This window comes from Cornus florida, unplaced genomic scaffold, assembly GCF_030987335.1.
Source record: "Cornus florida cultivar Cherokee Brave unplaced genomic scaffold, ASM3098733v1 CherokeeBrave_3.0.0_Hap2_Chr11, whole genome shotgun sequence".
In the NCBI taxonomy this organism is placed as follows: Eukaryota; Viridiplantae; Streptophyta; class Magnoliopsida; order Cornales; family Cornaceae; genus Cornus; species Cornus florida.
The window spans coordinates 130,103,770-130,247,948 of NW_026775581.1; the positions used below are offsets into that span (position 1 = coordinate 130,103,770).

Sequence of the window (144,179 nt, forward strand, 5' to 3'; positions counted from 1 at the left end):
TTTTATTTTTTTATAGATGCACCATTATTATATTTTTTTTCAAATAATACTATGTTGAATGAGTTATTTGTACTAATTTTAATCTTAGATTAAGGGGCACCATTTTCTGTATAGGGGCATTTTCGTCATTAGGGTTATGTAAAATAAAATTAAAAAATGGATTTTTTTTTTTTTTTGCCAAAAATAGGAAGAAAAGAGGGGTTTGATGTAATTTTCCATAGTTTATATTAATATAAAATTTTGAAGTATGTTTTATTAAATAAAAGATAGTTTGATAAATAAAAAATAAAATACATTATTTTTATTTCATTTCAAAATTATAATAAATGAGGGCATAAAATGCCGTGAAAAATCAAATCATAAACCAATAACATTTCTTTTATAAACTTCAACATTTTTTCTATCAACTTAATTAACACCATATTATGTATGACATAATTACTTTAACTCATCGTCGCTCTTAAGTTTCTCGTTCTTAGAGGTCAAAGTTCTCTCTTACCTATTTTTAAACATCATATTTTAAATATTCTAGACTAGTATTTTAAAATATTTTACAATATAATAATTATTTTTTTTCCTACAATATACTGTAATAATTATTCCAAGATAATGCTTAGGTACTCACCGGTGAGTAGGGTGAAGCTAATCACCCTTATGTGGTCCAATAACAAAATAACACATCACTTTTAATAATAAAATAATTCACACCTTTCTCTACTTTCTCGGATCAATCATTGAGTAAATGTATATAGTATTTTTAGGTGTGAATTATTTTATCATTAAATGTGATGTGTTATTTTATTATTGGACCACATAGGGGTAAGTAACTTCACCCTATTCACTAGTGAGTAGCTAAGCATTATCCATTATTCAATATCCTTAAATATTTCATCTCTCTATAATAATTCATACTCTTCCTTTCATCTTACAACCTAATACTCTCCAATACTCTAAAATATTTCATATATCTATCACATTCCATAATCTTTGTTCATGAAAATTGACTAAAAAGTGACAAATTGTAGCCCTAACATAAGGTCAATAAGCGGTTCACTTTTAATTAATTTATTTTAATTTTAATTTTAAAAAAGACAAAATCTTAAGGATAATTTACACAAACCTCCCTTATGGTTTGCCCTAATTATAGAAACCACCCTTACTGTTTTGAAAATTACGCGGATCTCCCCTAAGAATAAAAATAATCTACACGGACCTTTCTTTTTTTTAGAGTCAACGGCAGTCAACGACGGAAAATGATAACGTCATCTACTATTTTTACTAAAATCCCTAAAAATACCATTGTTTATATAATTTCATATTATTTATTTAAAAGATATATATATATATATATATATATATATATATGAAGGCTCTAATGCGGTCTAAAAGAACGAATTTGTCAGCAGATCAATAGTCAAATAGTCAATTACACGTTAATACTTTATAGACATAATCATAGTTAATATTTATTACTTTAATAGTTAATTTACCATAGTTAGCCAGTATCTTTATTCAATAATGGAGTCTCAAAGAGAAAGCATATATTACTTAATCCTGGCATGGAAATAATAAAAGGTCTTCAAATTTTAGTTTTCTAAGACAGAAATTAGAAAAATCTCCAAATTCTGATTCTGGCAATTTGCTCGCTTTCATTACTATTTACGTTCTCACGCATTACAATTTCCTTCAAATTTTATGCACAAATACAATTAAATATCCATCCGAAAAACTATTTTTATTACTCAACTTCTTTTTTACTTTTTTTGGTGGTTGAAAATAATCATGCATAAACATTTTAGCTAGGTCATGTCAAGTGCACATAACACACGCACCCCTTATTTACCACTTCACAGTTCTTCAATTTAGATTATCATTAACAAGAACTTTAATACTACATGTCTAGCAATTCATGGTACTACTTATACAGGTATATCAAACTAAACCTTATTTATTAATTTGCAATGTAAATTGGAAACTCCTTCTTATGCCATTAATCTATCATATGCTTCCAATTAGGGATAGGCAAAAAATCCGCCAATCCGCGAACCCGATCCGATCCGTATAGATCGGATCGGATTACCAGATCCATGGATCGATGGTGGATTCAAAAAAATTGAATTCGTAGTTTACGAATCGAATCACGGATTAAGCTGTCAAAAATCTGATCCGATCCGTGGCAATCCGTGGGTAATTCGTAATATATATATATATATATATATATATATATATATATATATATAGTATAATATTAATATATATAATATATATAATATTAATATATAGCAATCTACTCAATCTGTGGCAATCCGTGTGCCACATACCTGATACCTTGCATTTTTTATTTTCTTTTTTTTGGTAAGTATTATACATATTACATATTGATACCACCGACTTTCTCATTCATAAAACATTAACCTAAACCTAGCTAAAGAAGAGAAAGCGGCCGCCTCAGTGAGCTCCTTTTTAGTTCTGCACTTCTGCTGCCGTCTCCTTCACCGAATCAAAACAGGCTAGGATAGATCAGATCAGAGCAAGTCTTGGCTGATCTGGATTCTCAGAGAACGCTTACGCCTTACGGTACTCCTTTTATTCTTTAGATATGATTTAGAATCTGGATTAGAAAAAAAATCTTCTTATCAATCTCTGAATTGATTGCCTTTTCATGTATTGTTTCTTGGTTCAATGTTTGCAGTCACATTGATAAATTTGTTGAATGTTAAAAAGCCTTTGTATGGCTGGACTTTTTTCTATCCTCTTGTGAATTTTTTTTTGCTTCAACTCTCTTTTTGGTGTTAACAGTCCCTTGGTCCTTGGATTTGCTGCTATAAATAACCCATATATGTTTTGTTTTGTTTTTATTTTTATTTTTTTTCAGCGTACAGTATATATTATAGATTTGCTGAAAAAATTAAAAATGTTTTATTGAATTTTCTAAAAATATAATCTTAAAAACTGCAAAGCTACTATTATTAATTCATAAACTAATATTTAGAATTTCAAAACTCTTGGTTTGTCCGGATTAAAAGATTGATTGTTCATATTTCTTGTAATGCAAAAGATAATTGTTATGGTAATATGTCAGTTAAAACAGTAGATGTAGCTATTCATAATTTCTATTTTGTTTTTTCTCTATTTTTTAAAATTTCAGACCTTAAATTTTTTTTTTTCCCTTTTCTTCGCAGATGACAAGTCCAGAAGATACAGTCTGCGGATTGGATCCGATCCAATCCGTCATTTCACGGATCCGATTCAATCCGATCCGTGGACTAACGGATTTGTGGCGGATTCAAAATCTCCCAATCCGTTGCGAGCGGATCGGATTAGAATTGATGCCTAATCCAATCCTATTTGATCCGTGGCCACCCCTACTTCCAATATGCCAATTGGTTCCCTGTACTCTAGATACATGTGGGACAATCCTTAAATTAGTTTTCGAATGATGCTTAATTTCTAATTGAAAATTACTAAGATCGCATTGCTGGGCTAAAAGAACAAATTGAGAACGAAGTGTGGAATAATTACTGAATAAGCTTTTTTAACGGGTTCAAAGGATACCAAATTTTTGGGGTTCGTGAATAAGCTTTTTAAATTTTTTTGCTCTGTTAATTTTTTTTCTTTTCAATTTAGGGGGATTTTTTCATAAGTAATAATTACAAATTTATGAACAATTTGACTGTTGGAGATTGCAAGGAAAATATAAGAGCTTAAGGAAGAGAGAGATTGATAAAAGTATTGACTAACTATGGTACATTGACTATTAAGGTAACAAATATTAACTATGGTTAAAGTCTGATAAAGTAATAACGTGTAATTGACTATTTGACTACTGGTCCGTTGAAAAATCCGGTTTTTTGGACCACATGAGAGCCTTCCTGTATATATATATATATAGTCTAGAATATATATCTCTCCTCACTTTCTCTCTCTAAATTATTTTACCAGCGAGAGAAAGCTTTCAGCCATGAGTTCCGACGAAGGGCAGCGATCAGATTCCAATGACGAAGAAAACTTGAAATAGGGTTTGACCCATAAAGAATTTGTACGCCCCTTTATATCAACACAAAGATTTGTGCTCTTGCCCTATTCTCTTTCTCTCCCTTTCTACATATACATAATACTATGTATATATATTGTAATTGCAGATCTTTCGAGTTGAATCTCAACCGATCAAGTTCTATGAATCCATGGTAGTCTTGTTATGCAGATTTTATTTCCCTGTACATAATCCAATTGATATATATATATATATATATATATATATATATATATATATATATATATCATAAGAATACATTCATTTGATCACTGCTTGAATTCTTCTTTTCGCTGTTATTCTGAATCACAATTTTATTAGTATATCATATCAGCAATCAATTGGTTGACTCTCAGATTTGGTTTAGAGTGAAAAAATTATAATTTTGGAAGAAAAAAAGATGAATTACCAAATTAAAAAAAGATTAACTACCAAAATCAATGGCGTAAAATCAATCTGGGTTATGCCTATATTCATTGCTCCTCCATTGTTGCTGCAAGTGTAAATTAACAATCTCACCATTATTATGAGAACTTTAATCTATCCTATGAAAGATCTTATTTTTGTGTACCAGAGATTGGATCTCTCATGGACGACACCCAATAAATAAATAAATAAAAAAAGAAAAGAAAAAAACTTCAATCAATATATCTTATATATATGTTTTTGATAAGGAAAAAGTGAGATGGTTGCTGTGTTGGTGGTGACTGCGACGACGGTGGAAGGAAGTGGCGGAAGTGGGAGGTGATGGGAGTACGTTGAGAGAGAAAGAGGGGTTGTGGCGGTGGTGTGTGGATTGAGGTAGTGGTGGTAGAAAAAGTCGTTGGTGGTGGGAGGAGACGGCGATGGAAGAAGTCGCCGGCGGAGGGAGGAGATGGCAGTGGAAGAAGTTGCCGGCGGTGAGAGAAGGTTGTGGCAGTGGTGAGAAGATGAGGGAGATGTAATACCCCTAATTTTAAAAGGATAGTCTCGGTATTTATTTATTTATTTTTATTGTATTTTTTTAATTGTTTAATTGATTATTTGACTAATTGTTTATGTGTTTAATTGAATTAAGTGTTACTTGATTAATTGGCTACTTCTTTATGTGTTATTTGTATTTTGTCTAGGTGTTATTTGTATTATTTGTTTAATTAGATTGTGTGCTTAAATGATGTATTTGATTAATTGTAATTAATTGTAAATTAAATGATTAAATGTTTTGTTTTATTTTATTTTATTTTATGGTTATGGTTAGTGGTAATGTGCTAACTAATTGGGTCCTATGGACTACTTGGATAGGAGGTTGGATGGGTATGGATTATTACCCAAGGATAGTTCTATATGTATATATATAAATATATATGTATATACATATAAATAAAAAGAAAAATAATTTATTAATATTATAGTAACTTTAGTATTAATAAATAATCAGATGTATATATTTTATATATTTATATAATAAGGATACGTAACATGTTTTAAGTTACCTTTTTAATATTATGGTAATTTTAGTATAAATAAATAATCTGATGTATATATTTTATTTATTTAATGAGGATATAGATAGATTATATACGTAACATGTTTTAAGTTACCTTTTAATATTATGGTAACTTTAGTATTAATAAATAATCTAATGTATATATTTTATTTAATTAATAAGGATATACATAGATTATATACTTAACATATTTTAAGTTACCTTTTTAATATTTTCATTTTTATTTTTCTTTATTAAGTTAACTTGGATTGGGAAAAGGAATAGGGTTATTATTTAGCCTATAAATACACAACTATAGGTTGAAAGAGGAGTGAAAATATATCACGTAATATATTCTAGAGAGAGAGAGTTAGGGAGAGAAGGAGAAAGAGGAAGGAAGTATGAGAAAACCCTTTAGAGAGAAGATCGAGGAAGGAAGAAGTTTAACTCTCAATCTGAAAGTTTAAGGCAAGTTCTTCTTCTATCTCTTTCCCTTTGATTCGTGTTTCTATACATGCCTAGGAAATTTCAGGATTTATTGAACACATAAAATTAAATAATTATGCATGTTTAATTGGATTAGAACATATGTTTTATGAATTTGATTCATATCTGTTCTTGTGTTTTGAAATTAATAAATGCATGATTTTGATTTGATTTCCGGTGTGAATTTTTACATGTTTAAATTATGTATATTTCATATCGGTGGAATGATGGAACGTAGAAACATGCCTAGGATTCCTGAACATTAAATAGGAACTAGGTTTGGGTTTAAATAAATTTAAATAAACTCAATCATAATGATGCTTGCTATTTGAATGTTTTAAACAAACGAATGAATTTAATATTTTAATATGTTCTAATAATTGAGATTAAATGTGTATGATGAATTGGATATGGAGAATACTTATTTGACGGTATAATAAAATATCATCATATGTATAAGATTCAGTTTATGTATGACATATGATATAGGAAACTTAAATAAATAATAAGTCATTCCTATTTTGTGATAACTTGAAGTCATATTATCATAGTTATTTCTGGATTGTTTGATGTATTTTTTTAATCGTTACATCAATTGTTGAATTGTGTGATTTAATGCACCGGTATGAGACGGTGGCATTCTAGGGACGGATTAACTTATCAGTTAAGTCCTACCTATTTTATATAAGGGAATGGATTAACTAAAATATTAAGTCCTACTTATATTCAAGTCAAGTCAGCTGAACAAGTTGAATGACTTATGGATGATTAATCTATTATATAAGGGAATTGATTAACTAAAATTTTAAGTCATACTTATATTCAAGTCAGGTCAACTGAACAAGTTGAATGACTTGTGGATGATTAATTTATACCGGATAGGATGGTTACTAGATTTTATATATATAAGTATGGTGCCATGATATGAGCTTGAGTCTCAGGATCAATGGTTAGGGTGCGTATATCGCCAGGGATGTGTAGCTAGATATAGTGTAGTTGTGTACCCTAATTTAGGTATTCATGCCCACTATATGTGCGTTTTGCATGTTACCTACTATTCAGGTTGAGACAACCCTATAGTCTAGTGAGGTTCCTTTAGTGTGTGTATATATATATATACGGACTATTAGTTACTGTTAGATTGACTAGGATGTATACGTGTATCGGATCTCTGCTTGGACTGTAGTAGAGTAGAACTTGTTTGTGGGCCTGACCCACCATTATTTTTCAGGTGTTCGTCAGAAATAGAGGTTGTTCATGCTGAGCAGGGATCAGTCTACTTCATTCTTCCGATGCTACATAGGAGTTCCTTTACGATTCAGTTTCCTGATTTAGACAGTTATTGCTGTCATTTGTTTAGTTTGGATTTTCTAGGGGTCCACACAGTATGGATTCCCGAGTTGTATTTTGGAGGATCAGTTGTATCAGAAGAGTTTATTAATTAATGGAAATATATTCTGAAGTTTATTATTAGATTATCGTTTTAGTTTCTTGTCAACATTTTATTTATTCTTCTTTATTCTTTTGTACTCTGTGTTCGTTTATTATCAATTTGTTTTGATATCCTCGGGTATTCGGGCGTGGGCCTGGCCAACCCGCATTCGAAAATCCGGGGGGGGTATCACAGGAGATATATGCGGGTAATATAAGCACGTGGATTCCTTCGCGTCTGCTAGCTTCCGGTACTTAAGAGTGCAGTTGTGATGTCATGCTTATTTAATAATTTATGGGTACTTTAGTAATTTCAGATGCTAAGGAAAGGGTATTTCAGTAATTTTGGCAGGTCCGTCGGTGTATTTAACCGTTCGTCACACATAAGGGAGGTCCGTGTAGATTGTTTTCATTCTTAGGGGAGGTCCGCGAAATTTCCGAAACACTAGGGGTGGTCCCTGTAATTAGGGCAAACCATAGGGGTGGTTTGTGTAAATTACCCAAATATTAATACCAAAACTACACCGCGCAAACACGGCATCGTTTTTGCTTGCCCGAGAATATCTAAGCTGATTACGGTACCGTCGTCGTCACCGTTTAGGGTTTATATTGGAATATTCAGAACTTCACAAAATTTCTCAAGCGCTGGACAGATCTCACAGTACGCCCGCTACAACATGCAAGTCTCTCTCTGTCTATATATATGCGCGCACATACTTACATATATTATTTTGGTGAAGGGTATGTGGAAATGCATTTGGGGGGCTTTTGTATATATAGAAGCAGTAGAATGGAGTGGCATCTACTGCCATCCGTTCATCAAATTTATTGACTTGGATTTGGTTCTTCGGTAACTCAAATCGATCTGGGAATTTCGATTTGGGTTACTGAAGAACACGACTAGTATGGGAAGATGATATATTCAACAGGCATATAACAAAGTGAAATATTAACGGCTAGGTCTTGGTAGTAATTAAGTTGATAGTTCAGGGTTTAATCAATTTGGCATAATACAAAATGGATATATCTGTTTCAATTAGTTATTTTTACACAATTGAAACATACCGTATATTTTTTTGCACAAAATGCATTAGTTTTATCAATGTTCTTGAAAATCGTGGTATGCAAATTGAATTCAATGACCAACTGACTGATTGAATTAGTATTATCTTTTTAAGATTCCAGAAATGCTGTCGGAAGAAGCGGACGAGGAGGATTTTCTTACCTTAAAAAAGGTTAGCCTTTTACATTTGAGGTTTGTCCATGGTAAATTCTTAGTTTGTTTACTTAACAATCTACTGACTTGTATATATGTACATATATGTGCATACATGTATTTACAGATTTTTGAACTCGATTATTTCATAAATTGCGTAGCTCTGCCTTTAAAGAAGTTTTCTTCCTCCTGGTTTTTGTCTGTTAATTTGTCAGTTTTTCTACAATGGCGATAGTGGATGTGTATGGTGTGACTGTCAAATGGATTCTGCATCTAGTGATGTAGTTTCCAAAATTGTTGTTGATTTCATAAAGTCGATTTTAAGTTAAAGGAATTTTGAAACCCAAAAGATGTGGATTTGAAAGGCATTTAGTGAATATGCTTATTTATTTGCCAAAATATTTCATGCAAACATTATTGCACTACCGATTTTAGAAGGTCGAGGTTAAGTTCACGGTTTTTTTTGTCTTGAACGTGGTTCTCCACACTATTTGTTTCAGTGGTATTGCTGTTGAAAAGAAGCATACCTGTTATATCTTTTGAATTGGCTATTGAATGGCTCTCTGTAAAAACTGAGATCTTATGTCTGGTGTAAAGGTTGAAGAACACAAGCTCCACAGACGCTAGAGATATGTATATAAGGAGTGCAATGTCACATGGACATCTCAATTGTGTGAACAACCCATGTCTACTTAAAGATGACACTGGTGTGGGCATGAAATATGAATTCTTCATGCCTTCCTTTGGATGCTCATGCAACAAGCAATCTCTACAAAGGATAAAAGGAACATATTCCTTACTCATTGTAAGTTCCATTGGAATGCTTTCTTAATTATCTTCTCTACTGCATGAACATATTATTAGTGCCCATGTCATACATTCTACAGATACACTATTCTTGTTCTAAGGTAAAGAAGAAAAGAAAAAGAAACTCTTATTTTTCATCCATGCAGCTCATATCCAATTTTTTTGGAATTGATTGTATCTAACAACTTAATACTCATGCCAAGTGATTATTGTAAAGAAGTCAATGATCAAAGAGAGGGGGTTGAATTGGTCAGGCTTTTACTAAAAGTATAATCTGTTTTTTCTTTTTATTTTGTTAAAAAGAACACAGATATATTAAAGTCGAGGCCAGGATCTGCACAAAGTGGAAGAAGGATAGATTCTTTTAGGGCACAAAAGTGAAGAGAAAAAAAGAGAAATATAAATAAAAATTAAAATCTTGCCCATAATCCATGGAAACCTAGTCCCACAAAAACCTCTAGGAGGGTGGAAGTGACCTGGAAGAAGGAGAGATTCTTTTAGGGCACAAAAGTGAAGAGAAAAAAAGAGAAATATAAATAAAAATTAAAATCTTGCCCATAATCCATGGAAACCTAGTCCCACAAAAACCTCAAGGAGCGTGGAAGTGACCTGTGAATCTCTATCGGGAAATTCTTTGTTTTTGGAGAGCAACACAAATCCAAGATTTCTAACATTGAGTAACCACAGTAGCATGAACCACAAGATCACAATTTCATTAAACACACCATAATCACAGAATCTTTTATAATGCAACAATATGACTACCCAATGGGGAAGTTCTTGAAGACCTTCCAAAAGTGCAATAACTTTGCCGGGAGAGGAAAACCATTTCGCACCAACCTAGGGATATAAAGAACAACTCTACCAAGACGTTCCTGTATTATCTACCATTGACAAAGACCAGGAGTCCCAAGTGCATTTCAGTAAATCAACAATGCTCGTGAGGGGTGTTTTCCATTTACGGAAGGGGAAAATTGATGCACACGATAGCATCAAACAGGTTTCTGACCATTTTCAAAATTAAACTTAATGGTGCTCTATTTAAATTTATAGTCACAGAAGCCCAAAAGAGGTTAAGTGGTGCACTTTATACCATAGCTCTTCCCCATTTGGGTTGTGCACAGAAATTATTGCATTTGTTTCAGTCCTAACCATCTGAATTAAAGCATCGCATGACCCATTCTCAGAACTTTACATTTATTACTAAAACCAAAGGCACCAAGATCAATGCCATTTAAGGAACCAACTTCTTGAGGATTTCCCTAAGTTAACCCTACTCAAGAAAAAAGAAAGAAGAAGGAAAAAAAAAAAAAAAAAAAAAAATCTTCGCCAGAGTTCATAAGAAAAGGGGCAATGAATAATGACCGTGTATTACTTTATAATCTTCTTTGGGATTTGCCAGCCTTTATTATCTTGTTTTATGCGTTTTTGGCAAATGGACCCCAATTTGAGAATTACAACAAGCGTGTCTTTATAAGAGCCTGAATCTTACATTTATGCCTTGCAAGTTTGCACTATCACATTGTTTTATCCAGCTTTTTAATTTCATTCATTTCAAAATTTTGCTAACCTTGTTTCTCTGCAACTTGTAAGCTTGGTTTTGAATAATAACTTAACCATTCATTACTCTTCCAAATTATACTGTCCATAACCATCATCATGTTAGTATTTAGTTCATCATTAATTATCTATATATTCGGTCATATTTCACCAGTTACTCCATTATTGGTAATCAGATATCTCTTGTTATTAAAGATATTTCATTACCTTTTTCATCTATAATTTGTTTGTTCATTACAGTATAGTTTCTTTATATGTTTTTGAACTATAGTTGGTTGTCATGATGCTGGTTATTTGTGCATGTTCCTTCGCTTTTTGTGGATCTTATTGGTGTACACATATTGCTGTTACAGCTGCTTCTCACTTTTACCTCTTTGGCCATATCACATATGTTATTTTTTTTTGTCCTGCTCTACCTATGGGTCAGCTATCAGTTATTGAAACTTTGAAAATCCAAGCCTAGGAGTCAGTATAGAAAATTGTTTTGGCGTTTCTTCACGTGTCCAACCTATCAAAGGGAAAGTTTTCGAAAGTAATGCAATTGTCGGTCGTAAGACTATTTCTAGTTTTGGGTTGGAACTGAAAATTGTTTGTGAGATTCATTGTTTTCTTTTCTGAGTGCTCTCCCAATCTCTTCCCTGTGGACTAAACTCCTCAAGCAGGCTTAAGCAAGAGGATGAGCATGAATGGAGCATGCAGTAGCTCTGTGTGGACTAGGGAGCAGGATAAAGCATTTGAGAATGCTTTGGCAATCTATTCTGAGGATTTGAGTGATCGATGGGAGAAGATTGCGGCAGCAGTTCCTGGGAAAACGCTTGAGGAGATCAAACATCACTACAATATCTTAGTTGAAGACGTCAATGCAATTGAGTCTGGCTTAGTGCCTTTGCCTTCCTATGTTTCTTCTTTTGACGATTCTGCAAATCATGCAGGAGATGTCGGTGTTGGTAAGAAGAGAAGCCAGTCTCGGCAAATGCAAAGTGATTCCAGCCATGGAAGGAAGTCATCAACATCATATCAAGAACGGCGGAGGGGGATAGCTTGGACAGAAGAGGAACATAGGTAAAATACATTTGGAATGTGCAGATTTTCTGGAATATATACTCATTTGCAGCTATTCATTAATTTATATGCTTTTGGGTAAATTCTGTTTTCATTTACACTGATTATTTGGTGCCAAAATTTCATTTTAGTACTTTTCTTGGATAAAAATAATTTCTTTCTTCTTCCTAAGAAAATTATTAGGGGTGCACATATAAGTGGCCAGACCATCCGATCTGATCCGATCCATTATGTTCAGTGTGGATCGGTTCAGTTTCACAAGCAATTGGTATGGTTACGGTTTGGGTTTCATAGTTAAGAGAATCGTGGTGATTGGTTCAGTTCATGGATTATAGTCCAAAAATAAATCAAGTAAATAATATAAAAAAAATCCAAACTGATTGGGTCCGCTATCATTATATACTGTATAATATAATAGTTCTCATACTATTGGTTATCTATGTAATATAATATAATAGCTCTCATACTATTTGTTATCTATGTAAGTTTCCCATAGACCTCACCACACCTTATATAAAAATCCCATAACCCAACCCTAAGGTGATAGGATAGCACCCTATGGTTGGATTGCTTGGGGCTTTGTTTCAATAAAGGTTAAATTGCTAAACGAACCAATTCGAACCCTAGTGCTATGGTTTGGTTTAGACAGTGTGATCAGATCGGATCAGTATATATATATTAAAACTGTTGAGATTGGATTGGTTCCAAAATATTATTAAACCAGTCCAATCTGAACCGTGTGCACCCCTTTAAATTATTGTGCTGGAAGTTAACATTTTTAAGGAGTTCTTTGATATATAAACACGTTGTTTGTTGATTGCTAATTTCTTCAGTTGGACAGTGATCTAACAGTCAAATGGTGGTCGACATTCCCTTATTGACTTTAACACATTAGTGGCTTGAAAAATTTCAAATCAGCATATTGGTACTAAACCCATAACTAAATCATCATTTAAATTGGTATGGGTAAGATACAATGGAATTGCTATTTCAAAATTTAACCGATTGATACATTGATGAACAAGGTTACTTAATTTGAGAATCAATTAAAAAGCTGATGCTTTAGGCTTCAGTGTGATAGAATCAATTGAAATGCTGGTTGTACAATGGTTTAATTTTGTTTCTTTTTGAGATTTTTGAAGGGCTTGTTTTCTTAGTAGATTGTTAGGTAGAAATGAAAAATAAGGGCGTTCATAGCGTCTAAGCCACTCCTTAAGAAGTAAAGAAAACAAAGGGCTTTATTATTATTTTTTTAACCTGTTCACAAGTTGGTGTTCTTGTGTCGCCACTGTCTCATTAAAGAACAATTAAATTAAATGTTATTATCTGGTGAATTTTTAGAAAGGAGCTTGCAGCTATAACTTTGCCTGATTGTGCCTGCATTCTTTGTTCCTGCTCTCTCTTTACTTCTTGTTCCTCCTCTCAATCTTCTTTTTTCTCTTCATCTATCTGTAATCATTACTTTTACGTTTTTTTCATAATTAAAACATGCTTTAAACCATTTAAATCCTTAAAATTCTTTAAAAAGCATCTTCTACCTTTTTCCACCTTCTTCGGTCATCCCTGGAAGCTGTTTAATAAAATCATCGTTCCCTTTTATTATAATGGTCAAACACTGAGTTGAATTTTAAGTTTGAAGCATTTTGCAAGGTAATGTGATCACCCAGAAGACGAAGACTTGGGCTTAGTCAATTGAGAGTGATTTTAGCTGAAAGCATCTATGGCCCTGCTAATTTTTGTAAGGGTACTGTTGGAGCTACTACAAGAGTTGTCCCAAGGATCAAGGCTGATGGAAGTTGGAACTAAAATAGTGGGTACATTTTTATTATTTTATTTGAAGTTTTGCAACAGGATATCTCAAAAAGTTTTTTTGTTCTCCAGTTATCTCCATTTGGATTCATGTCATAAAATCCTTAACAACCTCTGGTGCATCTGGCCAAATTATCTTAGACAACCTTCCCTCAACCTGCCTTTAATAATGCACTGGCCACATAAACTTTGGCCTGATTCTTGATGATCAATTCACAATTTCTTCCATTCCCCATTAAATATTTATTTCAAGGGGAATTTGTAGTCTTAATCAACCTAGAAGTTTAGTTACCCAAAAAAAAAATTTGTAGTCTTAATCTCTGTTGCCTACTGTTTTGTTTCACATTTCACCTGAGGATATCTTTGTTGACCTAACATGACTTGGATAGGGATGCACGTGCCCAACACTTCAAAGTGATTGAAAATCTTTGGAAAGTAGATGAATCCAGCACCATGACAGACACCCGCACTTGACATCAGCACTTAAGTTACCTTTCCATTGAATAAAATCAACGCTTTCTTATTTGAGCATTCTGCTGGGATTCTTGGTTGGCTGAATTAATTTCTCTAGCATGACATACATGCCAAATGCCAATAGAAGCTTTGGTATTTTGTAATAAAGACTTGCTTAAAACTGGAAAAAAAGAAAGCAGAAGAATGAGACTGTTGTTATTTCTTTACAGAACCTAGTGTCTGAAATTTACTTTGTTATTTGCTCTACATGTCTCTTCTTGTTGCATACACAAACCCAACATATCCTTGGCTCAGTAGTAGATGTAGCTATATTTGCATGTTTTGTGGGGGAGTGTCTTTCTTTTATGCTCACTCCCTTGTTCATGCTTTGTGAGACTGTGCCTTCATATTATAGTAGTTAAGATCCACTCTTTGATTTTACCAGAGCATTTGTCATCACATATGCCCCTGTTGTAGAGGGCTTGATTTAGTCATTTCATGATCATTGCAAGTTATTCTTTCATCTCCAGTAGTTTGTAGATGTAACTCAACTCAGTTCAATTCAACAAATCATTATCCCATCTAGTTGGGGTGACTACATGGATTTTTGTTTCCCATTCTAATTTATTAATGGCAATAACTTCAGTTGGACCACAATAAATTCAGTTAGACCACATATTATTATATGTTCTTTTACAATCTCAAGCTAATTTGGACTTCCCCTTTCTATAACACTATCTTAATGTGGATAATGTCTCTGTTCATCACTGTTGTAATGAATGATCTCAAATAATCATGACTCATTTTATTGAATGGGAGTCACTTACATAGTTCTATCCTTTCTTGTCTCATTGCAAATCTGTCTAAACATCCTTATTTTGGTCAGATTCATTTTATGAATATTTTGATTCTTAACCAATTAACATTTTTGTTCCATAGGAACAACTGGTCTAATAGACTATGCTTTTTAGTTTAGAGTTATCCATTGATCCAAGGATATGTCATTAGCTTTACATTCTTCACTAATTATACGAGTAACAGCACCTCTGATCTTCTCTCCTTGTGAATGATCGAGTTCATGAAGAATCTATTCACTTTTCACTATATCTTGATCTCTACTTTCACTACATTACAATTCTATTCATGTTCTGCTAAAGTTATAAATTTAATGTATTCAATTTTGTTCCTTTTTATCTTAAACCTTCATGACTTAATTACTTATTTTCAAACCTCTAATTTATCATTTATCCTTACTTCAGTTTCATCAATTGAAACAATATTATTAAAATGTAGCATTCACCATGGAACCGCAACTTATTTATTGCATTAATTACTAAGAAAAAGAAAGAGGCTTAATACTGATTCTTGATGCAAGCGTAGTCAGATATCCACTTTTGCATTTTTTATTTTTATAGTCAAAACTTCAATTATACATATATTTTGTATATGATTTATTTCTTTTCTAACACGAATAATATATGCAAGGACCTTATCATGAGTTTTCTCCAGTTCTTTAAGAAGTATATGAATATTCTTATTCTTCACTCTACACCTTTCTCTCAGTCTCTTTCATAAGAAGATTTCGTACATTGTTAACTTACCTGAAATAAGCCAAATTGATTTTCGTACACAGTTGTTTCAACTTTCAGGTCTTGTTTATTGCTTAATTAGCTTTCTTAAGATTTATAGCATTACTCATTAATTTATGCAATGATAATTTATGCAATTTTTTTTATATCCTTTATTTTTATGTAGGTATAGAATACTTTTTGGTCTCTCGTCAGACACTTTCTTAGTTATTATGATATTATTAAGTATTTTGTTAATTTCATTGTTTTCATCTTTCTCAATGCATATTCTATCTGACACTTTGATTTCATGAGAATTTTTTTTTTTTAAAGGTTACAATATTCCTTTAAACCTGAGAATTTTTTTTTCTATTTTTCTTTTGGGTCAAATTTAATACGCTTGAATTTCTTTTTCACAACAGTTTCAACTCCCTCATTCTACCATTAAGTTTACTTAGATAATCACATTTCTTAATTTTGATTATTCCAGAACCTTTTTTTCAATATATCGGCCACCTATTCCACATTAAATTGATTTCATCCATTTAAATTTTCTGTTGCTTATTTTAGCATCTTACTCTTTAATCTTAAATGGTTCTACTATCCCTCCTAAATTCCACTACTTGGTTTTTAGATTTCTAACTTTTTGCAATTTTAATTATCCTTTAATATATATAGCTAAAACTGTCAACATAAGCTGAAAGGACAAGCTATTTCCTGGGAAAATCTTAAAGTTTTTTTTCACTATTAGTTGATTTATTCCAAGTAGGAAAATATCCATTGAACTCATCCACTTTGAAAGGTTTTTGAATCTTCTTCTTCTTTTTATTATTATTTTTATTTTATAAAACAATTAGGTTTTGGTTATCATAGGATCATATGTTACTGCAATTCAGGAATCATCCTTATCTCCAATTCCTTGTCCACAATGATCACATCCCATGACATTATTAAATGTCCATCTCTCTCTCTCCATACATAGGTATTTGACTAACAGAAGATCATATGTTACCACAAAGTATGGGGTAACCTCCCCTTAAGATCATTCTTATCCCCACATCTATGTCCACCATGCACACTCTCATACTATCATGTTCTTCTTCTATGACCATTAAAATATAATTATACAATATGCTAAGTTAATTCATCCATATGGTCACAAAGTTATGCTTTAACATGCATCGTAGTTGGGGTGCAGTACCACTAGTTCTAGTAATTATATATTCTTGCGATATAATTACAAAATCTTCTTTAAATCTGTATCTACTATTATCCTTTACTCCATTGTTTTATTATCTTTTTCATTATAAGAGAGTTTATATCCTGTCTAAAATTTTGCTATGAACTTAGATTCTTGTAAGCATATTACATTATATTTTTGTTTTAATCATACTGTCTAGTAGTTATATTTCTTTATTTGTTATTGTTCTTATGTTTCATTGTCTTATAATAGGATCTTCAACTGTGATGGTCTAGATTAGTGCAGGAACTTTGCCTCGTTCCCACCATATCCAGCTGCTGATTTGTTTCTCCTTGCCTTCCTTTCGAAGTATTAAGTAGTTGATAGAGTGCGTCATTTGAGGAAAATACCCTAATATTTATTTGAATATCGTTCATGTTCATATGATTGTCGCTGAGTAAACCATCCTCTTTTCTGGGGTTTGGAACTTGCTCTTTAAGGAGGTAAAGATAAGAAATCAACCATCACACATGCTGCACTTAGGTTGTGGATGCAATATGATTTTACTAGATAACCTTTTGTCAGTGTTCTGTTATAATTGAGCAAGGCTGTGTTATTGTCCTATAGATAATCAGGTATAATCTTATTGTCTATAGAAAAAAAGAATGAAATGTATAGATTGATGTAACACTCAATATATGACATTGTCCAACATGTCCATTTATTTTAGATTTTATTTTCACATTGATCATCTATATTTTGTGATTTTTGCTGTTCTCAAGTATTATGCTTTCATTTCTGATCTAGGCAGATTTATCATGGACTAAACCATGGAAATCATTTGTATCTGGCACATGATGCTTATCATGAATGTGGATCCTTATAATGCTTAATATTTGAGAAACTAAACTACATTTATTGATCTTTTTGTAAATTAACAATTGACTGCACAATATTTCAGGAACAGGGCAAAATAAATATTGACTTGAAAGTAGAAGGTTGGCAACATTAGTTTGATCTCTCTGTCTCTCTCTGTGTGTGCGCTTCCAACAGGTTATTCCTCCTGGGCTTGGAAAAGCATGGAAAAGGTGACTGGAGGGGCATATCTCGGCACTTCGTGTTATCTAGAACACCTACGCAGGTGGCCAGTCATGCACAGAAATATTTCATTCGCTTAAATTCAGAAAACAAAGAAAGGCGACGATCAAGCATCCATGACATAACTAGCGTGGAGAATAGAGATGCAGCAGCTCTGCTAGGGCTAATCAGAGGGCAAAAAGATGGACTTCCTGCAGGGGGGTCCTCCAGTGGATATGGGAAGCCACCACAACCTGATGCACCCAATGCTGGCCTGTTTGTTCATCCTACTATTGGCCAACCACTTCACGGACCTCTTATTCCAGCAGTTGGCACTCAAGTGAATCCCCCTTACCCAGGACAGATGGTTTGTGGTGTCACTGCGCCAATTCCTGGATCACACATTCCTTCTGCCCCAACAAACAAGGCTTCAATGACATTTCCGATGCCTTGTTCATCAAATTGGAAGGGACCGGGCTATTAACTAGTGTTAGTTTCAGCTCTAGTTTGCTGAGCGATGAGCAGAGTCTCTCTCTTTCAACTTTTGGGTCACCAATTTGCGTTTGGATTGTTGTCACAAGTTATTGACCTTAGGAAGTCTAAGAAAATATGTATTTTGCATAGACAACTATGGATGTCAGTAATGTAAAACTGGTGGAACTCTCTTTTTTCTTAAACTCCATAATTTGTTGTTGTGAAAAAACTGTTTTTGTTCATTGCTTTATGTTGCAGTATAAAGAGCATGGTCATATGTCGATTATAGCTTGTAATGTGTTATTATTCTTGGTCGAATTTCTTTTACTTTGTTGTCTAGTGTCATTATAAATTGTACACACGGTCGAGTAGGTGCCACTGGAAAAGGCATAAAGAGATGACAAGCGGTTGATTTCTGTTGGATGATTTTCATTTGATTAAAGTCGTGAAATGATGATTTGCTTTTTTGAACTTTGTTATCTTTGATTCCTTTGTGTCTGGGCACCTAAGTTTCGTATGGAATAATTAGCATCTATTAGAATTGTTGGATTGTGTTATAAATGGTTTTTATTGTCTTTGTTGGTGAAAATTAGCAGGACTTGGTGAAGCGTTGTAAACAAGCCAGTACTGAAATTGAAGAGAAGCGTAGCTCTGCCCTTCTCCCCGCATATGACGGCCAATATTTGCAGCCTCCCATTGATTGTTTTGTGAAAGAATTACAGAAGTCAGAATACTATTCTCTCTCTCACACACACACACACACACACAAATGTGGTTTTCTTCTTCTGTAGATCTCATCACAGCTGGAGTTCTTTTAAATGTGAAGGACGGTTCCATTTTTTTATATATGTATGCAAAAGATGTGTGCGCGCGCGCGTGCCAGAGAGAGAGATGCACATGAAGAGACACAAGGGGCGCCGGAGATGCTTCTGTTTACAGTTTCCTATGATTGAAAAAATGAAAGATCTAAGTAACACCCATGATGCACTTAATGAGGGGGTTGACTTGTGCATATAATATTATCATGGAGAAACTAACTTAATGAGGGGGTTGACTTGTGCATATAATATTATCATGGAGAAACTAACATCTTACTACAAACTCTATAAATTAACTACTTTCTCTGATAGCTTCCAAGTCACTCTTACAAGAGTACATAGATTGGGCACCCTAGATCTTCTCCCTCCCCAGTTAAGAGTGTTGGTGTTCTTAATTTCTAAATCATGAGCACTACCACCCACACTTCATTCCTCATCCTCTTCCTGGCTGTTTCCTTGTTTGCCAAGTCCAATGCTGATCCCTACGACACCACACAGCCACCACCGCCTCAAGCAGTTGCAGGGAAGGAGTTCCCCCAGTCATTCTCTTGCAATGACCCACTCTCTAAATGTTCCGGTAAGGAAATTTCTTGCCCCAAACAATGCCCATCTTTCAAGCCTTCTGACTCCAAGAGTAAAGGCTGCTTCATTGACTGCAACTCCAAAAACTGTGAAGCCGTATGCAAGAGTACGTAACTTCTCCCCCAATCCCCATCTATTGTGTGTGTGTGTGTGTGTGTGGTTTTTTTGTATCATTTCTTCTTCTTTTCTCACTCACTTGGAATTTTTTTACAGCCCGCAGGCCGAACTGTAATGGGATTGGAGCAGCATGTTATGACCCCAGGTTCATTGGAGGGGATGGTGTGATGTTTTACTTCCATGGCAAGACAAATGAGCATTTCAGCTTAGTGTCTGACCATAACCTCCAAATAAATGCTCGCTTCATTGGTCGTCGGCCACAGGGAAGATCGCGTGACAACACATGGATTCAAGCGCTAGGACTTGTGTTTGATTCCCACACCTTCACATTGGCTGCCAACAAGGTTGCAAAATGGGACGATGAAGTTGATCAACTCAGCTTCAGCTACAATGGTGTGCCCATTTTCCTTCCACAAGGTCACCTCTCTACTTGGGCTGCCCCGGACAACCGGCTTGTGGTAGAGAGGACCACGAGTTGCAATAGTGTTACCGTGAAAGTACCTGGAGTTGTGGAGATGTCTGCAAATGTTGTCCCCATAACGAAGGAGGATGACCGCGTACACAATTATCAGATACCATCTGATGACTGTTTTGCACACTTGGAAGTGCAGTTCAAGTTTTTGCATCTCTCCAAGAAGGTTGATGGCGTGTTGGGTCAGACTTACCGGCCTGAGTTCCAGAGCCCGGTGAAGAGAGGTGTGCCAATGCCAATCATGGGTGGGGAGGACAAGTTCAAGACATCTACTCTCGTATCAGCTGATTGTAAGTACTGCATTTTTGGGGTGGATGCTTCGGATTCTGCTATAAAGTCACTGGTTTTGGATGCAGACACGACGATGGATTGCACTAGCAAGATGAGCAATGGCCGTGGATTTGTTTGTCGTAGATAGAAAATTTTAAAAATCAAATGGTCAACAACAACTACTGGGATTGCTTAGAGTCGATATGGTTTTTCATTGTAGTAAACTTTGAGTGAAAAATATATTCTTCCAGTTGATTTTGTCATGCTTAGATTCAAAGTTGAGTTTAATATATTCAGTGAATAACAAATCCTTGTATTTACGCAATAGTACAATTCTATGTATGGACTTCAATTCTATTTACTAGAGTCAGTCAACTACATTAATAGCATTAGTGGGTTAACCCAAGGCATTGATTTCTATTTGCCAGAGTCAACAGCATTAATAGCATTAGTGGTTAACCCAGGCATTTTCTATTTGCTAGAGTCAACAATATTAATAGCATTAGTGGTTAAACCAAGGAATTGCTTTCTTTTTGCTAGAGTCAAGAACACTAATAGCATTAGTGGTTAAACCAAGGCATTGCTTTCTCTTTGCCAGAATCAACAACATTAACAGCATTAGTGGGGCTAGCCCAACGCATCGCAATATAATTTTGGACACATTAACACCCAGTATACCTATACGGGGACTCGAATCCTCAACCTTTTATTTTGAAAGTCAAAAGTACCACTAGACTACAACCCTTGATGGTTAGGGCCAATACCATTTACGGGACTTCTAAGCAATACCTTTACCATTTTGCAATTTTGCATATTGTGACTATCAAATTCAAATAAGTTTTCGGCTACAAGCCTTGCTGGTGAGGGCCAATACCATTTACTGGGCATTCTAAGCTATACCTTTACTATTTTGCATATTGTGACTACTTTCATATTCAAATCGATTTTCCTATTCAATCCAAACTTTTATAATTATGCCAAATAATAACCCCTGGATTTCAGATTTTCTGTTGCCTAGTACAATATCATTGTTCAATAGGGGCTATATGAACTATGAAGTACGGAGGAGTAGTTTTAGAATGCAGGTTGGCCTTGGATCAATTCACTTCCATGCCCAGCCAAGGCTTCAGGGTTAAATATGTAACCACCAACCAGAGTTCAGCCTATACTCGATTAAACTATGGTCAAAATGGAGTAACACAGTTTTTCAGATGTACCTTTCTTTCAATATTGCACATCACCAGATATGCTTTATTAGTCAAATTAGTACATAGACACCATCATATCTAGCTTGGCTGTGCAATGAGCTTGGGCTGGGATTCAACATAACCTGGTCAACCCATATTCATGAACCGTGCAACTTTTTTTTTTTTTTTTTGAATGGTAAAGCAAACACACACACACTTTTTTGCCCATACCCGGGCTCGAACCCCTCCCCCTCCTATTTGAACCGTGCAACTTCGCAGACTGGTAGCAGTAGCACACCTCCACCATCAAAAGGTAGTTAAATGTGCAAGTTAACCTAGATTGGCTAAAGTCTTCCAAATTCATTGAACCCAAAACTAGAAGGGGAATAAAAAATAAAGAAAAAGTAAATGATGGAAATATGCATCAAGTTGAAGACTACATCCAAAAATACCTCAAGAAAACAGACATGATCATAACCAGTCCATCACAATTTCAGTTTCAAATACTCTACCACTCATTTTACCTGTAAAATCCAATTCAAGCACAATTGTCCTTTAAAACACTCAACATAAAACTGCTCATACAATGCTCGTTATCAATGGATAACAGGTTTTAGAGGGTGAGCTCTCAGTTTCGACAAATCCAGGTTTGAGTCCAGTTCTTCATCTAGTTCCCCCACAATGCTTCTGCAAACAGAGAAGGTAAGAACCGTAAGAGAGAAATAATGAAATCAACTTATGCAATTAAAAAATTAAGTGGACTAATTAGTATTTAAATGATTTAGTGGAACTATTAAAATAAAACATACATGTTATCGCCCCTTATGATGTATAAACCCAACACAAGTTGCTGGACACCTTCCTGCAAATCAGAGTAAAGGCTAAGAGACTCGATACTGTAAATGTTACTTTAAGAGGCAAAGAAAAATAGGATATTACAAGAAAAAAAATGTCAGAAATATTTAGCGTTTAGCCGTCAAGAGGGAGGAAAAAGGACATTAACATTCATGATTTTATTCTCAGCAATATGCAGTAAATTATGTGTTACAGCAGAAAGAAATTCACATAGTTAATTTCATTAATACCAAAACTGAAATGCATTCTATCCTCCAATGAGGAAAGAGGAAATAAGGAAGACGGAAGACGGAAGACGTATCACAAATAAACATCCACATCAACCTGTTTTTATTTGGCAAATGCTTACGCATTTTGTGAGAGTGACTAAATTGGCAAACTTATGATATCTATGATTAAGGTTCTAACATAATTCAGAATCCGAATCCTTCAATCGATGGATGGAGTTGCAGGATAGCAAACAAAAATAAAGCTACTTGGTGGAGGAAAGGCCAGTAAATCCGTGAAGGCACGAAGCAAAGCAAAACAATAGAAGATCAATAAACAAATAACTAAAGAAAACATTCTTTTCTACTATTTTAAATCTAAAGTATGTTAAACTGTTTCAAGGAAACCTAAAAGCCCTCAAGGACAGATATATATATATATAGAAAAGAAGATTTAAGAATATCCATGATTTTTCTACAGAATCAAATTCAAACCTTGGTGGAATAAACCCGTTCATGAGATTCATCAAGAATTATATTTGTAGCCTGGTCAAAACCTTTTAAAACTCCCTGAAAAAGAAACCAAAATAGTCAGTGTGCCAAGTGAATTTTATTAAAATAGAAAAAATATTAATAATAATTGCGACAAATTTTGAGTCTCACCACTATGTTGCGCCCATCATTTGTGATAACTGAAATTGTTTCTGCAGAAAAACAAAAGTATACAAACATAAATGCACCTAGAAGATCTCCTTCTTTAGTAAAGATAACTATGGGTTCCTATTCATTTTCAATAATAATCGTAACCATTTTTTAAGTGCACATTATTGCCAAAATGCATGCTGATTAAAGAGAAGATGGAAGGGTTTAATAATTACATACGGTCTACAAGAGATTCAAGCCCAGGTCCACCTGACATTTTGTGAACTCCAACAATAGTAACAAGCTGGGTGTCTTAACAGCAGTGCCAGTCACACCCTTACAAAATCTGCTGCAAAGAAAAGCATATCAAGTCACATTAGAGAATCGCCGCATGGTTCAAAATGGAAAATGATAACTTGATGAAAGACAAGAACAATAAAGCCACTGCACAATTGCAATAAGAATTAAAAGAGCAGGTATTCTTAAGCTTATGATGGACATGCTCCTTCCGGTATTGCCTTTTTTTTTTTGAAACACCTACAATGTCATTTTCTCATTAAAATACTAATTATGCCTTTTACCTCCAATTTTGAAATAGTATCAATTTATTCTAGCGATAAAAAGCATATAGAACTGACTGTGCTCAACCCAGCAAATTTCTAGCATATTTAATAAAGTATTTCAAATTTAATATTTGTAACGAACTTATTGTGACATGTTTAAAAAATTCCATGTATAATTTTGTGAAATATAGCAATCATTACCCCTGATTAGGTCAGAGTACTGTTATGAATTAGACCAAGAGAAGGGGGGTGAATAGATCTTATGGATATTTACTTGAATTTTAACTAACTTCTAAATCATTGTTGATTGTCGTTTGAAATTCATTTATTTAGCTACTTTGTTATTTAATTCTCAATCCCACAATCACATAAAACATAGAAAATAATTAGAGGGATAAGAGATACAAGATTTATATCTGAATTGCAAGAGATCCACATACGGTAATCTGGTGGACCTCACTCACCCTAATAGTAAATACTAAATAGCCTATCCAATGAAAAACTCAGAGATTTACTTTAACAGCAGCTAAATAAAATACCATCAAGCGAATGCCCAATTTACGAAAACAGCAATTATATAAAGGAATTTCAGTGGAAAAAAATCCCCATGATCAATCAATCCCCTTGGAGATTTCCTAGTAGAAGGTTTGATGAATTCAAAGGAAAAGAAAAAAAAAGAAAAAAAAAAAGTAACATCAATGGAAACCAGTGACATATAAGTGAGAGGTGACATGAAATTTCTTCTACAGTGGTGAAATATCTGAGGACATGCTCTGGACTCATTGGCTCAACTAAGGATTGTGTGTGTGATTCTAGGACTCGCAGTGCAAAACGAACGACCCGGAAAGAACAAGAGAGGTCTTCCATGAGCATGGATCAGAAAGAAGGAGTTTTCATGATTTATAATCTTCAAAGTAGCATTGCATTCCACCATACAAAATGGCAAATCATTGATAAGTTGAGAGGCACCAAAAAGTACTTCAATTATAAATTTATGAAAATTATAATTACAAGGTCTACTTGTATTCAAGAAGATGCCAAACTTTTATCTCAGCAACACCATTCGGCTTGGAAGGGGAACAAATGTACCTTGGTGTTCAAAGTAAACTCAGGTACTCCTAACAACAAGATATCCGTATTTAAAGAAAGACCAAATGAAAAGAAAAAAAAAAAAAAAGTAACTCGGTGCCCAAAAATAAACTCAGGTGCCAATAACAAAAACAACAAAATATCAGCATTCAAACAAAGATGAATTTCAAGTAAGGCCCAAATAATAGTGATTAATCCTGTTATAATATGTTTAGGTAGCTGGCAAGTTCTTCTAGGAAGTACAGACGGAACAGGAAGATCAATAAACGAACATCTCAAGAACCAGTTATAGCAGTGGTTTGTCATCTACATAGGAAACATGTTGAAAAGCAGTGAACATTGCAACACATCCAAAAGCAAAAAAGTGAAGAAAACAAAACAAACAATGCTAATGTTGGCTACATATTATAAAATTCATAGGCAAACCCAACCCCGGCATCGATTTCCGAATCAGGGTCATCGAGTCGACTCATAAATGACATATACTCTACGTAGAAGGCTAGTATACTATTGCGGTTTAGTTTGGGAATTTTATCGAACGGTTGGTGCGCTATTTCAAAACAATCGTGCGTGCTTGTTCGTGTGTGATGTCGATGGAAATTTCTGAAAGAAGATGAGATAGGTCGGAATTACCTCCTGATTGTGGAGAGAGAGAGAGACGGCTCAGTTGGTGCTTTCAAGGAGATCTCTGTGGCGTTTTGGGTGAAAGAAACTCCTATTCCTCCTTTCGACAACTCAACTTGTGGGACGGGTCCGAAGAAGCAAATTACGTAGTTGAGAAAAAAAATGGGGACGAGGGTTATAATTATATATAAATGAAAATTATGAAAGCAAACTCTTTTTTTTTTTTTTTAAAAAAAAAAAAATAAATAAGTGAAAACAAACTATTGAAAGGCAATTAAGAGAGGAAAGTGAATTTTTTACCATGATAAAAATAAAAAAATAATGAGGAAAATAAACCAAAGCCAACGTTTTTGTAATCCTGTCTCTTCCTCTTCTACCCCTTGAAATGGAACATTGATAGTTCATGTTTGGAGTATAGTTATATATTCCTTAAAAAGAAAAAGAAAAAAAAAAAGTTCTTGTTAATTTTAGTTTGACTAAATTAAAATGAAGAACCTTTCAACCCCCTCTAGGTCTTTGGGTTCATAGTACACTAGCATAAATTTATTTTTTTAATTGAAATTAGAATTGTTTCACTGAAAATTAATTATAAATATGTTATACTTTTAAAAATTGGCGTTATACAATTTCAAGGATTTGAGATAGTACTTTGTTGGTTTGATTATGACTTCTTGAAGAAAAATTGTGCTATACAACTCACTAATTCATCCAAAATGTTACCATAGAATGCATTTGGCCCAACATTTCAACCAAAATGTCGGATTTAAAAAGTATTTTCCTTTGAAGAAAAAATTTCATATTGAAAACTCTCACAACAAAATTTCAAATAATTATTATGAACAACAATTTATTTTTGGATAAAGTACAATCACACTCCTTGAAGTTTTAGCAAAAGGACATTCATAAAAAACTTACCTGTTTTTCGGACAAAGACACCCCCTGAAGGTTCAAAAATAGATAAAGACATCCCTTTACATGAAAAATTGACCAAATTACCCTTTGACCGTTTAAGAGACTTTTTTAACTTTACATTTAATAAATTAGACCAATCTACCCTCATGAATAATTTATGCATAAAAAAAAAGTTAAAAAAAAAAACTTTATATTGTTCACTTTTTTTTTTTTTTTTTTAACTTTATAAATGTCCCAACTTCTTAAAAATGTAGATGTCTAAAATGATTTTTTGATTCAATACATATATTTCAAATAAATTATATTTTGTTATTACTTCTTTTCTTTTTCTTTTTGTAATGCCCCTAGTTTTCAAAATGATAAAATGGAAATTTAATTTTGATTTTATTGCGTTTTTATTTAATTATGTGACTTTTGTGTTTTGGGTTCTTAATTGATTAATGGTGAATTTGTTTTTGTGTATTTGCTTAATTGATTAATTGATTATTTTTGTGTATTTAAATTAATTATTAATTAGAAATTATTTTAATTTAATTGTTGATGTGTTTGGAATGTTTTATTTAATTATATTTATTTATTTGTTTTCCTTGGTTTGTTTGTTTTAAATGTCTTATTTAATTATCTATTTAATTGTAATAGACGTAACTGTTTGATCATTTGTTATAAAGTGTTTGCGTATACTTAAGTTTAGGGTTTTGTTTTATGTAATTAGGTAAGCCGACGTATAAGTAGGCTGGGATCAGGATTAGGGTTTTTACAGAAGCCTATATATATAGAACAATAAATGTCTGCAAGGGTTTGAGAAACCCTATTCACGTATTATTTGGAGAAGGGGAAACAGAGGCTCTAGAATAGTTTTGAGAGTAAACAGAGAGGGTCTTGGGAGATTAATAAAGGGAATTGCTCGTGGATTGAGCCAAGGAGCAACCTAGGTAGAGAGCAGTGGATAGAGGAGGAAGAAATGGTCTTGGAGTTGCCGGATTATAGAGACGACATTTTAAGGTTTCAAACCGAAACCTAAAGGCAAGTTTCATTCTATCTCATTCCTGTAAACTTATGTTCTGTGCATTCTATATAATCTCCAGGAAGTTAATTAAACTTTAAAACGGAATTTTGATGCATGGTAACAGACTTTATATTGTTCGTATGTTTAGGTGAACTAAAATTGTGTTCTTTGCATAAATTGTTTTATTCGGTTTTAAATTTTTGTCAAGCAATGCTTGTTGATATTTGAGGAGTCTTTAGGATGGTTGGGACTTAATTGAACCCTAATAACTTTAAAAAAATTCTGGAGCAGACGGTTGAACTTTGCCGGAAGCGGAGAAGGCAAACAAAGGAAGCATAAACTGTTTCGATTATGGTTTATGTTTTTGTCAATTAATTCATACTGGAATTGGAGAAGTTTTCTAGGATTGTTAGGACTTAAATTGAACCTTAAAAATCTTTAACAAAAGTGGGACAGAGGACTGAAGCTTTGCCGGAAGCGGAGAAGGTAAACAGAGGAAACGGATAAAGAAAAACGGAGGCTGAGAGAGTGGAGGAGGCTCCACCCCTCCATTGAAGTGAAGCAGGCTCCACACTCTTATGGAGGCGGCTCCAAGAGGGTAGAGCAGGCTCCAAACTTTTGTGGAGCCGGCTCCTCTTTTGTAAATGCACAGTAAGTACGTTTTGCTGATTTTTTTTTATTTTATTTCAGGGTCTTAAATGAAATATCTGGAAAGTGATGTGGGGTTTTAAATGTTTAAAATTAACCTATTAAAACCTTAAATTAGTTAGTATATGCTGGTGTGTTAATATTAATGGACATCATGAATTATTAATGATTAATGTGCATGCTGTCCAGGAAGACTTGAATTTTCAGTTTATTTAGCCAATTGAATGGACTGAAATGAAAGATGTTTTAGGAATATTATATCAAAGATATATAACGCATAATTAAGACCCAGGAATGTGGGTGTGTGATCTGGAAAGGAATGTCATGAGATTTAGATATCAATTTACATGCCGTCAAGGATTGTGGAAGATTTCATTACTAGTCTTTGTTTCAGTGATTTAAATGAACTAGTATGAGAGTATCGTTTGGGATTTCTAGTATAATGTCTTCAGTTCATAATTCTAATAATCATTATACCATGCTATGGATGTTAATTGATGAACTGTTTTAATTTCTGTTTTGTCAATTGGATGGATATTGATAATTTAAATTGTTTATCAGTACTCTAACAGTTTAAAAGGAGTTTTTATGATTATAATCATATACTGGGTGCATGATAGGATCTTATTAATATCTGATTTCTACTATGTTGGTTTATGGATTTACTTAATGTTCATTTGAGTGTGCATCGTTATTGGATCATATGCATTATATGCACCGGTATGGAACGGTGGCATATCAGAGATGGATTAGATCAAAAAGCTAAGTCCTACCTCTTCATACATACGGAATGGATTAACTAAAACAGTTAAATTCTACATGGATGCATGTCCTGTCAACTAAAACAGTTGAACGACATAATGTATATTTATTTTATCTTTCTGCATTAGGAAGGAATTTATATATATACTTATGGTACCGTGATACGAGCTTGAGTCTCCTGATCACGGTTAGGGTGCGTATATCACAAAGGTTAAGTAGCTATGTAATATTTCCAATTTTCAGCATTTTCCATTTTTCTGGAAATTTGTGAAGACAAGGGTATTTTCATCCTTTCTCTTTTCGTCCGGGATTGTGGTTGGGTCCTGTTGCATTTTTCACATTTTAATTTATGTGAATTATGTGACAATTTTATGGTGATGTATATTATTGTTTGTGTGGTGTAGATAATTAAAGCATAAAGATAAAGCAAAAAGAAAAGCTAGTGGCGGGACCAGCCACTCACACCACAAAAGGTCTAGAGACCATTTATATATATATATTTTGCTCCATCTTTCTCTCTCCCCATTGAACTCTCTCTTCTCTCTCATTTTCTTTTTTTTTCTTTTCTTTTTAGAACCAAAATTGGGATCTTGATTCCTTCTTCATTTCTTATCGGAATTGAGTGCCGTTTGAGGCAAAACGACGAGCTCTACGTGCTAGTACCAGAAATTCCAGCTTTTGGTCCTCTTTGGGAGCTCGAATTTAAGAACCCATTTCTAGGGATTTTGCTCATTTTGAGGTAGGGGCATCTTAATCCACTCCTTTCTTGTTCTATTGTGAATTACACCTCCTTGTTGTGTCAAACATGTTTAATTGGGAGTTAATTGTATCTATGATTGTATGAATGATGTCTAGAGAATTTTCAAGAGCTTGATTATGGCTTGTTTCATATGTAAAATATGTTTAGATGTTGTTTTATCATGCCCACTATGTGTTAACATGCTGAAAATGACTGGAGAACATGTTTATTTAGATTGTGCCAAATTTTCCATTGTCATAATATTGAGATTATATGTACATCCATGCACATGTCATTGGGATGCATGAAATGGGAGAATTTGTCTTGAAATGAAAATGGGGGAAATTTTGGGAGAAGAGTTTTGTCAAATAGTTTTGATAAACCCGGTCACTGCGGGGTTACCAACGGGTCAGAGGTTAATATAGCCTAGAGGGAACTAGGGAGTCGCCCTAGCGTGGTTGAGCTATTCGGGCCCCTCGATGACGCTGCGGGGTTACCAAAGGTCTAGGGACGATAGCCAATCCTCCTCTCATGTCGTGGCGGGGTTACCAAAGGGCGGGCTGTCTTAACATTTGAAAGTAATGGTTTTGTGAATGGAAATGGGGAGTGGCATTAGCATGCATTGCATTTCATTGCACTGTATGGTTTATAATTGGAATTGACGTGCATATTGTTTTAATTCCCTATATTGCATGATCCCTATTTCCCATTGGCCTATGCTTTGTTTGGATTCACAAAGACACAAGAATTGTGTCTTAAGTGTCACCTACTGAGCTTTATGCTCACCCTACTATTTATATTATTTTTTTTCAGGTCTTGGAAATGAACCGGTGGACGACAATCCACATCAAGCTTGAAAGTTGTTAGAAGGTTGTTTGCTATTTTGTATTTTGACCGTTTTATGTATATTCATAGTTGTGGGAATGTAACTAAGTTAGTATGCATGGCCTTGTAACTTAAGAACGAACTTATCTTTTGTTTGATGTAAATGAAAGTAATGGAATTATGGTATATGTTTCCATGCAATTGTATCATGTAACGTTGTAAGACAGGGACTTTAAATCTTAACCATGTATTTTGGGACTGTAATTATGATAATTTAAATTAATTGGTGTGTGGATGTTCCACCATGAGAGGAACTATGTTGAGATATAATAAACGGATGAATGGGATGCTGGATGATATTATGCGTTTTGTGTATTGGGACAGGTTGTTGAAGGCCCATTTTTAGGGGAGGTTATGCTGATTTTTTTTTTTTAAATTTTGGCATCAGCCAGGGTTGTTACACTAAGAAACATGTTTTCATCAACTGGCTTCGCCGGATTGGAGCTAGAGCTCTTGCCAATATCACCCCTTGTTGGCCGAGGGCCAACTTCCCTTGGTTCCTCACGCCGTGACATCGTTCTATAAAACAAGGAAAACAATTCAATAACGATAACACTAAGGCCCAACCGTGAACAACTCAACGCAAAATGATACTATACAACATTTAGCATGTAATACTATGCAATGACTACATTAATATAAACATATAAACATATAACCACGTAAGCAAGTAACCAGTTAAGCATGCTTTTTTTTTTTTCACATAGCAAAACACTTTTGCAAATAAGGAAATAACAATGCAAATAACTTCCTAGACAACCCTACCTGTCGTCCTAATGGTTTTTGAACCATGGCTCTGATACCAAATTTGTAACGACCCTAAACTGATACCATTTAAAAAAATTCGGTATGACCCCCCTTAAAAATGGGCCTACCACAACCTGTTTAAATACATTTTTTAACCTGTCCCAGCACAATAAACATAAAATATATATTCCGGCATCCCTTTCATCCATTCATCATACCTTAATTTAATACATTCCATAGTGGTACAATCACGTACTATATCATCCAGATAGCATAATTGCAGTCCCAAAATACAAGATCAATTTCAATGCCCATATTTTATAACTTTTAGATAGCTCATACAAAAGTTACGACCTATAGGTACGATTATAATATTAAAAGTCCATAAGTTATCGTACAAAATACATTTGCTTAGTCTTACAAAAATAGTGAGGCCCAAGTACAAGAACAACAAAATAAGCTCCTAATCCATACTAAGTCTGTGGTAGAATGTCATCCGCCACTTCTTTCCCGTTTCCTGAAAAACATTATTAAATAATAGGGTGAGCATAAAGCTCAGTAGGTGACACTTAAGACACAATTCTTGTGTCCTTGTGAATCCAAACAAAGCATAGGCTAATGGGAAATACAGATCATGCAATATTGGGAATTAAAACAATAAGCACGTCAATTCCAATTATAAACCATGCAGTGCAATGAAATGCAATGCATGCTAATGCCACTCCCCATTTTCATTCACAAAACCATCACTTTCAAATGTTAATACAGTCCGCCCTTTGGTAACCCCACCGCGACACGAGAGGAGGATTGGCTATTGTCCCTAGACCTTTGGTAACCCCGTAGCGTCATCGAGGGGCCCGAATAGCTCAACCACGCTAGGGCGACTCCCTAGTCCCCTCTAGGCTATATTAACCTCCGGCCCGTTGGTAACTCCGCAGCGACCGGGTTTATCAAAATTATTTGACAAAACTCTTCTCCCAAAATTTCCCCCATTTTCATTTCAAGACAAATTCTCCCATTTCATGCATCCCAATGACATGTGCATGGATGTACATATAATCTCAATATTATGATAATGGAAAATTTGGCACAATCTAAATAAACATGTTCTCATTAGTCATTTTCAGCATGTTAACACATAGTGGGCATGATAAAACAACATCTAAACATACTTTACACATGAAACAAGTCATAATTAAGCTCTTGAAAATTCTCTAGACATCATTCATACAATCATAGATACAATTAACTCCCAATTAAACATGTTTGACACAACAAGGAGGTGTAATTCGCAATAGAATAAGAAATGAGTGGATTAAGATGCCCCTATCTCAAAATGAGCAAAATCCCTAGAAATGGGTTCTTAAATTTGAGCTCCCAAAGAGGACCAAAAGCTAGAATTTCTGGTACTAGCACGTAGAGCTCGTCGTGCTCGTTGTTTTGCCTCAAACGGCACTTAAATCCGGCAAGAAATGAAGCTAGAATCCTGATTCAAAGTTGGCTTCCAAGAAGAGAAGAAAAATGATGTGAAATGAGAGGAAGAAGGAAATTGACGGGGAGAAAGAAAGTGAGATCCAAAAAAAATGGTCTTTAGACCATTAAAAGTGAGTGGGTGGTGGGTCCCACCACCACCCTTTGACTTTTTTTTTTTTTTTTTTTTTTTTTTTTTTTTTTGTTTTAAATTATCCACACACATACAAATATATACACATATGCACATATATCTTTATATTAGACACAGACATTACATTCTCCCCAACTTTAAAAAAGATTTTGTCCTCGAAATCAAGCCATACCTGGGGAAGAAAACAACTCTGGGTATCTGGAGCGAACCTCCTGTTCGAGCTCCCAAGTAGCCTCCTCGACTCTGTGGTGTCTCCAAAAGACTTTCACCATTGGTATCGTCTTGTTCCTCAACACATTTTCTTGTGTGTCAAGAATCTGAACTGGTCCTTCCTTGTAGGAAACATCCTCATCAATGTCTACATCAACCCAACTCAAAATGTGCGATGGATCTGGCTCGTACTTCCGCAACATCGATACATGGAAAACATTGTGGACCATATCCAACTGTGGTGGCAAAGCAAGTTTGTAGGCAACCTCTCCTACACGGTCCAAAATCTCAAACGGTCCAATGAATCGTAGCGACAACTTGCTACTTTTCCCAAATCTCATCAATCCCTTCCGTGGATAAACCCGTAGAAAAACATAGTCTCCCACCTCAAAGGATAACGACCGTCTCCGCTTATCCGCATAACTCTTCTGTCGGCTCTGAGCTGTAAGTAACCTCGGTCTTATCAACTTAATCTTCTCAATAGTCTCGAGCACAATGTCGGGTCCTAAGGCGGCTGTCTCGCCTACCTCAGTCCAACAAACAGGAGACCTACAAGGTCTACCATACAACGCCTCAAATGGGGCCATCTGAATGTTCGCCTGGTAACTGTTGTTGTAAGCAAACTTAATAAGTGGAAGGTGATCCTCCCAACTACCACCGAAGTTAAGCACACATGCTAGAAGCATATCCTCCAAAATTTGGATAGTCCGCTCCTACTGACCGTCTGTCTGTGGATAGAATGTTGTACTAAGATGCAATGCTGAACCAAACGCTGCTTGAAGTCCTTCTCAGAACTTCGAAGTGAAATTAGCATCCCTATCTGACACAATGGTTACAGGAATTCCATGTAACCTTACAATCTTTTTCACATAAAGAACACCAAGCTTCTCTGCATCATCTATTGCCTTAATAGGCAAAAAGTGAGCCGTCTTGGTCAATCTGTCAATGATGACCCATACGGCCTCATTGCCCATTCGTGACCTTGGAAGACCTGTCACAAAATCCATAGCGATATGATCCCATTTCCACTGTGCTACAGGCAATGGTTGCAATAAACCGGCTGGTCTCTGATGCTCGGCCTTCACCTGCTGACAGGTAAGGCATCTAGCCACAAATTGTGCAACATCTTTCTTCATCCCGTTCCACCAATACTGACGTCTCAAATTGTGATACATCTTGGTACCACCTGGATGAACTGCAAAGCGAGAAGTGTGAAACTCCTGTAAGACGTCCTCACGACAAACCGTAGGAACCACCAACAAACCCCTGAACCGTAGACCCCCATCTGCATGCAAGGCCCAATCTTTCACTGTCTCACCAATGGATATCGAAGCGTGAATAACATCTAAATCTGGGTCCTGTCTCTGTGACTCAATCACTCGTACAACAAGAGTAGGCTGAGCCACAAGACTAAACAAGAATGCCGGCTCGCTGTCAACATCGTCATCAAAACAATACAATCCCATCTCTGCCAAATCCTTAAGCATCTTCCACTTCCAAATAGCCAGACAGGCCGAAGTTCCACGAGATTTTCGGCTTAAGGCATCTGCTACCACATTTACCTTGCCTGGATGATACTACAAGTCAAAATTATAATCTTCCAAGAATTCAACCCATCTTCTCTGTCTATTGTTCAAGTCCTTTTGGGAGAAAAGGTACTTGAGACTTTTATGATCCGAGTACACCTTGAATCTCTCACCATACAAGTAATGTCTCCAACACTTCAAGTCAAATACAACTGCTGCTAACTCCAAATCATGAGTAGGGTAGTTGTACTCGTGAGTCTTCAACTGTCGAGACCTATAAGCCACTACTCTACCATCCTGCATCAACACATACCCTAAACCATCACATGAAGCATCACAATAGATCACATAACCCAAGCCACGGTCAGGTATCACCAACACTGGAGCCGTAGTCAACCTTGTCTTCAATTCCTGGAAAGATGACTCATAGGCTTCATTCCATGCAAACTTAATCCCTTTCCAGGTTAAACGGGTCATGGACGCTACCAAATGGGAGAAATCTTTCACAAATCTCCGGTAGTAACCCGCTAGACCAAGAAAACTACGGATCTCAAACATATTCTTGGGTTGCTCCCAATTCAAAACAGCTTCAATCTTTGATGGATCAACTGACACTCTGCCTTCTGAAACAACATGTCCCAAAAACTTCACCTCTTGTAGCCAAAACTCACATTTCTCATATTTGGCATACAACCGGTGCTCCAGCAAAATTTGTAAAACAATACTTAAAGAGATCTCGTGCTCCTCCCGAGATCGTGAATACACAAGAATGTCATTCACGAAAACTACCACAAACTGGTCCAAGTAATCGTAAAAGACGCGGTTCATTAAGTCCATGAATGCCGCTGGAGCATTAGTCAAGCCAAAAGGCATAACAAAGAACTCATAGTGTCCACACCGTGTACGGAATGCTGTCTTCGGGATATCCTCATCCCTAACCCGCAACTGATAATAGCCAGATCTCAAGTCAATCTTGGAGAAACAACTGGCTCCCCTCAACTAATCAAATAAATCATCTATCCTTGGCAAAGGATACTTGTTCTTGATGGTGGCACGATTCAATTTCCGATAATCGATGCACAACCTCAAAGAACCATCTTTTTTCTTAGCAAACAAGACCGGTGCGCCCCATGGTGACACACTCAGTCAGATGAAACCTTTCATCCTCAAATCATCAAGCTGCCTTTTTAATTCTTCCAATTAACCTGGTGCCATACGATACGGTGCCATAGAAATCGGCGCGGTACCTGGCATTAACTCAATAGAGAACTCCACTTCTCGGTGTGGAGGCAACTCTGTCAAATCCTCCGGAAACACATCCAGAAAATCATGAACAACTGCAGGATAATCTTCTTCCACAACATCATCCTCTTCGGCTATAAGGCTAGCCAAAAAATAATCACCACGACTCCGTCCACGAATTCCATAAAACGATGAAATGTGGGAATCATTCCGATCTCCCACAAAAAAGAAACAGTCTCCCTCGGGAGTACAAACTGTAACCCTTCCTTTGTAACAGTCGATCGTGGCATGAAAAGAAGCTAACCAATCCATCCCGAGAATGACATCAAAGCTAGTCATCTCCAGGAGGATAAGGTCAAACACAAAAGTCCGCCCGGTTATCACAATGGAACAGTCCTTCACGACTCGGCTCAAAGACACTGAAACTCTAACTGGCATATCAACACACAACGCTTGATCCATAAAACTGACCTCTAACCTCGATGTAAGTGCAAATGATGATAAAATGAAAGAATGAGATGCACCAGAATAAAAAAAAAAAAACACAGGCCTAAAAACCAAACACTGGAAATATACCTCGGAGAACTGAAGATCCAAGGGATGCATCAGTCGGTGCAAGGGCAAAGATACGCCCCTGCGGTGCCTGTGCCTGTGAACTACTAATCTGAACACCAAACTGTTGTGCCGATACAGTAAGAGTATCCCTATTAGCTGGTCGTGAACCCTAAGAAGACAAGGCAGGCTGTGGTGGTGGCGGTGGTCTGAAACCTGATTGTACCGTAGCCGACTGTGACGGCCTCTGCCGTGATCCTCTGCCACTAGTGGTGCCTGCTCCCTGACTCAGACAGTCCCGAATTAAATGGCCCTGCTGGCCATACCCATAAAAGCCTTCGGAGGTGAAGAAACTAAAGATGATCTTATAGGATAACTGGACTTGTAATGCCCAGGCTGCTGACATTGATAACAAACAACTCCACCCTTGTAAGATCCAACTGGCACAGGAGTGGTAGAAACAGATCGTGTAGATTGTTGCCCCTGAAACTGAAATGAACAACCCTTATTCTTTTTCCAAGAAGATCTTTCTGAGGATGGCCCTGCACCCCTCTTCTGCTTCCACTGTTCTCTTCTCGCATCCTTATCTCTGTTATCCGCTTCTAACATTAAAGCCCTTCCCACTGCTTCAGAATATACCTTGATGAACTGTGCTGTGATCAACGGCTTCATCCGATCATTAAGACCATAAACAAACTTTCGAGTCTTGTTAACTTCATCTCTCACCATTTCTGAAGCAAAGCGAGAAAGTGAAGTGAACTTGTTCTCAAATTCCGCCACTGACATGCTCCCTTAAATAAGGTTATGAAACTGGTCCTATAACTCCCATCTTTTGGAAAGCGGAAAGTACTTTTCATAAAACAATTCCTTGAACTTATCCCAACTCATCTCCTCCACCTTGTACCGGCTCGTAACCGACTTCCACCATCATTTGGCATCCTTAGCAAACTTATAAGTAGCTAAGATGATCTTCAAATGATCCTCCGTCACATCCATAGAATTCAATTGAGTTTCAACTTGCTCCATGTATTCATCTGCTATCATTGGATCAGCACCGCCCTCAAACATAACCGGCATCAGCTGAGAAAACCCCTTAATAATCTTGAGACGCTTCTGAGATGGCGTCTCCTTAACTTGAACTGTAGATTGTGGTGCCGACTGCGACTGAGCAGCAATCGTTGCCCTCACGACATTTTGCAACAAACAATTCAACTCTAGTGCCACAGAACCTTCACCCACTTCGACGGGTGCTTCAACATTATCCCTCCTTGTGGGGACAACTCTCGGGGGAATCAACTCCTTAAGAAGTGTGTCCTCATCATTTAGCTCCTCCGGATTATAGTGGAGCTCTCACCAACATCACCCCTAGTTGGTCTAGGGCCAACTTCCCTGATTTCCTCACGTCATGACATCGTTCTATAAAACAAAGGAAACAATTCAATAACGATAACACTAAGGTCCAACCGTGAACAACCCAATGCAAAAAGATACTGTACAAACATTTAGCATGTAATACTATGCAATGAACACATTAATATAGGCATATAAGCACATAAGCACGTAAGCAAGTAAGCAGTTAAGCATGTTTTTTCACATAGCAAAACACTTTTCCAAACAAGGAAAAAACAATGCAAATGACTTCCCAGACAACCTTAGGTAAGCCTCTACCCGTCGTCCTAATGGTATTTGAACCATCGCTCTGATACCAAATTTGTAACGACCCTGGCTGATGCCAAAATTTTTAAAAAAAATCGGCATAACCTCCCCTAAAAATGGGCCTTCAACAACCTATCCCAATACACAAAACACATAATATCATCCAGCATCCCATTCGTCCGTTCATTATACCTCAACATAGTTCCTCTCATGGTGGAACATTCACACACCAATTAATCTAAATTATCATAATTACAGTCCTAAAATACATGGTTAAGATTTAAAATCCCTGTCTTATAACGTTACATGATACAATTGCATGGAAACATATACCATAATTCCATTACTTTCATTTACATCAAACAAAAGATAAGTTCGTTCTTAAGTTACAAGGCCATGCATACTAACTTAGTTACATTCCCATAACTATGAATATACATAAAACGGTCAAAATACAAAATAGCAAACAACCTTTTAACAACTTTCAATCTTGAGGTGGATTGTCGTCCACCGGTTCATTTCTAAGACCTGAAAAAAAATAATATAAATAGTAGGGTGAGCATAAAGCTAAGTAGGTGACACTTCAGACACAATTCTTGTGTCTTTGTGAATCCAAACAAAGCATAGGCCAATGGGAAATAGGGATCATGCAATATAGGGAATTAAAACAATATGCACGTCAATTCCAATTATAAACCATGCAATGCAATGAAATGCAATGCATGCTAATGCCACTCCCCATTTCCATTCATAAAACCATCACTTTCAAATGTTAATACAGCCCGCCCTTTGGTAACCCCGCCGCGACATGAGAGGAGGATTGGCTATCGTCCCTAGACCTTTGGTAACCCCGCAGCGTCATCGAGGGGCCCGAATAGCTCAACCACGCTAGGGCAACTCCCTAGTCCCCTCTAGGTTATATTAACCTCCGGCCCGTTGGTAACCCCGCAGCGACCGGGTTTATCAAAACTATTTGACAAAACTCTTCTCCCAAAATTTTCCCCATTTTCATTTCAAGACAAATTCTCCCATTTCATGCATCCCAATGACGTGCATGGATGTACATATAATCTCAATATTATGACAATGGGAAATTTGGCACAATCTAAATAAATATGTTCTCATTAGTCATTTTTAGCATGTTAACACATAGTGGGCATGATAAAACAACATCTAAACATACTTTACACATGAAACAAGTCATAATCAGGCTCTTGAAAATTCTCTAGACATCATTCATACAATCATAGATACAATTAATTCCCAATTAAACATGTTTGACACAACAAGGAGGTGTAATTCGCAATAGAACAAGAAATGAGTGGATTAAGATGCTCCTACCTCAAAATGAGCAAAATCCTTAGAAATGGGTTCTTAAATTCGAGCTCCTAAAGAGGACCAAAAGCTGGAATTTCTGGTACTAGCACATAGAGCTCGTCGTGCTCGTCGTTTTGCCTCAAACGGCACTTAAATCCGGCAATAAATGAAGCTAGAATCCTGATTCAAAGTTGGCTTCCAAGAAGAGAAGAAAATGATGTGAAATGAGAGGAAGAAGGAAATTGACGGGGAGAGAGAAAGTGAGATCCAAAAAAAATGGTCTCTAGATCGTTAAAAGTGAGTGGGTGGTGGGTCCCACCACCACCCTTTGAGTTTTTTTTTTTTATTTAAATTACCCACACACATATAAATATATACACATATGCACATATATCTTTATATTGGACACAGACATTGCACTTAGGGACTTGATTCCCCCAAGAGCTGTTCCTACAAGAAGAGAAAACGTTGAAGCACCTGTAGAAGTGGGTGAAGGTTCAGCGGGACAAGTGTTGAACTAGTTGTTGCAAGGTGCCTTGAGAGCCGTAATCGTTGCTAATCCGCAACCGGCACCACAACCCACAGTTCCAGTTGAGGAAACGCAAGCTCAAAAGCGACTTAAGATCATTAAAGGGTTTTCTTAGTTGATGCCGATTATGTTCGAAGGCGGTGTGGATCCGATGGTAGCAGACGACTACCTTGACCAAGTTGAGACTCAGTTGATATCAATTGATGTGACGGAGGATTACTTGAAGATCATTCTAGCAACTTACAAGTTTTCTAAGGATGCCAAGGTTTGGTGGAAGTTGGTCACCAACCAATACAAGATTGAGGAGATGAGTTGGGACAGGTTCAAGGAACTGTTCTATGAGAAGTATTTTCCACTTTCGAAAAGATGGGAGTTACAAGATCAGTTTCATAACCTCATTCAAAGGAACATGTCAGTGGTTGAGTATGAGAATAAGTTCACCTCAGTTTCTCGTTTTGCTCCAGAAATGGTAAAGGATAAGGCTAACAAGACTCGGAAGTTTGTTACCGGTCTTAATGACAGAATGAGACCGTTGTTAACGGCATAGTTCATCAAGGTATATTCTGGAGCAGTGGAAAGGGCTTTAATGTTAGAATCGGATAACAGAGATAAGGATACGAGAAGAGAACAGTGGAAGCAGAAAAGGGGTGCAGGGCCATCATCAGAAGGATCTTCTTGGAAGAAGAACAAGGGTGGTTCATTTCAGTTTCAGGGGCAACAATTTATACGATCTGTTCCTATCAATCCTATGGCAGTTGGATCTGACAAGGGTGGAGTTATTTGTTATCAATGTCAGCAGCCTGGGCATTACAAGTCCAGTTGTCCTATGAGATCATCTTCAGTTTCTTCAGCTCCGAGGGTTTGTTATGGGTGTGGCCAGTAGGGTCACTTGATTCGAGATTGCCCGAGTCAGGGAGCAGGTACTGGTAGTGGCAGCGGTTACGACAGAGGCCGTCACAATCGGCTACAGTTCAGTCAGGTTTCAGACCGCCGCCTCCACCACAGCCTGCCTTGTCTTCTCAGGGTTCACGACCAGTTAGGAGGGATGCTCCTACCATGTCAGTGCAGCAGTCTGGTATTTAGGGTGGCAGTTTTCAGGCACGAGCACCACAGGGACGTGTCTTTGCACTTGCACCAGCTGATGCATCTTCTGGACCGTCAGTTCTCCGAGGTATCTTTCCAGTGTTTAGTTCTTGGGCTCGCATTCTTTTTGACTCTGGTGCATCTCATTCCTTCATTTCATCCTCATTTGCACTTGCATTGGGGTTAGAGGTTAGTTTATTAGAGCGGGCGTTATGTGTTGACACACCAGTGGGGGTTTCAGTATCCTTGAGCCAAGTTTGTGCGAGATTGTTCCATTGTGATAGTCGGACGGATTTTTGTGTTTGACCTTATCCTCTTGGAGATGACTAGCTTTGATGTCATCCTCGGGATGGATTGGTTAGCGTTCTTTCGGGCGACAATTGACTGTTTCAGAGGAAGAGTCACGATTTGCACTCCGGAGGAAGATTGTTTCTTTTTCATGGGAGATCGGAGTAATTCCCAACCGTCATCGTCGTATGGAATTTGTAGACGGAGTCGTGGTGATTATTTCTTGGCTAGTCTTCTAGCCGAAGAAGATGATGTCGTGGGAGAAGTTCATCCGGCGATTGTTTGTGACTTCTTGGATGTTTTTCCAGAAGATTTGACTGAGTTGCCTTCACACTGAGAAGTGGAGTTCACTATAGATTTGATGCCTGGTACCGCACCGATTTCTATGGCACCGTATTGTATGGCACCAGTTGAATTAGAAGAATTGAAGAGGCAGCTTGATGACTTAAGGATGAAAGGTTCTATTAGACTAAGTGTGTCACCGTAGGGCGCACCGGTCTTGTTTGCTAAGAAAAAGGATGGTTCTTTAAGGTTATACATTGATTACCGGAAGTTAAATCGTGCCACCATCAAGAACAAGTATCCTTTGCCAAGGATAGATGATTTATTTGATCAGTTGAGGGGAGCCAGTTATTTTTCGAAGATTGACTTGAGGTCTGGCTACTATCAGTTGCGGGTTAGGGATGAGGATATCCCGAAGACAGCATTCCGTACACGGTATGGACACTGTGAGTTCCTTATTATGTTTTTTGGCTTGACTAATGCACTAGCGGCATTCATGGACTTAATGAACCGCGTCTTTCACGATTACTTGGACCAGTTTGTGGTAATTTTCGTGGATGATATTCTTGTGTATTCACGATCTCGGGAGGAGCACGAGGTCCATTTGAGTATTGTATTATAGATTTTGTAGGAGCACCGATTGTATGCAAAATATAAGAAATGTGAGTTTTGGCTACAGGAGGTGAAGTTTTTGGGACATGTTGTTTCGGAAGGTGGAGTGTCAGTTGATCCATCAAAGGTTGAAGCAGTTTTGAATTGGGAGCAACCCAAGAATGTTTTTGAGATCCGTAGTTTTCTTGGTTTAGCGGGTTACTATCGGAGATTTGTGAAAGATTTTTCCCGTTTGGCAATGTCTATGACTCATTTGACCCGGAAAGGGATCAAGTTTGCGTGGAATGAAGCTTGTGAGTCATTTTTTCAGGAGTTGAAGACAAGATTGACTACAGCTCCAGTGTTGGTGATACCCGGGCGTGGCTTGGGTTATGTAATCTATTGTGATGCTTCACGTAATGGCTTGGGATGTGTATTGATGTAGGATGGTAGAATAGTAGCTTATGGGTCACGACAATTGAAAACTCATGAGTACAACTACCCTACTCATGATTTGGAATTGGCGGCAGTCGTGTTTGCTCTGAAGTGTTGGAGACACTACTTGTATGGTGAGAGATTCGAGGTGTTCTTGGATCATAAAAGTCTCAAATACCTTTTCTCCCAAAAGGACTTGAACAATAGACAGAGACGATGAGTTGAGTACTTGGAAGATTACAACTTTGATTTGCAGTATCATCCAGGTAAGGCAAATGTGGTAGTTGATGCCTTAAGCCAGAAATCTCGTGGAACTTTGGCTAGTTTGGCTATTCGGAAGTGGAAGATGCTTAAGGATCTGGCAGAGATGGGATTATAGTGTTTTGGTGATGATGTTTACAGTAAGTCGGGGTTCTTATTTAGTCTTGTGGCTCAGTCTACTCTTGTTGTACGAGTGATTGAGTCACAGAGACAGGACCCTAATTTAGATGTCATTCACGCTTTGATCTCTAGTGGTGAGACAGTGAAAGATTGGACCTTACATGCAGATGCGGGTCTACAGTTCAGGGGTTTGTTAGTAGTTCCCACATGTTGTCGTGAGGACATCCTACGGGAGTTTCACACTTCCCGCTTTGCAGTTCATCCAGGTGGTACCAAGATGTATCACAATTTGAGACGTCAATATTGGTGGAACGGGATGAAGAAAGATGTTGCACAGTTTGTGGCTAGATGCCTTACCTGTCAATAGGTGAAGGCCGAGTATCAGAGACCAGCCGTTTTGTTGCAACCATTACCTGTAGCGCAATGGAAATGGAAGCATATTGCTATGAATTTTGTGACAGGTCTTCTAAGGTCACGGAGAGGCAATGAGGCCGTATGGGTCATCATTGACAGATTGACCAAGACGGCTCACTTTTTGCCTATTAAGGCAACAGATGATGCGGAGAAGCTTGGTGTACTTTATGTGAAAGAAATTATAAGGTTACATGGAGTTCCTGTAACCATTCTGTCAGATAGGAATGCTAAGTTCACTTCGAAGTTCTGGGAAGGACTTCAAGCAGCGTTTGGTTTAGCGTTGCATCTTAATACGGCATTCCATCCACAGACAGACGGTCAGTCGGAGCGGACTATCCAGATTTTGGAGGATATGCTTCGAGCATGTGTGCTTGACTTGGGTGGTAGTTGGGAGGATCACCTTCCACTTATTGAGTTTGCCTACAACAACAGTTATCAGGCGAGCATTCAGATGGCTCCATTTGAGGCGTTGTATGGTAGACCTTGTAGGTCTCCTGTGTTGTTGGAATGAGGTGGGTAAGACCGCCCCCTTAGGACTCGACATAGTACTCGAGACTACTGAGAAGATTAAGCTGATCAGACAGAGGCTACTTACAGCTCAGAGCCGACAGACGAGTTATGCGGATAAGCGGAGACGGCCGTTATCCTTTGAGGTGGGAGACCACGTTTTTCTTCGGGTTTCTCCACGGAAGGGATTGATGAGATTTGGGAAAAGTGGCAAGTTGTTGCCACGATTCATTGGACCGTTTGAGATTTTAAACCGTGTAGGAAAAGTTGCCTATATATTTGCTTTGCCACCACAGTTGGATAGGGTTCACAATGTTTTCCATGTATCGATGTTACGGAAGTACGAGCCAGATCCATCTCACATTTTGAGTTGGGTTGATGTAAACATTGATGAGGATGTTTCCTACGAGGAAGGACCAGTTCAGATTCTTGACACACAACAAAAGGTGCTGAGGAACAAGACGATACCAATGGTGAAAGTCCTTCGGAGATGCCACGGAGTCGATGAGGCTACTTGGGAGCTCGAACAGAAGGTTCGCTCCAGGTACCCAGAGTTGTTTTCTTCCCCAGGTATGACTTGATTTCGAGAACGAAATCCTTTTAAGTTGGGGAGATTGTAATATTTTCAATTTTCAGCATTTTCTATTTTTCTGGAAATTTGTGAAGACAAGGGTATTTTCGTCCTTTCTCTATTCGTCCGGGATTGTGGTTGGGTCCTGTTGCATTTTTCACATTTTAATTTATGTGAATTATGTGACAATTTTATGGTGATGTGTATTATTATTTGTGTGGTGTAGATAATTGAAGCATAAAGATAAAGCAAAAAGAAAAGCTAGTGGCGGGACCCGCCACTCACACCACAAAAGGTCTAGAGACCATTTATATATTTTTTTTTTGCTCCATCTTTCTCTCTCCCCGCTGAACTCTATCTTCTCTCTCAGTTTCTTCTTTTTTCTTTTATTTTTAGAACCAAAATTGGGATCTTGATTCCTTCTTCATTTCTTATCGGAATTGAGTGCCGTTTGAGGCAAAACGACGAGCACGACGAGCTCTACGTGCTAGTACTAGAAATTCCAACTTTTGGTCCTCTTTGGGAGCTTGAATTTAAGAACCCATTTCTAGGGATTTTGCTCATTTTGAGGTAGGGGCATCTTAATCCACTCCTTTCTTATTCTATTGTGAATTACACCTCCTTCTTATGTCAAACATGTTTAATTGGGAGTTAATTATATCTATGATTGTATGAATGATGTCTAGAGAATTTTCAAGATCTTGAATATGACTTGTTTCATGTGTAAAGTATGTTTGAATGTTGTTTTTATCATACCTACTATGTGTTTACATGCTGAAAATGACTAATGAGAACATGTTTATTTAGATTGTGCCAAATTTCCCATTGTCATAATATTGAGATTATATGTACATCCATGCACATGTCATTGGGATGCATGAAATGGGAGAATTTGTCTTGAAATGAAAATGGGGGAAATTTTAGGAGAAGAGTTTTGTGAAATAGTTTTGATAAACCCGGTCGCTGCAGGGTTACCAACGGGCCAGAGGTTAATATAGCCTAGAGGAGACTAGGGAGTCGCCCTAGCGTGGTTGAGCTATTCGGGCCCCTCGATGACGCTGCGGGGTTACCAAAGGTCTAGGGACGATAGTCAATCCTCCTCTCGTGTCACGGCGGGGTTACCAAAGGGTAGGCTGTATTAACATTTAAAAGTGATGGCTTTGTGAATGAAAATGGGGAGTGACATTAGCATGCATTGCATTTCATTGCACTGCATGGTTTATAATTGGAATTGACGTGTATATTGTTTTAATTCCCTATATTGCATGATCCCTATTTCTCATTGGCCTATGCTTTGTTTGGATTCACAAAGACACAAGAATTGTGTCTTAAGTGTCACCTACTGAGATTTATGCTCACCCTATTATTTAATAATTTTTTTCAGGAAACGGGAAAGAAGTGGCGGATGACATTCTACCACAGACTTAGTATGGATTAAGAGCTTATTTTGTTGTTCTTGTACTTAGGCCTCACTATTTTTGTAAGACTAAGCATAATGTATTTTGTACGACGACTAATGGACTTTTAATATTATAATCGTACCTATGGGCCGTAACTTTTGTATGAGCTGTCTAAAAGTTGTAAAATATGGGCATTGAAATTAATCTTGTATTTTGGGACTGTAATTATGCTATCTGGATGATATAGTACGTGGTTGTACCACTATGGAATGCATTAAATTAAGGTATGATGAATGGATGAAAGGGATGCTGGAATATATATTTTATGTTTATTGTGCTGGGACAGGTTAAAAAATGTATTTAAACAGACTGTGGTAGGCCCATTTTTAGGGGGGGGTCATGCCGATTTTTTTTTAAATGGTATCAGTTTAGGGTCGTTACAAGCTAGATACAGCCAATGTTCCCTGGTAGGTCTAGGTACTTGGCCGCTGGAAAGCGTATTTTATATGTCACCTTCTACCCAAGCTGAACTATGTTATAGGCTAGTGAGCATCCTATAGTGTGTGTGTATATATATATGGACTATTTTAGATATTGCCGAGCTATCTAGGATGTATCTGCGTATCGAGTTTATGTACGCATTGTAGTAGGATAGAACTTGCATGTGGGCCTGACCCACCTTTATTTTTCAGGTGCTCGTGAGTACCAGGCTTAGGGCTTGATCGTGGTGATGCAGATACAGTCACTCACTCTTCCGACTACATAGGATTTCCTTTCTTATTCTAGCTTTGGATTTTAATTTTGTAAATTTATTTATAGTATGGGATTATTAGGGGTCCACTAGTTAGATTCCCGAGTTGTACGGATTTGGAGGATTTAAATGATATTAATTTATTGTTTAAAGTTTGAGGTTTTTTATTTTAGATTTCTTTCAGCGCATTATTATTTTATTCTTAATTCAGTTTTTATTCTTACTTGTTTACATATTAATTGTTTGGTATCCCTCGGATCTGTGCCCGGACTTGATCATCCGTGGCTCTAGAATAGAGGGATATCACACTTTTTTATTTTTAAATTAAGATACTTGATACTTTCGTCTAAAAAAATTAAACCAATCTCTTTTCCTTAAAAATAAAAAATATGGTACCAGTATAACTTTATGCATCTTAAATTATATATCAAATATTATGTGTTTCCCAACATAAAAGAAAATAGGTACCAGTATAACTTTATGCATCTTAACTTTTATGCATGCCTTCCCCCCCCCCCCCCCCCCCTCTTTTGTTTTATTATTATTTTTTTCCCTTTGTTTTATTTATATTGGGAAATGTATAATATTTGATATATAATTTAAGATGCATAAAGTTATACCGGTACCATATTTTTTATTTTTAAGGAAAAGAGATTGGTTTAATTTTTTTAGATGAAAGAATTAAGCATCTTAATTTTAAAATAAAAAAGAAAAAGAAAAGAAATAATAACAAAATATAATTTACTTGAAATATATGTATTGGATCAAAAAATCATTTTAAACGTCTACATTTATTAGAAGTTGGGACATTTATAAAGTAAATAACCAAAAAATAATAATAATAATAATAAATAAAAATAAAACAAAGTGAACAATATAAATTATTATTATTTTTTTTTATGCATAAATTGTTCATGAGAGTATATTGGTTCAATTTATTAAATTATAAACTTAAAAAAGTCTCATAAACAGTCAAAGGGTAATTTGGTCAATTTTTCACATAAAGAGGTGTATTTGCCCATTTTTGAACCTTCAGGGGGTGTTTTTGTTCAAAAAACAGGTAAGTTTTCTCTGAGTGTTCTTTTGCCAAACCTCAAGAGATGTGACTGTACTTTACCCTAGACTTGTAGTAAATTTTATGCAAAATTTAGTAATATTGTTAACGCCTGCTTTTACTTTCAATTGAAATTTGAGACTAAAACAAGGATCGGTATGAATCTAATAAAAATTGATAAGTTTGTAGGTCTAATAGAAACTGAGCCAATAACTCAACTGGTATACCTCTCATCCAGCGGAAGAAAAGGTGGGGGTGCAATTGCTATAGTGGGTTGCTTGTGAGTTTAAAAATAAATAAATAAAAGAAAATTAATAATCAGATTAAATAGAAGGAAGAAGTTGACCTGAAAAACTTCGAATGTCATTCCAACAAGACTTAACCGGAAGATATGCCTGGGTAACAAAGTAAAAAAAAAACAAAAAATTCAAAAAGAGAGACCTAGTCAAACAAATCAAATTCGATGGGACAAAGGACAAAAGTGAGTTTTCCTTTTATGTGCTGCATACTAATACAACCTACACTTCTAACACTAATTTTTTTGCGCTACATTGTCATATTGAATTTTTTTCATCGTCAAGTTTAGTAGTGACCTCTTGAAGGACAAAAATTCTCAATCTTGTAGAAGTAAAATTCGAGTCTTGGTAGAATCTTACACATATTTCTAGCACCTGGTCACGCGTACCAAACCGTATAATTTTTTTCATCTGTGCGCTTTTCAGTTATTACAAGTATGAAAAATGAACAACCAAACAATTCTGTTAACATTAAAACTACATGAAGGTTGCAAAAGTATGCAACATTCATCCAATTATGTTCTCAATTAAATGGTACAACTGAATAATCAGTTCATATTATTTAGGTTGAAGCAGCTGCAGTGCTAGGCATGGTGTGAAGACCTCTACCGGTACCATCTCTGCCACGCCTGATGCCTATCTGATGGTGATCAGGTTCTCTCTTCTTTCCACTCAGCCTTCTTTGGGCTTCATTCGTATGGCAGCCTGACTCAGAGAAACCATGCCTCCGCAAGCCTAATTGACTCCGAACATCCTCACTGGCATTGGACCTCGACGCTGTCCAACAATTGGTTGAGTCAGCTGAATTGGGCTCCCAGGAAGACGAAGAAACCCAATGTTGTTGACCCCCCACAAAGCTGTTGCTACCTGAGGATTCTTGCTCTTCTATATCCCCCTCTTCCACCATGCCCCTTCTCACAGTCACATAATTGTGAAAACTCGGCTCCATTAGATCATCAGCAACAACTTCAGATTCTGCAAAAGGGTCTTTTGTATCTAGTCTTCTCTTCCCAGCAGGATTGGCTCCAGAAGAAAATTTGTGACTATGCTTATTGAATTGCTGAGACATGGGGCTTCTTTTGCCATCAGAGAGAGTGCAGGACAGATTGGAGCTGGTACAAGAGTTGAGGTCCGCGACTGCTTCTAAGATGGAGCAGGCCTTGGTAACACAAGGTGGGAGCGAAAACGTCATGGTGGTGGTGGTGGTGGTGGTGGTGGTGTTCTTTTGATGGAAGTTTTGGATATCTTCCAGTAATAGTGCAGTGTAGGACGGATTAGGATTCAATAGAGCTTCAGGATTGAGGTCTAGCTCCCGGGATCGCCTAGAGGACCTACTTCTTGTTAATATTTGGGGTTTAAGGCTTTCATTTCCTTTAGCCTCTTCCACTATTTCCCTTGATTTGCAATCCAGAGTGAGAACATTGTCCAGAGCACCTTTGCCATTGCTGGTTTTGTTTTCAAACCCTTGAACAACCACTTTATTATTGCTTTCATTCTCAACCATTTGCTTCTGCACTGGAGTCTGCAGTATTATTGATTCATGTCAAATAACAACAACTATATCTAGCACAAGAAACAGAAGTAAACTAGTACCATTTTGCTAATCAAAGCAGTTCAGGTAACAATTGACACAAGAAAAACTTGTAGATGTTCCTAATGGATGGCAAAGGAGTGTAATAACTCTTCATAGAGATGCAGAATATAATTGAACAACCAATGGGCCATTAGTCCAGTGGAATAACCTCGAGGGAGGTTTGGGTTTCAAGCCCCCTAGTGAGTACTTATCTAACCAAAAAATAAAAATAAAAATTGAATTGAACAATTAAGTAGTACCTGAAGTAGAATGTTGCTGTTGTTGTTATTGGCAGACTTGTGGCTGGGTGGTACATTTGCATCAATCTCACTCAAAGGGGTTCTTCTGTAAGGGGAATGTTCAGCCTTCCTCGAATTGCTGCGACTAAGGGACAATGGCTGTTGTAGGTGTTGATTGAAATGGGCATTCTGATTGTCATTAGCAACACCAGCATTTGCCCTTGCAGGGGACCGAGAACGAGGCGACGCTGCCCCGGCATTTCTCTTCACCGAAATCCTTCTAATGGTAGCACCAGACAGAGGCTCTGCACCCCCACCACCGCCATTATTGCTCTTATCCATTGTCAAGGAAGAAACTGTAGCAGGGACAGAGACCATCTTTCCAGGTCTAGTACAAGTGCCACTAGCATTGGCATTGGTAGTACTAATTGGTGATTCAGATCTTCTGCCCGGAGACCGACTCACCCTTCTCCCACCACCACCGCCGCCGCTGCCCCCTCTTTCTCTGCTGCCAGACCTCTGCTGCTCCTGTTGCTGTTGGTCTCTTTCCCTGCTGGGAGTCCTCCTCCTCCCATTGGACGGAGAAGAACCCGCCCTTGATTGGCGCTGGCGTTGCCGGTGGCGGTGGATTCTCTCTGCCGCCGCCATCCCATCACCACCAACACCATTGTCATTGTAATTACCTTCTTCAATTTCATTGCCTTTCTCCGTATCGCAGTCAAAATCATAACTCCTCTTTGAACCAGAGTACTTTCCGCCACGGTGGGGATTGCTCGTGTTGTCAGATCCACCACCGGAAGCAGCCTTGCCGGTGGACGAACTCCGGCTGAGCCGTCCACACTGTATCAAAATAGCATCCACCTCTTCTTTTGTGCAGCTTGAGGTCCTAACTATGACACTTCCATTCCCCAATCCTCCATTCATCACATTGCAGCTAACCCCATTGTTACCGATTTCGATTTCTTCAGATGTAGCACTCGTAATAGAATTAGAACAAGTGGCCTTCTGATTTCCTCCGAGTTTTTCTTCTTCAGATCGCCGATCAAAGTCGTGGCTGTGGTTTTTCCGATGCTTTATGACAAATATTTCCTTCTTCACAGTTGTTTCCTCCGCCTTCTTCTTCTTTTCTACATCTGTATTGGACTTGCTTGGATCTGGTGGCTCTGGAATTGCACTAGCTGAAGAACAACTAGCGCATTTCTTGCTTAAACAACTACCCATTTCTTAGAGATATAGAGAGAACCGTTACAGAGAAGGGACTAGGAGTGAACGAAGATTGTGTGAGAGAGAGAGAAGAGTACAGTAGTACTCCGTTGGAGATAAGGTAAAAGGGTTAAATGTCCGAGAAACCCATTCTATTTAAAATTGTAAAGTTTCGGGATTTTAAGAAAGAGAAAGCAATTCAAATTTTTTGACAATTTGGGCGGGAAATCGGTCAATAGAGACGTTAAGATGGGCTTTTCAAAAACCAGTGTCAGACCCACCTAATCTAATCTTTACATCATCATAGTTTCCCTTATGCACTAGTACTGCTATATTGTTAAAGCTTTGTACCATTAGATTTTGAATTTACTTAATGGTCAACTTTAAGACATTGCTGAACAACAGACTTTGTTCTTCAATTTGGGTAAGATCATATTTTAGTATGAATGTTTATCGTGTATAAATGCAACATCATCATTTGCCGGTGCAAATGCAACATCATTTGCCAGAACTAGGGCTGCAAGTTGTGTTGGCTCAACCCAGCCCAGTCCCAACCCAACCTCAACCCGAATCGGGTTGGGTTGGGCTAACCCGAATTGTAAATGCAACATCATTTGTCAGAACTAGGGCGTTGGGTTGGCCCAACCCAGCCCAGTCCCAACCCAACCTCAACCCGAATCGGGTTGGGTTGGGCTAACCCGAATTATATTTAACATGAGTCATGATCATAACCCAACTCGAAATTTTTTGAACGGATTGGGTCGGGTTGACGGGTTAAAAACTTTTTTTTTTTAATTTTGGAAATTTATATATATATATATTTGATTATATTATTATTAAAACAAATTATATATATATATATATTATATATTTTATTTAGGGCAAATCATTTTAGCTTCCCCAATCGCCTCTCTGAACTTGCCTCCGCCCCCTCTGTCTCTTTTTCTCTGCAACAACTGCAAACTACAAAATCTACAAGAATCAGAACTTCAAAGACCATATACTTCAATTTCATCTATCTGTCTGCAACAATCAAAAGTTCAAAACCCATATCGGCATATCATTTCAGATTGTTCAAAAAATCAAAACCAAATCTTTCAGTTTCATCGCCGGCTGTTCCAGATCGGGTTCGCCGTTCGCAAAGCTTCAACCGCTGTCTCTCAACTCTCAAGCTGGCCCCCCTCTCTGCAACTGCTAACTTTTTTTTGGGTAAATCTGCAACTGCCAACTTGAATGTACGGGGACGGTAGAGAGAGAAAGAAGAGAGATAGAGAGAGAACGGAGAAAAAAAAAAAAAGAATATTTTTTTATTTTTGGGTTCGGGTTGAGCTCGAGCCCAACCCGAATATGTCTGGGTTTTGACAAAACCCAACCCGATTTGTAAACTCAAAGTCCAAATTTCAAATTTTCGGGTTGGACTGGGTTAACCCGCCCAAGTTGCAGCTCTAACCAGAACACAAAATGAAGGAGCTTGTATATGTCAAACCACACCTTTTCTTTAAGAGAGAGAAAATCTGATCAAGAAGAAAAACAGTACGTCTCTGTCGTACCGCACAGAATCTTTCGCTGTAACAAGGGATATGTTCTACAGCCATGTTTACCAAGCAGGCGTAAATATTAAAATCACAACCTTTTCTTTTAAGAGAGAAAAAAATCTAAAAAGATTATACATGTGGTGACAGTCTATACCATACATGTGAGAATAAACCAAAAAAATATCATTATTCCCTCTTCTCTTTTTTTCCTTTCATATTTAATTAACCTATTGTCGTGCGGATGAAGTTCCATATTCTGACCCCCTCAAAATTTTGAATGAACCAACAATTCCAACGGTTTTTTCTTTTTCACCAAGACTCGACAAAGCCAGCTCTCTGAAATGACATTTCATCCCGTAAGAGTTTGCTAGGAATTGACTGCAAACTCGAAAGAACTAAAATTGAAAGAATCAAGCAATATCTGTCTGTACATCTGTTCCTAATCATTGGGATCCACTCGGTCATCCTGCTCTGACGAAGTTAATTCAGTTGTGTTGCCTTCTTCATCTGATTCCTGCAGCTCTTCTACAAATTCCATCTCATCTTCTTCTGATTCTTTCTTGCTAACAGTGTTTGATTTTGTAAGACCATGCTCCATCCATTTGGGGCACTCATCCTCCGATTGGTGATCGCCACTCTCTGCAGTTTGGGCAATTCTACAAGAGCATTCGGGAAGTGGGTGTGAAAGAAATGACCTTGGTTTTGATAGCTGAAATTCTCTCATTAGGCCCTCCACACCCAGACTTTTATTCAGATGCTCTCGCACTGATAGTGTCCAACTACGATTTGGATGATAAAGATGATCACTGGTTCTATTAAAGAGCTTAGCAAGATATTTCCTAATCAGAATACCACATAGAACAAAATCAGTGACGAAAAACGAGAGTCCAAGCAAAATATGAAAACTTTAAGGAAATGAACATCATATGTTCTTTGAGCATTTTCATATGGAATTCAAAATGGCTTAAAATTTTTTACTGCAGTAGGTGAAATAGCATGTAATAGAAAATACTAGAGATAGAGAATTCATGTGGCCGACTATTAATCAAACTATTATCTAATGGGTAAGAATAAAAAGTACAATTATGTAACTAAGATGAAACATTTTGAAACCACAGAATCAGGTCCCTACTGATAAGCAAAGAAACCTACAATTAAATAAATATTTTGGAGGATTTTTTCACCTGTCCGGTCGATATGTTCTGGCAGAAGCCACTTTGTAAAGCCGATGTCCCATGACCAAGCTTGAAAAATCTGGCCATCCACTACCATCATTGTTGAAACCAGGAAAGAATGCATCAGATTCCACCGAAACAATATAGTCAAGAGCAGCCCATAACAACCGGTGTGCTTGCCTCCTTAAATCAATCGGTGAAGGGTCTGGCTCTAAATCCTTTTCAGCAACCCAACCGTACCAACCTTCCTTTTCATGTCGATAGATGGGCCGGTCAGGAGGAGGAGGAAGAGGTCGAGGACGAGGACCAGCTTTGTCCCATTCTTCTTTTAGTTGGTTCACACTTTTGGCTGGAGGAGGCTGGAAAGGATCTAGAGGAAGTGGCATTTCTGGGCCAACTAAATTGCTTAGCTCTTTCTTGCTGCACAAAGAAGTCCGGTCCACTAAGTTGGTGTACATAGCACGTAAAGGGATCAGAACTCTTTGACCCCCAAAAGTTTCAGAACCAGCCAAGTATATTCTTGTTGTGGGAGGATAACCCAAGGCTCGAAGGAGAAGTCCAACCTACAAAGTTCCCAGGCAAAAAAATATTAGCCTTGTACCTTTAAACTGAAAACACAAACACAAATTGCCAGCTTTTAGCCTAATTATCGTAAGCAAATAATTTCTCTTAACGATTGAGCTAATGGCTTCAATTAATTAACCCATAATTATTTTCACTTTTCCTCATAATCTATTATTCATTTGGTCCATATATCCTTATTCTTGTACGTACAGAAGTCCAAACGGTGAATATGGCTAGAAGACCATAAAGCAGACCAAGGCTAACTCAAAGTTGCATAGTCCTCGTCATTTATTCTGCACTGAGTACTGGGGGGTTGGTGGGTGGCATTCTAAGGTTTAAGTAAGCATGAGCAAAAGGGAACAAAGGTTTTTGTTAATTCCAGAAACTAGGCACGAAGTGCAAGCAGTCTGAATCTCATACAAGAAGAATGCCTATTTGCAGTAACAGTACAACTGGCTCACATCTCAAATAAAAAGGAGCTGTCCAAAAATTAACAACAAACCTTAGAATGATACACACAATAGTAGCATTAACTTCCTGTGGAGTTGAGGATCTTAGACTGTGCCTTGAGACATTTCCTCAAGCATACAGTCTCAAAGCCAGGCTCCCTACAATACATCTTCTGGCAACTGTACTCAAAATTACGTTCCGTGGAGCTGTGAGAGGGGTTCAATTATTTCGGGGTGAATGTGTAAAAAACAAAGTACAGGAATCTTAAATGCATTCAGATTAGAACCCCAGGGCATAATAAATCACAATAACAAATTCCAAATTTTAACTTCAGTAGCTTGTGGTTACTGTTCTGCCTAAGATGCACGTCAATAATAAGTGCCTAATTTATATGCTTTATCCTCTGCACCTAAATGGCAAGGATACCATCTTGAAGATTTTCATTTCATACCAAGATCCAACATGTAAGAGAACTACTATTGGCTCCACCCTTATGATCCACACCAATTATGAAGTCTTAATTATTATGCCTGTTTGATGACAAATGGTCATACATGAAGTACATGATATTTCAAGTAAACAGAAATCCTTGATACAAGGGATTATTTGAGATTATTTAATATCCAGAGCAACCAATAGAAGCAACCTTCAGATTATCCAATGTCCATGATATCATTAAGAAAAAATGCAACTAACAAAAGGTTGCTCTATGCAGTGTGGAAAATACAATGTAGTACTGAAATAGATAATTTTCAAAACACTAAACTATATTACTAGATATACCTCTTCAGGCATGAGGGGGCATGACCCATTTCCTTTTTGAACATATGAATCAACACTTTGTTCTTCATTAATAATACCTTGTTTGATCATCTGTGCCCTTCGGTACTGTATAAGTTCCGTGTGGACGTCCTAGGCAAGTATGAATTAACATAATCAGATGTGCAAATAATCAGAATACAATATGTCGACGAAATGTAAGTATCAAAATCCAGTGGCATATGGACTCCAGATCTGGCAAACAAAATGCAGAACATATCAGAAATGATGAATTCTAAGAGGTTTTTTTATTTTATTTTCAGAGAAACCACTTTGTGTAATATAATGCCAAGGAATAAGTCTGCCTCCAGTACTCCATCCAGTACTCCACTCTCCTAGCACCCCGCATATGTATTGCTATAAAGTGTTAATGGCCTTCATTCTCTCAGTGTGCAAGCTTCACATAACACACTGTATTGGTTCATATATCATTGCCAAATGGGAATGAGTGCAAATGATCATTTTTCACGCTTCTTTGAATTACATATACAAGTCCATTTGAGATACTATAGATGTGATACTATCCTATTATATAATTAGAATAAACTCAAACAATGAAATGACACATATTTCGATAAGTCGCTAGAAAGAGTGTACTGAGAACTTTCCAAAATACAAGTGCAATTCAGAACCAATAGCGTACATAACAAAAATGGAATAATAAGGAAAATCGACCAACTTCAACAAAAAATAATAATAATAATGAAGAAGAAGAAAAAGGGAGAAACAGCAAGTGGTGAACAAATGCTACAGTAACAAAATTTGAAATTAACGTGTTCTTTTTGTTTGAATAAGCAAATGAAAATCTAAAAGCATCGTCGCCGTTCACAGGCCACAAAATATTGCATCACTGTTAAAGCATGTATTGCCAAAAACAAGGACAAAGGAAGAAACTCAAGAAAAAATTGACAAAAAAAAATATAATAAAAACAAAAAAGAAAAAATCAAAAAGAAAGAAGGTAATGGAAAATTTATTAAACAGTATTTCAAATATATATATATATATATATATATAAATAATTGCAGGAGACTCTAATCAATTCATGCAACAGCTGTGTTTTCCCAAAAAACATATTATTGCAGGAGACTCTAATCAATTCCCACAACAGCTGTAACAATTAACTTAAAATCAAACAAACAGAAAAAGTTTTAAATCGATGCAGAGTTTATTTCCACCAAACAAATTGGATGTAGAAATTTCACATAAGCATACACTCAATGCAATGATTGAAGATTTACCTCTTAACTGCTTTCCTATTAAAATTGTCAATCTTGCTAATAGATGATGTTTTAAATTCTTTGAGAGGGGAAAGAGAGAAATAAGGTGGAAATTGCCTTTTGTTTCCAAATCATGTGAGCAGTAATCATATCAGCCGTCATTGAATTTATGCAATCCAAAACACTGCAATATTATATTGACTCGCCTACCATTTTATTTTACAACATATAAGGGGTTACCTATCACAGTAGCAACTAATACATATATGAAAAATAATTGCTGAAAGGACACTACAATGAGGTGCTCTTAAAACGGTTTTTGAGAAGTCATACCATATCAAAAAGTGTGGACAAAATGATCACAAAGTAATTTCATTAACCAAAATATTTATCATATTGCAAAAATACAAAACTTCATTCCAATAGCCTTACTAAGGTTTTCCAAAATTTTGCTAATCCACAGGATAGAGAGACAAAAATAACCAAGACAATAAGCTTTTGTAAGTTACCTGAAAAAGCTCAGCACAACCATGATATGCTAAGGTATCTCTCATAAGACCAGGATGAAAAGCAAGATAAGGTTTGCCTGCAGCTCGTAACCTGTGAAGAAAATTATAATTCTATGATTTCATTCGAGCAGTTCAATAAAAGTGTAATGCACTAATTTTCATTTCCCAACTATCTTACTGTCACGCCATGACAAATGTATGATGACAATGCTGCAATCGCTGATCAAGAACGGAACCCAAACAACTCAAGTAATTAATGCAATCGCCTAGAAACTGAGACAGTAAATTTTGTTGCAATAGTTTCATTATCTCCAAATTATTATAAGCTGGTATCATTTTAATAACGGGAATAGATTTAACTATAGTAGATTGTGTCTCGCAGATTAGTAGATTCATACTAATAAACAATCGTTAAAAAAATGTTAATTGCATTAAAACTTGAGGCGACAATTATTTTAGTTCATCGTGGATAGGGTCACTAATGGTGACATGTTTAGAAGACGATCTTATCAAAAACATCAGGAAACATTGGAAAATCAACAACTGTTTGTTTTGTTTCAACCTTGCAACAAACGTATCAGTCAACCTAGTCTGCGAATATATTCTAATTGTCACCAAATTCCTAGCATCTTATGTGGGATGAGGGTTTCTATTCATTCTACTTCTCGAGGTATAGTAAGAAATTGAGAGGCTTGACAGTAAGGAATTTGCAGAGACATTTTATGTTGTATATGCTAATCCTTGTATCCAAGTTAGATCAAAAAATTCCTGCCTTTATGTGTGTATAATGTGTGTGAGTGAGTGAGAGAGACAGAGAGAGCAGTTTGTCTAGTATCATTTCTCCTTCATTAGTTGATACTTCAAGGAGGTTTTACCTGGAATGAAGCATGAAAAGAACTCGACACTCTTGAAGGTTTAATTATAGAATATCTTCCCAGTAAGGCTTTGATTGCATCTGAATCTTCATCTTTTTCACATTTCTAATAAGTGAAACCACACTAAGAAGGGCATCACAGTGGTGCTTGCATTATGTTCCATGTCCCAAATATTCTAATTAAAAGAAGAGCCAGTAGCAACACACACATAACTTCTTGTGAATTACTTTTCTTAAGTAGTGCCATAAGGCTCCGTTTGGTTAGATGGAACTAGCAGGAAAGAAAAAGCAACGGAATTTTTTTAACATCTTAAGAGTCTGGATAGCAGGAAAAGGAAATTTCGTGGGAAAGTAACTTTCCCCAAAAAAATCAGGAAATTTTTTCTTCTTCAGAAAGTTATATGAAATTTCAATTATACCCCCTTTTTACTCACTAAAATAAAATGTGTACATGCATAACTTTTGATAAGAATGGTATCTCACTCTAGATGTCCAACAACATTTTTATTTAGATTCTTATATTGCTTTTATTTTTTTTAAAAGATCAAAAATATTTATTCAATATAAAATTCTTTAGACCTATTGTCCTATTTAATAAAAGGTAAACTATATTTATAGTAACTTTCATACTACCTAAACCATGAAATGGTACTTTCCCACAACTTTCTTGAAAATTCATGCTAAGTAAATGAATCCTAGAAAAATTATTTTCCTTTCCTTCCCTACACTTTCTTTCACTTTCACTTTCCATTGTGGATTTCCATCTAACCAAACAAAGTCAACAGACCCTAAAGGACCATTGCTTGATGCAATGAAAAACTAATGTTGCCAAGCATGAGAATGCGAGTTCGAAGTATGAGAGACACTTGTCCAAATAATGTCAAAGTTCAGATCAGACCTGACCATGTGTAACCTCCCAGCATCGGGGATAATGGCACCTCTAATTAAAGAAACATTATAGATAAGTTAATCTTAACTGGGTTCACTTATTGATTCATTAACGTCTTTCAATCATTCAACCCAGCTTCAACCTCAATATAAATCCGAAAAAGCAACAGCCAAAAAAGTTGGAGACCTAAGTATTTGGGCAAAAACAGCAATAAAATTAAATACCTTTTAAAATTTCCAGTATATATTGTAGGAAGGCAAGGATTGTCAATATTTTGAACATGGCTACCAATAAATTCAAACTGCAAGATTTTCTTACCTTTCTACCATTAGGTGCCCAAGGGCTAGAATTTCTGGACGAAAATGAAGTGCATGAAATGCTACCCGACATCTAAGCCTCTGATACTCTGCCAAACTAGGAGGGAGGATAGGCTAGGAAGAAAACAAAGACAAGTTAGGCAGATCCTCATCTTCGTTGAGTAAATATCATGGACACACAAATAAACAACATTATAATAATACCCAATAAGAACTAAAAGCAACCATGAAAACAAAAGAAATCCGAAAAAGTAAGAGTCTGGGGTCGAGGAATGAGGATGCATCAGCGTCAATAAAGAGATAATTTCTATATGAAGTAATAGATCAACAAACAATATCTGTCGGTAGGAAAATTTAATATTCTATAGCTGCAACATAAAATTTATAACTTATAAATCTATTGAAAAAAAAAAAAAAATTTACAACATACAAATCATCTAATCAATAATCACCATGTCTACTAAAAATAAAAAATAAAAAAGTATATGTTACATATACACATAACTATCAAGACTCTCCTCCAGTGCCGCTCCTTTATAAAATTGGTGTCATACTTTATTTTTTTATTTTAAATATGGTGAATTATTGACTTTAAAACTAAATTATAATATGATGAGCATTTAATAGTTTTAGACTTCAACTTTTTCTACTTATTAAACAGTTCAATATTTAGGACCAAAATTCCAACACCATCAAATGATCAGATTTGTATATTTAGTCTTAAATTTCAGCAATTAAAATATAGATATTAAAATATTTAGAGCTTATTTTCCAGTTAAGAACAACTTAGAGGCTCTCCACAATGACCTCCACATAAAGAATAATTATTTATGGACAATATATTTTTAGAACAAAAAACTTACTAGAAAGTGATCTTAAAAAGATAACTTACAAACACAGAGAGGAAAAAAATGGTACCTGTAGGCAGCCTCCATCAGTAAGCACTAATCCAATAACCTTTGTTTTCTTTAACTTTGGTAATATTTCTTTGATATAAAAACTTGGAGAAGCTGAACTTTTGGGCTTAAAAGTTGGATATTGTTTTTGTTTTCTAGCCTCCATTAACTCTCGGGGCAGGCTCTTTACAATGATTACATCATTTGTAAGAGCTGCTATGAACTGCTCCTCATTGTAGAGATATGAAAAACTTCCAAACTTGAAACTGCAAAGTGTTTTGATAAGAGGGAAAAAAAATTAGCAGCTTACAAGACCAAAAAAAGTAAAACAATTATGGGTCATCCTTTTTTTTTTTCTTTTATCTTTTTGCTTACAAAGCGAGAAATACCTGACACCTTTTGAGTGAGTACTTTCTTGTATCTCTGGTATGACAAGGGTAGCATTCAGTAGCCTGGAGATGGTAACAAGATCACAAATCTAAAAAATTGGCAAACCCGTTACAAACTTTCAGTAGTATAGATAAAAATATAAATATCAAAGAAGATTTCAGAAAGGAAACCAACATACCGAAGTTTTTATCTTTTCAAATCCACCAAAAATTTTGGCATATATGAAACCATTATTCTGCTCAGTTGGAACTGTAAATTGCAAAGCAAGTACTTATAAGGTTTAAGAAAATACAAAGGAAAGCTCAAGTTACCAATGGAAAAAACTGAAATTTTAAAGTTTTAAACTGCTGAAAAGTTTAAAATAAGTGTCTTTGAATGAAAATCTGATAGTTTTCAAGTAAGAAAAGAGAAGGCCAAGATGTCATGTTCGAAGTTCACCATGACACTTTTTACAGTGAGGTTTTTAGAAGTACCTTACTTTATCCAAGCATGAGAATTACCTTCTCTTTATCCATAGACATGTAAAGTTAACAATTGTTTTGAATGATATCTAGTAAAGAGAATATTCTCAAAGCACCGAACACTAGAATATGTCCAAGGGTAACAATATCAGCATTTGATACTGGAACGATATAGGTCTCCAAACAATATCAGTGGATCAAATACAGTATACTACGGGACAGTAGATAGAACAGATAATATGGTAGTATAAATTATGGAACACGCAACATTTAAAAAATTGAAATCTATAATCAGAGAATAAAGCATGTTTATCTCATTTCACCCAAATAGGACTGAGAATGAAGCTCAAAATAGTAAAGTTTTCACTTGAAATTTCAATTTCCAGGTGAGAAATTGTGGGTGAACTTTGAACAAGGGGTAGTTTTTAAATCATTTTTTCTTCACTCTTTGCTTGGACCATTGAAGTTATAAAGATGTATTGAAGTACTAAGAAGCTAGAATAGTGTTGTCAAAGAACGATTTAAGGCGGCCTAAAACTTGCAGCTTGCTACTTTAGGATTTAAAATGTGGAAGTAGGGGTTTTAGACTTTATAGAAAGGAAAGTGTTAAAATGGGTTGGATTTCAATTTGATAAATTGCTGGGATTTCTAGATAACAATTAGTTACAAGTTTGTGTTAAATTGAGGGGCCAGACAGTAGAAGATAATTTGTTTCGTAGAAAACGGAACTGGGTTACAAAAGGTAAAGAAAAAAAAAGGCCAAATGTGATTAAAGCTATATAATTTTGCGCTGCATGAATTAAGAAGAAGAAAAATAGTGTTCTACATAGCGCTAGAGGTGAATTTCAGGATAGGTTGAAAAAAACATTGTTGAAGTGACAAAACAGAAGTTTTCTGCTGATAAGCTAATGGCCTGGCATTCATGATGTCAATATTGGAATCGGTACCACATACCTTGTCACAACAAGAAAATAACTTCTGACAAAAATTTATAATCCATTGACTTTAAGGAACTTGAAAACAGATAAAGAGAAACCAAAGGAGGATAATGAATTCACCGAATAGAACGTCTCTTTCTTTATGGTTGAAGAAGTTTAAAATAATGCTTGCACATTTAATTAAACGCAGAAAATCTATCTTTAGAATATCTGTTTGCATTTTAAATCAAGGAATTTTTTTTCCTATTTTCTTCATTAAATCCATGTCAAAACAATTTGTTGTGCTGCTTGAACAAAACCTAATACATCAAGTAGACGAGAATTAATTCAGGTTTCAGTCTTATGTTCAAAGGAACCCTTGCCTAAAATAATACTACTCTTTTAACTTTTGACTGAAAGGTTGAGATCTAAACCCACTTCTGATTTTCATAAAGAATAAACATAATCAAAGAACAGACATGGCATCCAAAAAGAAGTGATGGGTGAAGAGTGTAATTCTTATCCTGTAGCAGAAAAAATAGTAATTCTCAAACTCTTACGAGTTCTCATAGCTGTGATAGTTGTGCGTTGACTGATGGGAAAATAACAGGACATTTACAAGTCAAGGATTTGGATACGAGGATATCTCTCTTACCCAAACAGAAAATACTAAGAAATTAAAAAAAAAAAAAAAAATACTTGCATGAAATGTATAAGGATTGCATTGTACTAAACTTAACTCACCAAAATTGTGGCTGGGTATATGAATCCTATTTTTCCATTGGTTTAAGGTCAAAGCCTAAAAGTATGACATTGTAACTAAATAAATTAATTATTAACCAGTAAAAATTGAATTGTTTTCAAATATAATTTAACTTGCATATAAAAAATGAAAAAAATAAACGTTTTGTATGTAATTGTGGATTTGCGGATTAACATCATTAAATTTCCAAATGTGGCCAAATAATTGGAACTTAATAACTGGAAGAACCTAATTAAATGGACAATTGGACAGATCAAAGTCTAGTCAACTTAAGAATGTATGACTCTCCCCAACACAAAGCATACATACACCACTAAATTAAGACATTTTAACGCGCACCCACCCACAATATTGCCCCTAGCAGGGCTCGAACACTCAACAGGAGGATCATACCATCTAGGCACTACCCATTGTTAAATTAAGCATTGGACAATACTTTTTTGAGTACCAGAGAGATAAACTTCATCGTATCAATTCTAATTATGGTAAACACTATAAAATCAAATTTGATAAGCGTCATTTATAAATCCATTTCTAGAATTGTTGAACAATAACTAGAAATATATTTTCTTGGTATGGTATTTATTAATTATTACTTATCCTCCCCCCCTCCTCTTTTCCCGACACACATTGGTAAAATCACACGAGCAATTAAAGGAATGCCTCAAAGCAATAGTGATCCAAATAACTTCATGCATGCAAACAACAGTATGAGCTCAGAAATTACCACTATATGTGCTTCTAGGATTCGCATATGGCTGCAAGGACTCTAAAGGCCTCACATTTTTCCACAACTTTCTATCTCCAGTGGCCTATACCAATTCAAAGAAGACAAAAGTAATCTAAGCAAATGTAAATTATATTCAATCTAGAATAAAAAGTAGTATAGGAACAAAAGAAATAGAAATATAGACAAATAATGCCACGCATTACCTTGCTACCAATGTTTATATTTATATCCTCATTAAAACTATTGATTGGTACTAGATCAGCATTTGAATACTTGGCGAGAAGTAAGTGAACCACCAAAGAAACAAAAGACAAAACCAGTCCTCCAAGTGCAGCCCATTTTATTTTGGATTTGAACAACATCTTAGCTTACACCAAGACATTCCATGAAAACTGCACACATAGCTACCCCTGCATTAAGAAATGGATTCACTGCCAAGTGACAGCATAAACCTGAAAATGCAACAGCAATATGATGAAATGGGATAAACAACTGACTCCAAGAAAAATCATCTTCCTCCAAAGCAAATCTCATGAGTTCATTAAAGCAATATATGCATCACTTAATAACATTCCAGTTGTTGATCGCCTAGTAACAGTCAAAAGCAAAAATTCTTGCAAAATTAAATTTAGATGTGCAATATTTGGAAGAAAAAAAAAGAAAGAGAGAGGACCAAAGAACACAACACTTATTATTCAATTTGAGCATTGAATTAACAGCAAATAATATACATGACCATGGTGATTATAACCGGGAACAAAAAATAAAAATAATAATAATAATAAGAAGAAGAAGAAGAAGAAGAAGAAGAAGAAGAAGAAGAGACATCCAAAATATTTGAGAACAAAATATTAGCTACTCTATTTAAGCATAATAATTAAGATCATGTAGAATCATACATTTAAGCACGCATTTTACATAAATTTGAACTTCTCACTGCATGCGCTCTGAGAGATATCTGACCACATACATAGTTACTGAAGAAACAGCACATTTCCCTCCCCTAGAAAAACAAAGACTGCCACTAACACATAATCATTTCACTGAGTACTATTTACACAAAAATACATTTTCCCATTGGCAATAAATTTTTAGTTCTACACGAAATTTAGACGCACAACTCAAACTCATATCACGTTGAAGACCCAATATCCACTAGGAAATTGAGTGTCTGCATGCTTTAGCGTGAGAAAAAATCAGAGCTGTTTGGAGCAAGACCATCACTCGAGGAATTTTCCAATAAAGATCCTAGTCTCATACACATCCTCATTCTTTGTGCAATGCCCACCTAAATCTATGAGATCCAATATAAAGAAACGACTCTCGTTCCATTCCATCAGATCCGACATTAGGCATCCAAACATCATAGAAGCGTCTACTGGTTAGTGCTTCTCTCCAAGATCTCAACAAAGATAATAACTCTAAACTCATTGAATAAAATATTCAAAAATAGGCATCTAACATCTACATAGGAAAACATAGATTGCCTCATGATATATAACACAAATAACAAAAAGAATTTATAAGTCGGATCAATACCAATTTACTATAACAATTGAAGCCAAATAGAGTAATATACAGTCATGAACTTAGGGTTCTTGGTTATACCGTCAATTTCTCAGAAATAGAGATGCCAGTGGGAGAGAGAGTGTAGAAAGAGAAGTGAACGCGTCTTGGAGAGAGTTTGAAGTCTTTTTCAAGCAAGCAATATAACGTGTTTGACAATATATTATATAATTATATATAAATACATTACATATACCAAAGAAATGAAATATAATTATATATCTATCTATATATATATAAGATGTACGTGTATATCGATAGAGAGAGAAAGGCGGATTGGGAATCAGATCTTACCTATTACAGGTGCGGAGCCAGCAGCTCAAAGAGAGCTGTAATCAGATCTCCAGGCAATTTGTTGTGTGGAGTTTGGGGATGGTAGTGAAAGGGCAATAGTGAGTGAGATCCTCTCTCTCTCTTTTCTCTCTCCTCCGTGTAGGTTGCTTCGGACTGCCAGCAGGCCGAGGCGGGGTTGTAGAACTTGCGTCTAGAAGCTAAGCACATGAATTTTAAATGACTGATGATCAAATGGACTCGACTTCATGTGGGATTGCGATGATTTGGAGGGAAATCAAGTGGGGGATGGAAAACCCCTCCAGTCGTTCTCAGAAGGAAATCACCATTTTGTTTGGTTGTGGGTTTTAGGGATAGGAAACGAGTGTTTATCCATTAAAATGGGAAAATGAAATAAATTAAAAGTGATATTCTTTTAAATTTTTTAGGGGAGTTAAAAAAAAAAAAAAATGAAGGAAAAACAAGGATCAATCACAACAATATCAGAAAGAAAGAAAGAAAGAAAAAAAAATATTACTTCTAAAAATATAAGATTATCATGAAATCAATGAATCGATGGTTTTATTTTTTTAAAAGTAAAAATTCTAAGCATTTTCCGAAAAAATAAATAAATAAATAGACCAAACAAATATTTTTTAACTGAATTTATTGTTAATTCCCTTTATGGCATTGATCAATTTTGTCAACTCACTTTAAGGATCGAAAAAAAAAATAAATAAATAAATAAATAAATAAAAAACCTCACTTTAAAGAGTATATAATTTATGCAGAATTTAGTAGATGCCATGAAACAAACAAATAAACATAATGTCAAGATTAAGCATGTGAGAGAAGAGGCAATTGGGAGTGCATGGTGAATATAGCTTGAAGGTTAAAAGTGCTTGCGAATTTTTGTTACGAATAAATGAATCCTTCATTTGTAAGCTTTTAAGCGGAGACCATTTCTATAATTTTTTAGGTTGAAACAATATATATATTCTTCCAAGTCCTGAGCATATATAGGTTAGTCAATAAACAATTTCTGCCTTTGTGTTCTAAGCATATTCAAATTTCAAATTAATGACTCTGCATGTTATAGTTGTAATTTTCTTTATATATCAATCTATTTGAATTTGTTTATGCTGATTTGGTTATTTACTAGATATATTATCTTTTGCATTTAAATTGTTTCTCTCTTTAAAATATTCTTTAGGATGGTCATTAGAGATTTTTATTCCTTTATTTAAATATGAAAACTGGTTATATATGTATATATATAGATATAAGGATATATTTTGGCATTCCCCAATATTTCAAAATGCTGATGCTTTTGTTGCACATAAATGAAAAGAGTGCAAGTAGAAATGAAATGGAATGGTCATTATGAAATGTGTAATAATAGAATAATAATAATCATTCTAGTGTTTGATTGAACTAATTTTAAATTTACAATAAAATAAATTTCAAATTGAATTATTCAAAATACCCCTCTTAGTAAAAAAATAAATAAAATTAACAAAATGACATTATTCTGTATAATTTTTTAAAAATAAATGGTGGCAGTGGTGGTAGCGGTGGTGATGATGAAAAGCAGTAATAAGGTGGTGGTATTAGAAAGCGACGACAGTAGTGTGGTGGTGATGGTGGTGGAAGGAGATATTGGTATAGGTGGCAATTGTGGAAGCCAATGGAAGTGATTATGGTGGCGGTGGAAGGTAGTGGTAGTGGCGATGGCGATGATGGTAGAGGGTAATTTTTGGACTTAGAACACGGGGTGTTTCGGAAAGTTAAATTTTTTAAAAAAAAATTACTTGGGAATGAAATATGAAATGTTATTTTCATTAGTTTAATTATGGAATTGATTTTAATTTCAATGGAATGATACATTTTAAATTGCATACCAAATAAAAGAATAGTTAGAACGTCTTGCATTTAATTGGGCGTATTGAATTAAGAATTGTATAAAATTTGCTTTTAGATTGATCATTTATGTCCAAAAGGGCAAGAATAAAATTTGCTTTTAGATTGATCATTTATGTCCAAAAGGGCAAACACGATATAATTTTATTTTATTTTTCAAATTTATATCACATCTAAAATAATAATAAAAAAGGAATCCATTTTCCCTTCAAATCCAATTTGTCTCAAAGAATTTCATTTCAATTCTAAATTATGTTTGGCGGTATTGAATTGGCGCATTTAATTTAGAATCGAAGAACGATTAGTTCAAATCCAAAGCACTGATCCAAAACATAACATAATTATTATTTTTAAATCCAAAACCTTTTTTTAATTTGACTCAAAAAACCACTATTTAACTACTAGAGAGTAGAAAACAATTGAAATAACTATTAAATTGTTTTACCTAAATTTCTTAACAAGTAAATGGTTGCCGATCAGTTAAGGAAAAGGAGCCTTGGATTTATTAAACAGTTGAGATTTCAAATAAAACGGTTGAGATTTAAGTCAAGACATGATATGTGAATGTTATTTATAGGAAAAAATAAAATATAAAAAAAAAAACAAAAAACAACAAGCGTTGGATTTATTATTTGTAGCCATTAAAGAGGTGGTTTGGGGCTTGGTATTGATGGTGTGATCGTGCGGACCTTCGTGAACCGGCTGGCGTGTGACCTAAAAACAAGGCTTAAAAGGCCATAAACTCTCATTTCAAAAAAAAAAAAAAAAAGTTTGAGAAAATTACTTTCAGGTCATGAATTGAATCTCTTGATTTTCCACTTTTAAAATTTAATAAATCCACTTTTAAAATTTTTTATTTTCATCTTTAACGGGAATATCGCTTTCAAGTCTTGCTTTCATTTTTAAAAAAATCAATCAACTATAGCAAATTTATTAATCAAGACAAAAAAAAACTTATACACCTACTTTATAAACTAGTAAATACACAAAATTAATTGAAATCAGTAACATTGAACGAGTTTGATTTTTATTTTTTTTTTAATTTTTTTTTTTTAAAGATCTAAAAATAATATGTAACAGTTGTGTATGTATGAAATAAAATTTTCGATCAGCTATGATTTATCAATTTATATACACACCTAGGTATTATAAAAAAAAAATAGAGCACTTTGTATGGATTTCAAATTATCAATAAGTTATATATATGAAAATAATTTTAAACACTTTGTACTTTTAATAATAGTATATATATAGGTTAATGGAGCTCTTGATGTTGGCCACCCAATTTTCAATGACATTAACACATCTTATTTAATATTGTTGTTCATTTAAGTTCTAAATAACTAAATCTTTCATTTACATATTTTATGAAATCATAAATAATTTTTTTTTTTTTAATTATAGTTTCTCTCCAAATAATTGATATCTATTTTTTTTAAAACTTTTAACTAGCCAATTTTAAAATAATTATTTACAATTAAACTTTCTCATTTCTTAAATTTCAACTGCTAAATGATCAGTCTTTTCTTAAAAGTAAAAATATATATATATATATGTTAAAAAGACTAAGAGTTGTAATATAGTGGTATCTTCTTTTCTGCATTAAATCCCCATTCAAACATTTAGGTATTCAACGAAGCTACTACCATTTATTTCCAACCAATTTCAAAGATAACCAAAACGTTATTAATTAAAAATAGTAACACTTGTAAAATCCTCATCTCATGACACAAAGTCGTGAACAAGTTATATGTATTAAAGAGAGCTCACCACTATTATCACTTAAGAAGTATGAAAAGTTCTCTGAAGGTGTCGTGGTATCGAATACTCGGACACTTCTCAAATGATACGGCTCGAATACTTGTCATGAATAGTGAATACATTTTTCCTGATCGGATATGGCAATGATACGTTTTGGAATTTAGACACCCTCGGAATACGACAGGGCGATTTTGTAATTTTTTTTTTAAATAAAAATAAAATTGAATGCAATTTATTAATCAAAATATATATAAATTTTAGCAAATAAAAATAACACACACCTTGCTCTAAACTTCAAATTATTGATTTCTTTATGATTATATGGATAAAATGGCAAAAAAATAAATTATTTATATACATAATAATTATATTATATTTTAAAATTTTAATATATTCATGTTGTACCCGTATCATAATTTTTTAAAAAAATTTATCGTACCGATGTGCTCGTATCATTTTGTACCCATGTCCCATATTCATATATGTGCTTTCCAGACTATCATAAAGGATAATGAATCATCTCTAATACTTGGTTTTTTTAAAATAAAAAAAAAATCAGTATTTTTATTTTGATTAAGCTGTGTAAGATGTTTCTGAAAAACTAAGTACCGGAGAAAATTCAGACTCTGATTTTTAAAATTAAATTAATAATAATATATTAAAAAAAATTTCAATTAAACTAAATCAGAACTCACACAATAAATTATGTGCACGGGTTCTGTATTCACCACCCAATAAGTGAAATACATATTTTAATACAAATCTCAATTCAGAATCATCCAGAGAGGTCGTTAACAACTATTTTCTCTCATATTCCCTCCATCCAAACAAGGGCCTCAAATGAAAGAAAGGATGTCCAGTTAGAGGAGGAGGATGATGGAAAATAGGACGCTGCTTCTTCTCCATTTCCTTGATTTCCAAACAAGAAAACCAAAAGTCAGTCTCTCACTCTCCCCCTCCTTTTAGATGGTCCCCACAAATACAATAATTACCTTAAATACCTCTTTCCATTTTAAAAAGGTTGCAAAATACCTTCTCTTTTATTTATTTATTTTTTTTTTTTTGAGAAACACACTCCCACAATTTACCAACCATATCAAATTAGTCTGATTTGACTAACTGAAGACTAACTGTAGTTAAGATATGATGTAAAATTATACAAAAATTCATAGAAATACAATTTAAATAAATAACTTAAAATAAATAATTAATTAATTAAAGCAACAAATGTCTCGTACCAATTCACGGCCAAAAATCAGTACTTAATTCCCAATTACCAATTAATGCAATGACACCGTTGAGATCAAAATAATTCACTACATCTTATTTTAATTCATACAATTTACGTGATCAAGCAAGATTAGGGCAGACTCACTAGAAATTTCCATACTATAGATCCTCATAGATCATTTTCTTTTTTAAATTAACTTGATTTATCATCACTCGTGGTCTAAAATATTTCTCTGAACAGCAACCCCTTTAGACTAAAAAAAGAATGAATCCAAATTCTTTTAATTTTGAAGTCATCACAGGGACAAAATTTATAGCACAATAACCTCTTTAACGTTGCCTCTGAGGCATGGCATGACGACCCACAAAAGAAAATTCAATAACAACGAATCCCCCATAAAAAAAAATTCTTATAAATACTTACTCCAACTTCATCCATTTTCAACATATTACAGAATAGCAATCTCAAGCACTACGGCTCATTGGCTACAACCCATTTTTTGTTCTTCAATCTTTGGGTGAGTTTGGTGTAATGGAAAAGGGAGAAAAGGAAAAGGAAGGTGATTGAAAGTGTTTAAAAATTTGTGTTCGGCTAAAATGGGTGGAAGAAAAAGAAATGAGAGGGAAGGCTTTGGAGGGTTTTGTATAGGTTTATACAATAACTTTCTTATCTTTAAAAAAATGAGAGGAAATGGAAGGAAAGTAAAGACAATGGCTGATGGAGGAGTTGTGATGCCAATTTTATCCTCAAGATTACATAAGTTTGCAAAACAATATACATACAAGTTAGCAGTTACAAAGAGAATGAGAGACGGTGGGCCAGCGGCTGAAACATGCGAACGGTGAACCCGAACTGGAACAACGGCGATGGAAACTGAAAGATATGGGTTTTGATTTTCTGAACAATCTGAAATGATATACCGATACGGGTTTTGAACTTTTGATTCTTGCAGACAGATGGATAAACCGAAATATATGGGTTTTGAATTTCTGATTCTTGTAGTGCACAGAGAGATAGAGAGAGAGGGCAAGTTCAGAGTTGAGAACGAGAATAGAGATGGAGGCAAGGTTGGAGAGGCTGAAATGATTTGCTCTAATTTTTTCTTTTCTTTTCTTGTGGTCCATTAGGTATAGGAGACTATATATATATATATATATAATAGAGATGGAGGCGAGATTAGGGAGGCTGAAATGATTTGCCCTAATTTTTTATTCTTTTCTTGTGCAAGTATAGGAGACTATATATATATATATATATATAAATATAAAAGAGTATAATAGTCAATTTATTAAAATAATTTCCTTTGTTTTTTTTTTTTTTCTCAAACATGATTATTATAATTCCCTTTCTTTTTCTTCATTAATCAACCAAACACAATAGGAGGTTAAAATTGTTCTTCCTTTCCCTTCATAAATAATGTTATTTTTTCTCTTCAAACCCACCGTACCAAACATAGCCTTTGTTTTTTTTTTTTTTTTTTTTTTTTTTTTTTTGTGTGTCATAATTACTATGGTGGGTGAATTGATTTGGTTGACAAATAAGAGTCCTCTTCTTCTAAATATGAACCCATTAAGAAGCGTATACCAATTTTGAGACAGATATGCGAGTCACTCATCATTGTTAAAATATATCGATAAGGTCTAGAATCATAAATCTCCTTTATGCTTCGTTTGGTCAGATGAATGAAAAAATTGATGGGAGAGAGAGGGGGAGGGATATATAATCCCATTTTTTGTTTGTTTGAATGGAATGAATGGTAGAAAGGATGAATATGATGATAATTTTTTTTGTTTACTTGAAAGGAAAAAGGAGTTTTCATTTTTTTTTTACCAATATACATCCACTTTATAAAATTATAGAAGATAGACATCTATTTCAATTTTTTTGGAAAGGTCAAATTTAAAAATTGATATTTGTAGGTAATTATTAATTTTCTCTTTCAAAATTTGGGGAAATATAAAAACATAAAGAAAGGAGGATGTTTTCCTCCTTGCTTCATCCCTCTCTTTTCTTTTCTTCAATCAAAGACGAAAATGTTCATTCCTCCGTACTCTTATCCATCCCTTCTCAATCTTCGCGTATAACTAAACATGACATTTAGACTCAAAACAAAAGTACTAATCATTTTATTGTTTCAATTATTTATTTATTTAAAATTCATTATTTATGAATTTTTGTGTAATTTTATATCATACCTTAACTCCAAATGACAGTAATTTGCTACAGATATATTATGGGTGTTTATTACTTTAAAAAAAAAAAAAAAACTTATTTTGCAACCTTTTAAAACTAGAGCCTTTTTACCTTTCTGCCTCCAATGACTATTGTTCTTCAAAATTCCTCTCTCTCTCTCTCTCTCTCTCTCTCTATATATATATATATATATATATTTGTATAATTTTATAAATATATATATATTTGAATTAATTCTACCTACAACTGACCTTCTTTTCCCTTTAATTTACTGATGGATTTGTATAATTTTACAAATTTGTCCATCAATTATATATTATTAATATTTATAAAATTTTTGGGTTGAATCGAAAAGACAAAAACACCCTTCCTAGACTGTGACCATCGCGATGCTTCAACGGAGGACGCTGACGATTAATCGGCAAGCAGTGTGTCTGTTCATCGTCCACGGAGAACGGTACGACAGCTTAGAATGTCGGCGGGCAATGAACTTACCGGCGAAGACGGAGTATGACGAAGCCGGCGAGCACTGATGAAACTTGCAGTAAGCAAACGGGCTGCCCGGCGTGGAAGAAGTGTGTGAATCTGCTGTGACAATGAGCTCGCGATGCTGATCGGCGGGCAAGGATTGTTCACGTCGGGACTTGAGACTTGTCTCTGCAACATCTAGCTCTCACCGTAGGCGTTGAAGATACCATCGCCGGAAAAGATGGGTTCATCGCTTGATTTATTTGTTTGTTTACACAATTTCAGTCTTAATCTCAAGCTCCTTCTAGAACTCTAGCTAGAGATCTGAATTTTTAAGGAGTCAAAATAGCTATAAATTCAATCAATTCCTAATAAACAGTACGTTTTTGGCATGCTATGCTGTTATCTTGTGTAGTCTTCAATTACAGTGTGAATTTTGTATATGTTCTAGAAAATCATCATTGGTGAACTGGGCTCTTCCTTATGCCAAGCGCCTCACCTACAATATAGTAGCGATAAGGAAGTATCACCATGTTACACGAGTCTCGATTCAATTACTTGAGAGCTTTGATAGCCACAGCATAACATTTTTTTTTTTGGGGAAAATTACATATAAATGGAGTCAAAGTTCCATATTTACTTAGAGGTTGGGTCAAAGTTCTATATTTCTCTAAAATGGATTGCTGAGGTGACATATGGTTTTTTACTGTTTATAAAATTGTGATGCCTAAAATGCCATTCCCTAACAAAAAAGTAGTACCTTCAGTGCAAAAAAGTAGTACCTTCAGTTCAAAAAAGTAATATCTTACGAGAAAAAGTAGTACCTTCGTGGGTGTTTAAAAAACATGGTACCTGGACGCCAAAAAGTAGTACCTTCGAAGAAAAAGTAGTACCTTCGCGGAAGGGTATTTTAGGCACCACAATTTCTAAACAGTAAAAAACCATGTGTCACCTCAGCAATCCATTTTAGAGAAATATGGAACTTTGACTCAGCCTCTAAGTAAATATGGAACTTTGACTCCATTTATATGTAATTTTCCCTTTTTTTTTTTTGTAACGGTTGGACAACTATATCATTTTGTTTATATATTATAATTAATTTACCAACTTGAATATCATCAAATATTAAATGGCATATAATCAATCAATATAATAATACATTACGTGAATAAATTATCTATATTCAACAAATAATACCCTGAAACGATTTCGCGTTCACCAAAAAAAAAAAAAAAAAAAAAAAAAAGAAAAATTATATTCTGTTCTTTTATTTTCTCATGTTTGGTAGCTTTTTAGTGGTTTAAAGTCCCTATTTCTATTTGTGATGAGCTTGAGAATATGAGTTTTTTTTCGTGATACAAAGAGAGTGTGTGGGAACAGTAGGGGTGGTGATGGTGACGCAAAATGGTGGTGGGTATTGGGGTAGTGATGGTGATGATGGTGTTTGGTAGAGAAAGTGAATATAGAAGGGCATTGTTGTACTTTTGAGTTAATAAGTTAAGGATAGTTTTGTGATTATGCATTAGTTAATTTGGTTAAAGATATTGAAAGGGCAAAATTGACTTTTTATTTATTTATTTTTTTTTTGCTGACGTCTGCACAAACGGTATGGGTAACTTGCTACCATTTTTTTTTTCTCACATCAACACTAACGGTTTGTTGCTTAACGGCAAGGATAACTTGCTACCTAAATCAAAATGTTAAGAGAAGTAGGTGGGATATTGAAATTTAGAGGGAGTGTAAGTAAAATATAATTCAAATTCAAGGAACGTAAGTGAAATTAATTTAATATATTTATATAAAAAAATAAGCAAACAAATATAAACACATTTATATTACACGGGAAAGGCCGGGCTTTAATTTTGTGGACTTGTCGTCAACGTCGTCTTTCTTCCCATCATCTACTCACTATAGTCACTCATTCGTACGGAAACTTCGGGGGAACCAAACAAGCAAGATTAATTGGTCTATAGCTTTCTCTCAAAATGGACATACAATAGTAGTAGCAACAGCATTGTTGGTTTTATTTTATTCCTCAATCTGGACCCCCCCCCCCTCTCTCTCTATATATATGTATGTGTATCTGTGTGTGTATTTGTGTTTTGGGGTTTACAAATACCCAAGACTGAAAGTGGGTTAGGGACGATGTGGACCGTGGAGAAAACATAACCTAAGTGTCCGAGCTTGACAGAATCTGTTTTGTCTTGTCTTGGTCTATTGCTGATGTGCTGAACAGAGATTTTACAAGACTAAGGTTCGAGCCACAATTTCCCTAACTTATAACTACTCTTCCATTTTCTCATTTAATTTGTTATGAATAACATTGTTTGAAAACACACATATGTATCATGTATGTTAATACCATTCTAGTTTAGTAGAAACAAATACAAATAGTACTTTATTTTGGAATGTTACTTCATTCAAGGCCAATTACCAATACATGGCCAACATAAATTTTGTTACCATTTGTTTTTTCTAATATGTTCTTAATTGAAAATGGTTGTCTTGGTCATTGATTTTTACATGTCTCTTAAGAAATCAATTGCAGGTTATAATTAATGAAAATGAACTGCCCACAGATTGCTTAACCTATTTCAAACCCTCTTATTTTGCATTACATTTGATGGTCGTTGGATGTGTGTGTACACTGTATATGTAAATTGTATATTCATTTACTCTCTTTACTGATATGGGATGATATAAATTGGTTGGAAATTGAAGGTAGTCGCCCTCCAAAAAAATAAAACAAAGGAACTATTGCAATTGCAAAGTAAAAACTTGTTAAGTGATATTCTATGGCTATTGTGTATTACTCATGACAGTACTTACTAAATATGAAAATTTTCAGGTACGGGAAATTCCGAATACTTTTTCTTCGACGAGTCATTACATGAAGTCATTCATGTACCCTCTTATTGAGGAAACACATGCCGATTTGTTTTCAAGCATGTCATTAGTGTCTAATGCTCCTACCCGTAAAATTGTGGCTGTTGACATATCTAAAGATTATAAGCCTCCCAAAGACTTGTATTACAACATATTTTTCAAGAGAAAGAGAGATATTGAAAATGATAAAGGATTCATTTAGCCTGAGGGGGGAGATATTGAGAATGATAAGGGAATGTATGAGCCTGAGGTGGGAGATCTCATTGTTTTGACAGAAGTGAGACCGAAGTGCATTGATGATTTGAACAGACCTAAACGGCCATATCTTGTTGCTTTTGTTCGAGGAATTGAGGAAGGGTATGATAATTGTGATATAATTTCAATATTTTCAGCTAAGCCAATCTTTTTTAATCAAGAAACAGAAGAAGATAAGAAGAGTGAAACACTTTTTGCTGTTTATCTTACAAACATGACCACGAACATTATGGAAGGCTCTGAACTCAGAGGTGGAAGGGGAAAACATGAATATCATAAGAAAAGTGCTGCAAACCGACTCCACAGTAAGAATCAATTTTTTTTTACTTAATTGTTGCATATATAAAACCACTCTTGATGTTTGGCAGCATCTGACATATTGAAGATGCAAAGAATTTTCTTTCTCTATTTTGACAGAGTCTCATTACATTTTCAATTAAAAATAAATCTCCCCCTCTTTTACTCTCTTCACTGCCTTTTTATAGGCAATTACAAATGCTGCTGGACTATCAGTTTTGGGCCTTCTTTCCAATGGGTTTGGTCTTCTTCGGTGGATCCTCCGAGCTCGGCCCATTCTGTGGTGCTCTTGTATGGGCTGTATTTCAATTGTTTGCCCCGATGCCACGTCCGCGGACTATAACCGGCCCATGTCACTTATTGTATTCTCAACTGCCCCCATAATTACTCCTTAATAATTAGGGGGTAATTATTAGAGGCTGCTAATCATGACTTGACGGCTCGAGAAGATCGCATGGAAGAATGGGCGGTTAGATTTGGGGGTCGGTGCTTCGAGATTCAAAAAACTCCTCGCTTTCCTGATTCCTCGGCCTTCGGGCCCACCTTGTCTTTATAAGCCTTATAGATGTTCCATCGATTATCTTTACCGTCTCCATCTTACTTTACTGTTGTTCAAATCTTCTCCGGCAATTTCTTGCAAAAGCTCCTTTTTCCAGCGACCTTGCAGTACTTTTTGACGTTTTCTCCCTCTAAGGTTAGTTTTGTTTGCCTTTTTTCTTTCGAAAGACCTCTTTTTCTCCCTTAAAATCCTCATTCATTCTCACCATGACTATAGATTTAGATGTTCTTCGCATGAGACTTCATCTTCCTGATGATATAGAAATTAGAAATTGCCTTAAAGAGGTGAATATTAGAACTGGTGCTGGCCTTCTTTCCGGCGAGGTTCTATTTTCCCACCTTCATCTTAACCTCCTTAGGTTCCCTCTGCATCCCTTATTTAACTATGTTTTTAATAAACTGAAACTTTCCCCTTTGCAAGTGAACCCAAATTTCTTTAGGGTTTTATAAGTTATGTTGCTTCTGAACCGTGACAGAGGTCTAGATCTGGACCTCGTAGATCTTCTCCTCTGTTACAAGGTTAGCAAAATCAGAACTGATGAACCGTTTTACCACTTCTACCCAATTGAGAAAAGGTCCATCTGCAAAGATAAAATCAAGTCTGAGAAGGGTTGGAGGAAAAATATAATTGGGATTAGGGGAGCCTGGTTTTCTCTAGCCGCAGAGGATTTCCCTATCCCGAGCGCTTTTGGAGAGTGCTCTGTCTCTTCATATAAAAAATATAAAACCCATAAGAATGACTGTCCTTGCGAGATTTGCGTTCCTCGCTTTTGTACTTTTTTATGTCGTTCCTTAGGCATTCCTTGTGATGATTTGAGCTACGGTGTTTGCAGGGATAGGGATAACTATTTGAAGTAATACGTTTTGACCAACATTCCCTCTTGCTCGGATCTCCTTACCTTAGACAACCTTTTTGTTCTCTCAGCCTTTGGCAAGACAATGAGTCAGCTCCAGATCCCTTCCTTCGGCAGGAGGAAAGCTGCCCCCAGGATCGTTGTTGCCCCTACAGCAACTTCTTCTCCAGTTTCAGTATCTTTCTCTGCCACTATTTCTGATACCACTCCTTCTACCAATCCGAATGTGACGGCTGCTAACCCGATTTCCAACACTATGACTGTCAATCCGAACGTGATCCCTTCTGTCAACAACCTTCCCAGCACTGCTACTGCTATCGTATGGGAAAAGACGAGAGGAAAAAGGCATCAGCCTGAGAGTGCTCTTAGCCCTGATGACGTTCCTCTATCACAGAGGGTTAGGCCTTCTGGGCCGAGTGTGTCCGTGCAACCTCTAACCAGGCCTCCTCTGACTAGGCCTCCTACCCCTTCTGGGCATACCTCTGCCTCTGGAACGGCACTATGGAACCCTCGCTTCATTCGAACAGACGGATCGTCTGTAAAGCCGACCGAGACCATGTTCAAGGATGGTCAGACCGCTATGGCATACTACAGGAACATGTGGACTCCTAAGGATATTGAGGTAGCCAAGGGTCTGTCTCAGAAGGAAGTGTTCAGCCGGTTCCCCTTATCTGCTATGGAGGTAACTTCTGTCCCTCAGTCAATGAATCTTTACACAATCTTTACATTTGATTTCTTCTAACCATCTGCTCGGCTTAATCAGTTGTCATGTATATCTCTACAGACCCTGTACGGGATAATGGCCATGCAGAAGCAGGTTGAGCTGGTAAATGCCAAGGTTCGCATGCTCTCTGACAACCTTGGTGCAGCTAACAAGGAGAACGATGCTTTAGGTGCTCAGAATACCGGGCTGATGGTTCAGCTCAACAAAGTTGAAAATGAGAGGGACTCTCTAAAGAAGGAGACGGACTCTCTTCAGGACGAAAGGAACGCTCTGCAGCTTGAGAAGAGTGTCTGGCATACCGAGCGAGAATCCCTTAAGGCTGAAAAGGAATAATTTCTACCCCTTCTGTGATACCCCTCGATTCTAGAGCCACGGGTGATCAAGTTCGAGCACAGATCCGAGGGATACCAAACAATTAATATGTAAACAAGCAGAAAATAAAAACTGAATTAAGGATAAATTAATAATACGCTGAAAGAAATCTAAAATAAGAATTCTCAAACTTGAAATAATAAATTAAGTATAATATAAAACCGTACAACTCGGGAATCCACCTAGTGGACCCCTAATCCCAAATCCTTGAATAAATTTATAGAATTAAAATCCAACTTTAAAATAGAAAGGAAATCCTATGTAATTGGAAGATTAAGTGTCTGTATCTGCATCAACACGATTACGCTCTAAGCCTGGTACTGTCAAATACCTGAAAAATAATAGAGTGGGTCAGGCCCATATGCAAATCCTGATCTACTACGATCCAAACAGAAATCCGATATGTAGATACATCTTAGATAGACTCAACAATATCTAGAGTAGTCCATATATGTATATATTACACACTATAGGACGCTCACTAGTCCAATAGGTATGTCTCAGCCTGAGTAGAGATATCATGCAAATCGCACGCAATGTGGTCATGTGTATCTAGACCCACCAGGGAACAAAAACCACTGTCTAATTATCCATCCTAGGCGATATACGCACCCTAACCATGGTCCTGAGACTCAAGCTCATACCATGGCACCATAACATAAATATATAAAGTCTGTTCAAGGTGTGTCATTCAAATAGTTTATTGACCTGACACTTAGTTATAAGTAGGACTTAACTTTTATAGTTAATCCATCTTATTTCAATATACGTAGGACTTAGTGTTTTAACTAATCCATCACCAATATAGGTAGATTTCAGTGTTTTGAACTGAGCCGTCCCTAATATGCCACCGTCCCATACCGGTGCATAGACATCCACATAAGTAGGACTTAACCTTTTATAGTTAATCCAACTCATTCCAAAATAGGTAGGATTTAGTGTTTTACTAATCCATCCCTAGTATGTCACCGTCCTATACCGGTGCACACAATCTTCCAAATAATATAATTGTAAAGACAATAATTGTTATCTATCAACCATTATCAAGAATATGCATAAATACAGTTTAATACATATAACATGACATTAGGCATTCATTACAGAACCTAAACATCACATTCCAACCATTTAAATTGCTAATCTGAGTCATAGCATTTAAATCCTCCATTTACCATAGTTGACCAAAAACAGTATAAATAGTTATTAACTATATTCCAAAATAAGCACAGATATAATTTCACATGCGTAAAACTAAATCATGCATCCACTAACAGAGTTAGAATCCAAATCCCAGTCCTTTAAATTTGTAAAATACGATTACACAATCTACCTCTCCAAACAGTGCCATATTGATGCAATGTATAACAGATTCCAACACCAGTTAATTCCATTTAAGCACACACATATTTAGATTACTATATGCTTAAAACACAGCTGAAAATATGATTCTCAATTTAAGATTTTTCAGAGACATCAAAACTTCAAAACAGTAAGTAACTGAAGCATTCACATCCTCCAACTAGTCCCTAAACTGCTGCAGTTGAACAGCAAGGTGAATATTAATTTGATTCAACATACGCATGGTTAAATTCAAGTAACCCGTGTTACTTATAATCCTGTTCAGATATGATTAATCAAAATTAAATCACATATAAACAATCCTCCAAGTTCCAATGTGCAAACAGATTAACATTTAAAGTGCAACTTGTAGGATCGTTCCCTAACTGTACACTGTCCATTCCTTAATTCCCTTTATGAATTATTGTTTACCTATATTCTTACAGGTCTAAAACAATAATATACACCATTTGAAACAATTTAATCAAAGTACACAACCTCTGTATAGCCCAAACAGTCCCTAAACCACCCAAACAATCCCTAAAATCAACTTTGGAGAAGCCTAAGGAGAGAGCAGGCTCTCCCAAAATTTGGAAGCCTTCTCTCCCTTCCTTGGCAGCCGTTGTCCCTTCCAGTTTTCTTCCTCGCCTCCGACCACTTTTACAATCTCTGTAATAAGTTTAATTACATGTTTTAAGGTCCCGTCCTAGTTCCAGATTAATTTTTAAAGCAGTATAATCCAACCATGACAGGAAATTTAATGCAAGTTTTAAGCATCGACAGTAAGAACACAGGTTGAAGTTTTAAAACAACAGAGACCAGATTAATTTCATGGAATCACATAACGATTACACATGCATAAAAGATGTATTAAGCTTTAGTTAAATCCCTGGAGGCTATCTAAGCATGCACAAAACACAAATTCCTGGGAAAGAGAAGATCAGAAACTTGCCTTTGAAACTCAGATTTGAAATTCTAATTCACCATCTTTGTATGATATGTTTGTGTCCTAAACTGCAAGTCTGCTCCTTCAGTGCCTTGGTTCAATCCCAGAAACACCTCTCTTTCCTCCTTCTTGGTCCAACCTTGGTTTAGACCAAAACCTAGACCTCATCTCTTTATCTTCCTCTGTGTCTCTCAATACCTCACTATATCTCTGTTCTACAGAAACCCTACGTTTTATTTTGTGATGTTTTAAACCTTAATCCACCGTAATACCTATATATATAGGTTTAGATATTAAACTCTAATCCATATATAACTCGGTCCATAGGTAAACCTAGGTGATAACTAATGACGGCTACCTATGAAAAGCTATATAACAGTCACGTTGAGAACTAAATCCATGTAACTAAAGCCAGTCATTTAAAACAATTAAAGTATTAAATCCCACAAAATTAATTCAATTAAAATAATTAAATTAAAACAATTAAGACAACTAATTAAAACAGAACAATTAAATTAAATTAACTTAAACAATGAATGTAATTAAAATCAATTACACAAATATTAATTAAATCAATTAAACAAACACAATTAATCACTTAAAAAAAATAAAACAACTAATTCACATAATTAAATCAATTAATAAATGAAAAATAAAATAAAATATTCAATTCTATCCTTTTGAAAAACTAGGGGTATTACACATTCTGAGTGATGAGCAATCCGCTCGGATGGCCTTTGAGAAAAGGGCTCTAGATGAGCGCAATGCTTTACTTGACATGCTTTACTTGACACCATCAATAAGGTAAATGGTGGTATGCTAACTCTGCACGCTCAGTTTTCCAGGGTTGGGGCCCTCAGATATGCTCAGGGGTTCCGAGAGGGTTATGCTGATCGTGTTCCAGATGAGGGTCAGACCAGTTCTACCCCTGATGAGGTTGACAGAGAGCTGGAGATTGATCCTCCGAGTGTTTATGCCGACCCAGACTCTACCCCTGCTGAGGGCATATTTGATGAATGCCAAGAGATCGCCTCTTCCAGGATCACTCCTACTCCTTCTACTGCTCTGCCTTTGGACGTTCTTCCTCTGTCCACCGTGACTCCATCCGTCACTGCTGCTGAGGATGACCCTCGGCAGAATGATTCTTCCAATGCTATTGAGGATAGAACACAGCAGAATGATTCAGTCATTCAGCTCGATTCTCCTCCCCGTGAGGATGGTAATGCCAATAATGATGAGGAGGCCGTTCAGCACCATCAAGGAGCTGACGGGGCAAATGTTTCTAGCTAGAACCTTTCTGATGTACTGACCTCCTTTCTTTTGTATTTTTGTCATCTGTATACCTCATTTTTTTTTTATAACTCTGAAACTTCATTATTAATGAGATGGCCGACTTTTGATTGAACTCTTACCATAAATCTCTTGACTTAATGATTTAATGCTATTTGATCTGGTTCTTCTCTGTATGTCAGTGGCTCGCTTTCGGCTAGTGTGTCACTTTACCACACAACAAATTTTTTGTGCAAGTTTTTGGCGTTCGGCTCATAGTGCCCACTTACTTTGCTGAGTGGTTGGCGCTCGGCTAGAATGCCACTTGCCACTTTCACTCTTTTATTTTTTGGCAAGTTTTTGGCATTCGGCTCATAGTGCCAGGTGCCACTTACTTTGCTGAGTGGTTGGCGCTCGGCTAGAATGCCACTTGCCACTTTCACTCTTTTATTTTTTGGCAAGTTTTTGGCGTTCGGCTCATAGTGCCAGGTGCCACTTACTTTGCTGAGTGGTTGGCGCTCGGCTAGAATGCCACTTGTCACTTTCACTCTTTTATTTTTTGGCAAGTTTTTGGCGTTCGGCTCATAGTGCCAGGTGCCACTTACTTTGCTGTTTCCATAAACTCGATTTTTCTTTTAGAAGAAGATAGCTTTTTATAAATTTCAGAATTCTATACAACTGAAAGTAAGTAATGCCAGAATTAGAACTTTAAACTTTTTACATATAATACCTTTTTAAAGATGTAGCATTCCATGGCTTGTTAACCAACCTTCCGGCCATGGTCTCTAATACATATGCCCCATGCCCTATGACCTCTGCAATTCTGTATGGTCCTTCCCAAGGTGATACCATCTTTTTAACCATTCCTACTTTCTTCTTCAGAACCAGATTGCCAAGTGCGAAATCCTTGTGCTTCACCCTTTTGTTGTGACTGCTAGCCAGTGTCTGCTGATAGGATGTAAGCCTTATTGCCGCAGCATCCTTCTTTTCCTCTAACATATCAAGGTTAAATGTCAGCATTTTGTCATTCTATTCCTGATTCTATGCTAAGCTTCGGACAGTCGGAACCAAATATTCAACCGTTATGACTGCCTCAGTTCCGTAAGCCATGGCGAATGGGCTTTCCCCGGTCGGTCGTCTAAGGGTCGTTCTGTAAGCCCATAGGACGTTCGGGAGTTCGTCCAGCTACTTCCCTTTGTGGTCTTCCAGCTTCTTCTTGATACAAGCGAAAATTATTTTATTCGTAATTTCTGCTTGTCCATTGGCCTGGGGATGACTTACTGCTGCCAATTTTTGGTTAATTCCATATTCTTCCAGCAATTCTCTGACTTGCTTACTGTCGAGATTAGTCCCATTATCCATAACGATTGACCTGGGGACACCAAAACGGTAAATAATATTACTCCAGATGAAGCGTCTCACATGAGTTTGCGTTACGCTCGGATATGGCTCCGCTTCTACCCATTTGGTAAAGTAATCTGTTGCCAGCAATACATACTTGTTCTGAGCTCTTGCAGTTGGCAGAGGACCAACCACATCCATCCCCCATTGTGCGAAAGGCTATGGTATGGCCATTACGTGCAAGTCCTCAGGTGGTTGGTGGATCAGTGGTCCGAACCTTTGGCACTTGTCGCACCTTATGGAGAATTCCTTCGCATCTCGTGACATGTTCGGCCAGAAGTACCCTTGCGTCATTGTTTTGTGCACTAAAGATCTTTCCCCTGAATGATTTCCACACACACCTTCATGAATAGCTCGCAGTATCTGCCGAGCCTCTATGGGGGTGACGCACTTTAAGTACGGCCCAGAAAAAGACCTCCTGTATAACTGGTTATGCACTATGGCGTATTTTGCTACATTCCATTTGATTTTCCTAGCCTCATCTTTTTGCTTAGGCAGAGTACCATCCCGAATGTAAGTTATGATCGGATCAATCCAACTTGGCTCATATGGAATAACATTCACTTGCCAAGGATCTGGGCCAGAAGGTTCTTCAAAAATGGATAGCTGGTTCAGTATTCCTACTGGAATCACCCTTGCCAATGTTTCTCCAGAACCCGAGGCACTACATGCTAACTGATCGGCATCTTCGTTATGCTATCTAGGTATTTGGATGAATTTAATTTTTTTAAAAGTTTTTGGCTTCTCGCATAACAGCAGAATGATATGCTTCCATCGTTTCATCCTTGGTTTCATATTCGCCATTCACCTGCCGAACAATTAACTGCGAGTCACTAAAGACAATCAAATTCCTGACCTTCAGCTCCTTGGCAAGCTTGAGTCCTGCCAGCAGTGCCTCATACTCCGCTTCATTGTTGGTGGCTCTGAATTCAAGCCGGAGCGCTTGACTTAAAGACGTACCTTCTGGTGTCTGCAGTTTGATCCCAATGCCTGCCCCCATCTGATTTGAGGATCCATCGACAAAGAGTTTCCACAAGCAACCATGAAGGTCTTCCTCCATGTCTTCTGAATCACATTCTAGTAAAAAACCTGCCACTGCTTGCCCTTTGATCGCCGTTCTGGGTTCATATGTTTTGTCAAATGAGCTTAACTCTATGGCCTACTTCATCATCCTTTCTGAGAGGTTTGGTTTGTGCAGGATTATTCTGATAGGGAAAGTGGTTAGAACGATGATAGGATGGGATTCAAAATAATGCCTGAGCTTTCTTTTCGCATGTACTAGCGAGAGTATCACCCGCTCGGCCTTTGAATAACGTCGTTCAGCCTCAGTCATCGTTTTGCTAACATAGAACACTGGATATTGCTTCCCCTCTGTACAACGGATTAGAACGCCACTGGTCGCGATGCTGGATACCCCGAGGTATAAAAATAGATTCTCTCCTGGTTCCGGAGCTGACAGGACCGGAAGGTTCTACATATATTCTTTCAGACCAGTTAATGCTAGGCGCTGTTCATCCCCCCAAACTTGTCTGCCATGGCTTCGTATTGTGTCAAAAAATGGTTTGCAGCGATCTGACAATTTGGAAATGAACCGGTTCAATGCAGCGATCCGTCCCATAAGTGTTTGCACTTCTTTGACTGTCGTTGGCTCGACATTCTTAGTCAGAGCTTCTGCTTGGTAAAGCTAGCTTCTATGCCTCTATGATTAGCCACGTGTCCCAGGAATTGACCAGAACTCACGCCGAATGAGCACTTGGTTGGATTGAGCTTCATTCCATATTGTCTCAATACATCAAATACGTCTTGTAGATGTTTCAGATGGTCAATTTTCTTCTTACTTTTTACTACCATGTCATCAATGTAAGTTTTCACGGTCTTCCCTATTTGACCCTTGAAAATTTTGCTAATTGTGATACCCCTCGGATCAGAGACACGGGTTGATCAGGCCCAGGCCCAAACCCAAGGGAATATCAAACAATTAAAGTATTTTAAAACGAACACAGATGACAAAATGAAATAATAAAGATGGAAATAAAATTGAAAGAACATTTAATTATAAAACCCTCCATGCATAACTGAAAAATAAAACTCCAATCCTCAAAAACTCCAAGGTTATAACTTGGGAATCCATCGACGGACCCCTAACCAAAAGATTCAACTGAAACTGAAAACTGGAAATAGATAATGCTAGAAACATCGAGAGAATCCTACGTAGTCATATGGATGTGAGACTGTCCTCGACAAGCACGATCAAGCTCTAAGGCTGAAACCGTCCTGTACCTGAAAAGAATAATGAAGGAGTGGGTCAGACCCACGAGCAAGTTCTAATCTAACTGCAATCCATACAGTGACCCGATACGCAGATACACCGTAGACACCTCACAATATCTATCTAGTCTATACGTATAAATATATCCACACTAAGGGACATTCACTAGTCTATAATAGGGGTCTCAAAGACAACATACGAATACGCACCTAGAGGTGGGCATGAGTACCTAGACCTAACAAGGTACACCTCAACCTATTATAACCAGCTACGCTTCCACTGCATATACGCACCCTAACCAACGAGTTTGAGACTCAAGTTCAACTCGTGGACCATAAACATATATATAAAGTCCGTCCAAATCCAGGGTATGCAGTTCAACTATTTATTAAACTGACATACAATAAACCAACTAGTCAGTCACTCAACTTATTCAGTTGATATGACTTAACTACCATCTGTTAATCCAGGAAGTCATCCAACTTGGTTACAGCTGATCTGACTTAGTCACAATTAGGATTCGATATCTTTCAATCCATTCCATTAATCCATTAGGTTAGGTTTATGCGTTTTGTGCTAAACCGTCTCTAGTATGTCACCGTCCCATACCGGTACATACAATCCTCCACATCCATGTAAATTACAACATATATAACAGTTTAATAATTTGCAGACCCAAAACCACCATCCAAATAATTGCAGAAAAATATTTAAAGCTTCAGCAATTTAAATCCAAGCATTTAACCATATAGTTGCAGAAGACGATTTAATAAATCAACAACTAACATCCAGAGCATGCATAGACCAAAGTTAATATGTCAGGGACTCCATCATGCATGTGAATAGGTTAAATAATCCTATTATTATCCAATAAATTGCTAAAACAATTTCAGAAGATTGTTTAATATTTCAGCAATTTAAATCCAAGCATTAACCATATAGTTGCAGGAAACGATTTAATAATTCAGCAACTAGCCTCTTAAGCATGCATAGATCAAGATTAATAATTAAATGACCTTATCATGCACTTGAATGCATTCTAAAACAAGTTTTATAAACACATTATATTTCATCAAATTGCTGAAATTTAATTCAACAATCAATTTATCTTCCATTTGTTAACAACATAGGGAGTGTCTTAATTTTTACACTGTTTGTCCCGACAATTTAGAATTAAACCCAAATCAATTTAAGGTCCTAATAACACCCAAATTTAGCCTTCTAAACTCTCTGTGGAACCCCAGACCCAACAGGTTTAAATCCCATGCTCCAATAATAAGCACAGTACGTAAAAAATACAAATAAAAACTTAAAATAAATCAGAAAATAAAAAGGGAGCCTGCTCCAAAATTTGGAGCAGGCTCTTTTTCAGCCTAGAGCCAGCTCTAAGACTCCCTAGAGCCCGCTCTAGGACTCCCTAGAGCCCGCTCTACTTGTTGTGGGAGCCGGCTCCCACATCCATGGAGCCGGCTCTCACCTCCTTTGAGAGCCTCTGTCCCCGTTGCTTCGTTTTAGTCCGTCCGTTCCTTCTCTGATCAATTCCTACCACTCTGTTGGTTTCTACAAACTAATTTTAGGAATCTTAATTTAGTCTAGAAGCATTCCCCAAGATTGTTTACAATAATTTTGAAAACAATTACAGAGTTTAATCAAGCCATTTAAACTAGCATTGTTGAAGAACAACACTGAAACTAAATTGCAACATCAGTTTTATCCCAACCCCTTTGTTCTTCCTCCAATTTAAATTTGAAGTCTTAAATTACATCTAGTATCCAATCAGACCTTGGTTGATTTCAGTAAGATTCAAAATAAAAATTAGAACAGTGGGACGTTATGCCAAAACAGAGTCAAGAAAAACATACGTGCTATAATTGTTTTGTAAATAAATTTTTCATAGATAAAACGATCAAGTAAAACATATATAAAACATGCATGGTTCAGTTTAAGGCCAATTAATCTCCTAGAGACTGTCTAGGTGCACAGAACACAAGCCAAAGGGAAGGAGGAAGATAAGAACTTGCCTGTACAGTTTTATAACCAAAACCTTGTCGCAGTTGTTCTAAACTTTCTAGCCTCCTCTGGTTCTGATCTAATCCACCAAAATCCTCCATTGGTCCTCTCTCAAAGCCTCACTGTGTAACTTTCTGCTCTCTCAAAGCCTCACTGTGTAACTCTCTGTATCTATGTTACGTGAGTAGGGTTTTTTCCAACCCTTAATACAGATTACAACTATGTATATATAGGCGTAAAAACCTAAACCCTAATCCTTGTTTAATTAAAGCCAGAGCCCTAATGTGAAACTCTAGTCAATCGGCCCATATAGCAATCTAGGTTATCATAGTGCGGCTTACCTATAAGTAATTTGCAACCCAAAGCTAACTGTAACTTAAACCATAATTAAATTAAAAATCCAATTAAATAATTAAATACACTTAACTAATTAATTCCAATTAAATAACCCAATTAAATAATTAAAAGATAACTTAATTCAATTTAAAACACATGACACATAGGAAAACAATTAAATCAAATCAATAAATAAAAATAATTAAACCAAATAATTACGAAAAATACAATAAAAATAATAAATAAATGCCGAGACTATCCTTTTAAAATTAGGGGTATTACACTAATAAGCCTTTGGTAAGTTGCTCCGGCATTCTTTAGTCCGAATGGCATAGCTTTGTGCAATAGGTCCCGTGCTCGGTAACGAAAGAAGTTTTTTCTTCATCAGCAGAGTTTATGGGGATATGATTATAACCTGAATAAGCATCTAAAAAGGTTAAATGCTCATACCCAGTAGTAGCATCCACCATTTGATCAATTTTTGGCAACGGAAAACTATCATTCGGACAGGCTTTGTTCAAATTGGTAAAATCAATGCACACTCGCCATTTCCCATTCTTCTTCTATATAACAACAACGTTTGACAACCAGTCCGGATAATACACTTCTCTCATAAATCCCGCATCAAGCAGCCTGTCAACCTCCTGGCTATGATCCGGTTGCGCTCTGGAGCAAACCTTCGCTGCTTCTGCTTTACAGGTCTTGCATTGGGATTAACATTCAAGGAGTGACAGGATACAGAAGGATCAATTCTAGGCATGTCTAGGTGGCTCTAGGCAAATACATCGGCGTTCCGAGACAAGAAATCAACTAACTCCTGTTTTTCCTCCACGGCAAGTCGTTCCCCCACTCTGGTTGTTCGTTCTGGTCGGAGCCGGTCGATCTATACATCAACTAGGGGTTCTTTAGTCAAGTCCACTGGCTCCTCCTCCCCATTCTGCTTGGGGGGAGGTTCCTGTAATTGCTATCTCGGGCTTACCGAACGGATGGGTGTGATACCCCTCGAATCTGAGACACGAGTTGGTCAGGCCCAGGCCCAAACCCGAGGGAATATCAAACAATTAAAGTATTTTAAAGCGAACACAGATGACAAAATGAAATAATAAAGATAAAAAAAACTAAAAGAAGTATTAATTATAAAACCCTCCATGTAAAAACTGAATAATAAAACTCCAATCCTCAAAAACTTCAAGGTTACAACTTGGGAATCCACTGGTGGACCCCTAACCAAAAGTTCAACTGAAACCGAAAACCAAAAATAGATAATGCTAGAAACATCGAGAGAAGCCCTACGTAATCAAATGAATGTGAGACTGTCCTCGATAAGCACGATCAAGTTCTAAGGTTGGAACCGTCTTGTACCTGAAAAGAATAATAAAGGAGTGGGTTAGACCCACGAGCAAGTTCTAATCTAACTGCAATCCATACAATGACCCGATACGCAGATATATCGTAGACACCTCACAATATCTATCTAGTCCATACATATAAATATCCACACTAAGGGACATTCACTGGTCTATAATAAGGGTCTCAACCTGAATAGAAGGCAACATGCGAATACGCACCCAAAGGTGGACATAAGTACCTAGAACTAACAGGGTACACCTCAACCTATTATAACCAGCCACGCATCCACTGCATATACGCACCCTAACCAACGAGTCTGAGACTCAAGCTCAACTTGTGGTACCATAAACATATATAGAAAGTCCGTCCAAATCTAGGGTATGTAGTTCAACTATTTATTAAACTGACATACAATAAACCAACTAGTTAGTCACTCAACTTATTCAGTTGATATGACTTAACTACCATCCATTAATCCAGGAAGCCGTTCAACTTAGTCGCTGTTGATTTGACTTAGTCACAATTAGGATTTAATATTGTTCAATCCATTCCTTTAGTCTATTAAGGTAGGTTTATGCGTTTTGAGCTAAACCGTCCCTAGTATGTCACCATCTTATATCGGTACATACAATCCTCCATATCCATGTAAATTACAACATATATAACAGTTCAATAATTTACAGACCAAAACCAGTACCCAAATAATTGTAGAAATATGTTTAAAATTTCAGCAATTTATATCCGAGCACTTAACCATATAGTTGTAAGAAACGCTTTAATAAATCAACAGCTGACATCCAGAGCATGCATAGATCCAATTTAATATATCCATGACTCCATCATGCATTTAAATAAATTCTATAATCATATTATAGTCCGATACATTGCTAAAATAACTGCAGAAGATTGATTAATGCTTTAGCAATTTAAAACCAAGTATTAATCCATATAGTTGCATAAATGATTTAATACTTCAACAAATAGCCTCCAAAGCATGTATAGATCAACTTCAGTACATCAATGACCCTATGATGCATTTAGAATTTTTTTCCAAACATAATAGATCCCACTGGAAAATCTAAAAATAAGCTTAAGCATTTAAATCATCATCCATCCATTAACCGTATACAATGTGCATAAATTTTATACGATTTGTTCCGTTAATTTAGAATTAAACTTTAATCAATTTAGGGTCTTAATAACACCCAAAATTCATTCCTTAGTCCCTCTGTAAAGTTCCAGATCCACTCAAATAGCCTCCATGCTCCAACAGTGTTAAACAGTACGTAGAAAAACTAAAAAAAAAAATACCAGAATGCAAAATTGAAGATGGAGCCTGCTCCAAATTTTGGGAGCAGGCTTTTTCAGCCTAGAGCTAGCTCTAGGAGTCCTTGGAGCCGGCTCCCACATCCATGGAGCCTGCTCTCACCTCCTTTGAGAGCTTTCGTCCCCGTTCTGCTCCGTTTCAGTCCGTCTGCTCCCTCTCTGATCAATTCGTACCACTCTGTTGGGTTCTAAAACTAATCTTAGGAGTCTTAATTAAGTCTAGAAGCATCCCCAAGGTTGTTTACAATAACTGGGACCAATTACACAGGTTAGATTTAGCCATTAAACTAGTATGTTTACAGTACGAAATTTAAACTAACTTGCAACATCCATTCCATTCCAACTCCTCTGTTCTTCTTCACTCCTGAACCTAAAGATCTTATATCATCATAGTAACATTCCCATGATTTATTTACAGAGGTTAAAGGCAATTATAGAGACTAAAATTGCTTAACAACATAACATGCTTAAAACAGAAAACTGATCAAGACTTCAAACAAGCTCGCACGCATTATACCAGAATCAAATTTAACACGTAAAGATCATCAATATGCTATATAGTAAGCATGTAAGTTCCGATTTAATAATTAATTAAATGTAATACCCCTAATTTAAAAAGGATAGTCTCGGTATTATTTTAATAGTTTTAATTGCATTTAATTATTTAGTTGTTTTCTTAGCTAATTATTTACTTGTTTAATTGATTTAATTATTTGTTTAAATTGAATTGAATGTGATTGAGATACCCCTCGGATTCGAGACACGGGTTGATCAGGCCTAGGCCGAAACCCGAGGGAATATCAAACAATTAATATTTTATAATGAACACGGAATACAAAATAAATTAAGAAATGAAATTAAAGCTGGAAGGAACTAAAAATAGAATCCGCAAAATATTATAATTATTAAAATCCATCAAACCCAAACTCCAAAACTCCATCAGTTTACAACTTGGGAATCCTTCTCTAGTGGATCCCTATTAAACATCCAAACGGAAGATAGAACAACTGTAATAAACGTCCAGAAATAAAACTATAGAGAGAGCCCTACATCGTCAGAAGAGTGAATAGAGACCTCTGCTCAGCACGAACACGTCTAAGCCTGGAACTGTCGTGTACCTTAAAAATAGAAGTGGGTCAGGCCCACGCGCAAGTTCTATACTACTACAATCCAAACAGAGGCCCGATACGCATGTACATCCTAAACAATTCAACAATAGCTAATAGTCCGTAAATATATATATATAGTCACACTAAAGGACTCTCACTGGATTACAAGCCGGTCTCAACCTGAATAGAGATAACATGCTAAAACGCACACGAAGTGGGCATATGTACCTATACCTAAACAGGGTACACCTCCAACCATCGTAGCCAGCTACACATCCCGATGCATATACGCTCCTTAGCCATCGGTCCTGAGGCTCAAGCTCATACCGAGGCACCATAACAGTACATATATAAAATTCATCCAAAATCCCTGGTATTGCCGCTCAACAAGTAGTTGCCATGACAATACAAATCTACGGGACTTAACTTTTAGTTAATCCCATCCTTATTCCAAGTAGGTGGGTAATGGTATTGTTTTAAAAACCAAACCCATCCTTAGTATGCCACTGTCCCATACCGGTGCTTACTTTCCAATCCTCCAGTAGTCAATAATACCAATAAATCAAGTATATATCAACTAAATTCCAACATCCAACATTCAATGTTAGCAGTGATAAAATAAGCATTGATAAACAGGGTCACAACAACAACATATACATGCCCAATTTAAGTTGTTCCCTTTAGTCTGATATAAAGACAGAATTAATTAAAACTTCCATTTAACACCTTACAAATGACATACAGATATGTAGGATATGTATCACAAAATCCTAACCTCCACAGTTGATACTAACTGTGATAAGGTAAGCATCAAAACAATATTCACAGTATGTATGTAGACATGCTCAAATTATAGTGTTCCACAAAACCGATCTAGTGTTAAACTCAAATCCTCCTAGTATTTAAGTTCCAACAGTTGCTATTACAGAAGTTAAGATAGCTATCATCTAGACCCATCCTTCCAATAATTTATACTAGCAGTGGTAAGGAAAACGTGAACTACAGAACCACAATATATCCACAAACATGCTTAGTCTAGGTTAAGCAAGCATACAACACTACTGTAACTACCAGTTTCATAGCAAAACAGATATCATTTTAGTTTGGTTTAATCTTTATTAATCCTTAAATCATTTAAGAGTGCAAAGAGTATGAAGCCTAAGGGAAAGAGTAAGGATAAAATCTTGCCTCAGAAACTTTTGTTCAAAGTTTCAACGTCGTCTTCTTAAAAAATCCCGGTGAGTTCCAAAACCCGGTTACTGTTCACGGGAACGAAATACTATTCCCGAACTCAAAATCTAATCTCTACCGTTCAGATTGTGCGACACTGAGTCATGAACCTATCCTCTAAATTTCAGCTCGATCGGACCATGGACGAAACGGGATCGGATGTTTGATGAAATATGGGCAGAATGGAAAAATCCTGTGCGACCCAGTTACTGTTCACGAGTACGAATCACTGTTCCCGAGGTCAAACTCTGATCTCCACCGTTCAGATTGTGCGTCACTGAGTCATGAACCTTTTTTCTAAAATTCAGCTCGATCGGACCACGAACGAAGCGGGATCAGATGTTTGATGAAATCTGGGCAGAATGGAAAAAACCTGTGCGACCCAGTTACTGTTCACGAGTACGAATCACTGTTCCCGTGGTCAAACTCTGATCTTCACCGTTCAGATTGTGCGTCACTGAGTCGTGAACCTCTTCTCCAAAATTCAGCTCGATCGGACCACGGACGAAACGAGATCGAAGCTTTGATCAAACATTGGCAGAATGTGAAAAACTGCGTTTTTCCTTCTCCACTTCCACAAAACGTGTGCTTTGTTTAAAAAAAAAACCCTACCAGACGTCTACCGTATACTTATAGAGTTTTCCTAAACCCTAGGTTCATTTAAGTCCAACTCACAATCCTAACCGGCCCATCCAATTAACGTAGAAACCTACGACGGCTATAATATAAAACCCTAATTTATACTGTAATTAAAACCCTAGTTAGATGTATTTACCTAATTACCCTATTCACCATTAAATACTTAACAAATAATCTAATTGAACAAAATAATAATTAGTAAACCCAATTAAACCAAATAAGACACACATAAAATAAGACACACATAGAATAATTAAACCAATTACACTTAAACCATTAATGCCAATTAAATAATTAAAACACTAACAAGTAATTCAAATCAAATAACTAAAAATAAATATCATTTAAATAAATTAAATCACCACAAAAGAAAACAATTAAGCACCTAATAAAAAAATAATGACACATAATCAAATAAAATGCACTTAAATAATAAATTAAATACCATTAAATACCAGGAATATCTTTTTTAAAATTAGGGGTATTACATTCTTCCCCCCTAACAAAAGGAATTCCATCCTCGGAATTCACTCTTACCTTTTTCCAATATTTCAGGAAACTGTGAGCGAATGACATCCTCTCGTTCCCAAGTGGACTCAGACTCATTGTGATGACTCCACTGAACACGAACCAAAGGAATAACCTTATTACGAAAAATCTGATCTCGTTGGTCGACAATACGACACGGTGGCTCTAAATAAGTTGCATCCGGCTGCAACGCAATCTCCCCAGCATCGATATGCTGATACTGATCCTCATCTCGAAGAAATTTCCGCAACATGGAAACATGAAACACGTTGTGGACGCGATCCAAAGTATCCGGAAGTGCCAACCGATAAGCAACAGCTCCAATGCGATTCGTAATCATGAATGGACCAACAAATCGCGGTGACAACTTCCCTTTCTTCCCAAAGCGCATAACACCCTTCATAGGAGACAGTTTGAGTAGAACCTGATCCCCAACCTGAAACTCCAAAGCCCGAGTACGACGATCAGCATAGCTCTTCTGCCTACTTTGGGCAGTACGCATGCGATCTCGAATAAGAGCAATCTTTTCAGAGGTATCCTTGATGAACTCAGGACCTAAGAATCGATTCTCTCCAACCTCCATCCAACAACAGGTGACCGACACGGTCGACCGTACAATGCCTCAAATGGTGCCATACCAATAGTCTTCTGGAAACTATTGTTATAAGCAAACTCCACAAGTGGCAAATATTCCTCCCAGTGGCCCTTGAAATCCAGAACACACGACCGAAGCATATCTTCCATAATCTGATTCACCCTCTCTGTCTGTCCGTCAGTCTGAGGATGATAAGCAGTACTAAGGTGTAACTCCGTACCTAAAGCCTGCTGAAAACTCTTCCAAAATCCAGATACAAAGCTCGAATCCCTGTCCGATATAATAGACAATGGAATGCCATGTAGCTTCATAATCTCTGAAATGTAAAACCTCGCCAACTGCTCCGAAGTGTAGTCAGTGCAAATAGGCAAGAAATGAGCTGACTTGGTCAACCTATCCACAATGACCCATATGGAATTATGCCCCTTGAAAGAATTTGGCAACCCTTCCACAAAATCCATAGATATGCTCTCCCATTTCCACTCCGAAATTGGTAGTGGCTGTAGAGCTCCTGGCGGCCTCTGATGATCAATCTTAACCATCTGACAAGTACTACATTGAGAAACAAAAAGAGCAATGTCCCTCTTCATACCTGCCCACCAAAACTGCCGCTTCATATCTTGATACATCTTATCGCCTCCTGGATGAACAGAGAACTCAGAGTGATGAGTCTCAGTCATCATATCCTTCCTCAAATTATCAGCAGAAGGTACCACTAACCGTCCCTTGTACCTTAAACCTCCATCAGCCCCAACATAGTAGAATGGAACCTCTCCGGAAGCTATCTCTGTGACCTTGTCGACACACTGCTGATCGGTGAGTTGTGCTTGTAAAACCTTGCGAATGATGGAAAGTGTAACCACCATGCAAGCCATAAAAGCATCCGATAACTCATCCACACTCTTTAAAGCATTCCACTCAGTAGTGAATAGAGCAGAAAGACTACCAACAGGTCGGTGACTGAGTGCATCCGCCACTACATTCGCTTTCCCTGGATGGTACTGTATAGAAAAATAATAGTCTTTTACAAACTCCAACCACCTGCGCTGTCTCATATTTAGCTCCCGCTGAGTGAACAAGTACTGCAGACTCTTGTGCTCACTGAATAATCTGAAGGACTCACCCAACAGATAATGCCTCCAAATACGCAAGGCAAAGACCACTGCTGCCAACTCCAAATCATGTGTTAAGCTCATGAGGCTTAAGTTTTCGAGATCCATAAGAAATCGGTCGCTCCTCCTGCATCAATACACATCCAAGACCCTGCAACGAAGCATCCGTGTAAATAAGATACTCTATCCCGCTCTGCGAAGTAGCCAGAACCGGTGCAGAATCAACTTCCTTTTTAGCTCATCAAAAGCTCGCTGATAGTGTTCATCCCACACGAACTGTACACCCTTCTTGGTCAGATGAGTGAGTGGTCCTGCTATCTTGGAGAACCCCTGGATGAATCTCCTGTAATATCCTGCCAGACCGAGAAAACTCCAAATCTCAGTAGGTGATGTAGGCTGTCCCCACTCAACCACCGCTGAAACCTTGGCTGGATCCACTGCTATCCCCTTTTCTGACACCACGGGACCCAGAAATTTCACCTCCCGCTGCCAAAATTCACACTTCTCGAACTTGGCATATAACTGGTGCTTACGAAGCGTCTGCAAGATTATGCGAAGATGTCTAGCATGATCGTCCTCTGATCGAGAATAGATCAAGATGTCATCAATAAAGACAATAACAAACTGATCTAAATAAGCCCGGAAGACTCTATTCATTAAGTCCATGAATACTGCAGGTGCATTAGTCGTCCCAAATGGCATAACTCGAAACTCATAAGAACCATATCGCGTGAGAAATGCTGTTTTAGGAACATCCTGCTCCCTGACCCTCAGTTGATGATACCCAGAACGCAGATCAATCTTGGAGAAATATGTGGCTCCCCTTAACTGATCAAACAAGTCATCAATCCTGGGCAAAGGATACTTGTTACGAATCGTAACCTTGTTCAACTACCTGTAATCTATACACAGACGAAGCGAACCATCCTTCTTCTTTACAAACAGAACCGGTGCTCCCCAAGGTGATGTACTCCTATGAATAAAACCCTGGCTGAGTAACTGCTGAATCTGATCCCTCAGCTCTCTCATCTCTACCGGTGCCATCCTATAAGGTGCCCTAGGAATAGGCGCAGTGCCTGGAGCTAAGTCTATCACAAAATCGATCTCGCGACTAGGTGGCAACCCTGGAATCTCCTGAAATACATTCGGAAAATCCTGTACAATCGGTATGTTATCTAATGACACAGTAATCCCCTCCTCATTTTCTTCCTCCACATGGAACAAATAGGTGCTACCGCTCTCTTTAGAACGTGGCATAGCTACTACATACATATCCTGACCAGGTATGGTAAAAATTATAGATCTATCAAAACAAACAACTTGGGCATGGTAGTGAGACAACCAATCCATCCCAAGTATCACATCATAAGTGTGCATGTCCAGGACCAATAGATTGGCTAGAAATCTGAGTTTGCCAATATCTAGTGTCACAGGCCCATCACTCTCATGTAAAATAGCTGTATCACCCAATAGTGTAGAAATACCCTGAGGTCTAGTGCATACCCTCATCCTCATCCCAGACAAAGCAACAAAAGTCCTAGCTACAAATGAGTGTGTAGCACCCGTATCAAATAAAACACGTCCATGCAAACCATGAATAAGAAACTTACCCTCAATAGTCTGAGGTGCCTGAACATCCTATTGCATAGGGTTATACACCCTGCCATAGTGCAACTGCTGTGGTGTCTGTCCCTGAGTCTGCGGCAGTGCCGGTAAAGCCAGATGTGTCTGTCCCTAAATCCGTGGAACCTGTGGAGCTGGTAGAGGCACTGGCGCCCTCTGTCTCTGCTGCACATACTGTCTCTGTCCCTGTCCTTGTCCTGCTTTAGGACACTGCTTGGTGGTATGACCATACTCTCCACAAGTGTAACAACTACCCTGGAAAGTACCAAATGGCCTCCTCTATCGGTTAGCCTGTGGCTGACCCTGTCCTGCTTGTGGTCCCCCATTCTGTTGCCTCTGAATAGGTGCCCCATTCCGGTGAGCATCTGAACCACCTTCGTGCTTCTTCCAAGGCTGTTGTCCTTGGAACTTGCCTTTGTCATTCTGCCGGTGACCATTGCCATTCCCCTTTTCAGCTGACTGATTAGTAGAGTCTTTATCTCCCCGCTTCTCACCACGAGCCTGTCTGATGTCCACAGTCAACTGATACTGTTATAGAGCAGCGTCTACCACCTGAGCATAGGTAGTATAGGCTGGACTACCTGTAATAGCTCTCTTGATAGACCACATCAGTCCCTTGACAAAACTGTTGCACTTCTTCTCCTCTGTATCCACCTCCTCCGGTGCAAAGAGAGACAAGCGTGTGAACTGCTGCTCATACTCCGCCATTGTCATGTTTCCCTGCTGCAGAATTAGAAACTCGGTCTTCATAGCTGCCCTGACTGCATAGGGAAAATATTTCTCATCAAAGCGAGCACTGAACTCATCATAAGACAATGTCATCCTCTCCTCTGAGGTGGTAACTGACTCCCACCACTGTAGTGCATCCCCAACTAGCTTGAAAGTAGCAAACATCTGCTTCTGAACCTCCGTGCACTGAACCAAACGAAGATGACGCTCAATGTCCTGTTTCCACTGGTGAGCTGCTCTCGTATCGGTTGAGCCTGAGAACACAGGTGGACTCCCCTTTGTGAAAGAGCTCCTAGCCTTTCCCCAAGAATCCGTCTAAACCACTGGTGCTGGTACAGGTGCCGGCTGTACCTGAGGCTGATTCCGAAGTGCAGCTGTTACCCCAGCCTCTATAGCCCGAGCAACGAGGTCATTGAGGTGAGGAGGAATCTCTGGATCTCTGACCTGGTCCAGAGTCTATTGAACATTCTCATGTTCCTCCTGAAACTGATCCATGTCATCTTGAAACCCAAGCCTTTGCTGCTCTTCCTCCATTTGCTGACGCCGTAGGAGATATTGTTGCCTTCGTGCCGTTCTCCTTTCCTTCCTAGTTCCTTGCATGTTCTGTCCATTTCTAGCGTTAACCATCTGTTAACACGAAAAGACAGACGTCAGTACCCTTTCTATATAATGAATCCTAACTTAAGCTCTATTCAAGAGAAAACGCTACGCGGAAGACTTAATACGAAAACATCCTACAGACACTTGAACCTGGAGTGCTCTGATACCAACTGAGATACCCCTCGGATCCAAGACACGGGTTGATCAGGCCCAGGCCCAAACCTGAGGGAATATCAAACAATTAATATTTTATAATGAACACGGAATACAAAATAAATTAAGAAATGAAATTAAAGCTGGAATGAACTAAAAATAAAATCCGCAAAATATTACAATTATTAAAATCCATCAAATCCAAACTCCAAAACTCCATCAGTTTACAACTTGGGAATCCATCTCTAGTGGACCCCTATTAAACATCCAAACGGAAGATAGAACAACTGTAATAAACGTCCATAAATAAAACTATAGAGAGAGCCCTACATCGTCGGAAGAGTGAATAGAGACCTCTGCTCAGCACGAACACGTCTAAGCCTGGAACTGTCGTGTACCTTAAAAATAGAAGTGGGTCAGGCCCACGCGCAAGTTCTATACTACTACAATCCAAACAGAGGCCCGATACGCATGTACATCCTAAACAATTCAACAATAGCTAATAGTCCGTAAATATATATATATAGTCACACTAAAGGACTCTCACTGGATTACAAGCCGGTCTCAACCTGAATAGAGATAACATACTAAAACGCACACGAAGTGGGCATATGTACCTATACCTAAACAGGGTACACCTCCAACCATCGTAGCCAGCTACACATCTCGATGCATATACGCTCCCTAGCCATCGGTCCTGAGGCTCAAGCTCATACCGAGGCACCATAACAGTACATATATAAAATTCATCCAAAATCCCTGGTATTGCCGCTCAACAAGTAGTTGCCATGACAATACAAATCTACGGGACTTAACTTTTAGTTAATCCCATCCTTATTCCAAGTAGGTGGGTAATGGTATTGTTTTAAAAACCAAACCCATCCTTAGTATGCCACCGTCCCATACCGGTGCCTACTTTCCAATCCTCCAGTAGTCAATAATACCAATAAATCAAGTATATATCAACTAAATTCCAACATCCAACATTCAATGTTAGCAGTGATAAAATAAGCATTGATAAACAGGGTCACAACAACAACATATACATGCCCAATTTAAGTTGTTCCCTTTAGTCTGATATAAAGACAGAATTAATTAAAACTTCCATTTAACATCTTACAAATGACATACAGATATGTAGGATATGTATCACAAAATCCTAACCTCCACAGTTGATACTAACTGTGATACGGTAAGCATCAAAACAATATTCACGGTATGTATGTAGACATGCTCAAATTATAGTGTTCCATAAAACCGATCTAGTGTTAAACTCAAATCCTCCTAGTATTTAAGTTCCAACAGTTGCTATTACAGAAGTTAAGATAGCTATCATCTAAACCCATCCTTCCAATAATTTATACTAGCAGTGGTAAGGAAAACGTGAACCACAGAACCACAATGCATCCACAAACATGCTTAGTCTAGGTTGAACAAGCATACAACACTACTGTAACTACCAGTTTCATAGCAAAACAGATATCATTTTAGTTTGGTTTAATCTTCATTAATCCTGAAATAATTTAAGAGTGCAAAGAGTATGAAGCCTAAGGGAAAGAGTAAGGATAGAATCTTGCCTCAGAAACTTTTGTTCAAAGTTTCAACGTCGTCTTCTTAAAAAATCCCGGCGAGTTCCAAAACCCGGTTACTGTTCACGGGTACGAAACACTATTCCTGAACTCAAAATCTGATCTTCACCGTTTAGATTATGCGACACTGAGTCATGAACCTATCCTCCAAATTTCAGCTCGATCGGACCATGGACGAAGCGGGATCGGATATTTAATAAAATCTGGGCAGAATGGAAAAAACCTGTGCGACCCAGTTACTGTTCACGAGTACGAATCACTGTTCTCGAGGTCAAACTCTGATCTCCACCGTTCAGATTGTGCGTCACTAAGTCTTGAACCTCTCCTCCAAAATTCAGCTCGATCGGACCACGGACGAAGCGGAATCGGAGCTTTGATCAAACCTTGGCAGAATGTGAAAAACTGCGTTTTTCCTTCTCCACTTCCACAAAACGTGTACTTTGTTTAAAAAAAAACCCTACACAGACGTCTACCTTATACTTATAGAGTTTTCCTAAACCCTAGATTCATTTAAGTCCAACTCACAATCCTAACCGGCCCATCCAATTAACGTAGAAACCTACGACGGCTATAATATAAAACCCTAATTTATACTGTAATTAAAACCCTAGTTAGATGTATTTACCTAATTACCCTATTCACCATTAAATACTTAACAAATAATCTAATTGAACAAAATAATAATTAGTAAACCCAATTAAACAAAATAAGACACACATAAAATAAGACACACATAGAATAATTAAACCAATTACACTTAAACCATTAATGCCAATTAAATAATTAAAATACTAACAAGTAATTCAAATCAAATAACTAAAAATAAATATCATTTAAATAAATTAAATCACCACAAAAGAAATAAATTAAATCACCACAAAAGAAAACAATTAAGCACCTAATAAAAAAATAATGACACATTATCAAATAAAATGCACTTAAATAATAAATTAAATACCATTAAATACCAGGAATATTCTTTTTAAAATTAGGGGTATTACAGTGATGATGTGTATTTATTTAGGAATTTAATTGTTTTATTTTTATTTTTATTTTATTTATTTTATTTATATATTTTTAAGGAATTGGATATGGATAGTAGTAATTGACCAATCAATTGGGCTCCATGGACTACTTGGATAAGGGGTTTAATGGGTACGGATGATTACCCATATATATGTATATTTAATAAATAAATAAATAAATATATATATGTAAAGAAAGTCCCTTTAATAATAATCTGATATATATTTATATATTATATATAAAAAGGGGTACACATAGATTATACGTAACATATATTTAGTTACCTTTTTAGTATTTAAATTTTATTTTATTTTATTTTTATTTCATTTTAGTTTGTCTTGGAATGGGAAAAGGATTAGGGTTATTTTAGTGTCCTATAAATATATAACTATAGAGTTGTGAAAGAGGTTAGAAAATATATCACGTACTATATTTTAGAGAGAGAAAGAAGGAAGAGGAAGGAAGAGAAAAAGGAAGAAGGAGGCTAGGGTTTTTATCAAATCCCTAAAGGCAAGTTTTAATTCTTCTCTTCTCCTTTGATTCATACCCTATGCATGCTAGATTAATTCTAGGTTCTTTAAATAAATTAATTGGATCTAATTACATAGATTTATGTTGAAATTTCAGTTCATAGGTTTTAATTATTTGTTTTCTTTTGCCTACATTGTTGGTGGCCTTGGGTTTAATTTAATTTATTTTATATATATATTTTTTACATGACTTATGTTAGCATGAATTAAATTTGGTTTTAATTTTATTTTATTTTTCCATGCATCAGTTATATGCATGTAAGTAAAGTCAAAATTAGTATTTTTTACAAGCTATGCACGCCAAACGAGGCCAGCTAAAAAGTGGCATGAAACTGGGTTTGTAGCAATTCGTAAACTGGAATTTGTTCTTTCATGAATTAGGCACGCCGATTGAGAAAGTCTTGACAATTCCTTTAAAAAAAAAAAAATAGATTGTTAGATAATGCCATGATATAATGATTGGTACTATTATGGATATAATGATTAGTATAATGATTGGTATTATGATTAATTTATTTTGTTTTGATTAAATAGTTTTTGCATTAAATATTTTTAATAGTAATCTATTTAATGTTAGAATATTAAATTAATATTTGTTAGTTTTGATTAATGGATTTGAATTAAATATTTATTTAATTTAAATTGGTATGCATGATATAAGTTTACATGCTAAGGATGGCATTTAATTAATTTCGAAAGAATAAATTAATTAGATATTGCTGGATTAAATTATTTTAATCTATTGCTTAGATTTAAATTAATTTAATCAAAATATGGAGATGTACAATTTAGTTGAGATGCATTTTAATTTCGTGTAATGAAAAATTAAATGCATGATACTTAGAATTGATATTTTTGCTCAAGTAAATGCAAAGAATGTATATATGATTAATATAATGTTTATATGTAAATATTATTTATATTATCTTTGGATTGGAAACTTCTCTTTGGTTATGATGTGGATTAATGCACCATTATGGGATGGGGGCATATTAGGGACGGATTAATTTAAAAGTTAAGTCATACCTATTTTTAATAAGAGAACGGATTAACCATAGTGTTAAGTCCTACTTATTCGTGTCAGGTCAACGGAATAGTTGGATGACATATTATTAAAATAATAATTGGATAGTTTATTTTTGATGGTTAGATAGGACGGATTTTAAATATATAATTATACACCATGATATGAGCTTGAGTCTCAGGATCAGTGGTTAAGGTGCGTAAATTGCCAGGGATGTGTAGCTAGATATAGCGTAGTTGTGTACCTTGGTAGGTCTAGATACTCATGTCCACTATATGTGTGTTTTGCATGCTGCCTACTATTCAGGTTGAGACAACTCTATAGTCTAGTGAGGTTCCTTTAGTGTGTATGTATCTACATATGGACTATTTAGTTATTGTTGAATTAATTAGGATGTATACGTGTATCGGGTCTCTGTTTGGGATGTAGTAGATTAGAACTTGTTTGTGGGCCTGACCCACCATTATTTTTCAGGTGTTCGTCAGTTCCAGTCTTAGAGATTGTTCATGCCGAGCAGAGATAGTCATTCACTCTTCCGACTCTACGTAGGACTCATCTTCATTAGTTACTTATTATTTTTATTTCGGTTCAGTTATTTCAATTAGAATATTATTAGGGGTCCACAGGATGGATTCCCGAGTTGTAGTTTAATTAATTACTAGTATCAGAAGATTGGAGGATTTTATTATTGGATTTTTAATTATTATTTATTTGAGGATTTTAAAATAGGGATTTATTATTTAGTTTCCTTCAGCTTATTATTTATTTATTCTTTATTATTCTTTTTGTATTCAAATGCTTGTTTAAATATTAATTGTTTGATATCCCTTGTATTCTGTGCTCGAACTTGATCACTCGTGGCTCTAGAATTGAGGGGGATCACATTAAACCCTAGAGATTGTCTAGGTGCACAGAACACAAGCCAGGGAGAAGGAGGAAGAGAAGGACTTGCCTGTACAGTTTTGTAAACAAAACCTTTTCGCCATTGTTCTAAGCTTTCCGACGACCACTGCAATATTGTCTAGCCTCCTGTAACTTCTGTTCCTCCCTTCTCCTAAGCCTAATCTTGAAGCCTCGGTTGGAAACCTCACAACCTTGCTCTGCTTTCTTAAAGCCTTACTCTGTAACTCTCTGTATCTATGTTACGTGAGTAGGGTTTTTCCAACCTTTAATACAGATTATAACTATATATATATAGGCGTAAAAATCCTAAATCCTAATCCTTGTTTAATTAGAGACAGAGCCCTAATTCTAATCCTAGTCGGCCCATGAAACTATCTATGTTACCATACTGCGGCTTACCTATACGTGAATTGCAAACCAAAGTTAACTGTAACTTAAGAATAGTCAATAGTTAAATCAATTAAATAATTTAAACTCCATTTACTTAAAATAACATAATTAAAATTCAATTAAATAATTAAATACACTTAAACAAATAATTCCAATTAAATAATAAAAGATAATTTACTTAATTCAAGTTAAACACATGTCACATAGTTAAAACAAATTAAATCAAATAATAAATAAAACAATTAAACCAAATAATCACCCAAAAATACAATAAAATAATAAATAAAATGCCGAGACTATCCTTTTAAAATTAGGGGTTTTACAATTGGTGCTTTCCCTTTTCCAGCATACTTCAGCGTTACTGAATAACATTCCTTAGCTGCAACCTGGTCCCAATGAATGTCAATCACCTTGGCTCCGTCTGGCCCCAGGCATCTCATTACTTGATGCAAAGTGGAAGGAACACCTTGAACTCTGTGGATCCATACTCTGCCCATCAAAAGGTTGTAAGAGGGATGAATCTCGACAACTACAAAGGTCTCCATCAAAACCCTTTCTGCAGCATGTACTGCTACCTCCACCGTACCAATGGGATCCACTCATTTTCCATCAAATCCTAACAAAGGATTCCTAGTGGGCTTGAGCCGATCCGGCTTGATCTCGAGCCGATCAAATGTGTCCCTCAGCATGACGTTCGCACAACTTTCAGGATCAATCAGAACTCTGCGTACCAAACATTTGGCCACTGTCAAACTGACGACCAACGGGTCCTCATGAGGGATCTGAACACGCAATAGATCTGTTCTGTCAAACTTGATCTGTGTTGATGCGCTCTGTTGGTGCAGAGTATTTACACTGCCTATCCTCCTCTTCATTCGTGCCTGGCGAAGGCGTGTTCGAAGCAGTTCATCTGACTCCTCAGTAGGCTCAGGCCGACCGTGAATTGTATTGATTATTCGAACTGGTTGCGTATTGTGAGAGTTCGACTTCTAATTCCTCTTCACGTGCTCCATCGGTCGGTTCTGTTCCACCGCCGGGCCTTGAATATAACTTCCGAACTCCCCTCTGGCTATCAGCATCTCTACCTGTCTCCTTAAGTTCCTGCATTCATTAGTCTGATGGCCAAAGTCAGAATGAAATGCACAATGCTTAAACTGATCCCTCTGTTCGAGGGGTTGTCTGATTGGTAAAGGAGATCGGAACTTATCTTTATTTTTTTGGTACAGCCTTATTAAGGTGACTTTCAATGGAATAACCAGCTCTTCCTCCCCGGGCCTCTTCTCAGATTTCCACGAGGCCTGACGCTGTGGCTGAACCTGCTTTTGTCTGATCTTTGCTTTGGTTTTCTCGTCTGTTGATATGACGGATGTCTTCCGAGCGTTAGCTGCCTCTTCTTCTTCCAAGCGTACAAATCCATCAGCTCTTTCATTAAGTTCATCCATAGTCTTCGCCGTATTCACTACCAAGCTTGTGTGGAATGGAATGTCACGAGTCATGGCCAATATAAACGCTTGAACCGCCGTAGAAGGATGACATTCAATCACCATACTCTTAGTAAGGTTAAACCTGGTTAGGAAAGCTTGGAGACGCTTATCCTCATGCTGCTTCATTGTGAATAGGCTCGAAATGTCCTTTGCTAGACGTTTATTTCCATAATATTGGCTTATGAACAGATCACACAAGTTTCGGAAACTATCCACTGAGCCCCTCAGCAGGTTCTTGAACCAATTGAGCACTGGTCCAGCTAGACTTGTAGGGAAGCACTTGCACATTAAGGAATCATTCTCAGTGTTCAGAGCCATTTTCAACTGGATGTGATATACATGATCAATTGAATCGGTCGTTCCGTCGAGCAGAATGAAAACGGGCATGAAAAATTTCCTCGGACTCGGAGCATTCAGAATTTCATCGGTGAACGGCGAATCAACCGTTCGAGCTGCTGAACGGAGGGCTTCATTTTCCCTCTGGAACCCAGCGATTGCTCTCTGATTTATAGATCTCCTTTCTGAGCTGCGGTAGTCGAACGTCGCCATGGAAGGCCGATAAGTCGGATCGAATGATCTTTCCTCAATAAACTCTTTGTGCTACGGCGGTATAGCTTTGTGGCGATCAAACTCCACTGCTTCTCCTCGGCTGAGCGTTTCTTAATGTGGATGGAAAGTCATGGCTTCGTTTCGCCTGATCTGTTCACGCCGCGGATCCACGTGAGTTGATCTTTCACAATCATCAACACGACGAAGATTTGGCGGCAAATCGTTTGGCCGGACCTCCTCGCGATGAAGATCTGTCTGATTGTTCCCTACCTCCTCACTGTGATGTGCCGCATCTGTACGTATAACTTCTTCTCCTGCCGGGAGCAGTCGCGGAATCACCGGAACTTCTTGACGCTGCATTTCAGTCCTTAGATCTGCATTCTCTCTCCTGAGAGCTTCGATCATGTTCATCAACTCATCAAGTTTCATCTGCTGGACATTCTCTACCGTATTGGAGTTCTCACCCCCAGTCATCATTCCAGAACGGAGCAAAGGCATGAATCACAAATTCTAAGTTACATGTGAGTCTCGCTGACGTGAATCTCATCAGATCTAGACTCAAATTTTACGAGTTATGTTCTCCCTTCGATAGATCAGAGCTTTTCCGGCGTCTGAGCTTGCTGGATCGAGCCGCGATAGAGTGAATCACAGCTGCGTAAACCTAACGCCAATTTCTCATAATCAATCAAGAATCAAGAACTTCTCAAGAGCCAACCGCAATCTCTTAGACCTGATTAAACTTTTAGAAATCAAGCTTCGTCGTCACCAATCAGTCTGAATCAACATGACGTTCATCAAACAAGAATCAACCTCCAACGTTTCCCACAGATAGCGCCAATTGAAGATACAAAGAATTTTCTCTCTATTTTAACAGAGTCTCATTACATTTTCAATTAAAAGTAAATCTCCCCCTCTTTTACTCTCTTCACTGCCCTTTTATAGGCAATTACAAATGCTGCTGGACTGTCAGTTTTGGGCCTTCTTTCTAATAAGCTTGGTCTTCTTCGGTGGATCCTCCGAGCTCTGCCCATTCTGTGGTGCTCTTGTATGGGCTGTATTTCAATTGTTTGCCCTGATGCCACGTCCGCAGACTATAACCGGCCCATGTCACTTATTGTATCCTCACATATGCTGCTAGGATTTTCCATGTATATAACAAATTCTATTTCATGTTACATCCCTTTTGAATTAAACTTTTTTTGCTCCTTTCTTGTATTCCTAATTTTCATTTTTTTATTTTTATTTTTTATAATACTAAATTCAGGTTAATTAAACAAATATATTTACATGTGCAACTGTGCTATTTCATATTTAATTCTTACAGGTTGGGACAAATTGTATTCAGCGCCAATCAGAAGAAAGTACGAGTACTGCTATATCAAATGTAAGGGATGCCGTTTCCTCTTTTGAGCTGGATGATTCCCAAAAGGCTGCTATAGTGAGTTGCATTACTACAAGAGAATGCTGTCACCATAATTCTGTCAAACTAATTTGGGGTCCTCCAGGGACTAGGAAAACGAAAACGGTTGCTTCCTTGTTATGTGCTCTGTTGAGGATGAAATGCAGAACACTAACATGTGCCCCAACTAATATTGCATTGTTAGGAGTTACTAAACGGCTTATGAATTTGGTAAGGGCTTCACTTGAATATGATACTTATGGGCTGGGAGATATAGTATTATTTGGCTATAGGAAGCGAATGAAGATTGGTGATCATGAGGACCTTTTCAATGTATTTCTTGATAATCGTGTTTCACTTCTTGAAAGTTGTCGTGCTCCATTTTCCGGATGGAAAGGTAGTATAGAATCAATGATACGTCTACTGGAAAATCCTGAAGAGCAATACCATTTGTATTTGACAGAGGAAAAAGTGAAAGAGGACAAGAATAATGATGATGACAAAGAAGAGGAGGGGCAGGAGGGATTGTTTGGTGGTAATGGGAAGTTAAATAGCAGTCCAGAGAAAGAGGACAAGAAATATGATCAAGACTTCAGAGGCATGGTGAAGAAGAGAATTTTAAATAAGGTTTTAGCTCAAATCTTGAAGGAAAACAAGAACAAGAAAAAATAGGACAAGCCACCTTCTCAGACAAATAATCGTTCGAGATGTGATGAAAAAGATAATAATGGTGATCTTACTCCGAAGAAGAAAGAAAAAAAGTGAGGCAAGTGGTAAATCTGTTGATATTATAACATTTGAGGAGTTTATCAAGAAGAGATTCATATACATCGGAGAAAGGCTGACATTTTGTATTACAACTTTGTATACTCATATGCTAACATCTTTTATTTCGCTGGAAGTAGTAAAGAACATGATTAAAGTTCTTGGTTTGCTTGAATCTATCAGAAAAATATTGGATAGTTTTGCTTTTGCAAGTGAGGGATTAAGAAAAGTCTTCAATGGAACTGAAGATGTAGGATACAGGGTTAAACACCTTAAGCAGTTGAGATTGGACCGGACAGAGTGCCTTCAAATACTCAAAAATCTTTCTAAAACAGTTACTATTCCGATTTTTTTGTTTTTTCTAATTATCATATTCGAAATTTTTGCTTGCAAAATGCATGCCTGTTGTTCTGCACTGTTTCAAGCTCAGCAAAATTGAATACTGAAGGAATGAATCCGCTTGAATTGTTGGTTATTGATGAAGCTGCTCAGCTTAAAGAATGTGAATCGACTATTCCTTTGCAGCTCTGTGGTCTCCGCCATGCTTTTCTTATTGGTGATGAGCACCAACTTCCTGCAATGGTTCAAAGCGAGGTTTTTAATTCAATCTTCAATTTGTTCATTAATAAATTATTATTGTAGTTAGGAAATAGCCTCTTCACATGCGGAAAGAAGGCTGCATACATCATTAGTGGCGGAGCCAGAAATTTACTTTAGAGGGGGCAACCATTAACAATTATATGATAATGAATTTTGATACAAAATAATAAATAGCTAAGCAGGGGTCTTTTCTGAATTTTGGTTCTTAAATATTTTGTTGTACCCAGTGGATGAGAAAAGACATGGATGTTTTTTGAATTTTGAAAAACTTATGGACCAGTGAGCTAGAAGAAGGGTTCTTTTTGAAATTTGGAATTTTTTCTTTTGTGAATTTTTTTAGGGGTTCATTGGGGGGCACAATTATAATTATTAAAATTTTTGCATAATAAATGAAAATAACTGAAAAATCCAGTTGCCCCCACTGGTCCTACAATGGCTCAGCCACTGGACACAGCTTACCCTCTCCAGATCTCACAATGGTGAGAGGCCCGTGCACTGAGCTAGCCCTTTTAATCAATTATTATTGTAGTAATCAATTAATATTTTCATTGATAGATTTGCAAGAAGGCTGAATTTGGAAGAAGCTTATTTGAGAGGTTGGTATCACTAGGACACCCAAGGCACCTTCTTAACGTCCAGCATAGGATGCATCCATCAATAAGCTTATTTCCGAACATGGAGTTCTATGATAAAAGAATTTTTGATGCTCTAAAGGTAAAAAAAAAAGAACCTATGAAAGGCATTTTCTCCAAGGAAAGATGTATGGCTCCTACTCTTTTATAAATGTAACCGATGGAAAAGAGGACTTTGGTGGGCATAGCAGGAAAAATATGGTGGAGGTTGTTGTGGTAGCTGAGATAGTTGCAAGCCTCTATAAAAGTAGTTTTTATTCTATCACCAACGAATCCAAATCTATGTTAACACAAGGAATCATTTTTGGAAAAATTATATATAATGTTTTAGTCACTCAATTAACTTGTTGAATCTTGATCTATACATACTATTTTGGTGGCTTAGTTTGTTTGTGTCATTATGAAGAAGTAGTGAAATTCTGACTAGTTTTTTTGTGTTACAGAATCTGTTGCTAGAAAACAGAAGGTCAGTATTGGTTGTATATCGCCATACAAGGCTCAGGCTTTCGAAATTTAGGAAAAACTGGGGAAGATACACAGTAAAAATGCAGAAAGTGGCTTTTCTGTGAATGTTTGCTCCATTGATGGGTTTCAGGGTAGTGAAGAGGATGTGATAATTATCTCAACAGTCAGATCCAATGCCAGTGGATCAGTGGGTTTCCTTTCCAATCGTCAGAGAGCAAATGTAGCTCTGACACGAGAGAGGTATTAATTTGCATGTCAGAACATAGTGATAATTATCTCTACACTAAAATTTAATTGGGATATTTGCATCCTTTGTGTAGGTATTGCCTCTGGATATTGGGGAATGAAGCGACCTTAATTAACAGTGGCTCTGTTTGGAGTTAGTCATGGATGCCAAGGATCGGGGTTGTTTTTTTTAATGTTACTGAAGAGAACAATCTGGTTCAAGCTATTACCACTGCCTTAATTGAGCTTAACCAACTGGATACTTTACTCAACATGAATTCCCCACTGTTCAGAGAGGCGAGGTGGAAGCTATGCTGTCTTTATTTGTCATCTTTCTAATAGATACTCTATCTTTCCATCTCGAATATTTAATTGTAATAGAAATACTTTGGTCAAAGGCACTAGAATTTAATTTTAAATGTTCGAGTGGTTCAATATATATATATATATATTCTAATAACCTTTCTTTTTTGCTGTAGGTTTGCTTTAGTAATGATTTCTTGAGGACCATGGCCACAATTAAGAACACAGATATCCATAAGGAAGTGCTTTCTCTTTTGACAAAGCTTTCAAGTGGTTGGCGTCTGCCTCAAGGGGATAGAATTCTTAAGGATATGAATGGGATTTCTTCTCAACTGTTAGAGCAGTACTATGTCATTGGGCGGCTATATCTCATTTGGACTGTATGTATTCTTTGGGAAAATTCAAAATGCGTCCAGGCTATTAAGGTTTTGGATGTTTCGCCATTGTCTAAGATACCAGAACTAGCAAAGCATCTTGACATCTCGTTCAGGAATCTTACAGTGGCTACTATGCGTCGTTGCAAATACAAGCGTGTTGAAGGGTATGCGTACCGTACTCTTTATTTTGGATATATCTTCTTCTTGCCACTTATTTTGGTTTAAAATTTTGATTAGGATAAATCTTATTCCTTTTTAATTTTGAACCATTTTCATGACTTATAGTAACGACAGTAAGTATGGCATTTGTTGGGTGGAAATATGGTAGTATAAGGTGCACTTGTTTCCTTACTTGTGTGGCATTTGTTGATGTTGTTGTTGACTTTAAGATATAATCATATCAAGAGTAAGTGATAAAGAAGACGTAGAAAAAGAGAAGACAGCGGATGAGAGAAAAAGATGGGGAAAGAGAGAGAATGAAAGAATACTTTCATCCTTCCACCACATTCTATTTATAATAAGAAGTTTCAGAAATTATATATAAGCCCCAACATTATATAAGTAATAACAAATAAGCTCCTGACAACATTTGTCACAACATTTCTTTTGATGAGAGTTTAGTCCAACAATTGTAGTGCCACAACCTCCACATTACCATTCCTATTCCTCAACTATTGATAGAACCACTGCCACCATCTTTACGGCCTTTTGCTGAATCTTTTCTCCAAGCTTAATTCATTGCCGCCCGTGAAAATTTCACGTCTTGCCTTTTCCTGATTTCCTTATCTTCTATGTAACAAGGCAATAGCATGAAAAATGCTCTTCTATATATTTTTTTTCTTCACTACGCAAAGCAAATATAAAATGCTTTTGTAGTTATATGGATATACTTGTAATTATAAATTATAAAAGATCCTTATTTAACTTCTAGTAGTATTAGACCCATCCAATTGTTGACACCCCATAACTATCAAACTCATCGTCTCACATTATCACTATTCCAGTGCCACCACCACAGCTGCCTTTCTAAACTCCTCGAGACTCCCCTTTAGCTTTCCTCTCTCTCTTTGTATGCGTATGTGTGCTGCAAGAACCTTCCATATGCTGCAGCAGCTTGCCTGCTGTGATGTTTGTTCTATATGGTTTAGAAAAATTCTATCATAAGGGCACTCTTACATGTGGAGAGGCTGGGAGGATGAACATTCGATGCAATGGCTTACAGTGCCCTCATGTGCTCTTTATTTTTTTTACATTCATAGGCAATTTGGATTTTGGAAGAGAAAATTTTAATCTATTTACTTGCACAAATTTGGGCCAACTGTTAGAAAATATGCTTCTAAAACGACTTGATTTTTTCAATTGCTACAGGAATTTAGTGGTTCCAATGACATGGCTGGATGATTCCACTGCTAATTGGAAGACTCCCCGTGCCAAGACTGATTCTTTAGAGCTTTTACAAATTCAATTTGCTTCACTTAGTCTTAGTGATACAGCGGGATCATCAGCTATGAGTTATATAAGTGAGTACTTGGTATAAATTATTATTCGGTGCATTAATTTGCCATGATATGACGCAACAGTAAAATATGTCCACATTTAGAACTGTGTAACCAGATGGAAATTTATTAAAACTGACAAGATATGATGCATGGTTTTAATGCTATGAACTGGGAAAGAAACTAGGCCTTTTTGATGCAAGAGAGAGAAAATATTTAAATGTATCGTTTTTTTTTTTTGGGATATTATTTTTTTTTTTCCTTTCTGAACTTGTTGGTGTTTGCTTAGAAAATTGGGTAAAATGCAAAAAAAAACCCTAAACTATTGACCAATTAGCAACAAACCCCCTGAAACTACAAAAGTTGCAAAAAACTTCATAAATTATACATTTTTGTTACAGATTGCCCCATCGACCACATTCTGGTTGATTCTCAGGCAATAAATAAATTAATGACCATAATGCCCTTATAAGTATGAAAAGACTCAATTAGCCCTTATTGTTATCATTACACCCAAACACTTATACCTTTCTATCTATATAAACCCCCCCTCCCCCTACACACACACACACACACACACACACACACACACATAAATAAAAAATACTGTTCATCTTCTTCACAAGAATGATTTCTGATAAATAGAAAAAGAAAAGAAAAAAAAAAACAAACTTGCCCAAATCATCCTCTATTTCTTCCTTACTGGCTATATATATACTTGATAGCTTGCGTAATTATTCAAATACAGATTGTTAATTTTCAGTGTTCGAGTAACAATGGCAGATGACGGCATCAGATTCAGCAACAATGATGCTATTTTATTGTGGATTGAGATTGAGCTTCAAGATTGGGCAACTGAAAGTTTCAGTTTGAAACACTATCGTATATATATATTTTTAAGAGACCTACTTCAGAGGACCCCTATGAGGTTTATAGTTTTGATTTTGAACCCACCTTGAGGGATTGGATTGCGTGTAGCTCGGTTCACTCATCTTTCTGAAGTGGAATTGGTGAGGGCTCTTGCCAAATTGACACCCCCGTGCGATTCTGTTATCTTTCTTCTTCTTTCTTCTTCTTCTCCACATGCACTTTCTTTTGAATCTCTGTCTAACCTCTTCTCTTCCACTGTATATATTTTCTCCGTGATTTTCTCGAGTACTGAATTGAAGTGATTTTGGGGCCAAGACTATGATTTCTTATGATTTGAAGGAATCAAAGAAAGGGAATATTTCTTTGATTTGTTTGTATAGCAAATTTTTTATTTTTCGGATTGACCGATTTCACAAACTCTTACCTTGATCATGACTATCGAGCACGAAAATGTACACTGGCGGTGATACGTAGGAGGAGAGGCGTCGGGTTGAAGAATAGAATATACATGCCCGTGTTTGTGTGTGTATATGTGTGAGGTGGCGGCAATGGTGGTGGTGGCAGTTGGTTTGTGGGTTTGATGTGTGTATGTATGAATTATTTGAGTTTCTAGAGAGAAGGTCGTAGGTTGAGCCATAGAGAAAGAGATCGTGTTAGGGATTTGGTAGTTTTGCCTTGATAACAAGGGTATTGCTTTATGTCTCCTTGTGCTGTCACAATTTAATTAGTTCTTGAGATTTCACTTTTTACATCAACAAATTAAATGTACCAAGTTTGAATCTACGCCATTTCTAATAAGAGGGTAAACTAGCCTTTTAATTTTTTCCGGCATCAGAAGCTGACGTGGTGGGGTTAAATGTAACAATGTAACAAATTCATAGTTCAAGGTGGGTGTTGTTTTTTTTTTATATTTTTTAATTTTTTTTGTGTAGTGTAGAGGTGTCTTGCAAAATTCCAATAGTTCAAGGGGGTGTATTACATTTTACCCTAGAAAACTTAAGCAGGGAATTCATTTTCTTTTCTTCTTTTACCTTTTTCTCTCGTCAATAAGGGCACATGCTTAATATGGTTAGAATGCATGTGCGAATTGCTGAAACAGTGTTTTCTATTTTTTGTTTTCATTTCATTAATGGATATCAGACGTCATATGAAGTCCAAAATGAAGATAACATAATTATTTTTAAAATTCAAATCCTTTTAAAATCGATTAAAAAATCACTATTTAACTACTATTCAGAGTAGTAAACAATTGAAACAACTATTAAATTGTTTTATCCAATTTTCTTAATAACTATATAAATGGCAGCAGATTTATCGGCTAGTGTATCTCAACAACTGAGAGTTCAAATTAAACAATGGTTGAGATTTTAAGTCGAGACATAATATTTGAATATTATTTGTCGAAAAAAAAAAAAAAACCTTGGATTTAATATTATTAGCATAATTTACAACGTATTATGTATGTGATGATGGGCTAGCCCACTAGTGGGCCCAACAAACGGCCAACTAGGCCTTTCATTTAAAAAGCGGTGTTTGGCAGTTTGGGGCTTGGTAGTGATGGTGGTGGACCTTCGTGATCCGGTTGGCGTGTGAGCATAAAAAATAAAGCTTAAAAATCCATAAACACTCATTTCAAACGAAGTTTGATAAAATTACTTTCAGGTATTCAATATCTTTAATTTTCCATTTTATTTTATTTTATTTTCATCTTTAATGGGAATATCATTTTTAAGTCTTGCTTTCATTTTAAAAACAATTATTTACAATTAGACTTTTTGTCATTTTATAAATTTTAATTATTTCTTAAAAGTATAAAAAATATGTAAAAAATAAGAAGTTGAATCGAATTTTAATTAGTTATTATAGTTTAAATTTGTCGGACCTATTTGCACAATATTGAAATTTTAGGAGTATATTTTGTACGTGAGGTCCTCCAATAGTGTCATTTTTGGTCATTTTATAAAATTATTTATTTGTATATATTTTATAAAATGATTCAGTAGAGTAATTTAGTCAATTTAATGTTTAAATTTTTCGGAAGGACTTATTTGCACCAAATTAAAATTTTAAGGATATTTTCTTTGCAGGTGAGGTGTGATATGCATTGTAAGGTGTTTTATGGACTTGACCCTTATTTAAATACAAATCTCAATTCAGAATGAGCTCGCTAATGACTATTTTCTCTAATATTTCCTCCATCCAAACGAGGGAAAGAAAGGATGGTCTCAGCAGTGCAGTTACCGTTTCCGCCCTATAGGCTTTAGAAGAGGAGGAGGATGGAAAATAGGACGCTGCTTCCTCTCCATTTCCTTAATTTCCAAACAAGAAAACCAAATGTCAGTCACTCAATTCCTCCCCTCCCTTTAATTGGTCCCTACAAATACAATATTACGTTAAATATCGCTTAGTATTCTTCTTTTCAAAGAAGACTCTCTGTTTCCTTTAACTTTCTGCTCCCAACAACTTTGTTTAGTTGTTCTTCAAAATCCCTTTCTCACTCGCTATATATATAATACACACACACATACACACATTTATATCGGAGTACATGGGAAAGGCAATGCTTTAATTTTGTTGACTTGTCGTCAACCTCGTCTTTCTTTCTATCTATCCATCTACACACTTCATTATTCACTTATTCGTACGGAATTTCTTTTTGACGACCTTTGGGGAATCGTTGGAGCTTTGGAATCAAAAAAAGGAAAATTAATTGGTATATAGCTTTCTTTCAAAATGGGCATGCAATTGTAGCAGAACAGCGTTGTTGCTTTTCTTTTCTTCCTCAATCTGATTACTTTACTTCCCTGGTAAGCGATCTCTCTCTCTTCATATATATATATGTGTGTGTGTGTCTATATCTGTGTGTTTTGGGGTATACAAATACTACTGCATAAGACTGAAAGTGGGTTTTGACAGACTTAATAGTTTTGGGAAGGAGAGATCATGAGCTTGATAGATTATGTTTTCTCTTGGTCTATTGCTGATGTGCTGAACAAAGATCTTTACAAGACAAAGGTTTGAGCCTCAATCAATTTCCCTTATAAGTCTCACTGCTCTTATACCTTATTTAATTTGTTATACAGAGCATTGTTTGAACACTCACACACACATATAAATGTCACATGTATATTTACCTTTTTCTAAGTATCTACAGTTACCATTTGTTCTTTCTGATATCTCCTTAATTGAACTAAGCTTTAGAAATTTTGATGGTCGTCTTGATCTTTGATTCAGACATCGAAAACAGATGCATAAATTATGTCTCTAATTCGTGAAAATGAACCGCCCACAGATTGCATTACCTGTCTCAAACCCTGTTTTTTTGTACACTAACATCTTTACATTTGATGGTCGTGTATAAATTGTACATGTAAATTGTATATTCATTTACTCTCTTTACTAATAGGGCGTGAGAGACAGGTCCATAAAAAAAAAAAATGGCATGAGACAATTTGGTAGGACATTGAAGTTAGACCTCCTCCAAAAAAAGTAAAAATTAAGAACCTACATAGTCAAAACATGTTAGTGATATTCTATGGCGATTGTGTATATTAATTCATGACATTAAATATGGAATTTTGACAGGTAAAGGAAATCCCGAAGACTTTTGCTTCGATAGGTGATTACATGGATTCATTCATCTATCCTCTTATTGAGGAAACACATGCCGATTTGTTCTCGAGCATGACAACAGTGTCTCATGCACTTACCTGTAAAATTTTGGCCGTTGAAATATCTAAAGGTTATAAGCCTCCCAAAGACTTGTATTACAATATAGTTTTGAGGAGAACGAGGGAGATTGAGAATGATAAAGGAATGTATGAGCCTCAGGTGGGAGATCTCATTGCCTTGACAGAAGTGAGTCCGAAATGCATTGATGATTTGAACAGGCCTAAACGTCCCTATCTTGTTGCTTTAATTCTAGAAAAAAAGTCGGGGGATGATTATTCTGTGAAATTTTCAATCCTCTCATCGAATGACATCATTTTCAATCAAGAAACAAAAAAGGATAAGAAGAAAGAAACTCTTTTTGCTGTTTATCTTACAAACATGACGACAAACATTCGTATATGGAAGGCACTCAACTACCAGCTGGAAGGAGGAAACATGAACATCATAAGGGAAGTGCTGCAAATCAATTCCACAGTAAGAATCAAAAATTTATTTCTTTACTTAATTGTTGCATATTTGGCAGCATCTGGCATATGCTGCTAGGATTATCCATTTGAACAACAAATACTAATTCGTGTTACAACCCTTTTGAATTACACTTCTCTATTCCTTTCTTATATTCCTAATTATATTTTTTTTATTTATACTTACTAAATTCAGGTTAATTCAACAACTATATTTACATGCTCAACAGTGCTGTGTTGTATTTAATTCTTACAGGTTGGGACAAACTGTGCTCAGTGCCAATCTGAAGAAAGTACGAGTGCTGTTATATCAAAGGCAAGGGGTGCTGTTTCCTCTTTTAAGCTGGATGATTCTCAAAAGGCTGCTATAGTGAGTTGCATTGCTACAAGAGAATGCCATCACCAGAATTCTGTCAAACTAATTTGGGGTCCTCCAGGGACTGGGAAAACGAAGACGGTTGCTTCGTTGTTATCTGCTCTGTTAAAGATGAAATGTAGAACTCTGACATGTGCCCCAACTAATGTTGCAGTGCTAGGAGTAACTAAACGGCTTATGAATTTGGTAAGGGAAGCACCTAAGTATGATACTTATGGGTTGGGAGATATTGTATTATTTGGCAATGGGGAGCGAATGAAGATTGATGATCATGATGACCTTTTCGATGTATTTCTTGATCACCGCGTTTCATTTCTTGCAAGTTGTTTTGCTCCATTGACCGGATGGGAAAATAGTATAGAATCGATGATATGTCTGCTGGAAAATCCTGAAGAGCAGTACAGCTTGTATTTGAAAACAGAAAAAGAGGAAGATGACAAGGATAATGACAATGAAAAAGAAGAGGAGGGGCAGGAGGGATTGTTTGGTAATGAGAAGTTAAATAGCAGTCCAGAGAAAGAGAGCGAGATCAATGATCAAGACTCCAAAGACATGGTGAAGAAGAGAGTTTTGAAGAAGGTTTTAGCTCAAATCTTGAAGGAAAACAGTAACAAGAAAAAGAAGGGCAAGGCACCTTCTCAGAGAAATAATCATTTGAGTTGTGATGAAAAAAATAATAATGTTGATCTCTCTTTGAAGAAGAAAGAAAAAAGCGAGGCAAGTGATAAGCCTGTTCATATTTTGACATTTGAGGAGTTTATCAAGAAGAGATTCATTTACATCGGAGAAAAGCTGACATTTTGCATTACAACTTTGTATACTCATATGCCAACTTCTTTTATTTCGTTGGCAGTAGTAAAGAACATGATTAAAGTTCTTGGGTTGCTTGAATCTATCAGAAAATTATTGGTTAGTGTTGCTTTTGCAAGTGAAGGATTAAGAGAAGTCTTCAATGGAACTGGAGGTGTAGGATACAGGGTTAAACACCTTATGAAGTTGAGATCAGATCAGACGGAGTGTCTTCGAATGCTCAAACATCTTTCTAAAAGAGTCCGTGTTCCGGGAATTTCTGGTTATTATGGAATTAAAAAATTTTGTTTGAAAAATGCATGCCTGATATTCTGCACTGTTTCAAGCTCAGAGAAATTGCATACTGAAGGAATGAAGCCGTTTGAATTGTTGGTTATTGATGAAGCTGCTCAGCTTAAAGAATGCGAATCAGCTATTCCTTTGCAGCTCCTTGGGCTCCGTCATGCTATATTTATTGGCGATGAGCGCCAACTTCCTGCAATGGTTCAAAGCAAGGTTTTTAATTCGATCTTCTTTTTGTTCATTAATCAATTATTTTTTTAGTTCGGAAACAACCTCTTCACGTGTGGAGGTGCAATGGTGGGAGCCTCGTGCATTGGACTAACCATTTTAATCAATTATTATTTTAGTAATCTATTGTTTATTTACATCCCAAGATTTTCATTTTGATAGATTTGCGAGGAGGCTGAATTTGGAAGAAGCTTATTCGAGAGGCTAGTATCGCTAGGACACACAAGGCACCTTCTTAATGTCCAATATAGGATGCATCCATCAATAAGCTTATTTCCAAACATGGAGTTCTATGATAAAAGAATTTTTGATGCTCCAAATGTAAAAAATAGAACTTATAAAAGGCATTTCCTCCAAGGAAAGATGTATGGCTCCTACTCTTTTATTAATGTAATTGATGGAAAAGAGGAATTTGGTGGTGGACATAGCAGCAAAAATATGGTGGAGGTTGCTGTGGTAGCTGAGATAGTTGCAAGCCTCTATAAAGGTAGTTTTTTCTATCACCAACTGATCCAAATCTATGTGAACATAAGGAATCATTACTGGAAATATTAATATTTGATGTTTCAGTCACTCAATTTGCTTGTTGAATCTTGATCAAGACATACTATTTTGGTGGCTTAGTTTATTTGTTGAATCATGACAAAAATGTTGTAAAATTCGGACGAGTTTTTTTGTGTTACAGAATATGTTGCTAGAAAACAGAAGGTCAGTATTGGCTGTATATCGCCATACAAGGCTCAGGTTTTCGCAATTCAAGAGAAACTCGGAAATACATACAGTGCAGATGCCGAAAGTGACTTCTCTGTGAAAGTTCGCTCTGTTGATGGGTTTCAGGGAAGTGAGGAGGATGTGATAATTATCTCTACAGTCAGATCCAATGCGCGTGGATCAGTGGGTTTCCTCTCCAATCGTCAGAGAGCTAATGTGGCTCTGACACGAGCGAGGTATTAAGTTTGCATATCAGGTCATAGTGATAACCATCTCTTCACTGAAATTAATCAGGATGTTTGTGCTCTTTGGGTAGGTATTGCCTCTGGATATTGGGGAATGGAGCAACCTTAATTAACAGCGACTCTGTTTGGAGTAAATTAGTCGACAATGCCAAGAACCGGGGTTGTTTTTTTAATGCTAATGAAGAGAAAAATTTGGCTCAAGCTATTACCACTTCCTTAATTGAGCTTAACCAACTAGATACTTTACTCAAGATGAATTCCCTACTGTTCAGAGAGGCGAGGTGGAAGGTATGTTGTTCTTGTTTGCCATCTTTCTAATAGATACTATATCTTTTCATCTTGAATATTTATTGGTAATAGAAATGCTTTGGTCAAAAGCATTAGAATATAATCTTTCAATTTTTTATTTTATTTTTCTACTAACCTTTCTTTTTGGTTGTAGGTTTGCTTTAGTAATGATTTCTTGAGGACCATGGCCGGAATTAAGAACCCAAATACGCGTAAGGAAGTGCTTTCTCTTTTGACAAAGCTTTCAAGTGGTTGGCGTCTGCCTCAAGGGAATAGAATTCTCAAGGATATGAATGGGATTTCTTCTCAACTGTTAGAGCAGTACAATGTCAATGGGCAGCTAAATCTCATTTGGACTGTATGCATTCTCAGGGAAAATTCGAAGTACATCCAGATTATTAAGGTTTTGAATGTTTTGCCGTTGTCTAAGATACCAGAACTAGCAAATCGTCTTGACATCTCGTTTGGGAAACTTACAGTGGATACGATGCATCGTTGCAAATGCAAATGTGTCGAAGGGTATGCATACCGTACTCTTTATTTTTGATATATCTTCTTGCTGCCACATATTTTGGTTTAAAAGTTTGAACCATTTTCATTACTTATAGTAATGACAGTAAGAGTGGTATATAATTGGTATTTGATATGTTGGGTGGAAGTATGGTAATATCTTATAAGGTCTTTGCTTGTGAAGCATATGTTGATGTTGTCTCAAAATTTCTTTTGACGAGGGTTTAGTCCAACAATTAATGGTAGTGCCACAACCTCCACTATTTCAACGGTGGCACAACTATTGATAGAACCTCTGCCAACATCTGCACGCCCTTTTGCTCAATCCCTTCTACAAGCTTAATTCACTGTTGCTCGTGAAAATTTCTCGTATTGCCTTTTCCTGTTTTCCATATCTTCTATATAACGAGCCAATAGCATGACAAATTTTCTTCTAATTTTTTTTTTCATCACTACGCAAAGCAAATATAAAATTCCAGTGCCACCACAACAGCTGCTATCTAAACTCCTTGAGACTCAAAACTAACCCTTCTTTCTTCTCTTTACCTCTCTCTTTGTATGCGTGTGTGTGTGTGCTGCCAGAACCATCCATATGTTGCAGCAGCCTGCCTGCTGTGATGTTTGTTCTATACGGTTTAGAAATTTTTTATCATGTGGGCACTCACATGTCGAGAGGCTGGGAGGATGCACACTCAATGCAATGGCTTAGAGTGCCCTAATGGATAGACTTGCTCTTTATTTATATATGAATAGGCAATTTGGATTTTGGAAGAGAAATTTTTAGTCTACTACTAGCACAAATTAGGGGCCAACGGTTAGAAAATATGTTTCTAAAAAGACTTGATTTTTTCAATTGCTACAGGAATTTAGTGGTTCCAATGGAATGGCCAGCAGATTCCACTGCTAATCGGAAGACTAAAGGTGCCAAGACTGATTCTTCTGAGCTTTTACAAAGTCAATTTGCTTCACTTAGTCTTAGTGATGCAGCGGGATCGTCAGCTATGAGTTCCGGGTGAGTCCTTGGTATAAATTATTATTCGGTACAACAATCTGCCAAGATATGATGCATAGTATAATGTGTCCACGTTTAGAAATGTGCAACCAGATGGAAATTTATCAAAACTGCCAAGATATGTGTTAGAAAAAGCTTGTGCGAATTGCTGAAACAGTTTTCTATTTTTTGTTTTCGTTTCATTAATGGATATCAGAAGTCATACCAAGTCCAACAAGAAGAGTGGAGTAAAAAATGTGGCCAAGACGAACAAAAGGAGAGTGAGGTTACATAAATGAGGTTCGTTTCCTGTTTTCCTATTCTTTTTTCTTTTTTAATTATTATTTATTTTCCTGAAGAAACAAATTTTACTGATCATTTTACAATGAATCATGTAACTGTTTATGCTGCTTATAGTGGCCAGTAATAGCATACTGATTCCCCAGCCCCATCCCCATAAAGAAAAAGACACACACACACACACAGTTTTTTTTTTTTTTTTTTTTTTTTTTGACAAAAATGCATAAAATTCCCCTTCAATTATCAAAAATTAGCATTTTACCTTCTTGCAGTTTTTCAGGCTCGTTTCCTGTTACCGTCATTATACATTTACAAAAATGCCCATTATAATTAACATTTAACAAAAGGCAAATAAAATTAACATTAAGTCAGTATCACAACTATAAAAAATGTGCAATTTTACCTCCTTGCAGTTTTTCAGGCTCGTTTCCTGTTACCGTCATTGTACATTTACAAAAATGCCCATTATAATTAACATTTAACAAAAGGCAAATAAAATTAAAATTAAGAAATACCATCAATACCCTCGTGCAATATAGGTCTTATATTTAGCTAGGCACACCGTCTTCCATTCTGACTCTTATTGATATGAAAGAAGGTTGTCAATGGGGAAAGAGAGAAGACCTCAATGGAAACGATTAATAAGGCCAGAAGGGAGTCAAAAATCTTCTCATCCACCGTTTCCGATAAATGCGGAAATGGGGGTTCTTTTTCGCGGCCAAACAGGGGTGACTTCACGGTCGCCAAAGAAGCCCCAACAAGGAAACTGATGGGTGTCTTGATTGGGCTCATGTTTCGTGATAGAAATTCCACGGAGTGTAAAATCGAGAGTGTGACTGAGGAAAGGTCTTCAGTACTTAGAGAAGAGAAGAGGAAAAGTCGCGATGCTAGGGTTTGTGAGTGTGACTGAGATTTAGGGGCTCTGAACTACGATTTCTAGGGTTTTCTTGGGTGAATTTTTGAACAGTGTTTAGGAAGAAGGAATTAGGTTTGTGATAATCGATCGTGGAAGAAGAAATTGGTTTTGATTTTTGTAGTGTGTGTTGTGTGTATATAATTGAAGCAACGAAGATTTGATTTTCTGATCTAAGACACGGTTAGGGTTTGAAAGTGGACGTCATGGAAGAGAGAGCCTGGAAGAGATGGTAAAGTGTTTCCGGGTTTATTTTAGGTTAAAAAATGCATAAAACCCAAACGCACAAATCTATTTTGTTTGAGAAATTCTACGAACATCAAACCTGGACAACTAAAAAATAGAAGGAATGAATATAATATTATTATACACACGTATATAATGTATTTGTATATTACTCCATATCTGTGTAGTATGAGCATTCCTAAAAAAAAAAAAAAGAGTTTAAAAATATTGTAAATTGTACTACCTAATGGCCTAATTAGTTTTAAAGAAAATATGTGTATTATTTCTCCTTTTTTAAAAGTAATTATACGTGTATAAAAAGCCATCAAGGGCAATTATGAAATTGTTTAAAAAGTAAACTCACGTGCTCCATTTGTTGCCGGAAATGAGTTGGAAAGAACTGCCAGGAATTGACTTGTTCAATTTTGTAATTCAGGGAAGTAAAATGCTGATTTTTAGTAGTTGGGTGGGGGTTTTATACTTTTTTGCCTTTTTTTTTTTTTTTTTTCCTTCAAAAATTTCCCAATGTTTTAGATCACTTTCCATATAATTATATAAATCTAAACTCTCCTTGTGTTATTTGGGTGCAGGTGCAAGCTGATGAATTGCATACTGATGAATATTTGGACACTTTACGGCATGTCATACTGTTTTGAGCTCAAGTGCTCTCCATTGGTTAAAAAGATTTGAAACCGTTCATTCTCATATATACTAAAAATGTGGTATTCAAAGTTATACATATATATATATATATAAAATAGACTGTGTGTCCTTTTTGTGAATTTGTGTAATGAGATTGTGCATACAGTGGAAAATTTGTGACGTGTTTTTATTATTAGATAGATCCATGGAGATGTTTGGAGAAAAAAAAAAAAAAAAAAATTAGAGAAAATTCAATTTCAATAATGAGAGAGGGAAGACCTTGCTTGGTGACTTAGTCAAATTGAGACTGTCTGATTAAAAAAAATAAAAATAGATTCACAAGAGTGTAATGATCTGGTAAGTCAAAGTAATATTTTCAAAACAAATCTCAATTCAAAATCATTTAGAGAACTTGCTTATGACTATTTTCCTTCTATCTAAACGAGGCTTGGGAGGAAATAATCGTCATCGCGATTAGTGGTTTATAAGAAAAAACATTGCAGTTACAGTTTTCTCTAGGGGTGACAATTAGATGAGTTTGAGTGAGTTCTGGATTGATAATGAATGGGTGGGACAGTAATAGATCACTAATCCATCATCAACTCATTTATGGTGGATTATCAATGGGTTAAGTGTTAAATGGGCTGAGCTAAATTCATACTCAACCCAATTATGGAATGTTTTTAGAAATAAATTGTCAAATATTTTTAATTCTTGAGGAGAGAGAGAGAAAGGAAAGAGAGAAAAAAAAGGGAAAGATAAGAGAAAGCAGAGGATAAAAAAAAAATAAAAGGAGAAAGCGAGATATAAAAGGAGAAAGCGAGATATGGGAGAGAAAAAAAGGTTTTGTTTGTGCAGGTTGAAATGTGTACCCACTATTCATCAATTATTTATCAATGAATATAATGAATATCCATTTTTTACTCATTAGTATAAATTAATTACTCAAATAATTTAATTTTAATAGATAAATTTGAACGGTTTAATAGATTTGGTCACTAATTTTCCCCTTTGGGATAGAAGAAGGAATATGTAAAATACAGTAGTACTCTGCTTCTTCTCCATTTCCTTTCCAAACAAGAAAACCAAAGGTCGTCAGTCGTCACTCCTCCCTTGAGATGGTCCCACAAATACTTTAATTATTAACCTTAAAAGGTAGGAAAAGTATACACTACTAAACAGCCGACCAATTTGAACACTCTATTTACCTCGATAATAATAGTAAATGGGATGTTTAATTGACAATTTCTAGAATATTCTGGTACCGCAGGGTAGGGTTTTTCGGCCATTGAACGTGGTGATGAGATTTAATGGCTGGAAGATCTGAGATATTGTACTCGAATATTGTAGAACTTCTTGTTTTAATTGGGTAAGTATTTAAAAATTATTACCTAATATGAAAAAAGTTTAAATGTTCAGATTGTAGTAATGATGTGGTATCACTTGGTTAAAAACGGACACATAAGTGAATATCCAGCTATTTGAGTTGGTCTTATGAATATATGTCCGTATTTAAATAGTGGGTGGTTCTAAATTATCACTTTAATTAGAGTCTTATTACTTTGTGTGTGTATTTAAGTAGTGAGTGATACCATATTATTACTTTAACTAGAAAAACTTGATTGTTCCTGTTGCCCATGCTAACATGGAGGGTTCAATGTGGCGCAACCAATTGTTTTTTTCACTTTTAACCGACCATTTAAGTTTTTATCGGTACCCAGTAACTTTGCAAATGGCGCTTTCCTTTTCACTTCCCCTTAGTATTCTTCTTTCCGAAGACACTCTATTTCCTTTACCTTTCTGCTTCTAATAACTTTGTTTAGTGTGCTTCACAATCTCTCTCTCTCTCTCTCTCTCTCTATAAACACACAAACACACTACTTTAATTTTGTTAAGTACTTTCTTTCTATCCAACTCATTAGTACGGGATTTCTTTTTTGATGACCTTTCAGGGTCTCGTTGGAGCTTTGGAAGATAAAAAAAAAAAGCACACTAATATATTGGTGATATAGCTTTCTTTCAAAACGGACATGCAATAGTAGTACTACTGGCATTGTTGGTTTTCTTTTCTTCCTCAATCTCATTACTTTACTTCCCTGGTAAGCGATCTCTCTCTCTCCCTCTCTCTATATATATATATATATATGTATATGTATATGTATGCATATCTGTGTGTGTTTTTGTGTTTTGGCAGAGTTCATAGTTTTAGGGAAGAAGAGGAGTGATGATGATGGGGAGTGTGAAGAAAACAGAATCCAAATATACGAGCTTGACAGATTATGTTTTCTCATGGTCTATTGCTGATGTGCTTAACAAAGATCTTTACAAGCCTAAGGTTTGAGCCACAATTACCCTTTTAAGTCTCATTGCTCTTCTATCTTCTCATTTAATTTGTTATAAATAGCATGGTTTGAACACACACACACAAATGTCACATGTATATATATATTCACCTTTTGTGGTAATTTCTAAATGAAGGCGAATACCATTCTGGATTAGTAGCAACAAATACAAATAGAACTGGCCAAGCGAGGTAACAATAATTTTATATGTTATTATATATATATGTATACAAGTGTGGTGACAATAATTTTATATGTTATTATATATATATGTATACAGTAGTGTTTAACCATATAGATTAGCAAGAAAAAATATATTCACTTTCAATTATAGCCTTAGATCTAATCCTACAGTTAATATAATCCTTTTTTAGGAGGCTGATATTATTTGAATTAATAATTAATTAAAATTGAGGTAAATGGACAATAGTAATCAGTTTTATAAGATGAAATAAATCAATTTTGTTTAATACAACCTTTTTAAGATTTGGTTGATTAACCGTGAATGGAAGAATATCATTTTCATCAAAATCATATATAAAAACTTTTTTTTTTAAAGATAAAAAGTTAAGAATATAACAAGAAAAGTTTTATTTATTTATTTATTGTTTTTTTGCCAATCTTATTTTTCCCTATCAATTAAATATGTCTTCATATTCTACCAAAAAAAAAAAATTTGTTGTTATATACTCTTCCTTAACTTGTTATCTTTTTTTTAAAAAAAAAAATAATAATAATAATAAAAATTCATGTTGTGCTAATTAGGTAGTAAATTCATTTAAGATGTGAAGATGTGTTTAATTGATAGAGAAAAATAAGATTAGCAAACGCAAAAAAAAATATAATAATAATAATAATAACAATAATAATAAATAAATAAATTTCTTATAGTCTTTCTTAATTTTTTTTCTTTCAAAAAAAAGTTTTCATGTGATGCTAATTAGGTAGTAAACTCTTTTAGGATGTGAAGACGTGTTTAATTGATAGAGAAAAATAAGATTACAAAACACCAAAAAAAAAAAAAAAAAAAAAAAAAAAAAAAAAAAAAAAAAAAAATCTTGTTATACTCTTCCTTAACTTAACTTTTTTTCTTTCAAAAAAAAGTTTTCATGTGGTGCTAATTAGTTAGTAAATTCTTGAATACATGTTTAATTGATAGAGAAAAATAAGATTAGCAAAAATAAAAATAAAAAAAAAACTTTTTTTGTTATACTCTTCCTAAACTTTTTTTGTTTCAAAAAAAAAGTTTTTTTAGGTAGTAAATTCTTGAATTCGTGTTTAATTGATGGAGAAAAATAAGATTAGCAAAAAATAAAAAAAATAAAAAAAATAAAACTTTTTCTTGTTATACTCTTCCTTAATTTATATATATATACATTTTAAAAAATTCATATATGATTTCGATGGAAGAGATATATTCACGGTTAATCAACCATCCTTAAAGGACTATGTGACTATGTCAAACAAAACATAATTATATTTTATTTTATGAAACCGTCTATTGTAGTCATTTTATTTCAATTGTAATTAATTATTAATTCAAATAATATCACTTCCATAGTGCAAGGATTATATTAGCAGTAAGATTAAATTCTAATATAATTGAAAGTGAGTATATTTTTTCTTGTTCATCAGAAAGAAGTACGTTTTAGAGTAATAAAGTAATCTCTTATCCAAGGTGAAGTATCAAACTATCAATACATGGACAAAATAGGTGATAACAGTAAATTTAGTGTTACCATGTTGCTCCTTCTGATATCTCCTTAATTGAACTGAACTTTAGAAATTTTGATGGTTGTCTTCATCATTGATTCAGAGAAAACAGACGCATAAATCAGGTCGCTTAGCTCATCGACTATAATGAACGAAAATGCACCGCCCACAGATTGAATCAAAAACATGTTATTGATATTCTATGGCTATTGTGTATATTGATTCATGACATTAAACATGAAATTTTGACAGGTAAGGGAAATCCCGAAGACTTTTGCTTCGACAGGTGATTACATGGACTCATTCATTTATCCTCTTATTGAGGAAACACGTGCAGATTTGTTCTCAAGCATCACAACAGTCTTTCATGCACCTACCCGTGAAATTTTGGCCGTTAAAATATCTAAACATAATTATAAGCCTCCCAAAGAATTGTATTACAATATATTTTTCAGCAGAAGGAGAGGAATGTATAAGCCTGAGGTGGGAGACCTCATTGCCTTGACAGGAGTGAGTCCGAAATGCATTGATGATTTGAACAGGCCTAAACGTCCCTACCTTGTTGCTTTAGTTGAAGGAAAAAAAATACGGGTCCCAGGGGATGATTTTTCTGTGAAATATTCAATCCTCGCATCGAATGAAATCATTTTCAATGAAGAAACAGGAAAGGATAAGAAGAAAGACACTCTTTTTGCTGTTTATCTTACAAACATGACGACAAACATTCGTATATGGAAGGCACTGAACTACCAGCTGGAAGGAGGAAACATGAAGATCATAAGGGAAGTGCTGCACACTGATGCCACTGTAAGAATCAGAAGTCTACTTCTTTACTTAATTCGAGTTACATCTTTTGAATTGCAATTCTTTCCTCCTCAATTATATTCCTAATTTTCATTTTTGATTTATGCCTACTAAATTCAGGTTAATTAAACATATATACGTTTACATGCATAACTGTGCTATATATGTCGTATCTAAATCTTCCAGGTTGGGACAAACTGTACTCAGTGCCAATCTGAAGAGCGTATGAATGCTGTTATATCAAATGCAAGGGATGCCGTTTCCTCTTTTAAGCTGGATGATTCCCAAAAGGATGCTATTGTGAGCTGCATTGCTACAAGAGAATGCTATCACCAGAATTCTGTCAAACTAATTTGGGGACCTCCAGGGACTGGGAAAACGAAGACGGTCGCTTCATTGTTATCTGCTCTCTTAAAGATGAAATGCACAACTCTGACATGTGCCCCAACTAATATTGCAGTGTTAGGAGTTACTGCGCGGCTTATGGGATTGGTATGGGATGCACTTGAATATGAATCATATGATACTTATGGGTTGGGAGATATAGTATTATTTGGTAATAGGAAGCGAATGAAGATTGATGATCATGATGACCTTTTCGATGTATTTCTTGATCACCGTGTTGCATTTCTGGAAAGTTGTTGTGCTCCATTGACCGGATGGAATAATAGTATAAAATCGATGATATGTCTGCTGGAAGATCCTGAAGAACAGTACAGTTTGTATTTGAAAAAGGTAAAAGAGAAAGATGACGAGGATAATGACGATGAAAAGGAAGAGGAGGGGCAGGAGGGATTGTTTGGTAATGATAAGTTAAATTGGAGTCCAGAGAAAGAGAATGAGATCTATGATCGAGACTCCAGAGAAATGGTGAAGAAGAGAGTTTTGAAGAAGGTTTTAGCTAAAATCTTGAAGGGAAACAGGAACAAGAAAAGGCAGGACAAGCCACCTTCTCGGGGAAATAATCATTCGAGATGTGAAGAAAAAGATAATAATGTTGATCTTTCTCCGAAGAAAGAAAAATGCGAGGCAAGTGATAAGCCTGTTCATATTATGACATTTGAGGAGTTTATCAAGAAGACATTCATTTCCATCGGAGAAAGGCTGACATTTTGTATTACAACTTTGTATACTCACATGCCCACATCTTTTATTTCATTGGAAGTAGTAAAGGACATGATTACAGTTCTTGGTTTGCTTGAATCTATATTGCATAGTGTAGCTTTTGCACGTGAAGGATTAAGAGAAGTCTTCAATGGAACTGGAGATGTAGGATACAGTGTTAAACACCTTTTGAAGTTGAGATTGTATCAGAAGGAGTGTCTTCGAATACTCAAACATCTTTCTGAAAGTGTCGAAGTTCCGAATTTTTCTGGTATTCGAAGTTTTTGTTTGCAAAATGCATGTCTGATATTCTGCACTGCTTCAAGCTCAGCAAATTTGCATACTGAAGGACTGACGCCGGTTGAATTGTTGGTTATTGATGAAGCTGCTCAGCTTAAAGAATGTGAATCGGCCATTCCTTTGCAGCTCCCTAGTCTCCGTCATGCTATACTTATTGGTGATGAGCGCCAACTTCCTGCAATGGTTCAAAGCAAGGTTTGTAATTTGATCTTCAATTTGTTCATTAATCAATTATTATTTTAGTTAGGTAACGACCTCTTCACATGTGGAGCTACATACATCTTGCCATTCCCAAACCTCGCAATGACAGGAGCCTACTAGCCATTTTAATCAATTTTTATTTTAATAATTATTCTTTTGCTTACATCCCAAGATTTTCGTTGGTAGATTTGCGAGGAGGCTGAATTTGGAAGGAGCTTATTCGAGAGGCTGGTATCACTAGGACACACAAGGCACCTTCTTAATGTCCAATATAGGATGCATCCATCAATAAGCTTATTTCCAAACATGGAGTTCTATGATAAAAGGATTTTTGATGCTCCAAATGTAAAAGAAAGAACCTATGAAAGGCATTTCCTCCAAGGAAAGATTTATGGCTCCTACTCTTTTATAAATGTTACCGACGGAAAAGAGGACTTCGGTGGGCATAGCAGGAAAAATATGGTAGAGGTTGCTGTGGTAGCTGAGTTAGTCGCAAGCCTCTATAAAGGTAGTGCTTTCTTTCACCGACTGATCCAAATCTATGTAAACATAACAATCAATATTACTGGAAAGATTAATATACAATGTTTCAGTCACTCAATTTGCTTGTCGAATCTTGATTAAGACATACTATTCTGGTGGCTTAGTTTGCTTATTGAATCATGATAAAAATGTTGTAAAATTCTGACTAGTTTTTTCGTGTTACAGAATATGTTGCTAGAAAACAGAAGGTTAGCATTGGCTGTATATCGCCATACAAGGCTCAGGTTTTCGCAATTCAAGAGAAACTCGGAAATACATACAGTGCAGATGCCGAAAGTGACTTCTCTGTGAAAGTTCGCTCTGTTGATGGGTTTCAGGGTAGTGAGGAGGATGTGATAATTATCTCTACAGTCAGATCCAATGCCAGTGGATCAGTGGGGTTTCTTTCTAATCGGCAGAGAGCTAATGTGGCTCTGACACGAGCGAGGTATTAATTTTGCATATCAGAACATAGTGATAACCATCTCTTCATTGAAATTTAATCTGCATGTTTGTGTTCTTTGTGTAGGTATTGCCTCTGGATATTGGGGAATGGAGCAACCTTAATTAACAGCCGCTCTGTTTGGAGTAAATTAGTCATGGATGCCAAGTCTCGGGGTTGCTTTTTTAATGCTAATGAAGATAAAAATTTGGCTCAAGCTATTACCACTTCCTTAATTGAGCTTAACCAACTAGATACTTTACTCAACATGAATTCCCCATTGTTCAGAGAGGCGAGGTGGAAGGTGTTCCGTCTTTGTTTGTTGTCTTTCTAATAGACACTCTTTATCTTTCTATGTCGAATATTTACTGTTTATGGAAATGCTCTGGTCAGAGGCATTAGAACTTAATCTTAAATGTTTGAGTGGTTCAAATTATTTTTTCTTTTTTTGTTGTAGGTTTGCTTTAGTAATAATTTCTTGAGGACCATGGCCAGAATTAGGAACCTAGAGACCAGTCAGGAAGTGCTTTCTCTTTTGACAAAGCTTTCAAGTGGATGGCGTCTGCCTCAAGAGGATAGAATTCTCAGTGACATGAATGGGATTTCTTCTGAACTGTTAGAGCAGTACAATGTCAGTGGCCTGCTAAATCTCATTTGGTCTGTATGTATTCTCGACGAAAATTCAAAGTACATCCAGGCTATTAAGGTTTGGGGTCTTTTGCCGTTGTCTGAGATACCAGAACTAGCAAAGCATCTTGACGTCTCATTCGGGAATCTTACAGTGGTTACTATGCGTCGCTGCAAATGCAAACATGTTGAAGGGTATACTATGCATACCATACTCTCGAATTTTGATATATTGTCTACCTGCCACTTATTTTTGTTTAATAGTTTGATTAGGATAACAAACCACATTCACTACTTAGGGTAGTAGACTTGCTCTTTAGTTTTATATGCATAGGCAATTTGGATTTTGTGAAATAAATTTTTGCTTTATTACTTGAACAAATGAGAGGCAACTCATAAAAAATATGCTTATAAAAAGACTTGATTTTTTTTTTTTTTTGTTTTTCTTTTTCAATTGCTATAGGAATTTAGTAGTTCCAATTACATGGCCGGCAGATTCCACTGCTAATTGGAAGACTACCGATGCCGAGACTGATTCTTCCGAGCTTTTACAAAGTCGATTTGATTCACTTAGTCTCAGTGATGCAGCAGGATCATCAGCTATGAGTTACAGGTGAGTAATTTGTATAAATTATTATTCGGTACAACAATGTGCCAAGATATGATGCACAGTAAAATGTGCAACCAGATGGAAATTTATCAAAACTGCCAAGATATGATGCATGGTTTTAATGCTGTGAACTGGGAAAGAAACTTGGCTTTATGTAAATATATTTTTTTGGGATATCATTTTTCGTTTTGTTTTCCTTTCTGAACTTAATGGTGGTTGCTCAGAAAAATTAAGCAGGGAACTCATTTTCTTTTTCTTCTTTTACCTTTTTTCTCATCAATATGTGTTAGAAAGCATGTGCGAATTGCTGAAACAGTTTTGTATTTTTTTTTTTTCATGGATGTCAGAAACCAGATGAAGAGTGGAGCAAAAACCTTTGGCAACAAGAACAGATGGTAGAGGTTGCAAAATTGAGGTTTGTTTCCTTCCTGTTTAATTTCTTGTTCTTTATTTAGTTATTATGAAGAAACAAATTGGAACTTGTTTATGCTGCTTATAGTGGCCATTAATAGCATACCAATTCCCCAACCCTATCCCAAAACTAAAAAAAGGAAAAGAGTTATTTCTTTTAAAGAGAGACAAAAATAAATAAATAAATAAAAATAAAAGACATACTTGCAAAGGATAAAAACCAATAACTTTTGTATTCTGTGTGGATCAGAGCCACAAGGGTTCACAGTGATATTTCATAATTTGTCATGTACAACTGCTGGAAGATGTTACAGAATAAAATGCCGCTGGAGAAATTTTTTTTATTTTCTTCATGTTCTTCAAATTTTCTTCATGTTCTAAACCACTGTCCATAATATAAATCTAAACTCTTCTAGGGTTATTTGGGTGCAGGTGTGAGGGATGACGGTCCAGAACACCTCATACAGGCTACCGCGATCACTTGAATTCCTTAGCCAAGCTGAATTGCAAACTGATGGTTTTTTGGACGTACATTTTATGGCATGGAAATACTGTTTTTGAGCATAAGTGCTCTCCATTGGTAAAAAAAAATATTTGAAACCGTTTCATTCTCATGTACTAAAAATGCGGTATTCAAAATTACAAGTGTATAGACTCTGTCCTTTTTGTGTATTTGTGTAATGACTCGTGAGATTGTGCATGGAGTGGAAAATTTGTAATGTTTATTGTAATTAAAGATTCCGTGTCTATTTTGAAATGAGGGGTAGTGTAGGGATTTAGCATGTTAACGAGGGGTGGCAATATAAGTCCAAACCTATTAAATCGTTCACTAAAATTAAATAATTTGAATATTCAAATTCAATTTAGTGGGTAACTAATGGATAAAAAGTGAATACCCATTCAATTCAAGGGTTAATGGTAAATTAAGACTTGAATGTGAGAACTCATCTTAACCCGTTCAAACAAAAAAAAAAAAAATTTCTTTTTTTTTTTCCTCTTTTTTTCTCCCTCTCTGTTTTTTCTCTTTTTCTGTCATAAAAAAATAATAATAAAAATTAAAATTAAAATTAACGCTTGAAATAAAAAAATTAATAAATATATATATATATATATATTGTTATTCAACAATCATAATAGTAATAATATTATTGGAGGCGTAGGTATTCTAATATTGTTAATAATTTATATATATATATATATATATATATATATATATATATATATTGTTATTCAACAATCATAATAGTAATAATATTATTGGAGGCGTAGGTATTCTAATATTGTCAATAATTTAATATTAATAGTTTTTGTTTTTATCTCTTTCTATTCTTATTTTTATTTCTCCACCTCTCTCCTCCTATTCTCTCTTCTCCTCCGTTTTCTCTCTCCCTCTATTTAGTTTTGGCTCTGATAACTCTCAAAATATGTTGTATAGTGACTTTTTAAATAAATAAAAATTTGTAACGAGTGAGGCACGGACCCACATTTACTTGTATGGTACATGAATAACTTGTGTTGGGTAATTTTCAAGTAATTGGGCGCGGAATTTTTTTTTTTTTTTTTTAGTATTTTATCTTTGTAATTTGTTCATTTTTAGTAATATATTCATAAAATATTACATTTGCCTCTTCTAAAATTATTTTAAAATGCACTATTACCCCCAAAATTTATTTTTATTTCTTTCTCCTTACCTTACATCCTGGCTCCATCCCAGTTGGACACCGCGGTAAATAGCATGGCTTGGTTGATTAATTGCTTTCAACGAAAGCTGCATGTCATTTTCAGCTTTGTTTCCATCATTATTTCTGTGGTACTGCTACCAAATGCATTTTTGTCCCAACCCCAACTAAGATGAAATTGAAGAAAGGTATACAAAGTGTGACCGACTGTATAAAATTTTCCTATACCCTTGCATCATAAGACTTGTATCTTCTCCGTATTAGGTTCAAAATTATATTAAAAGCAAAGTGATACTTTTTCGTTTTTTTAAATAAAATATTAAAAATTCAAAATAATAAAATAAGTGTATATGATACTCCGTACAATGAAATCACCTATTCAGAAGATTCCAAACCCAAAATAAAAAAAAACAAGATCCCCTTTACAGGTGCTATTTGGTCAGCTAAAGTCAATTAAAAAAATTAAAATAACAAAACTATCCTCATGCAATAGAATTGCAAAAATAACTTCACCATATAAATAAAATTACTTTTATAGTAATTACGAGTTGGACCAAACTACCCCACCCTCAAACACTAAAATACTAGTAGTTGATTATAGAATGACCAAATCCACTGAGAAACATGAACGCCCTATATTTGAGACTCTTTTTTTTTTTTTTTTTTTTTGATATATTAAAAATCAAATAAATAATTTAATACAACTTTTATTTTAATAATTAAATATGGGCTTGTTCGGCTGCCGTAGACTATATTTTTTTGATATATTAAAAATCAAATAAATAATTTAATACAACTTTTATTTTAATAATTAAATATGGGCTTGTTCGGCTGTCGTAGACTCTGCAAGACTTTAGAGTCGTTGGGTCGGCAAGCACAGTGCACTTGCTGCAGTTTCCCCATTAGAGGAGAGAAGAAGGATCATGGAAAATAGTAGGCTGCTTCTTCTCCATTTCCTCCTATTCCATCCAAACCAAAAGTCAAGACTCCTCCCTTTAAATGGTCCCTACATTTTAATGATTTTATGTACCCCGCGTTCCTCAATTTTCATCCTTAGTATTCTTTTGTAGGACCCTCTCTTATCTTTAACTTTCTGCTTCCAATAACTTTGTTCAATTTACTAAGTGTGTATACATATATATATATATATATTTCTTGTGGACGAAGAGAGAGAAGGGCAGGTGGGTTCCACACAGACGTGGGAAAAGCCATACTTTAATTTGGTTGACTTGTCGTCAACCTCGTCTTTGTTTGCATCTACATCATACACACTTCATTATTCGCTCATTAATTCGTACGGCATTTTTCTTTTTCGACCGCCCTTTGAGGTTGGGGATATATATATTCGTTTGTGCTTTGGAACGTACCAAGAAAGCACATTTGGTATCAATCGACGTGCAATAGTACTACTACTTGTCTCGTTGGTTCTCTTCCTCATTCAGATTGCTTCCCTAGTAAGCGATCTCTCTCTCTCTATATATATATATGCTGTGTGTGTGTGTTTTTGTGTTCTGGGGTTTACAAATATATAAGACTGAAAGTGGGTTTTGGCATTTTATAATTGTTTTAGGGAAAATGGGGAGCGTGAAGAGAACAGAGCCCAAGGGTACGAGGTTGACAGATATTGTTTTCTCTTGGTCTATTGCTGATGTGCTGAAAAGAGATCTTTACAAGCATAAGGTATGAGCCACAAAATTTATTTTCTTCTACATGACACTTCTCTTCCATTTTCTAATTTTATTTGTTATGAATATTGAATAGCATTGTTTGAAGTTTGAACACACACACTATATATCTAATATCTATACATGTTGTCACGTGTATTATGTATATTTTAACGGGATAAGTGTAGAAAATATTCCTAAATATACTTAGCTAAACACTTTTAATCCTATTTTAAAAAGTTTGCAAAAAATACTCCTAATTTTTTAATATTGTGCAAAATATACCCGATATAAATTAGTATTGTAATATCCCTTTTGCCCTTTTACTTTTCTGAAAATGCCCATAGAGTATATATATTACTAATCTCATAGTATAGGGATATTATGTGCACATTATCTTTTTTAAAAAAAAAAAAAAAACTTTTTCTCTATATATATTTTTAAACATTTTTTTAAAAACTTTGAGAATTTGAAGAACAAGAATTTGAATTTTTTGAGATTTCAGTATGACTTTTTTCTACTAAAATCTGCTTTTCTTTATTTTATTTTTTTCATACCAACACTATTAAAAAAAATATATATCCCCAATTAGTTTGCACTTTATTTTCGTTTTTTATTTCTATTTTTATCTTTGCTTTTCTTTTATACTTTTATTTTTATTTTTATCTTTACTTCTCCATTGTCGGCGTCCTCCAATTGTATTATTTTCGGTCATTTTATAAAATTATTTATTTTTATATATATTATAAAATGGTTCAGTAAGAGTAATTTAGTAAACTTAGGGTTTAAATTTGTCAAAGGGATCTATTTGCACCAGATTGAAACTTTAGCTGTGTTTTTTGCACGTGAGGGACATCCTCTAATAGTGTCATTTTCAATTATTTTACAAAATTATTCATTTTTATATATTTTATAAAATGCTTCAGTATGGGGTAATTTAATCAACTTATGGTTTAAATTTATCAGATGGATCTATTTGTACCAAATTGAAATTTTAGGAATATTTTTTGCACATAAATGATGTGATATGCATTATAAATATATTTTAGGGTTGTTTTATGCACTTGAACATATTTTAACTCAAAAGGTAATATATCTGCATGAATGTTAATACCATTCTAAGCTAGTAATAACACAAGCATTAATTTAAATTTTATGTTATTACATGTATATATATTCACTTGTTAAAGTAATCTAGCATGAATATGTGTTTATTTCATTCAAGATAAGGTATCAATACATGGTCAAAAGAGGTAATACAGAAAATTCGGTTACAATTTGTTTCTTCTGATATCTCCTTAATTGAAAATGGTTCTTGTAGCTTTTTGTTGTTGAATAAAATCTAGAAAAAAAAATGATTGTCTTGATCATTGATTTTCAATAGAAGGTACCAAAACTAACCTGGAATGAAATTATTAGAAATAAATTTTAAAAGCATATTAGGTGATATGACAGGTAATAAAAACATATTAGGTGATATGAGAGGTAATAAAAATGAATGATAACAGAGAATTTATGTGACCGATCCCATTTGTATGAGAATAAGAAAAGGGTAATGATTAAAATAATGTAGATGGAGAAATTAAATAGATGCATAAATCATCAATTACAAGTTATAATTAATGAAAATGAAATGCCAACGTCTTTACATATGATGGTCATTGGATGTGTGCGTATATTTGTATATGGGTAAATTGTATATTCATTTACTCTCTTTACTAATATGACATGACATAAATTGGTTGGAAATTGAAGGTAGTCACCCATACAACACTAAACATGAAATTTTACAGGTAATGGAAATTCCGAAGACATTTTCTACGACAGGTGATTACATGAAGTCATTCATCTTCCCTCTTATTGAGGAAACACATGCCGATTTACTCTCAAACATAAAATCAGTGTCTCGTGCACCTACCTGTAAAATTTTGGATGTTCATATATCTAAAGATTATGAGCCTCCAAAAGACTTGTATTATGACATCTTTTTCAAGAGAGATACTGAAAATGATAGAGTCAATGAGCCAGAGGTGGGAAATACTGAGAATGATAAAGGAATGTATGAGCCTGAGGCGGGAGATCTCATTGCCTTGACAGAAGGGAGACCGAAATGCATTAATGATTTGAACACGTCTAAACGTCCCTATCTTGTTGCTTTAGTTCATAAAAAAGGGGCATCGGATTTTGATAAACTTACAATCCTTTCATCCAAGCCCATCATCTTTAATCGAGAAATGAAAGAGGATAAGAAGAGAGAGACTCTTTTTGCTGTTTATCTTACAAACATGACGACGAACATTCGTATATGGAAGGCACTGAACTCAGAGCTCGAAGGGAGAAACATGAACATCATAAGAAGTGTGCTGCTGCCAACTGATTCCACAGTAAGAATCAAAAGTTCATTTCTTTGCTTAATTGTTGAATATGCTGCCATGTGAATAATAAATACTATTTCATGTCACAACCCTTTTGAATTGCACTAGTTTTCATATTTTATTTATAATACTAAATTCAGGTTAATTGAAACAAATATATTAACATGCATAATTGAGCTATGCCATATTTAATTCTTACAGTTTGGGGCAAATTGTACTCGGTGCCAATCTGAAGAAAATATGAGTACTGGTATATCAAATGCAAGGGATGCTGTTTCCTCTTTTAAGCTGAATGATTCCCAAAAGGATGCTATTGTGAGTTGCATTGCTACAAGAGAATGCTATCATCAGAATTCTGTCAAGCTAATTTGGGGTCCTCCAGGGACTGGGAAGACGAAGACGGTTGCTTCGTTATTAGTTGCTCTGTTCAGGATGAAATGCAGGACACTGACATGTGCCCCAACTAATGTTGCAGTTATAGGAGTTACTGCGCGGCTTATGGGATTGGTACGGGATGCACTTGAATACAGTACTTACGGGTTGGGAGATATTGTGTTATTTGGTAATGGGGAGCGAATGAAGATTGATGATCATGATGAACTTTCTGATGTTTTCCTTGATAATCGAGTTTCCATTCTTGCAAATTGTTTGTCTGGATGGAAAAATAATGTAGTATCTATGATATGTCTGTTGGAAAAGTCTGAAGAGCAGTACCAATTGTATTTGGAAAAGGAAAAGGAAAAGGAAAAGGAAAAGGAGAGGGATGATGATGGAGATGACAAAGAAGAGGAGGAGGTGGAGGTGAAGGTGGAGGGAGTGTTTGGTGATGAAAAGTTACATAGCAGTCGAGAGAAAAAGGACAACATCTGTGATCATGATGACTTCATGAGGAAAGAGAAAAATTTGAAGAAGGCTGTTGCTCAAATCTTAAAGGAAAACAATAACAAGGAAGAAATTGACAAGCCGCTTTCTCGGAGCAAAAATCAGTTGAAATGTGATGAAAAAGAAAAAGGAGAGGCTAGTGATAAGGGTGATGCTATTTTGACATATGAGGTGTTTGTTAAAAAGGAATTTAATTACATTGGAAATCAGCTGACTCTTATTATTAAAAATTTGTATACTCATATGCCAACATCTTTTGTTTCGTTGGAAGTAGTAGAGAAAATGGTTAAAGCTCTTGGTTTGCTTGAATCTATCAGAGAACTACTGAATGGCGTTGCTTTTGCAAGTGAGGGATTAAGAGAAGTCCTCAATAGAAGTGAACATGTAGGAAACAGGGTTAAACACCTTACGAAATTGCAATTGGATCAGACAGAGTGTCTACAAATACTCAAATATCTTTCTGAAACGTTCTCTACTCCAAATTTTTCTGATTATTATAAAATTCGAGATTTTTGCTTGCAAAATGCATACTTGATATTCTGCACTGTTTCGAGCTCTGTTAAATTGCATACTGAAGGAATGACACCACTTGAATTGTTGGTTATTGATGAAGCTGCTCAGCTTAAAGAAAGTGAATCGACTATTCCTTTGCAGCTACCTGGTCTTCGTCATGCTATACTTGTTGGTGATGAGCGCCAACTTCCTGCAATGGTTCAAAGCAAGGTAATTTAATTCAATCTTATTTTTGTTCATTAATCAATTACTATTTTAGTAATCTATTCTTTTCCTTACATCCCAACATTTTCATTATTAGATTTCCGGAGACGCTGGATTTGGAAGAAGCTTGTTCGAGAGGCTAGTATTACTAGGACACAAAACACACCTTCTTAATGTCCAATATAGGATGCATCCATCAATAAGCTTATTTCCAAACAAGGAGTTCTATGGTAAACAAATTTCGGATGCTCCAAATGTAAAAGAAAGTACCTATGAGAGGCATTTCCTCCAAGGAAAGATGTATGGATCCTACTCTTTTATAAATGTAACCGATGCAAAAGAGGACTTGGGCGGGCATAGCAGGAAAAATATGGTGGAGGTTGCTGTGGTAGCTGAGATAGTTGCAAACCTCTATAGAGGTAGTTTAACTATCACAAACTATTTTGGTGGCTTAGTTTGTTGTGCTAATCATGATGAACAAGTTGTGAAATTCTGACTAGTTTTTTCGTGTTACAGAATCTGTTGCTAGAAAACAGAAGGTCAGTATTGGTTGTATATCGCCATACAAGGCTCAGGTTTTAGCAATTCAAGAAAAACTCGGAAAGAAATACAATTCAGATGCAGAAAGCGACTTCTCTGTGAATGTTCGCTCAATTGATGGCTTTCAGGGTAGCGAGGAGGATGTGATTATAATCTCTACAGTCAGATCCAATGCGAGTGGAGAAGTGGGCTTCCTTTCCAATCATCAGAGAACAAATGTGTCTCTGACACGAGCGAGGTATTAATTTCCATGTTAGAACATAGTGATATTTAATTATCTCAACACTGAAATTTAATCAGGATATTTGTGCTCTTTGTGTAGATATTGCCTCTGGATATTGGGGAATGAAGAAACCTTAACTGACAGGGGCTCTATTTGGAGCAAACTAGTCATGGATGCCAAGGCTCGGGATTGTTTTTTTAATGCTAATGAAGATGGGAATTTGGCTCAAGCTATTATCACTGCCTTAATTGAGCTTAACCAGCTTGATACTTTACTCAACATGAATTCCCTACTGTTCAGAGAGGCGAGGTGGAAGGTGTGTTATCTTTGTTTGTTATGTTCCTAATAGATGGTCCGATAATATTTGATAATTTTGTAAAAAAATCCAGTGAAAAGTTTCATTAACGCCTAATTCAAGTCGAGTAGATCTTCTTCTTGTGAGAATTCTTTTATGTCACCACAAACAGTGTTGGATTCAAAGCTCATGTTGACTTATTATACTCCTAAGTCCTAACTATGTATCTTTTGATGTTGCATACATTTTGGTAATAGAATTTGATCTTAAATGTTTGAGTGGTTCAAATTTATTTTTATTTTTATTTTTCTAAGAACCTTTCTTTTTTGTTGTAGGTTTGCTTTAGTAATGATTTCTTGAGGACCATGGCAAAAATTAGGGACCTAAAGACCAGTAAGGAAGTGCTGTCTCTTTTGACAAAGCTTTCAAGTGGTTGGCGTCGGCCTCAAGAGGATAAAATTCTCAGTGACATGAATGGGGTTTCTTCTCAACTGTTGGAGAAGTACAATGTCAATGGGCAGCAAAATCTCATTTGGACAGTAAGCATTCTCAGGGAAAATTCAAACTTCATCCAGGTTTTAATGGTTTGGGATGTTGTGCCATTGTCCAAGATACCCGAACTAGCAAAGCGTCTTGACATCATATTTGGGGATCTTTCAGAGGCTACTATGAATCTATGCATACACAAAAGCGTCGAAGGGTATGCTGTACTTTTAATTTATTTCTGATACATTTTGAATTTTAAATATGTTGCAGCAGCTTGCCAGTTGTGATGTTAGTTATCATGACACAAATGACTTGATTTTTGTTTTTTGTTTTTTTTTTTTATTATTATTATTATTATTACAGGGGCTTAGTGGTTCCAATGAAATGGCCGGCAGATTCTAGTGCCGATTGGAAGAATGCGCGTGCCATGACTGATTCTATAGAGGTTTTACAGAGCCAATTCGCTTCACTGAGTGTTAGTGATGCAGCGGGATCATCATCATCATCTACGAGTTACCGGTGAGTGTTTGGTATAAATCATTGTTCGGTACAAAATATCTGACTAAATATGATGAAGCAGTAAAATGTGAGAGGATATGTAAATTTTAGTTTCATTTTTTGGGATATCATTTTTTTTTCCTTTACTCTCTTGAACTTGAAGGTATTGAGATTTTTTTTGCAGAGGTTAGCATGTGCAAATAGCTGAAATACATAGTTATTTCTTTTTATTTAAAATTTTTTATTTCTCATTCATGGATAACAGAACTCATATGAATACCAAAATCAAGAGTGGAGCGAATACGTTTTGGCCCAAAAAGACAAACAGATGGTAGAGTGGGGTTGCATAACTGAGGTTCGTTTCTTGTTTTCCTATTCTTTTTAATTTTTTATGAAGAAAAACTAATTTGCGTAGATTCATCAATTTTATTTGGTTGCAGGTGTGAGGGATGGCGATTCACAAAACTTCCCACCACCACACCACCACCACCTATAGTCGAAGCCACGGCGAAATGCATACATGCTGATGATTTCTTGGACAATTTATAGCATGGCATAGTATCTTA

At 36.0% G+C, this 144,179-nt stretch overlaps 8 protein-coding genes and 1 pseudogene across 12 annotated transcripts in view; 6 read left to right on the forward strand and 3 right to left on the reverse strand.

Annotated features, from left to right (window-relative positions):
- Nucleotides 1-7,976: 7,976 nt before the first annotated feature.
- On the forward strand, nucleotides 7,977-18,912 carry LOC132282063 (transcription factor SRM1-like). Of its 2 annotated transcripts, XM_059783693.1 has the most exons (5): nucleotides 7,977-8,156; nucleotides 8,594-8,650; nucleotides 9,229-9,436; nucleotides 11,658-12,060; nucleotides 18,124-18,912. In XM_059783693.1, the coding sequence occupies exons 3-5, from the start codon at nucleotides 9,379-9,381 to the stop codon at nucleotides 18,629-18,631; spliced, it is 969 nt and encodes a 322-aa protein (XP_059639676.1). In that variant the 5' UTR covers nucleotides 7,977-8,156; nucleotides 8,594-8,650; nucleotides 9,229-9,378; the 3' UTR covers nucleotides 18,632-18,912. The 2 variants fall into 2 exon arrangements, with proteins under 2 accessions (XP_059639676.1, XP_059639677.1); XM_059783694.1 differs by having other exon boundaries at nucleotides 7,977-8,650; nucleotides 11,661-12,060.
- Nucleotides 18,913-19,325: 413 nt separating this feature from the next.
- On the forward strand, nucleotides 19,326-21,205 carry LOC132285703 (uncharacterized). Its single transcript, XM_059787891.1, has one exon. The coding sequence runs from the start codon at nucleotides 20,120-20,122 to the stop codon at nucleotides 21,026-21,028; it is 909 nt and encodes a 302-aa protein (XP_059643874.1). The 5' UTR covers nucleotides 19,326-20,119; the 3' UTR covers nucleotides 21,029-21,205.
- Nucleotides 21,206-22,461: 1,256 nt separating this feature from the next.
- Nucleotides 22,462-26,211, reverse strand: LOC132285625 (sm-like protein LSM8). 2 transcript variants are annotated; one of them, XM_059787813.1, is made up of 6 exons: nucleotides 26,056-26,211; nucleotides 24,011-24,116; nucleotides 23,792-23,832; nucleotides 23,624-23,698; nucleotides 22,877-22,929; nucleotides 22,462-22,754 (listed from the first exon to the last, which is right to left on the reverse strand). In XM_059787813.1, the coding sequence occupies exons 2-6, from the start codon at nucleotides 24,045-24,047 to the stop codon at nucleotides 22,664-22,666; spliced, it is 297 nt and encodes a 98-aa protein (XP_059643796.1). In that variant the 5' UTR covers nucleotides 24,048-24,116; nucleotides 26,056-26,211; the 3' UTR covers nucleotides 22,462-22,663. The 2 variants fall into 2 exon arrangements, with proteins under 2 accessions (XP_059643796.1, XP_059643797.1); XM_059787814.1 differs by having other exon boundaries at nucleotides 24,011-24,119.
- A 21,949-nt stretch (nucleotides 26,212-48,160) lies between these two features.
- On the reverse strand, nucleotides 48,161-52,035 carry LOC132286754 (uncharacterized protein At1g65710-like). The gene is made up of 2 exons (XM_059789139.1): nucleotides 50,288-52,035; nucleotides 48,161-49,976 (listed from the first exon to the last, which is right to left on the reverse strand). Exons 1-2 carry the CDS (start codon nucleotides 51,485-51,487, stop codon nucleotides 49,017-49,019), a joined length of 2,160 nt encoding a protein of 719 aa, XP_059645122.1. The 5' UTR covers nucleotides 51,488-52,035; the 3' UTR covers nucleotides 48,161-49,016.
- Nucleotides 52,036-52,984: 949 nt separating this feature from the next.
- On the reverse strand, nucleotides 52,985-66,150 carry LOC132282390 (protein EMBRYO SAC DEVELOPMENT ARREST 30). Of its 2 annotated transcripts, none has more exons than XM_059784056.1 (11): nucleotides 65,837-66,150; nucleotides 64,180-64,428; nucleotides 63,974-64,058; nucleotides 61,284-61,354; nucleotides 61,105-61,193; nucleotides 60,738-60,981; nucleotides 59,821-59,933; nucleotides 57,740-57,830; nucleotides 55,977-56,105; nucleotides 54,189-54,742; nucleotides 52,985-53,843 (listed from the first exon to the last, which is right to left on the reverse strand). In XM_059784056.1, exons 2-11 carry the CDS (start codon nucleotides 64,336-64,338, stop codon nucleotides 53,444-53,446), a joined length of 1,935 nt encoding a protein of 644 aa, XP_059640039.1. In that variant the 5' UTR covers nucleotides 64,339-64,428; nucleotides 65,837-66,150; the 3' UTR covers nucleotides 52,985-53,443. The 2 variants fall into 2 exon arrangements, with proteins under 2 accessions (XP_059640039.1, XP_059640040.1); XM_059784057.1 differs by lacking the exon at nucleotides 65,837-66,150 and adding an exon at nucleotides 65,585-65,605.
- A 42,023-nt stretch (nucleotides 66,151-108,173) lies between these two features.
- LOC132282133 (helicase SEN1-like) lies at nucleotides 108,174-111,634 on the forward strand (annotated as a pseudogene).
- A 5,319-nt stretch (nucleotides 111,635-116,953) lies between these two features.
- On the forward strand, nucleotides 116,954-125,351 carry LOC132285324 (helicase SEN1-like). The gene is made up of 11 exons (XM_059787492.1): nucleotides 116,954-117,328; nucleotides 117,438-117,536; nucleotides 118,107-118,667; nucleotides 118,914-120,338; nucleotides 120,516-120,840; nucleotides 121,039-121,300; nucleotides 121,381-121,597; nucleotides 121,752-122,116; nucleotides 122,970-123,119; nucleotides 123,316-123,398; nucleotides 125,127-125,351. Exons 2-10 carry the CDS (start codon nucleotides 117,465-117,467, stop codon nucleotides 123,395-123,397), a joined length of 3,459 nt encoding a protein of 1,152 aa, XP_059643475.1. The 5' UTR covers nucleotides 116,954-117,328; nucleotides 117,438-117,464; the 3' UTR covers nucleotide 123,398; nucleotides 125,127-125,351.
- A 1,739-nt stretch (nucleotides 125,352-127,090) lies between these two features.
- LOC132285325 (uncharacterized) lies at nucleotides 127,091-134,992 on the forward strand. The gene is made up of 11 exons (XM_059787493.1): nucleotides 127,091-127,277; nucleotides 127,373-127,513; nucleotides 129,486-130,040; nucleotides 130,224-131,636; nucleotides 131,829-132,150; nucleotides 132,351-132,612; nucleotides 132,694-132,910; nucleotides 133,064-133,428; nucleotides 133,697-133,846; nucleotides 134,191-134,258; nucleotides 134,687-134,992. The coding sequence occupies exons 2-10, from the start codon at nucleotides 127,403-127,405 to the stop codon at nucleotides 134,240-134,242; spliced, it is 3,447 nt and encodes a 1,148-aa protein (XP_059643476.1). The 5' UTR covers nucleotides 127,091-127,277; nucleotides 127,373-127,402; the 3' UTR covers nucleotides 134,243-134,258; nucleotides 134,687-134,992.
- Nucleotides 134,993-137,255: 2,263 nt separating this feature from the next.
- LOC132285322 (uncharacterized) overlaps nucleotides 137,256-144,179 on the forward strand; it is a 7,109-nt gene continuing 185 nt past the window's right edge. Inside the window, exons 1-11 of one of the 2 annotated variants that reach the window (XM_059787491.1) lie at nucleotides 137,256-137,387; nucleotides 137,504-137,613; nucleotides 139,391-139,981; nucleotides 140,174-141,577; nucleotides 141,669-141,990; nucleotides 142,088-142,349; nucleotides 142,434-142,650; nucleotides 142,965-143,329; nucleotides 143,479-143,634; nucleotides 143,879-143,968; nucleotides 144,054-144,179. The exon at nucleotides 144,054-144,179 is cut by the window's right edge and continues 185 nt beyond it. In XM_059787491.1, coding sequence (XP_059643474.1) covers nucleotides 137,509-137,613; nucleotides 139,391-139,981; nucleotides 140,174-141,577; nucleotides 141,669-141,990; nucleotides 142,088-142,349; nucleotides 142,434-142,650; nucleotides 142,965-143,329; nucleotides 143,479-143,634; nucleotides 143,879-143,948 — 3,492 coding nt within the window. In that variant the 5' untranslated portion in view covers nucleotides 137,256-137,387; nucleotides 137,504-137,508 and the 3' untranslated portion in view covers nucleotides 143,949-143,968; nucleotides 144,054-144,179. Of the gene's footprint in view, nucleotides 137,388-137,436; nucleotides 137,614-139,390; nucleotides 139,982-140,173; nucleotides 141,578-141,668; nucleotides 141,991-142,087; nucleotides 142,350-142,433; nucleotides 142,651-142,964; nucleotides 143,330-143,478; nucleotides 143,635-143,878; nucleotides 143,969-144,028 lie in introns of those variants that run through there. The other variant, XM_059787490.1, reaches the window with a different exon arrangement.

Coding starts and splice junctions, on each gene's coding strand:
- LOC132285625 (XM_059787813.1), bottom strand. CDS start 24,047: ATGTCAGGTGGACCTGGGCTTGAATCTCTTGTAGACC. Junction 22,930..23,623: donor AACGGGTTTATTCCACCAAG/GTTTGAATTTGA, acceptor TCTGATTTGCAG/GAAGGTGTCCAGCAACTTGT. Junction 22,755..22,876: donor ATCATAAGGGGCGATAACAT/GTATGTTTTATT, acceptor CTCTGTTTGCAG/AAGCATTGTGGGGGAACTAG.
- LOC132285703 (XM_059787891.1), top strand. CDS start 20,120: ATGCAAGAGTACGTAACTTCTCCCCCAATCCCCATCTATTGTGTGTGT.
- LOC132282390 (XM_059784056.1), bottom strand. CDS start 64,338: ATGTTGTTCAAATCCAAAATAAAATGGGCTGCACTTGGAGGACTGGTT. Junction 61,194..61,283: donor TTGAAAAGATAAAAACTTCG/GTATGTTGGTTT, acceptor CCAATTTTTTAG/ATTTGTGATCTTGTTACCAT. Junction 59,934..60,737: donor CTGATGGAGGCTGCCTACAG/GTACCATTTTTT, acceptor TTTTCTTCCTAG/CCTATCCTCCCTCCTAGTTT.
- LOC132285324 (XM_059787492.1), top strand. CDS start 117,465: ATGAGCTTGATAGATTATGTTTTCTCTTGGTCTATTGCTGATGTGCTG. Junction 118,668..118,913: donor TGCTGCAAATCAATTCCACA/GTAAGAATCAAA, acceptor TAATTCTTACAG/GTTGGGACAAACTGTGCTCA. Junction 122,117..122,969: donor AAATGCAAATGTGTCGAAGG/GTATGCATACCG, acceptor CAATTGCTACAG/GAATTTAGTGGTTCCAATGG.
- LOC132285325 (XM_059787493.1), top strand. CDS start 127,403: ATGATGATGGGGAGTGTGAAGAAAACAGAATCCAAATATACGAGCTTG. Junction 132,151..132,350: donor AGTCGCAAGCCTCTATAAAG/GTAGTGCTTTCT, acceptor TTCGTGTTACAG/AATATGTTGCTAGAAAACAG. Junction 132,911..133,063: donor TCAGAGAGGCGAGGTGGAAG/GTGTTCCGTCTT, acceptor TTTTTGTTGTAG/GTTTGCTTTAGTAATAATTT.
- LOC132282063 (XM_059783693.1), top strand. CDS start 9,379: ATGCTCATGCAACAAGCAATCTCTACAAAGGATAAAAGGAACATATTC. Junction 9,437..11,657: donor GAACATATTCCTTACTCATT/GTAAGTTCCATT, acceptor AAACTCCTCAAG/CAGGCTTAAGCAAGAGGATG. Junction 12,061..18,123: donor TGGACAGAAGAGGAACATAG/GTAAAATACATT, acceptor CGCTTCCAACAG/GTTATTCCTCCTGGGCTTGG.
- LOC132286754 (XM_059789139.1), bottom strand. CDS start 51,487: ATGGGTAGTTGTTTAAGCAAGAAATGCGCTAGTTGTTCTTCAGCTAGT. Junction 49,977..50,287: donor ACAGCAACATTCTACTTCAG/GTACTACTTAAT, acceptor ATAATACTGCAG/ACTCCAGTGCAGAAGCAAAT.